The sequence below is a fragment of the Haliotis rubra genome, unplaced genomic scaffold (assembly GCF_003918875.1).
Source record: "Haliotis rubra isolate DU_JTF1 unplaced genomic scaffold, ASM391887v1 Scf354, whole genome shotgun sequence".
Taxonomy (NCBI): Eukaryota; Metazoa; Mollusca; class Gastropoda; order Lepetellida; family Haliotidae; genus Haliotis; species Haliotis rubra.
Window position 1 is genome coordinate 140,879 of NW_025767029.1, and position 110,785 is coordinate 251,663.

At 41.5% G+C, this 110,785-nt stretch overlaps 2 protein-coding genes across 5 annotated transcripts; both read right to left on the reverse strand.

Moving 5' to 3' along the window:
- Window positions 1-1,711: 1,711 nt before the first annotated feature.
- LOC124285161 lies at window positions 1,712-70,653 on the reverse strand. Of its 3 annotated transcripts, none has more exons than XM_046721337.1 (20): window positions 70,565-70,653; window positions 67,849-67,901; window positions 64,415-64,490; window positions 63,794-63,936; window positions 48,587-48,644; window positions 47,833-47,915; window positions 46,996-47,052; window positions 45,092-45,166; window positions 42,634-42,726; window positions 41,792-41,919; window positions 41,099-41,249; window positions 40,014-40,301; window positions 30,907-31,158; window positions 30,461-30,567; window positions 29,014-29,186; window positions 24,746-24,932; window positions 24,279-24,371; window positions 11,814-14,523; window positions 10,982-11,086; window positions 1,712-2,369 (listed from the first exon to the last, which is right to left on the reverse strand). In XM_046721337.1, exons 1-20 carry the CDS (start codon window positions 70,632-70,634, stop codon window positions 2,331-2,333), a joined length of 4,941 nt encoding a protein of 1,646 aa, XP_046577293.1. In that variant the 5' UTR covers window positions 70,635-70,653; the 3' UTR covers window positions 1,712-2,330. The 3 variants fall into 3 exon arrangements, 2 of the variants coding, with proteins under 2 accessions (XP_046577293.1, XP_046577294.1); XM_046721338.1 differs by having other exon boundaries at window positions 30,907-31,155; window positions 70,565-70,635; XR_006900741.1 differs by lacking the exon at window positions 1,712-2,369 and having other exon boundaries at window positions 11,814-12,122; window positions 12,224-14,523; window positions 70,565-70,635.
- A 6,728-nt stretch (window positions 70,654-77,381) lies between these two features.
- Window positions 77,382-87,135, reverse strand: LOC124285162 (protein cornichon homolog 1-like). 2 transcript variants are annotated; one of them, XR_006900742.1, is made up of 6 exons: window positions 87,051-87,135; window positions 85,846-85,914; window positions 85,050-85,162; window positions 84,219-84,362; window positions 80,403-82,991; window positions 77,382-80,191 (listed from the first exon to the last, which is right to left on the reverse strand). XR_006900742.1 is itself a non-coding variant. In XM_046721340.1 (5 exons), the coding sequence occupies exons 1-5, from the start codon at window positions 87,129-87,131 to the stop codon at window positions 82,964-82,966; spliced, it is 435 nt and encodes a 144-aa protein (XP_046577296.1). In that variant the 5' UTR covers window positions 87,132-87,135; the 3' UTR covers window positions 77,382-82,963. The 2 variants fall into 2 exon arrangements, 1 of the variants encoding a protein (XP_046577296.1); XM_046721340.1 differs by having other exon boundaries at window positions 77,382-82,991.
- Window positions 87,136-110,785: the final 23,650 nt, after the last annotated feature.

Consider the following 110,785-nt stretch of genomic DNA (forward strand, 5'->3'; position numbering starts at 1 on the left):
AAGGGCATACAAAACGAGAACTTGGCAGTCAAGCTTGCTATAGAAAGCAGATTGTGGGTCATTGTGCGCCAATGCTTATATACATTGTATTAGTCAGCGGTTCATTTCCAGACTTGCATATTTCGCTGGGATACTTGTTATTTTATCTAAGTTTGTAGACTAAAATGGTCACACCCTTTTTCTCCCACAGGGAATACAGAAATGTCTCAAGCTGTCAGTCACATTTAGTTTCTGGAGCACAATGTATAAATAATTCAATATTTCTTCATGACAATTTGCAACTACTGAATCTTTATGATTATTCTTTTTGCATTCAAGTGATATTCCAGCAATATCGCAGCGGGATGACACCAGAAATGGGCTTCACACATTGTACCAATGTGGGGAATCGAACCCGGGTCTTCGATGTCACAAGCAAACGTTTTAACCACTAGGCTACCCCATCACCATTAAAGGTTGGCATTCAAGGATGTAAAAGGGCTTTCGGTTACAAAGATTAATATTTGTTTCTATTGAAATTTGAGGCCAACATAACATATTATTATTCCCTAAAATACGATAAAGATATAAGTTATATATTTGGGATTGTTTTAACTGAACCATCCTTAGATTGGTAGGAAATGTGCGCACAGCTGATCGTCATTTCCTGTGGAGACAATACAGACAGTAGTCGTAATCTCTACATATAAAACAATGCCCAGCAGAACAGGATACAGTTTAAATTGTAAGTCATGGTGTCTAGTGATCTCAAGTATGTATTGAACAAGCGTGTTGTACATGTTTGTTGACACCTAATTTCACAGATGTAGTTTGTCTGCACAATAAACTTGAATATCTCTTTTCTAAAAACTGAGTCCCTCAGACTAGGATGTGCATTATGCTTGGGTGAGATATATATATATATATATATACGCACAAAATGTCCAAAATAGTACAGGTGTTCAGTCATAAATATTACATAGATAAATAAAAACAGAATGCCTTTTTCTCCAACATGTTTCGTTCTTTACTCTTTAGGGAGATTGTAGCGGTTACAGTATGACGTCATTACATATATATTGTGACGTCACAATAGGGACAACATTCTAGAGCGACAAGGTCACAGCTTGCAATGGTTTAACATTGGTTTGTACTTGTCTATGAAGTAGTGTTCTTTTAAAATTCGTTTTACTTTGTCCGAATTTTGAACTTGATAAAAAGGAAATATTGTAAATTTAACATCGTTTCCTTTTGCACAGACATCTAGATGTTCACTCAGTGGGATACATCGGGTTTCAGGACACTTTATTTGTTGTTTGTGGACACGAACCCGGGCTCTTAAATTTAAATTTATTTTATATATATATATACCTTTGCTATTCAAGAGTTCTTAGTTCTTATGTAATTTCAAAGGAATGGATGCAGGGTCAAGTAAGTGTAGGATTACGTTGATGAAACTTTTTCAATACAAGGTTGCATCCTAATTTGGATGGCACTGGATTGTCTGGTCCAGACCTGATTATTAGCGGACTGCTGTGTTACTGCTGATTGTGCTAAACATTCACCAACAATTGTCACAGTGCTCTACCCACCATCTTATAGCAATCACCTACCAGTAGGTCCTCTACCCATCTTCTGCTTTCCCTTTCCATACTTTGGTTGCCCAAACTGTCCTCTTGTTGCCCTACTCATGCCCTGGTTCTCCTTCTTCGAGAAATAACAACGACCAAAATTCCTCTCAAAACACTTTTAATCAAACATATAAAAAGATTAAAAAGCTAGCATATATATATAACATACAGTATTGCTACTGAGCACTTATGTTGTTTAGTGCACACACAAAAATGTACATCAGCAAGGAAATTTTAGCACCATTAGAAATAAACTACTGTAGCATGTCCCCACTAGTGACAAACACATCCTCTTCACTAAATGAAAAGTAAACTTAACAGTTTTACCATCTGTCCCTTCTCATTTTCTAAACATGTTCATGAAACCATTCACCTTTGTAACATGAAACAATAGGGTGTTCTCTTCTCAACCTTTACAACCAGTACAATCAGAGAAATAGAATTCAAACTGATAATGAAAAAATAATAATGATATAAAAATAATGATGGGAAAATTAACAGTTTGCGATTTTGCTTGTGCTTTTTTGAGACAGCTTCTGATCTCCAAACAAACATTTCTGGCAATGACACGGTTGGACAAGTATGATGTGAAGCACTAAAGTTTTCTCCTTTCAATGCACTGAGAAGTCAGAAATTCACAGGAACTGCAAAAACTTTGGTATCAATCTTGAAGAAGCCTTAATGTGAGGAGCAGCAGGTGTTTCGGGAGTAACATCCAATCTAAGCTGAGATTCGGTCCTCCTCTTTGACAATTTCTGTCTGAAACAAGCATAAATAATGATAAATTCAGATATCCTTTCAATTAGATTTTAGAAAGATGTGTGTGATGCCATTATGTCATGATGTCATTGAATCAAGACACCAGACTCACACTGGTTTCAGCCTTGGGACCATTAGCCTCCTTCAATTAGACCCATTGTCTGATTTGACCTGTAGTTACAACTAACTGGCCAGCACTTACTTTATTGTCCACACACCATAATTCAAAACCAGCAGAGGATGTCTCATAGTAGCCAGCCAGATCATGGACACCAGCAAAACAAATCCATGAGCTCAATGACCTATGGAAGGATCATATAGTATGACCAGAAATTATTGAGAATTTTAGGAATATGTTTAATTGGATTTCTAGTATAAACAACCTTGACCAGCTATCAAATGCTTGGTTTCATTCAAGAGAGACAACTCCGTTGATCCTTCTTCATTAGTTTGTGAAGAGTTATCCCCCTTTGTTTACTTGATAGCAGACGATAATTTCAGTGATCCTCAGTATGGATGATTTAGAGAAGAGGAAGTTGATTTTTGAGTATCATAACATGGACATCAGATCAGCTGAAGTTATTTCAAGTAGAACAGGCATCCCTTTGTCCACTGTTTATCGTGTTTTGAAAAATATTGCAAATGGATATGGCATTGAGCACCAGGGAGGCGCAGATAGGCCCAGAAAATTGACTGTCAGTGACAGGAGGCGGCTTGGTATTCTTGTTTCTAAAAACAAACGAAGGCATTTAGAAAACTTAAGGCTGGATATGATTGATAGAGGAACTGTGTCTGCTGTCTGTAAGGAGACAATAAGAACTGAGCTGCATGCAATGGGTTGGCAGAAACGTCGAGGAATTCCATCACCGATCATGAAACCTGAACAAAAGGAGCGAAGGTTGAACTGGTGCTTATAGCACAGAAATTTTAACTGGGACAATGTGATTTTCTCAGATGAAAGTTCTGTGTTTCCTAATACACTGAAATTCTGAAAGTACAGTCCGAAATTTAACGTTTAGAGTAAAATTGATATTTTATACTTATCCTGACTCATGCTCTTTTGCTTGTCTTCTTCTTCTTGCGAACATAGTGGAACACTTGTATCTCCTTATTTGAAGCTCCTTCAAAATAAAATCACTAATTGGTACTCACCACGAGTTGCTCCCCTTTGTCTCCCCTGGCGGGGAAAGGTGTAAGCCACCCTCTGGCCATGTGCTCCACTCTCTCCTGATTTAGCGAGCCCAACACTTGAATTTACAGGAAATCCAAAGTGTTATGTGGGGAGGATGGGAGGCTAACCTCATGAGTCAGGATAAGTATAAAATATCAATTTTACTCTAAAAATTACATATTTTCCTTATCCTGACTCATGCTCTTTTGCTTGTAGCATCCTCTGAGCGGAGGTGGGTAACAGAATACTTTGGATTTATAATTAGTGATTTTGTATAGATATACTGTAATATCCCCTCAGGAACTTCATGAAGGCTTAGATTTAGGATGTTTCCTGTATAAAGAAAACCATAGGTTATATAAAGCCATTAAAGGGGAATTACATTATGAATATATTGAACAATACATATAAATTATATATATATATATATAGGTGACTCTGATAGAGGCACTGAAATTGACTATATCAAAGTATATGCTTAAGGTTGAATACTTAAGCTGAACATATATACATAGCCCTAAAACTCCGTGAGAGTTATAAGCTAGATGAGTATGTATAAAATACATATTAATCTTGTGAGGATAATATTTTAAGCCTCGAGGGACTGTCAGTTGCTGGCGAGGACCAGTGGTCGAAATGGTGAATGCCAGAGACATCTTCTGTAGTGATGTCTCTTAGGTAGTGATTAGCAAATACCATGTTAGATTTCCAATAGCATCCTTCCATAATCGTGTTCAAGGAACAGTTACCGTGTAGAGGCGAGGGTAGAGGCCAGTGCCCTGATCTCATGTGGATTTGATGCTGTTGGTGGGTCCAAGCCTGCTGCCTTGTAGGCACGGAGAATGACAGTCCTTATCCAAATAGATATTGTGGTCCGTGACACTTCTGTTTGATTAAGTGGCGATAATGGGATGAATAAGCGTTTGAGAAATCTTCTCCTTGTTTTGGATGGAATCGTAAAATAAACTTTGAGCTCTTACGGACACAGTGATAGGTCTTGTGTATCTTGTGATCCGAGAATAGAGGATAAGCGCCGGGATGTGGAATAATCTGTCTGGTTGACCTGGCAGTTGATTTTTGCAATGAAATCCCATCTTAATCCGAGGAGTGCGCTGTGTTATGATTGTCATCAAACTGTATCCTCTAAGTAATCCAGAAGCGTGAATTTCAGACATTCTTGCTGCTGTGGCTAGCGATAGCAGAAACAATGTTTTCTGTGAGAGAAATTCAAAGTTTGTCGATTCCAAAGGTTCATAGACCTCACTCGTGAGGTGTTGTAACACTACATTCAGATCCCAAGCTGGAAGTGGAACTTCGCTTTTGGTCCTCAATCGGAAAGCTTCGTAGTAAGGCCAGTAACTCTGGAGATCTTGTCAATTTGACACCCGTTCTCATGGTGATTACAGAGCTAAAGCGGCAAGATATGTTGATATCGTTGAACCTTTTAAATGTTTGTTTTGGCGTAGGTAACACAAATAGTCTGCCACTTGAGGTTGTGAAGCCTCTCTTGCTGTAAACCCTTTCTTTGTTGCATAATTTTTGAAACTGTGCCACTTGTCGTCGGTACAAGTTCACGAGTTGAGTAGCGTAAAGGCAAAGCGTGACTGCTTTTGCCGCCCTGGCAGAATATCCTCTCTTGTTTAAACACATTTGTATACAGTCCATACGTGTAGTTGGAACATTGCTGGGTTTCCGTGCACTTGTTTGGTGTGAGGATGAATTAACAGGTTTGCTTGGCGCTTGGGTAGCTCCAGTGTTGGTTGACCGATTTCTTGAATTAGTATGGGAAACCACGTTCTGGCCGACCAGTAGTAGCGACCAAAGTGAGTTGTAGGCTCTGTGTTTGTCTGATTTTCTGTAATACTTGAGGTATTATTGCTGGCGGAGCAGCGTGCGCGTGAGGCCTTCCATGATAGACTTAAATCCCGTTGCCCAAGCTTGGGGGTCTGGGACTGGTGACACGAATGTCGGTAGCTGATTGTTGAATCGGCGTGGCGAATAGGTCTATTAGCGGCTCCTAATTGCTTGATTATCTGTGCAAAAATTTCCCTGTTGATCATCCACTCTGTCGGTGATGGTAGATGAGGCCGAGAGAGAGCGTCTGCTAGTATATTTCTGGCTCCGGGAATGTGCACTGCTGACATGTAGATTTAGATCTTGTATTAATTCGAACAGTTGAAAGCTTAGGTTCAAAAGGTTCATCGATCTCGTTGAGCCTTGCTTGTTTATGTAGAACGCCACTGTCGAATTGTCTGTATGGATCATTAGGCGCATTTTGTAGAAATGTGCTCCAATGTAGAATGGCGTTGATTACAGCTTTCATTTCTAGACTGTTTATATGGGTTTGCATTCTTGCTGATTCCATAACCCTGATATCGTGTGGTTGGTGAGATGAGCTCCCCAACCTTGGAGTAACAGCGTCTACATACAGATGGGTTTTGTATTCCTGCTCTGCTAAACAAATCCCTTCGCAGACATTCGATTTCTTGGTCCACCATAGTAGATGTGGTCTGAGATGTTTCGGTAGACTGAATGGTTGTACATCGTTGAGATGTCGTTGATGAGGACCTGTAGGGGGCGTAACTGTAATCTGCCTGTGACAGTCATGTCTTGGGCTGATGTGAGAAGACCTAGTAGGCTCTGCCATTGTCGCGAGTGGTAGCGGAGAGAGTAGAGCTGGTGGAATGGTCTGTTGTATCTTGAGCCAACGGTCTTCTGGTACCATATCACGGTTCGCGATTTGTGATGAATCGAATACCTAGGAACTGTAGGTCTTGCGATGGTACTAGGTCCGACTTGCGTAAGTTTACTAACCAACCTAGTTGTGTTAGTAGCTTTATGATGTAATTTAACTGTAGTTTGAGACGCAGTGGATCTTGATCTACTTGTATCCCGTCGTCGAGGTAAAAGCACTTGCGTAGCCCTTGGCGATGTAGAAATTTGATAATCGGTTTCGTTATCCTCGTGAATAGCCAGGGGGCTGATGATATTCCGAATGGGAGTACTTTCCACTGGTAATGTAGCCCTTCTAGAGTAAATCGTAGGTATTTCCTGGAATCGGGATGAATGGGGATGTGCAAGTAGGCATCCTGTAGATCTATGCTGCCCATGTAGTCCATAGGGCCGAATCATCTGGCGTAACTGAGGTAAATGTATCATCGCGAAACCCGGTGGTTTCGCGTGAGATAGTTCTTGTTGAAAAAGCTCATGTTGTAGATGAGTCTGTATTTCTCCGTGGAGTTTTTCTTGGGAACTAGGAAAACTGGGGAGTAGAAACCTGGTTCGACGTTTGCTTGATCTATTACTTCTATGGCCTGTTTGGATAGGAGTGATGAAACAGCCTCTTTTATCTTTGGTAGTTGTTGCGCTTGTAAATCGAACTTGGGGGGTTTGATTGTCAGCGGAGGCTTGACCTGTAGAGGATCTGAAATCCGTGTTGAATAATGTTGGAGACGTAAGGGTCTTGCAGTATTCCCCAGTTTTCCCAGTGTAGTTGGAGGCGTCCACCCACTTGAGCTGGTTGTACTGGAACGGCTGGGGGTGGAAGACTCCAGTCGTTCCGAACCTGTGTTTCAGCGTCTATAATTGCGGGAACCTCTGGGTGTCCTGCCTCTTCCTGATCCTCCTCTATAGTTGCCATATGGGCTGAAAAAAGAATCTTTACCTCTAGAGCTGGCTATCTTCCTGTCTCTTGCTCTTTGTAGGCCCGTGAACTTAGATCTGCCTGAGTATCTTTGTGAAGTCTGGCGAATGGCGCTGGCTAGTGTGTCCATCGATCTAATCATAAGGACTTCCCTGGAATCCTTAGAGACTTCCTTGGCGACCTTGTCGATTTCTCCGTCAAAGATGGATGTTGTCGACCACGGGGGCTGTATAAAGTGGGGCTGTAAAGTTCTCCCCAATTACAGGAGGCGAGGAGGCCTTGACGACGACGAGCTAAGGTCAGTGCTGCTGAAACAGATGTAAGATGATCCGTTAAAAACTGCTGATCTTTCTTTTGCATAAGTAAGGCAGAATAAATCATTCTATCATCTTCCGTCGTGGAATCCCGGAATCTAGTAATAAGAGTCTCATTGATCGTCCTAGATCTATTTAACCCAAAGAACATACGTCTCGTCATGGTTTCTATATGAGCCAACTTGCGATCATCCATCTTGTAAATCTTGTTCTTTACATCGCTGATGATCTTATAGTTCTCATCGATGTCCTGGGCCTTGTAGAAGGAGTCCATGTTATGCGTGGAGAACTTCTTGGCTTGAAAGTTGGGCAGATGTGGTATCTGAACTTTAAGAGCTTTCTGGAAAGCTGCATCTAGATTCTGTGGCACTGCCGCCAATCGGTCGATCGGGGTAGAGTGATTGCATCTGGATCATCTTCCTTCATCAAATACGTCTGAGCTGTATTGCCACTTTTAGATGGTGATGTGAGATCTAGGTTATTGACCATCCAATACCGTATCTCTGCATCAGAAAATATGATTCCTCCATCATCCTCAAAACCATCATCATTAATAAATTGTAGATGCTCTTCGGGACTGCGTGTAGCTGTCTGTATATCTGATGAGGTTTGTGGCGATCTAGTTGACTTGTCGCGGCTCTATGTGGAGATCTGATGGGTGATCGACCTGGTGATGAGCGGAGTGGAGATCGTCTATGGGATGATCTTCTCGGGAGACTTGTGAGGTGAATGTTGATAGCTTCGCTGAAGCTCTTCGGCAGTCCCTCGATGTTCTTCTAGGCGATGAAGATCTGGAATCATGTGTCCTTCAGCGAATGCCTTCGCGAAGCTTCATTCGCGTCGGTCCGGGGATCGATGATATGACCTTCGCGAAGGCTTCCGTGATGTCTGATGGTCTGAGTCCATATCTAGAGATGAAATCGAAGATGGTGATGATCTCTCCCGCTTCGCGAAGGCCTTAGCGAAGCTGTACATCTAGGTCCTTCGTCAAGGTGGTCGCGGGACTTCCTTCGAAGGGTGACATCGTCTTGGCTGCTACGTTGGCGGGGGTGCCTCTGGGGTGCTGTCTACGTTGGAGCCTTCGCGGAGGCTCGGACCCTGCTTGCGCAGTTTGTAGTGGTCCTCCATGATGTTCATAATCTGCCGCATCATGTCTTCTGGGATGATCTGTGACGAAGTCGTCGGCGTCTTTTCTGCGATGGGGTTCACATCAATGACGTCTGACGTCGGTGTAGAGGCATCAGGCTGCATGGAGATCTCTGCAGAAGTCACAGTCGCTGACACCGGTCGCTTCTTCTGCCGTAAGTCGGGGATGATTATCGGCTGATCGCCCAACTCTGCTGCTGGAACGATCTCGGCTGAGAAAGTTCTTGCTGTCTTCGTAGATTTCCCTTTGGAAGTCTGCGCTGCCCTGGGTGTCCTCAATCTGCGTTGAGACGACGATGAGGCCCTCTTAGACTTAGTCTGCAATGACGGGATGTCTGGGGAGGCCGGTCGTTTCTTCGAGGTAACGGACTGCGTCCCACGTTCCTCTGCCGCAGGGGTCTCTAGCAGAACACCAGACGGGAGAGGGTCGATCGCTAGCAGCTGACTGGAAGGAATATCTGGACTCTCTGCCATGTTTTGCCCTTGTTTGCGTGATCTATCTGCAGCACGTCTTAAGACGCAAAGATGATATTTATTAAATGCAGAATGAGATAAATTAATGCAGTAACTGCAACGTGAATTAAACGCACACGGCGTAGAACAACTAGGGCATATTACATGTGGATCGGAGGCAGAAAAACGTAATCTACAAATCGTACAGATTTTCATGAACGTAAAGCTAGCTGAACAATCACGAATACACGTGAATAAACAGTAGAAATACGATAATTAATCAATACAAATAGTAAAGGATACTAGCTATACCTCTATAGTAACCTATGAGAGGTAAAAACTAAGAGATTATCAAAGGATATGTGTGTAAGGAGACACAAGGCGCGCTCTCACATCCTGCTCACTGGGCGAAGAAGGAGAGAGTGGAGCACATGGCCAGAGGGTGGCGACACCTTTTCCCGCCAGGGGAGACAAAGGGGAGCAACTCGTGGTGAGTACCAATTAGTGATTTTATTTTGAAGGGAGCTTCAAATAAGGAGATACAAGTGTTCCACTATGTTCGCAAGAAGAAGAAGACAAGCAAAAGAGCATGAGTCAGGATAAGGAAAAATTATGACATTATTAGATTGGCCAAGCTATAGCCCTGATCTAAATCCAATAGAAAATGTTTGGGTACTTATGAAGGAAAGTGTCAATAAGAAAAATCTGACAAATATTGCTAAAAAATGAAAGAAGAGGTGGTCCGATATTGGGACAGCATGGAGCACGACTTTCTAACTTCTTTGATCAGTAGTATGCCCCGCCGCATTGAAGCCTGCATTGCTGCCCATGGCGAATTGACAAAACACTAACTATTCACCTGTCTTTGAATCTGGAGTTATGTTCTGCTAATATTCACATTTAATATGCGAGTAATGAGTGAATTTTTTTTTTTTAAATTACAATCTTTAAATTCTCAATAATTTCTGGTTGTACTGTATGTCATGTCCGAGGCACTGTTTTCTCAGTCTGCGACTTTGCCACAAGTGTGAGGCATGGTCTTTGGAAATTCTGTTCAGTCCATCAGCTCAGATTGAATATACTTAATAAAGAAGTTGTATATCCATAGATTTATCCCCTTTGTTAATCATACCAACTTCTCAATGCCACTCAGAGAAGTTGTTCTTCGTCTCAGAATCTCCCTTATAACAAAAATTGTCCACAATACCTTTACTACACATTTTTAATTAAATTCAATAACCAAAACATATATATATTTATTAATTACTGAATATGTCTATTGCAATAACAACAGATTTAAATAGAGACTGATCATGCTGATTGTCTCTTCACTGTCCGACACATGATTGAAACATATTCTTCTTAGTATGGTCCGAAATATTCCAGCTGTACCAATGACCATCACAGACAAGTTGATACCAGGTAAGCCAACTCAAAACAACAAGGCGGGTGAGGGGTAGCCTGGTGGTTAAAGCCTTCACTCATCACGCCAAAGACCCTGGTTTGATTCCCCACATGGGGTACAAGGGGTCCCCTGCAGTGATATTGCTGGAATATTGCTAAAAAGCATCATAAAACTAAACTCATTCACATTCAACAGAAAGAAAATTCAACATTAAGCCAACATGTCAAACAAGTCATAGAGCTAAAGGTGAACTTTTAAGAGGTACCAGAATTAAATAGTATCCACGAATGCACAATAGCATGCAGCTGGATATGGACACCATCCACACAAACTCTACTAGCTGCCGTTAAGAAACAGGACCATAACAGGGTGTTATTTAGTTCAAGACTATTTCTGTTGTTTCACAATCTATGGCCTGAGGTATATTGTTCCAAATGGAGCCCTGCATAGCTTACAGGAGTTGAAGTTAACCATACCAACCTCTTTGTAATCTTCCTGCTCTTTGTTTATTTCCTGTATTAAGGTCTTGATTTTTTTGTTCAGCTCCAACCGCTTCTGTCGTTGAAACCTTGGTGGGAAGTTTGGCTACAGAATGAAGACAAATCACAGCATAATTTGCTTGTTGATAATCTAACTTGGCAATATACACACTATCTGACAGTGGACAGTGGTGAATCATCAGGTGGACCAGAAAACCCAGCGACTGACATCATGAGCACTGACATACGTACCAAGTCAGTGAGCCTCACCTAGAAGGGGATTAAATGCTATATGCACAACAATCTGAACTTTCCAACCATATTTATCCTCTATATGGACAGTGTGTACAAAAGTTTTCTGACTACAGTTAAACTATTCTCCTGGGTTACACCATATTTAAACCATCATTGTCCTTGGAATCAATATCTTCATGTTCAACACTACATATTCACCTTTTCATCCAAAGAGTCAAAATGTCGACCAGAATTTTTTATTTTCTCTTATAAAATTGCAAACGCACTTCACAAATGAACCTCACTGTGACCATAACCATATATATATATCTTTGACTTGTGACGTTTTCAGATCCTACACCTCCAGTAACTACATTTCACTGGAATGGCCAACTAGGAGATGTCGCTAATATATACTTGAAACAATACTGTGTTTGGCAAAGTGTGGCCCCAGAATAAAAGGATAAAGTATTTCAGTAATTTAATATTGGGACAGAATTCTGTGACTGCAATATGGAAGTGTGATAATGAGGATCTTGTATGAGAGATGAACAAGCAATGACAAGCACTTGTTCTGGTACACCAGAAATAAGGCTTACCCTCATACTCCTTGAGCTGCAAGGTTCGTCTGAGTGTGTCATGGGGGCCGTCATTTCTCTGTTTATCAAGTTGCTGTTGTTCATATTTCCTTCAGAACTGGGTTGATTCTGTTGCAGCCAGTACTTCATCCCTTGTTGTCCAAAACCACCCTCGTTCACCGAGTTCTGCTCTCCAAAACCACCCTTGTACACTCTGTTCTGCTGTTCCAAACCACTTCCATTCATTGCCATCTGCTGCCCTACACCACCCTTGTCGTGTCCCAAACCACTTCCATTCATTGCCATCTGCCGCCCTACACCACCCTTGTACTGCTGTCCCAAACCACTTCCATTCATTGCCATCTGCTGCCCTGCACCACCCTTGTCGTGTCCCAAACCACTTCCATTCATTGCCATCTGCTGCCCTGCACCACCCTTGTACTGCTGTCCCAAACCACTTCCATTCATTGCCGTCTGCTGCCCTACACCACCCTTGTTCATTGGCTCCTCATGTCCTGTGTTCAGTGAGTGATCCTTTTGGCTGACATTACATCTGAGAATGTCCTGATGTGCTTCAACCATGTGCTCCTTTTCCTGTCTCACACCTCCCATCTGTTGCCCACCACCATCCCTAGTGGTCTGCTGTGGTGAGCAATTCTCAACATCCGTATCTAACATACTGGCCCCTGAACTTGTACACTGTCCTGACTGATGGCCACTTGATTTGGATACAGGATCTTGTTGACCAAAGCCAGAGTCCCACTCATGAGGGTGGCAATTTACTTGATTGATGGAGCTTCTCTGTTCGATCCCTTGATGCTTGTTTGAAGTGACTTCCTTAGCCCCAGACTCCTGTGTCTTGATCTGTTGTTGAAGGGAGTAGGTAAAGACTGGAGGTGGGCAGAAGGGCATCATGGCGTGGGACATCACAGGGTTAGCTATAAGTGGGCCCATCCATGGATACAGGTGAGACCACATGGCAGGTATGTAGCCAGGATTGCCTGGCAGGGGATATGCTGCAGATGGTGCATTACATGGAAGACCAGGTGTCATCTCGCTGGAAGATTTGCCAGAGGCAACACCTTGCACACAATTAGCAGGGGCTGGATGAGGTGTGGGCTGCTGTTGACCTGGTGTGGTTTCATTTTGTGCCACATACTGTAGATATGCCTGGATAAGATGTTGAGGAAGTCCGACAGGAAGGCCACCAGGTTGACTGGACTGTTCTGAAGGTCCAGATCCACTGACATTTCTTTCTGAAGACTGAGTGGTCTGTTCTGCTTGCTGGACATTGTAGTGATGGTTACTTAGTTTCTGATCATCTGTCATCATCCTTTCAGGCACTTGATCTTGCTCCTGGCTATCGTTCAACACAGACATTATCACAGGTAGTCTTGGAATCGTGGTCTTTTCATGACCTGTGTTGACAGTGATGCTAGTTTCTGTTCTGTTTGTAGCAGGATTCTTTACACTTAATTCAGCCAAGGATGAAACAAGGTGATTGTCATCCCAGTTCTCAGGCTTCTGTGTGCGAGGCTCTGGCGCCACCGGGGGCACTCGGTTACTAGATCTATCTTTGAGATCCTTCTCTTTAGAGTGTGTAAATCCATTTAGAGGGATTTGTTTCAACACCTCTTGATCTGCCAAAATATTTCTTTGTTGCTTGGGAACAGGAATTTTGTCAGCATTGTTTGAAGCAGAGTCCCAAAAACCTCCTACAAATCCTGACGAGACCTTGGTTTGTGTGAAACAGTCATGTCTCTCTGGAACTAGGTCAGATTCCACCAGTGAGTCCGTGTTAGTTTCAGCTTCAATCTTGACAACACTTGCTAAACCAACCGTTTCTATTTGCAGTTGGCTATCAGTCTTCACAGGACTTTCTGATGTAGAACGCAAAGTGTCTCCTAGCAACACAGGGATGGGTTTGGGTGTCAGCTGCTCTTCTGTTTGCACAGTACCTTCTGCAGTACAAGGTTCACAGTTTTCTCGCATCAGAGAGAGGGGCTTGGGAGGTAAGGAACTCTCATTTACTTTTTCCCTCGACTTCCTATTATCCGTCCTGGGCTTATACTTGAGTAGTGGATATGACGGGCCTTCTGTCTTCCATTGACACTCCACATCCCAGTCATCACTGCTTTCCTTGCGGCTTGAAGAGTCTCTTGAAAAGTTGGCTTTAACTTGGTTTCGGGCATCTTTGTTGACATTATTTGAGTTTTCATTAGTATTTTGCCAAGGCGTATTTGTAATGAGTTCAAGCGACTTTTTCTCCTGATCAGCTTTTCGATTGGACTTGATATTTCTGTTAACACCCTCCTGCTGAGTATTTGTGCAAGAGCTGTCATGCAAGCTTGATTCACCAGCACGAACATTACCAACAAGGCTTTTGAACTGACAGCATCTCTCTTCTACTGCATACTCATATTCTTCAAGTTCTGAATCAGTACTCTCCGTATCAGCTGACTTTGAGTAGCTCCAGTCATCTGCCGTGGGTTTGCCAGGGCAGAGCGACCAACTGTCCCTTTTAGCTGGTTTTGGTTTACACACTTTCCTTGTTTCCGATTTTGGATTTAGGGGTAGACACCATGAAGGTCGGGTTTCAAATTCATCCAAGTTGTGGCTTGATTGATTGACAAACGCTCCAGGATACACCAAAAACTTGTCCGATAGAGGGTACTTCATGCTAGAAGATGAAGAACCAACAGCTGGCTCTGACAGGCAAGAGTTCTTGTTCCTGAAACAAACCACTTAGTACAGATGCTTTCCAAATAGAACAACTCGAAAAAGCTTCCTGAAGGATTTATCAGTATTCTGAATGTCAAATTAAGTACAAAAATGTAATATTTTTCAAGTAAAATTGATATTTTTATACTTATCCTGACTCATGATCTTTTGCTTATCACCCTTTTCTTTTCGAATGGTAGTGGAACACTTGAATCCCTTGAAGTTCCTGAAGCGGACGTAAAAATACACTAGCCCACGAGTTACCTCCCTTTTCCCGCGTAAACAGTCATGTGATCAGCCTTACTTTCCTGATTTTTCTGCCCAAGCACTTGGATCTGCTGTGCAATCCGAAGTGTTCCAGCGGGGAGGTCGGGAGGGCTTGACCTCATGAGTCAGGATAAGTATAAAAATACCAAATTTACTTGAAAATCACATATTTTTTCTTATTCTGACTAATGATCTTTTGCTTATAAAATCCAACGGATTGGTGGTGGGTCAGGCCACTTCCTGGATTCATCAGCTGTCCTTAGATACGTCCTGTATCCCCCCCCCATGGGAACTGCGTAGCAGCATTTCCAAGATCCTATTCTTCCAACTTCTGTTATAACTCGGGGGGACCACTTCTTGTCTTACTTCCATCTCAGACAAGTTGAATCATCTTGATTCATGTGGCTTCAGATAAACTAGTATCTTTTTATTACTAGATATCTTATAACAATCCATAGATTATGATAAGATCTTTATCATAAATGAGTTGCGACCCCTTCACGTACAGGTAATATCTTTACCCGACAGGATCTTTAGTCACTCATGCTAGCCTGTCCTACAGTCCGTTTGAGTCAGAAACGGACCGATGAATTGCAAATTTTATCATTGTACAAAATTGCCACATAAATATAAATAGTACACATGTTTATCATTTACTAATACCCAACAGCTTTCTTATATTTGAAAATTTTCCGGACTACACCCAAAATGTTCTTTAAAGGTCACATGCAACCAAAAAATCAAACATAATTAAAATACAATTATCACTTATTCATGACATATAATATATATTGCTGCTTATGAAAAAACATATAAACAAAATTATAAGCGTACAATCGCAAATCAAAAGTGCAATATTTTGTACTTGGGTTTACTTCCCAAGAAACGAAGCAGCCAGGATACCGAACCCAGTCAGAGCGGGTGGGTGTGCAGTCAAGTGGAAGTGCTGGTTCATTTGCAGATGTCCTCACGGCTCATTGTGTGTGTATATATAGAGATGTTTGGTTTTTGTAAATACATGCTCATTTTTTGTGGATAACATTTTGCAATCAACAGACATCATAACATGTCATGTGTACAAGTATCACACCTGCCTGTCTGTGTAATTACAGAATGTGACAGAGACCGAACTCGGGCCATAAATCAATGCGTTTTGTTTATGGTGTATAGCCTGATAGGTGTTAAGTTCAAATTGCATGTGGTCAGTGATCGAAGATAATAATAATAATAGTTCATTTATAAAGCGCTTATTTCCATGCACAATGCATGCTCAAAGCGCTGATGTCAGGACGAAAAGGCTTTTTGGAAAAGGTGGGTCTTTAGCGATGTTCGAAAGGTTGAAAGTTCTGTCATTTCTCTAAAATGTTGTGGGAGATGATTCCATTCTGAGGCTGCAGCATAAGAGAAAGTTCTTTGACCAAATTTAACTGTTCTGACTTTAGGAATACACAGAAGATTATGTTTCTCGGAGCGGAGGGATCTTGTTGGTTTGTATGGAGAAAGGAGGTCGGACAGATATTGAGGTGCACTTCCAGAGAGACATCTGAAGGCGAGAATGCAGAGTTTAAAAGTGATGCGCTGTGGAATGGGCAACCAGTGGAGGTCCTTCAACACAGGGGTGATGTGAGCTGACTTGGGTGAGAGAGTGACTATTCTTGCTGCTGTGTTCTGAACCCGTTGCAGTCTACCAATCTGGGATTTTGTTGCACCAGCAAAGAGGCTGTTGCAGTAATCTAGTCTTGTCATCACCAATGAGAGGACAAGGATTTTAGCTGACTCCTTTGTGAGAAGCTTTCCGAACGTTTCCAATGTTTCGGAGGAGTAGGAAGCATGTCCTGCACAAGATGGTAATGTGCTGGTCCAATGACAGCTCAGGATCAACAGTCACGCCAAGGTCCTTAACACTGTTAGATAGTGGAACAGTGGTTTCGCCAAAGTGAAACGACTTGATGTTGGTCTGTTCTTGGCGAGGTGTTGTCCCTCCCAGAAGACACTCTGTCTTGTCCTCATTTAGCTTCAGCTTGTTGGTACACATGTGTATTGAATATTGTCATTAGCAGACAGGCAGGCAGACACATAGGTGTCAATAAAACAGACATTGAGTTTTGTCTGTGACAACGACATATCTATATCACAGTTAGAAATTCTGTCAACGCTAAATAATGACATTGCTTTTAAGTATCGAACTGAGAAAGTGACTCGGTAAGAAGAACGTGTGGTGAAATAGACAAATGAAATTATATAAACAGTTAAATCGGTAATCTACTGTCATAACATATAGAAAGCTCGCGCCTGTGAAATACCAACAAAACATTAGAAAAATAGCTCACACCAAAGCCTTCACCGAGCATTCATCGGCCAACCCGCTTCCAAGCTGCGTGAACCTATTTCACTGCGCACGTGCTCTGAGCGCAGCCCAGCTTTAGAAACCACTTGAATTCCCCCGAGCGCTTGGGGGAAATTTAGAGAATCGTTTGAACTCCGATTTCAAGCGGGTTTTTTCATCGCGTTATTTTTCAACTTTATAAGTTGAATTTGCATTTTTGATGATTTGTTTCGGTATGTCCATACCGAAAGGTATTCAGAATCTGCAAAGTTGTGTTTTACGTTGCATGTGACCTTTAAGAAACTATCATCATTGAAAACGCAAAAGTTGTTATCTGTCACGGCGGGGTGAAACCGCTGAAAACGGAACAGCCACTATCTCGTCGTGCACGGGATACACATGCCTGATGAAAAATGAAGTTGAATGCTGACGTGAAACAGTTGATGATGAAAGTGTACAATTTTTTCCGTGCTGAAGCCGAAAGGGGCAAACCATTTTATGCCATTAATAAATTCCGTGAGCGGGCAGCAAAAGCTTTAGGAGTATCAGCAAGGGTACTGACAAATGTTCTGGAACACAAACATTGTGAGGGTGATGCGAAGCAGGTAGGGGTCGTGTCAAAATCACACGAATTAAAACATTTGGACAACTTTCAAAAGAACCTTGTAAGGCAGTCTATCAACAAGCTCTATTCGGAAAAAAACCCCATGTCTCTGAAAATTTTAATAAAGCATTTGAAGCAAGAACACAACCTCAGAGTATCAAAGTACACACTCTGGCGACTCTTACACTCTTTCGGGTATCGTTATAAGAAAATTTCGGGGGAGAATAGGTCAGTACCCTGTGAACGCCCTGATATCGTTCGCTTGAGAAATAATTTTCTCAGGTTTTAAAGAAGATGCGCGAGGAAGGGTTCGAGCCAGTGTACTTGGACGAGACCTGGGTCAATGCCTCGCACACTGCCAGCAGTCAGTGGGTACCCGATGGGGGTGATAAGGGGTCACGTAGAAAGCTGCCTCTAGGGAAAGGAGGGAGACTAATCATTCTCTTTGCTGGTTGCTCCAGCAAAGGCTTTCTCCCAGGCTGCGACTTGGTATTCAGGGCAAAGTCCACAGATAACAGAGACTACCATTCCGAGATGAATGGTGCGGTTTTCCTCGATTGGGTGAAAAACAAGTTGGTACCAGCTCTACCAGAGAAGTCTTTTATCGTAATGGACAATGCCCCATACCACAGCGTGCAGGACCCCGACAGTAAAACCCCGACATCGAACAGTCGAAAAGATGATATGATATCATGGCTCGACAAATTTCAGATCGCACGGCCTTCAAAGGCAACAAAGCCTCAACTATATGAGATCATAAAAACCCACAAAGGTGAACCTTTCTACAAAGTTGACAGTTACATAAAAAGTAAGGGTCACGATATTCTGCGACTTCCACCCTATCACTGTGACCTTAACCCCATTGAAATGATATGGGGTATTGTCAAAGGAGATGTTGCCAGATCAAACACAACTTTTAGATTACGTGACGTAGAGGTTTTGGTTAAGGAATCCCTTAACAAAATCACGACTGAAACTTGGCAAAACTGTGTCAACAAGGTAGCTAACGTCATTGAACAAGGTTACTGGTCTCGGGATGGCTTACAACAGGCAACTGTGGCACCACTTGTCATCCCTTTAAGTCGTGACTATGACACTACGACAGTCGAGGAACCGACAGGTCTCCCGGAATAGATTTTGAGATGTCCCCCGCCATGACTAGCTGTTCCGTTTCTGCGGTTTCACCCCGCTGCGACAGATAACAACTTTTGCGTTTTCAATGATGATAGTTTCTTAAAGAACTTTTTTGGTGGAGTCCGGAAAATTTTCAAATATAAGAAAGCTGTTGGGTATTAGTAAATGTCTCGGAGGTAGTGGTTGGAAAACACAGTGTCCGACTTCCAAAAGCAGCCCTCCATAATTGCTGATATAGAGCAGTTTCCATGCAGAGCTAGTGTTGACGCCAATGCTCTGACTTCGTGTGGGTTGGAAGCTCTTGGAGGTTCTAGTCCTGCTGCTTTATAGGCTCTCAATATGACGGCTCTCATCCAGAACAATATCGTCGTTCTTGAGACTTCTGCTGATGTCTCTGTGGAAAATGGGATGAACAGGCGCTTGAATTTTCGTCTCCTTGTCTTAGTCTTTGAAGATATATCTTCAGGGCTCTGACTGGACACAAGGATAGGTCCTCTATATACTCTGGTCCGAGGATTGTAGATAGCACTGGTACGTGGAACTGTCTATCTGGCTGATCAGGTAGTTGGTTCTTGGCAATGAAGTCCCATCTAAGTCCTAGATGAACTGCAGCATGTTGCCCCGTGTCGAATCTGGTTCGACCAAAGTCCAGTGCATGAATCTCTGATTTTTGAGCTGCTGTGGCTAGTGCAAGCAGGAACAGAGTCTTCTGTGTAAGCAGCTCGAAGGTAGTCTGATCTAGAGGTTCGTAGGCATCACTGGTAAGATGACGTAGAATTACATTCAGATCCCAGGCCCGAGCTCTGAACTTCTTTTGCTGGTCCTCCAGTTTAAAAGATCTCAGCAGAGCAAGTAATTCTGGTACTTTCTTCAACTTGATGCCTGTTTTCATGGTAATCACTGTACTGATGGCGGGGAGGTATGTAGATAATGTCGAACCTTTCAGATGTCTGGTTTGTCTCAGTTGACACAGGTATTCTGCCACTTGAGGATGAGTAGCTTTCATCGCAATGAAGTCTTTCTGCCTTGCATAAGTCTCAAACTTCAGCCACTTGTCATCATACAGGTTACGAGTAGATCTGCGTAACGCTAGCGTTACTGCCTTGGCTGCCCTGGCGGAGTATCGTCTTTTCTTCAAACATGTTTTGATACGGTCCACACGGGTAGCTGGAACAGTGTTGGGTTCCTGTGGACTTACTTGGTGTGCGGATTTATGAGTAGGTTCGGCCAATCTGGTAACTTGATTGTTGGACTTCCGAGATCTTCTATTAGCTCTAGGAACCATACTCTCGCTGGCCAGTATGGCGCGACCAATGGCAGTTGTAGCGCCTGTGTCTGTGTCAGCATTCTGTTGATCAGCAAGCTCGACCATAGTTGTAAGGCATTGATCACAGCTTTCATCTCCAGCAGATTGATGTGAAGATGCTGCTCTGTTTGGACCACTTCCTTGATGCAACTTGATTGTTGAGATGTGCACCCCAACCTTGTATCGATGCGTTTACATAGAGATGTGTGTTGAAGGCCGGCTCTTGTAATTAGGTCCCTCCACAGACGTTCGATCCGTGGGTCCACCAAAGTAGGTACCTCTTAAGATTGTCTGGCAGCAAGATAGGGTCGACACTGTCCAGATGTTTTGTCAGGAACCGTTGCAGCGGCCTTAGTTGTAATCTTCCTGTGCGAGTCAAGTCCTGCGCCGAGGTTAGTAGACCAAGTAGACATTGTCATGTTCGTAGTGTTAACGGAGAGATGACTGATTGTGGAATCATGGCTTGTATTTTGACCCAATGATCTGGGACCACAATTCGATTCTGTGTTGTGATAATTCTTATTCCCAGAAATTGAAGATCTTGTTTGATTCTAACTCAAACTTCATGAGGTTCACTAGCCATCCTAGTTGCGTGAGGTACTTAATTGTGAAGTTCAGCTGCTGTCCGAGTTGATTGGCACTTTGAAGAACCTGTATGCTGTCGTCCAGATAACCGGCACTGCGTAGACCTCGATGCTGCAGATAGTTGCAGATAGGTGCCGATAGGCTTGGTTATTCGTATGAATAATCATAGAGCCGACGATATTCCAAACGGTAGGACGTTCCATTGGAAGTGCTAACCTCTGATTGCAGTGATGATTGAATCATTCTTCCCCTTATATACGCATGCGATCTGTGTTGATCAGCATACATCGAAGCGTTGTCTATTTATAGCAAGGCTGGCTCCAGTGTAGCATCGCAGGGGACAGGTACTCATACCGACTTTTATCAGTGACAACTTCCAAAATAAACATCGTTTATCCTGCTGTCAAGGCTGGACATCTATTAGATTCCCACGATGATAACATGCCACAGTTGTATACTGTTTCCAAGGCTGCCAAAGTATTCCCCCGTACCACGGGTTTGTTTACAAATCAGAAAACATGCTGGAGCCTACTCTGTCAGTGGGAGGCGTTGTCTGACGTGGACCAATCAGCTTCAAGCATGATGTCACTGGTGTTGTAGCAAGTTGGCCTCCATAAAATCTGATGCAATTAGTTGGTTGAGTAAAAGCGTGTGTAATTCTACGCCACTCATATAGACCTCTTGAATAAGGGTTGCTCCAAGTGTAAAATCTTGTTCAGTGATATAAATCATGTATTCCCATTGTGGATAATATAAGCCAGCATGACGAAGGAGGCTGTCGAGACGTATGTCTGTATGGATCTTGAAGAAATACCGATGTTGAATTTAGTTGATAGGATATAAAATCCTAACCCCCACGCTGAGTGACGAGTGTTAATAATATCATCTGTACGTCCGTTCAAGGATACTTGAAGGCGTTGTTAACCTTAAGCCCTTTACAAAGGTCGCCTTGAGGTTCTCCAGTACTTTAGATATCGGCTTTATAGGTGATATCATATTGGAGTCGAAGTCATCAGCGTATATGCAGTACGTCTCTGTTGGGTTGGAGTGAGTGAGTGAGTGAACGACAATATCCGCAGGCCATCTGCTACCCAGTATAAGACCTCAGCATCCGTATAGATGAAGTGATTCCTTTCAGCAAGTAGGTTGTCGTCCGAAACTCAACCTATACAGGTATAAGGTTTGTGCAGGTTGTAGAGTTGTGCAGGTTGTAAACTGTACAGATCGCACATGTTGTAGATCTTTTTGTTGAGTTTTAAACTGTGACAAAACCATCTGTTTTCATCATTGCTTCGTTTTATTCAGCCGTATGGTAATAGAGTCGACGTCAACATCCTGCCTGTTGATGTATAAGGGTTTGTTAACCCTAGGGTTCGCGAACCCTGAAGATGTCTGCGTTGCTGTTATCTGCCTGTAGATCTGAGAGTTCTCAAACCTTGTAGATGTCTGCAGCTTTCTCAAAGTAGGTTAGAAGGTACCTTGGATATAGGTTCAATTGGAGGAATAGTCACCGAGTCAAAGTCGTCATTACATATCTTATAAGTGTAGACTTCATCTATCCTTAGAAGGAGACTCCAAGTTCAAACCATTGGCTATCCAAGCTGTAACCTCTGAGTCCGGGAAGACGAAGTCTGGTTATTCATCAGTTATCTCCTGAACGGTAGAGCTATGCCTCCGCGAATCCTCCTTCTGCAAACCTGTATCCCTTCCCGAACCTCCATCATCCTTTTGCGAACTGAAGATTCCTCCCTTTGTGAACCTCTATCTGTAGATTCATGCCCTCGCGAACCTCTGTGATGTGAGCTTTTTCTTCGCGAACGTCTGTTGCTGGATGTATCCTTTCGAGAACCTCTGTGATGTGAACTTTCTCTTCGCGAACCTGTCTATCGTGATGAATGACTTCGCGAACCTCTGTGAGAGATATGAGATCTCGATATAGAGCGGCTAGGTGTAGGAGATGGAACCCTCGATGTTCTCGAACATTGAGGGTTCGCAGATGTAGAATGATGAGTAGGCATCTCATGTCTTCTATCCTCCTCCAAGATGACAGAGTCGTCCGACTGTGGAGACCTTCGCAAAGGTGTACGTTTGCCAACGTAGTCTTGAGACGTAGTTCTATGAGGAGTAGGTTCTCGCAGGTCAGTAGGTTCTCGCAGGTCCGTAGGCTTGCGCACGATGTCAGTAGATGAGAGGCTTAGCCGAGCCTTCGCTTCTTCCTCGAACCTACGTTCCATCATGGCCATCATCTGGATGGTGAATTGTCTCATAATTTCACCCGGATCAAGTTCTGCGTTGATTCAAGAAGAAGCATTCGTGAACGTTGATGAGTTGTGAGCCTCGACTTCACTCCGTTGAGAAGTTGGTGGTAGTTCATCAAACCGATCGCCGATCTTGTAGGTACTTTGGGTAGAAGTAACGGAGGATCATCAAAAAGCGCCTACTTAATGCGGAGGTAATACCTCTTTGTTGAAGTATTTCTGATGCGTTGACTTACTAGGCCGCGTAGATTTACCCTCAGATCTGGTAACAGATGCTTTCTTCTGCGACGTAGAAGAAGACGTCTTTTTTCTTAGCTTGAGTCGGAGACAACTGCGTTGTAGCCGATCTCTTCTTGGCCCCTGTACCAGCAGACTGCCCCTGCAACGTACTCAACATAGCACCAGTATTATGAATTTCAGCAGTAGCAAGCAACATACGGTTTACAGGCTGATCTCCTGTTTTATCAGCCGTAACTTGAGATGACTTCCTCACCCGATCCATGGCACGTCTATAGATATAAGACAAATATTGATTAAATTGTAGATTTGATAAATCAACACATTAAGTACAGCGCAAGCTGGAAGAACATGGTTTATGCACGAAAGGCATTGGGGGTGAGGATCAGCCATGGATAACCTGTGCCTGCAAACACTGCAAGATTTCATGAAATGTACACAAAGTTACATAACGATGAAATTATGACACAAATACAAATAATTTTTACAACATTTTTACATATAAAACATAGTAGTTGTTGCCAAATCCATACACAGCGTAATTTTGAAGAATAGGACCTAAATAAAAAGGATATAATGCCGTATACGGGACTCCAGTGCTCGCCCAACCATCCACTTGGGCGAAAAGGGAGAGAGTGACAAGTAAGGCTGGTCACATGACTGTTTACGCGGGAAAAGGGAGGTAACTCGTGGGTGAGTGTATTTTTACATCCGCTTCGGGAACTTCAAGGAATTCAAGTGTTTCCACTGCCATTCGAAAAGAAAAGAGAGATAAGCAAAAGATCATGAGTCAGGACAAGAAAAAATGACAGCTTCTAGATTGCTCCTAGTTTGTTACTATAATCCCTGTTTTAAGCAAGGGATAAGTAGCCAGGGTTGAGAGCCCCATTCATTGTGGCCTGTATGGTTAGGAGGTTAGACTTTCCTGTGCCTTCATGTATCCATTGAACAGCCGTCACAAATACATGAATCAAATCTAGTTCCTCTTAAACCCCAGTAGTAGAGGGATACATGGTGATAGGAAGGTCTACAAGTGTTTATGCCTCACCTTTTGGCTGGCTGCTTCTTGCCCGGTTTTGTACAGTGGGCTGTTTCCATAATCCGCCGGTCTGCCTCTGCTTGTTCAAGCTGTTCCTGCCATCTACAACACATTGTTAAAGTTTATTAAAGCTGGAATAAATGAAGCAAAGGGAGAGGGTGCTTCTAAGACTAAGCTAAAAGAAGTCATGTTCCTTGCTGTCACATATCTGGTGTTTTCCTTTCTGCGTATCACTGTTTGCTGTTACTCTACACACTTAACAATATTCTGGCTATAAGATGTCTGATATTGTAAGCCCACCATTAAGGTAAAACAACACTTAATCAAGTCACCTTGACAACCCTCAAGATCGAACATTGGGCTTCTCACGGTCCGTTCCTTTCATCATGGTATTTTTTAGTTTTTTTTCTGTATTATGATAAAGTGTGCAAGTTTCAACACTCCATCTATCTGACTTTAACAACCTTTACACCTACTTTCTCTGCTGCATGTCGAGCTCAGCTGTTTGAATGCTGAGGGTCAGCGCCTGTTGCAGCATCACCTCCTCTTCGTCCATGTTACTTGGCAGCATTGTCTTCAGTTCCAGTTGTTTCCGAGTCCTCTCTCCCCATGGTGACTCACTGGTCACCACACGACTCCATGTACTCTGCCGGTTGGGAATCTCTAAATGTATCAAATATGACAGCAGTTTACTGTGAAGCCTGCTCGTGAGTTAGTGATATGTTGCCATATGTAACATTACCACATGTACAGCTAGCCACTGGACTGACCCTTGTCTCTTGTAGCCACATGTTCAGGGTCCAAATTATTGGAGAGAATGAATGTGTAATTTTTCAAGTAAAATTGATATTTTTATACTTATCCTGACTCATGATCTTTTGTTTATCTTCCTTTTCTTTTCGAATGGTAGTGGAACACTTGGATCCCTTGAAGTTCCTGAAGCGGACGCAAAAATACACTAACCCACGAGTTACCTCCCTTTTCCCGCGTAAACAGTCATGTGACCAGCCTTACTTTCCTGATTTTTCTGCCCAAGCACTTGGATCTGCTGTGCAATCCGAAGTGTTTCCAGCGGGGAGGTCGGGAGGGCTTGACCTCATGAGTCAGGATAAGTATAAAAATATCAATTTTACTTGAAGAATTACATATTTTTTCTTATCCTGACTCATGATCTTTTGCTTATAGAATCCGACAGATTGGTGGTGGGTCAGGCTCCTTCCTGGATTCATTAGCTGTCCTTAGATACGTCCTGTATCCCCCCCATGGGAACTGCGTAGCAGCATTTCCCGAGATTCTATTCTTCCAACTTCTGTTATAACTCGGGGGGACCACTTCTTGTCTTACTTCCATCTCAGACAAGTTGAATCATCTTGATTCATGTGGCTTCAGATAAACTAGTATCTTCTTATTACTAGATATCTTATAACAATCCATAGATTATGATAAGATTTTTATCATGAGTTTGGCCCCTTCACGTACAGGTAAGATCTTTACCCGTACAGGATCTTTAATCACTAATGCTAGCCTGTCCTAGACTGTGCATATGGACTTTCAAGCTAATACTTTTCCTTAGTAAAAGTTATCAACGAGGCAACGTGATAAAGGGTGATATTTTCCAACTCAGCCTTTTATGGAGCCGTTAGTAGGTGTGCTACAACAAAAGGCCCAAATTGGTGAATGCCTGAGACGTCTTCAGTGGCAATGTCTCGGAGGTAGTGGTTGGAAAACACAGTGTCCAACTTCCAAAAGCAGCCATCCATAATTTCTGATATAGAGCAATTTCCATGCAGAGCTAGTGTTGACACCAATGCTCTGACTTCGTGTGGGTTGGAAGCTCTTGGAGGTTCTAGTCCTGCTGCTTTATAGGCTCTCAATATGACGGCTCTCATCCAGAATGATATCGTCGTTCTTGAGATAACGGGATGAACATGCGCTTGACCTTAAGCCCTTTACAAAGGTCGCCTTGAGGTTCTCCAGTACTTGAGATATTGGCTTCATAGGTGAAATCATATTGGAGTCGAAGTCATCAGCGTATATGCAGTACGTCTCTGTTGGGTTGGAGTGAGAGAGTGAGTGAACGACAATATCCGCAGGCCATCTGCTACCCGGTATAAGACCTCAGCATCCGTATAGATGAAGTGATTCCTTTCAGCAAGTAGGTTGTCGTCCGAAACTCAACCTATACAGGTATACGGGTTTGTGCAGGTTGTAGAGTTATGCAGGCTGTAAACTGTACAGATCGCAGATGTTGTAGATCTTTTTGTTGAGTTTTAAACTGACAAACCATCTGTTTTCATCATTGCTTCGTTTTATTCAGCCATATGGTATTAGAGTCGACGTCAACATCCTGCCTGTTGATGTAAGGGTTTCTTAACCCTAGGGTTCGTGAACCCTGTAGATGTCTGCGTTGCTATTATCTGCCTGTAGATCTGAGAGTTCTCAAACCTTGTAGATGTCTGCAGCTTTCTCAAAGCTGTGCGTAGGTTAGAAGGTACCTTGGATATAGGTTCAATTGGAGGAATAGTCACCGAGTCAAAGTCGTCATTACGCATCTTATAAGTGTAGACTTCATCTATCCTTAGAAGGAGACTCCAAGTTCAAACCATTGGCTATCCAAGCTGTAACCTCTGAGTCCGGGAAGACGAAGTCTGGTTATACATCAGCTATCTCCTGATCGGTAGAGCTATGCCTCCGCGAATCCTCCTTCTGCAAACCTGTATCCCTTCCCGAACCTCCATCATCCTTTCGCGAAGATTCCTCGCTTCGTGAACGTCTATCTGTAGATTCATCTCTTCGCGAACCTCTGTGATGTGAGCTTTCTCTTCGCGAACGTCTGTTGCTAGATGTATCCTTTCGCAAAGCTCTGTGATGTGAGCTTTCTCTTCGCGAACGTCTGTCGCTAGATGTATTCCTTCACGAACATCTGTGATGTGAGCCTTCTATTCGCGAACCTCTGTGAGAGATATGATATCTCGATCTAGAGCGGCTAGGTGTAGGAGATGGATCCTTCGATGTTCTCGAACGTTGAGGGTTCACAGATGTACAATGATGAGTAGGCATCTCATATCCTCCTCCAAGATGACAGAGTCGTCCGACTGTGAAGACCTTCGCAAAGGTGTAAGTTCGCCAACGTAGTCCTCAGACGTAGTTCTATGAGGAGTAGGTTAGCGCAGGTCCGTAGGTTTGCGCAATATGTCAGTAGATGAGAGGCTTTGCCAAGCCTTCGCTTCTTCCTCGAACCTACGTTTCATCATGGCCATCATCTGGTTGGTGAATTGTCTCATAATTTCACCCGGATCAAGTTCTGCGTTGATTCAAGCTGCTGCGGTGTAGAAGAAACGTTCGCAAACGCTGCTCGACTTCACTCCGTTGAGAAGTTGGTTGTAGTTTGTCAAACAGCTGGCCTGCTGTGACGATCTAGTAGTCGTGGAAGTCGATTGAGTCGCCGATCTCGTGGGTACTTCGGGTAGAAGTAACGGAGGATCATCAAAAAACGTCTACTTAATGCGGAGGTAATATCTCTTTGTTGAAGTATTTCTGATGCGTTGACTTACTAGGCCGCGTAGATTTACCCTCAGATCTGGTAACAGATGCTTTCTTCTGCGACGTAGAAGAAGACGTCTTTTTCTTAGCTTGAGTCGGAGACAACTGCGTTGTAGCCGATCTCTTCTTGGCCCCTGTACCAGCAGACTGCCCCTGCAACGTACTCAACACAGCACAAGTATTATGAATTTCAGCAGTAGCAAGCAACATACAGTTTGCAGGCTGATCTCCTGTTTTATCAGCCGTGACTTGAGATGACTTCCTCACCCGATCCACGGCATGTCTATAGATATATGACAAATAATGATTAAATTGTAGATTTGATAAATCAACACATTAAGTACAGTGCAAGCTGGAAGAACATGATTTTATGCACGAAAGGCATTTGGGGTGAGGATCAGCCACAGATAACCTGTGCCTGCAAACACTGCAAGATTTCATGAAATGTAAACAAAGTTACATAACGATGAAATTATGACACAAATACAAATAATTTTTACAATTTTTTTTTACATATAATATATAGTAGTTATTGCCAAATCCATACACAGCATAATTTTGAAGAATAGGACCTAAATAAAAAGGATATAATGCCGTATGCGGGACTCCAGTGCTCGCCCAACCATCCACTTGGGTGAAAAGGGAGAGAGTGACAAGTAAGGCTGGTCACATGACTGTTTATGCGGGAAAAGGAAGGTAGCTCGTGGGTGAGTGTATTTTTACGTCCGCTTCAGGAACTTCAAGGGATTCAAGTGTTCCACTACCATTCGAAAAGAAAAGGGAGATAAGCAAAAGATCATGAGTCAGGATAAGAAAAAAATTGTTTTTATGCTGCTTTGAACAGTATTCCATCGTTAAAGTGTGACAGCTTAATGTGGGATTAAAGCCCAAAGTGCTGTAGATCTGCATTAAACTGTGGAGAAACCCAAGAATGTGGGAATGACGAACCTAGGAAGACAATCAGACAAACTGGTGTTCCAACCAAGGATCATCCTTAATCCGGGCTCATACAACACAGACTAAACAGTACAACCATGGTCCCAACAGTGATAGTCACCTCCAGTACAACCATGGTCCCAACAGTGATAGTCACCTCCAGTACAACCATGGTCCCAACAGTGATAGTCACCTCCAGTACAACCATGGTCCCAACAGTGATAGTCACCTCCAGTACAACCATGGTCCCAACAGTGATAGTCACCTCTCTTGATGGGGTTTTCCACAGTAGTGATGAGAGGGGGTGTTCTCGTTGTCCGCCTGGGTGTCTGTCTGTGTGGTGTGTGAGGCTCCATCTTGTGCTGCTTCTCATGGTAGGAAATGCTCTCGTAGTACTTCCTGCTCACAGGGGCAATGGGGGCACTGTGCTGCCTCTCACTTCACACAAAAAACATCAATATTAAACTTCCTGTTCTGGGCTTCATACATGAGCATAGTTGTTACAGTATCTCAGCTATAACATGGCATAATATAACCTGTATTCAAGCGTATGAAGACAAGGGCAGGTAAGTAGGGGTAGTGGTCATCATCAAACTAGATCCACACCAGGCTGATATGAGCTATTTCAGCAAGATTTCATCTTTATCAATCTTGTATTAAACGAGATTCATGCCCAAATAACAGAACTTGTCACAGAGAATTACAACGGGTCATTTTTCAATATCATTACTGGGACTCAAATACATGAATTCCCAGTAACCTCTAGTCTCCACGTCACCCCCCACCAGGATTGATAACAACAAACAGCCTCTCTCCTCAGATTGGTAACCATAATAAGTCTCCACGCAAAGTATTGGTTACCACAATAAGCCACCAACCCAATAATTGGTTACCACAATAAGCCACCACAAAAAGTATTGGTTACCACAATAAGCCACCACACAAAGTATTGGTTACCACAATAAGTCTCCACACAAAGTATTGGTTACCACAATAAGTCTCCACCCAAAGTATTGGTTACCACAATAAGTCTCCACACCAAGTATTGGTTACCACAATAAGTCTCCACACCAAGTATTGGTTACCACAATAAGTCTCCACCCCAAGTATTGGTTACCACAATAAGCCACCACCCCAAGTATTGGTTACCACAATAAGCCACCACCCAAAGTATTGGTTACCACAATAAGCCACCACACCAAGTATTGGTTACCACAATAAGTCTCCACCCCAAGTATTGGTTACCACACTAAGTCTCCACCCCAAGTATTGGTAACCACAATAAGCCACCACCCCAAGTATTGGTTACCATAATAAGCCACCACACCAAGTATTGGTTACCACAATAAGCCACCACACCAAGAATTGGTTACCACAATAAGCCACCACACCAAGTATTGGTTACCACAATAAGCCACCACACCAAGTATTGGTTACCACAATAAACAGCCTCGCCCCTCAGATTGGTAACCACAATGAGCCTCCACCTTAAGTTCTGTTTGCCACAACCAGCTTCCATCATTGTCTAGCAACCAACTGTTTTAAGTTTCTCTTGCCTTTCCTACAATCAAGTGTACATGCTCAGAAATGATTGAGTGAACTTGGAACATTATTTCATCTGTATAAAATGATCATGCTGTTCACAACCGATAATCCAAACCAGGATCAGCTATCATCAGTCGTCTTGCATGAATTAAGTTAGAAATACTTGCGCCTCTTTCTTCAGTTCAAAGGCCTCTTCTTCATTTCTCAGACGCTCCTTTTCTCTCTGCTTCTGCAGGAGTTCGTCTCGCTTCATTTGCAGGTCATCTTTGAATAACTGAAGAGCATGGGCAATACAAGTCTAAGAACAGCATTCTACTTCCTTCATATAGGGTGAATGCCAATTGGATAACAAGGAAAGCCCTATATGGCACATTTGAATTGGTGAAAACCCTATTTCTTTATTCAAGGGGTGTACTCAGGACTTATCATATTTTGATATGATATTACTTACTTCACTTGGTGAGTTTCAAGTTTGGTCATGTGATCACAAACTTTAATACTGACACATGGGTGGTTATCAAAGTTCCCATTCGTTTATAATCGAGTTTACATTAAAATTGGGCACCAACTAGAGCATCAACGTTGAGATTTATCTGTAACCATGGTTACTCACATCATGACTGGGATTTTTACGGAGTCTCTCAAGCTCTGATTGCTGTGTTCTTAGCTGAGCATCCCTGATGCGCAGCCTCTCCTCGCGGAGTTGCTGCTCCGTGTGCCGTCTTGGTTGCAGCTTCATCAACTCGTGGTATGCATCCAGATGGTGGTGGAGCAGTGAGGTTTCAGGCGTGGTCTCAGCAGCTGGGGTGTCGCTTCTTCTGGCTGATCGAGGAGCATCATTCGGTCTCACATTTACACAGCCCTGCTGGAAAGAATTAGAATCAACTTAAGTATTGAGTACTTAGAACCATATATTTCTGGGAAAAAAAGAGTTAATGATAAAACAAAACAAAGTTTTCATTAAATTGTGACAATTCATCTAAACCCATAGCAACCTATAACATTTGTTAACATGTTAAACAAGTACAACATACAAGTTAACGTTTATTTCATTTCAGTACTGAAGTAAGCTGGACAAAAACAGTATAACCTGTAATTTAATCTCCAATTATATCTGTTTCAAATTACTGGGCTAATTTTTCTCTAACTATGGGTGTGTTTGATTACTTCAACAGTATTTGAAGCCCACCATTCTAACACATACTAATAAATATAGAAACTGAGGGAACTGATTTTAGGTTCACCTGGAGTTTTTGCTACTTCGTAGATAATTTTCGCAGTATTTATGTAAATGCACTGATGACTTAAATGAAAATTATTAAAATCTAAATATTTTAGATGTGTAGGATAAAAGGCGACTCCGACTCCTCAGTGTCAGGAAATCCCGAGGGCGTTAAATACTCGGGATTTCCTTCCCCTGAGGTTTTACATTCTCAACCAAAATCGAGGAGGAGTCTTTTATCAAACTTATAAACCGTCTAAGAGAACAAAAATTATATATGTATTATTTTCAATTTGTGCATGTACTGAGTAGAACAACATTGATGGAACAGCCGGTGTCAATGGGATGCGACTGGCAGCCAACACCTTGCCCCGCACGCGCCATTGCTCTGCATGCGCTACCCGTGTCCTGCACGTGTGCTGCCCGCAGTACCTGTCTTGTGAGAAACACATGGTTCATACTGACAAACAATCTCATTCCTCACAGCGATCCTTCGTAGCGTAGTGGATAAAACCGTCAAGCTAGAGAGCGATGGGTTGCGGGTTCAAAACCAGTTATCGCCACTAAATATTGGAAGTTTTCAATAATGAGATATTTTTCGATCAGTCATTGCAAGACAAAGTTGTATCAGTCATAAATAATGGTCATTTCAAAACCTCATATCAGGGTATGAGGTTTTACAACGACCATTGTAAAACTTCTTACCTCGTATGAGGTGTTACAATGGTCATTGTAAAACCTCCTGCAATCGTAAAACCTCTACCGAGGTTATTCCATAATGCGAAGCAACTGCAAGAACAATAGACAACATTGGCCATAGGTTTATAAAGACAGAGGATGACTTCCAAAAACAACCCTCCATGATGGCCGAACAGTGCAATTCCTATGGAGTGCCATAGTCGAAGCCAGGGCCCTGATCTCATGCGTGTTGTTGGCTGTAAGGTGAGGGAGGTCTTCTGCAACGTAAGCAGCCAGGATGGTTGTGCGCAGCTAGAGAGCGATGGTGTTCCTGTTGACCTCACCCTTGGCCGCAGAGAACGGGATGAACAGCCTCTTGCGAGACTGTCTCCTGGACGCCGACTTGGCGATGTACACCTTCAGTGCTCTCACCAGACACAGCAGCTGTTCCTCAGCGTCGTGGGACCCCAAGATGGATGATAACGGTGGAATGGTGAACATCCTATCTGGTTGTCCTGGGAGCTGGTTCTTGGCCATAAAGTCCCAGAGTAGTCCCAAATGAACAGGTCCGTGCCGAGACTGTTCGAAGTGAACTCTGGTGACGTCCAAGGCGTGTAACTCACTAACCCTAGCCGCAGTGGCCAGGGCCAGAAGGAAAGCTGTCTTCCTAGAGAGGTTCTCAAACGAGGCAGAGTCCAAGGGCTCGTAGGGGGGACCTCTCAGATGTCGTAGGACAATGTTGAAGTCCCAAGCTGGAGGGCGAAAACTTGGCCTTCTGATCCTTGAGCTTGAAAGCTTTGAAAACGGTGATGAGCTCCGGCACCTTGGAGATCTTTCTGTCACACTTGATCTGATAAGTAGGTTCCGATTGTGCTGCCCTTCAGATGCCGGGATTTCCTGAGGAAAAGGAGGAACTCCGCCACAAACTGAGGTGAAGCTTTCAAAGGGTCCTTGGACTTCTGGGTCCCGATCCACAAAGCGTTCGTAAGGTTACGACCTGTCGTAACTCTGTAGTTTATCATAGGCTTACGAATGTCGTAGCGCTACGAACGTTATGTGGATCGGGACCCTGGGAGCAAAACTTCTCAAATGACTGACTGACTGAGTTTAGTTTTACGCCGCTTTTAGCAATATTCCAGCAATATCACGGCGGGGGACACCAGAAATGGGCTTAACAAATTGTGCCCATGTGGGGAATCGAACCCGGATCCCCGGCGTGACGAGCCAACGCTTTAACCACTAGGCTACCCCACCGCCCCACTTCTCAAATGAAGACCACTTGTCATCATATAGTGACCTCATGGAAACTTGATGGGCGCGAGCAATGACCTTGGCGGGCTCTGGCTCTGATGCTGCTCTGGGCTCTGGCACTGGGCTCTGATGCTGATCCAGAATACTGGCCAACAGGAAGGTCTGCTCCAGCAGTTGCTTGGACCTGATCGTGCCCTGGTTGCGAATCAGCCAAACCACCGTGGAGTTGTCCGATGCAATCAGGCGATTGGTGTTCCTCAGAAGAGGTGCCCAGTGTTAGACCGCTAAAATGACCGCTTGGAACTCCAGATTGTTGATGTGCAACCTTGACTCGGCATCAGACCACAGCCCTGAGGTGGTCAGGTCTTTGAGGTGTGCACCTCAACCATGAAGGGACGCATCTACGAAGAACTCCTGGTCATGTACGTTCGACACAGACGTTCGACTCTACAGTCCACCAGCGGAGATAAGTGTGAAGATGAAGAGGTAGAGGGAACCTCGACTGTAGGTCGTCCGCCTGGATGTACAGCAGAAGGAAACGCTGTAGCGGCCAGAGCATCGGGCATCCTCTGAGTGTTAAGTCCTGAGCTGAGGTGAGAAGACATAGGAGGGACTTCCATTCTCTGAGAGTGAACGGCTGGGACAGCCCTCGGCTGGCGAAGTTTATAATCTTCGTCCAACGATCCTGGGGAACCCTGACAAGGTCGCAGTGAGTCAAAAACAGGCCTCCTATGAAGGTCAGTTCCTGAGAGGGCTCCAGGGACTTGTCTCTGTTGATGATCCAGCCCAGTTGCTGTAGGAGGCGAATGGTGAAGTTCGTCTATCTGCAGCAACTGAGGGTGGTTGTGGTTCATGAGGCAGTTGTCTATGTACGGGTCGAAATCGATGCCCCTATGGTGCAAGAATCCGGTGATTGGCGAGGTGATCCGAGTAAAAAGCCACGGGGCCGTGGAAATGCCAAACCGAAGCACCTTCCATTGGTAGTGGATTCCACTGAAGATTAACCTCAGGTACTTCCTGTGGAGTTTGAAGATGGGAACGTGCAAATAGGCATCCTGAAGGTTGAGGCTGACCAACCACACCAGGGGCGCAAGCTTGGAACGCAGCTGCTCCAGGGACACCATCCGGAAGTGGGGCGGCTCCGAGAGGTAAAGAGCGTTGAAGGTCGCCATATTGTGTATCATGCCCATTTTGTCTGAGTCCTTCTTTGGAACCAGAAAGATGGGCGAGTAGAACCCCAGGGACTGTTTGGGGTCTAGCACTGCTTGCTTGTCCAGTAGCACCTGGATGTTGTCTGCTAGCAAGGCATGCTGATCTCGGGAATACACGCGTGACCGGGGCATTGTGGTCAGAGGCGGTGACACGGTGATTGGTAGCTTGTAGCCGGTCTTGAGGATGTTGGTAACAAAGGGATCCCCTCGGATTGTCCAATTGGGCCAAATGATCCCCAGTCTCCCGCCTACTGGGGTCTGACAGATGGGCACGACTGGGGGCGGGAGGTCCCAGTTGTGATGGTCCAAAACTTCAATGTCAACACAGTCCGGACACCAAAACTGATGAGTCATGCACATTGTGTGTGTGTGTGTGTGTGTGAGAAGAGTGAGAAGAGAGAGAAGAGAGAGAGAGAGGAGAGAGAGAGAGAGAGAGAGAGAGAGAGAGAGAGAGAGAGATCACGTTCGTCAATACACGAGGTAGCCATTCTAGAGGTATGGCTAATCAACAGCTGTCTGATCTCTTTCAAGCGAAGCTTCAGGTAATATGCAATGGACCTATGGTAAGGTAAGTTAAACATTATAAACGTAACACTACCTGTTGTGCCAAATTGAGTTGGAAAATTTGTGATGGTGGTGCCTATCAGACACCAGTTGACATCACCAGTTGGAAAGATCTTGTACCTTGTGTATAAGATGACCCCCCTTCGAACCACTCTTATTAGTTACGTAAAACTCGCCTGCCAATATGTAATTTATTTTAGTAAAATTGATATTTTATACTTATCCTGACTCATGCTTATTTGCTTATCTCCTTCCTCCATGCGAATGGTAGTGGAACACTTGAAATCCCTTGTAGTTCCCTAAAGAGGATGTAAAAGTTCTCTCACCCACGAGTTGCCTCCCTTTTCACGCGCAAACTGTCATGTGACCTGCCATGCTTGTCACTCTCTCCTGAATAAGCCCATGCACCTGGGTTTGCTGGGAAACCCGAAGTGTCTTCTGCGGGGAGGCTGGGAGGGCTTGACATCATGAGTCAGGACAAGTATAAAGTATCAGTTTTACTAAAAAAATTACATATTTTTCCTTATCCTGACTCATGCTTATTTGCTTCCATGGTGGTGGGTCAAGCCACTTCGTGGATTCATCAGCTGTCCTTATATACGTCCTGTATTCCCCCCCATGGGAATTGTGTAACAGCACTTTCTGGATCCTATTCTTCTAACTTCCGCTGTCAACTCGGGGGGACCACATCTTGTCATACTTCTCGAAGACAAGTGAATCTTTTTAGATTCATGTGGATTTTAGATATACTAGTATCTTCTTCTTACTAGTTATAAACAACCCATAGATTATGATAAGATCGTTACCATAAATAAGTTGCGACCCCTTATCGTATAGGTAAGATCATTACCCGTACAGTCTTAATCAGTCCTGCTAGTCTGGTGTAGACGGAGCGCATGGACTCTAAACCAAAACTCTCCAGAGTCAAGGTTATGAACAAGTCAACGGCATAAAGGGTGAGATTCCTAACTCAGCGCCTTTGTGGAACCGTTAGTTGTAGTGCTACAACAAGTGGCCCAAACTGATGAATGCCGGAAGCGTGCTCGGCGGTGATGTCTCTGAGGTAGAGGTTGGCAAACTCTGTGTCCGACTTCCAAAAGCAGCCCTCCATTATTGCTGATATCTAGCAGCTTCCGTGCAGAGCGACTGTGGACGCCAGTGCTCTGACTTCGTATGGGTTGGAAGTTCTTGGAGGTTCTAGTCCTGCTGCTTTGTCAGCTCATATCCAAAATAATATTGTCTTTGAGACTTCTACGGTCGTGTCTGCTGACAACGGACAGATGATTTTTTCTGGAATCATGGCTTGAATCTTGACTCATCGATCTGCCAGTAATATGATGCCATTCTGATTGACAAATCTTGCTAACTGCAACACTTCCGCCAGAATCCAACACAGCACAACGCTTGTTGCTGTTAAGGCGCTCCAATCAGCTGATTACTCATGTAAAACAGTTCTATGGTTGAGGTAATTCCAACCAGGTACACACTTCAGCGGTAAAGAAAATGTTATTACCTGAATCTCGATGATATGCAGCAATGATGCGTCATTCTTCGTCTTCAAATCGCCAACGATCTAATTTGAAAGCGAGCTGACATCGATGTGAAGTCTATTTATAGTAGACTGGTTGCCACGAACAGAAACCATTTGTCACTTGTTACTGCAAGCCTCCAGATAAACAACGTTTAACTTGCTGTCAGAAGACCTCTATGCATCCCGTGAAGATGATGGCACCACGTTGTACACTGCTATCCAGACTGTAGATGAAGTTTTTCCACGTTGGAGGGGTTGTTTACAGGTGTAGACGACTTCCTGGTACGTGAACTGCGACCGCCTTCTGCTCAGGGTGTTGTCTCTCATGAACCAATCAGATTCCAGATATGTGACCTCATCAGTGTTGCAGCAAATTGATCATCATGAAATCTTGTGCAGTCGTTGGTTCCTTCGTCATCACTCGGTCTTGTCCGTAACCTCACTATTCGGCTTGTCCCGGAATAACACGAGTGAACACGGGTGTAGTTGGTTGAGTAAAAGCACGCAAAATTATTCGCCGCTTAGTGCTGATGTAAGTAGACTGTCCCCCTGGCAGTTGCGTCTCTATTCTTCAACTTCTTATTCTTCACTGAAGACAATGCAGTCATCATCTTGTACAGATGTTCTGATGAGGTTTCCACGCTTCGGTCGTAATCGGTCTGAATGAAGCGCTGTAAAATATTCTTGCACACCCCAATTGTGTTGTAATACACAAATAGGTTACTGTAGCGTTGATAACTTCGCCGCCGCGTCGATTTTAGAGTCGAAACATTCATCAAATTGAATGTTAATCTAATAACTATTGAGACGGATGCGATGTCTCGATGAGGAACTGCGATGATGCCCATCTTAGGCTGGCATCGACTGTCGAATGTAGAAAATCTTAATGTAGCTGCATTTGTGCAAAGTTGACAACATCTTCTTCATGCAGGTTAACTTTGCGTAGCCAGTCTGGCATCTACGAACATTCCATTCATGACTGCATGCATGATGGAGATTCATCTTTGGTGCTTTCTCGAACGTTGTCTGACATCGTTGTAACTTGCTTCATTAACACGCCTGGGACGAAGTTCTGCGATGCGGGCTGAACTTGATAAAATGCGGTGTACTTCATGAACGCTGAGGCATTGTCTTCTTCCATGATGACAGACGTCTCCGTTGCCGGTGGTTGATCATCAAACAGCTGGGCAGCGGTCGCAAATGCAGGGGAAGATCGTCTCACCGATGAAATAGTGTGTGTGTGTGAACATAATCGTTGGTCTTAAAATGAACCTCTACTTCCCCGGGAGGTACGATGTCTTCCTTAACCCATCTGAACTCTGGTTCGATGGGCAGGATCGTGAGAGAGTCAAAATCCTCATTCAACATCTTGTACGTGGGTACTTCATTCGACTCTTTGGATGGAGACGCTAAGTCCAGACCCCTTGCATTCCAGGATGTAACTTCCGAATGCCATCACTTTCTTCATCTGTTCTATGAGTCGGATTCTCGCTCTGATGAACTGTGACTTTGCGAGTGCATTCACGAGTGCATTCGCAAATGCTCCCTACATGAATCTTCCTTTCGCGAACCTTCCCTCCACGAATCTTCCTCCTGTAGATCTGGGGTTCACGAACCCTGTAGATATCTACATTGCTGGAAACTGTCTGCGTGGTTGTCAGTTTGCTGACGTGACTTCATAGTCTCTAGTAGACTCAGGGATGTTCGCCGAACCTCTTGTAGACTCAGGGACGTTCGCCGAACCTCTTCTTCTTCCATGACTGGGTCTGCCGAACATGTACGTTCGCTGACGTTGTCTTCAGCCGTAGGCTTGTGGGACGAGGCTGAATGTCTCAGAAACAGGTTCTCGCAGGGCCGAGTATCGTTGAACATTGTCTGTCAACGTAGGGTTCTGCCGTGCAGCTCTCTCTTCGGCGAACCTCTGCTCCATCCTCGCCATCATCTGTGTTGTAAACTGCATCATGAAGTCATCGGGGTCGAAGTTCTGCGTTGTAGACAGAACTAATGCTGTGTAGATGAAGCGTTCAAGAACGCTGAGGCGTATTCTGTGTCTACTTGCAGCTGCAATGATTCTACGTTGTTGCTGTCTCTGTTGACAGACGTCTGCGTTGTGGAGGTTGGTCGTCAAACAGCTGAACAGCTGTCATGATTGCAGGGGACGATCGTGTCGTCGTGGGGGGGGGAGACTGTGTCATCGCTCTAGTACATCTTACTGGTACTACAGTAGCCTCGGAGGGTCAGCATATATGTCTGCTTCGTCAGGAGGCACAATGTCTTCGTTGAACAACCTCTGATGTGTTGTCTTACTGGAACAAGTTGACTTCAACGAGGTGCTCGATGAAGACGATTTTTCTGCGCCGCAGACGATGAAGAACTCTCCTCTTACTCGGCTAAGTCCTGACCAGTAACAGACAACTGCCCCTGTAACGTACTCGGGAAACACCTGAATTTCAGCAGTAGTTAACAACATACGGTTACCGGTATTATCACCAGTGACTTGAGATGACTTCCTCTCCTGGTCTATCGCCCGTCTATAGATATAAGATAAATAATGATTAAATTGCAAATCTGATAATTTAATACAGTATCTGCAACGCAAGCTGGAAGAACATGGATTAATGCATGACGGGCATTGGGGGAGAAGACTCAGCCGCTGATAGCCGGTACCTGCAATCACTGCAAGATTTCATCAAATGTAAACAAACTACATTATGATGAATAAATGTCACAAAATATGAATAATTTTTCCAAAATTTTGGCATACGATGAAAACTAAATATAACCAAAATCATACACAGCTTAATTTTGAATACAGGATCTAAATATTAAAGGATATGGTGCCGTATACGGGACTCCAGTGTTCGCCCTATCATCCGCTTGGGCGATTAAGGAGAGGATGACAAGCATGGCAGGTCACATGACTGTTTGCGCGGGAAAAGGGAGGCAACTCGTGGGTGAGAGAACTTTTTACGTCCTCCTTAGGGAACTACAAGGGATTTCAAGTGTTCCACTACCATTCGCATGGAGGAAGGAGATAAGCAAATAAGCATAAGGAAAAATAAGGAAAAATATACAGTATATGAGATAACATTTGTATAAAAAGTTACAAGATAACATTTGTATAAAAAGTTACAACATAACATCTTAAACCACCAGCCTCATACAAGGTAACATCCATGAATCGGTTCTCCCTGGTACACTCAGCAAGAATGAAGTACACTTATCTATTCTAAACAGAAATCACGATTTTAAGGTGACCAAACCTTTTGACCTTTATCAATGGCAGCAGTAACGTCGGGCATTGTTGCGTCACTGCCTCCATCATCAGAAGTTCTCTGTTTCCTCTTCACCTTGTCCATCAGGTCTGCCAGGCCTTTGTCCCGCTCCTCCTTAGATATCTGCTTAGCATGTTTGTTACCAAAGGTGCTGGTTATATTTTTCTGGCCATATTTGCTTTCCACAAAGTCAATGTTGTTGAAAGTCTTGTGAGGAAAGCTTCTCTGTTCCGATGGCAGCGATGGAGCATCTTGTGTTGAGGTCTGTTGTTTTTTCTGTAGAAGGAAAATACTAAATGCTAAGGATCAAAACGGCTGACTCTTCCTTTACACTAGTGAATAAATTATAGTCTGTTTGGCTCAAAAGCGGACCAATAAACATATAATACTCAATGAAACACCTATCATAATAAAAACATCAGACCAACTCTGTGAGCTTTTTGCAAAATTTATGTCCTAAAAATAAAAAAGTTGTTTAACAATCTATAATTAAAATATTCACACAGTTCACTTTTTGGTACGAGGGAGGAGTGCAGAGAAAGGTGCAGCCAGGTGTGCGAGAAAAGATGGATACGGCACAGCTCAGGTAAATGAATCAATAGCTTTGTTGGCACTTGTGCACGTGCTCCGCGTACACCTGGCTGTTCCTCTCTTTGCACTCCTCCCTCGTAACAAATAGTGACAATTTAGAAAGTGTCGCCGAGAAAATTGCTCTCGAATCATCAGTTGTGAATAAACAAACCAAAATGTCGGATTTTTTTCAAATGTGTTGAAAAATGTGTGAATAAAAGTGAATATGAGCTGAAATCTTTGTCTTATGTATTTGTATTGTCAATGGGTGCAGTAATTGTGAGAAGCACGTGTTACAACACTACAATGTTCAGTTCTAGTCGTACGTAACCTTGCCAGCTCTACAGTCCGGCACGCTGTCCAAACCATATAAGTTCTTCAGTCCCGATGGGTGCCGGTTTAGACAGCTTCCACTGTATGTTTATCAGTTTTCGAGTTAGATTGCAGTTCATTGGTCCCCTTTTGAGCCAAACGGACTATATAAAGGCAACGGAGACACTGACCGCTTTCTTTTTTTCAGATTTGCGTAGTTTCTTCTCTTGCTTATGTTCCTTAGCTTCGAGACGCCGCAAGTTTTCTTGTAATTCATGTTCTTTTCTCTTAGCTTCTGCCAGTTGCCTCTCAATTTCAAGTCTTTCTGGACTTTTTGTGGCTCTGAATAGGAAACAGGACAACCACATAGTGCATATAATCACAAAAACATACTAATCATTTCATATGCGGATACTTTCCTACAATGTTTTGCTACTCTTAGTATAAAAATATTTCCCAACAAATGAGAGTGATATTGTATTTGTTATTACTACTATCTCACACAAGTCAACCCTCCTGAAATAGCCAGTTTTGCTTAAATTTTGCAAAAACAATCCTGCAAAATCTTTCATGTCTATCTAATTTCATCTTTACCCAAGAAGTAAGTGAGTGAGTGAGTGAGTGAGTTGAGTTTTACGCTGCACTCAGCAATATTCCAGCTATATGGCAGCGGTCTGTAAATAATTGAGTCTGGCCCAGACAATCCAGGGATCAACAGCATGAGCATCAATCTAGGCAATTGGGATATGATGACACGTGTCAACCAGACAGCGTGCCTGACCGGCCGATCCTGTTAGTCGCCTTTTATGACAAGCATGGGTTAATGAAGACCAATTCTAACACAGATATTCAAGGGTCAAGAAGTGATCAGCTGTAGCAGTCACCTGGACTTCATGTGGTTTGCTTCACTGCTGGGTTTGTGGTTTGGTGGCTCTGCGTTTTGTCTTTTCTTCTGTTTTTCCTTTTTCTCATCCAGAGTCCTCAGAAGCTGATCTCGGATCTCCAGAAGTTCCTACAAGGATGGGAAAACATAACAGGCTTCCACAGGATATCACATGGGTGAGATCAAGCATCTTTTTTGAGGTATCGGTACAATGACACTGCATAACGATGCTTTACATAATCCTACTGTGGCATCACTGATTACCATACAATCAAATGACATCATTGATCTCTCTTCCACTGAAGCTGGTGAGCAGATCATAGTACACTGGTTATTACTCTTGTGAGCAAGAGAAGAGAGCATGATCTTGAAGATAAATAAACTCTCACCCTTTGAAATATCAACACAAGTTCAACGTCAGGAAGACACATTTTAAATTTCTTGTTGACTTGTGTTGATGTACATCAAAGGGAGGGACCTTTCTTTATACTCTTGGTGATTCTGGCAAGGAATGTATCGCACACTAATTGTAAGAGCCAAGTAAGAATCAGGGGGCCTTGCATCCAGTGCATTCAATACTTTAATGTGCCAGATGAAGATGGATTTCATGCATTGCTTGTGTGTGAGTGTGTGTGTGAGTATCTCCAAGAAGAATGTATTTCAAACAGTTTATCAAGTCCCACACTGTAACATCTTTGACAGAAAGTATTCATTGGTATGTTGTAAATAACAGTTGTCTGTATGTATATTAAGTCCAACACCTAAAAGAAACCAAAGGACTATCACAGGGTCCATGATATGTTGGTAGACTGGACAGTCATGTCCTTGGGTTCAGGCACGCACCTTCTCCTTCCTCCTCTGTTCATTCTTCCTCTGCTTCTTGTTCTTCTGCTTCTGTTCCTCTTTCTGATGTTTCCTGGATCTCTGGACAGCTCGCTTAAAGAAAAACAAAGAAGCACAGTTCAACAACAGCTCGAATGATGATGATGATGATGATGATGATGATGATGATGATGGGTCCATTAATTATGTGTCCAGTTCCATTTAAGTGTGTCTACATGTTGTTCCATTATTACTACCTCTCCAAATCATAATCACACACAGAGGATACTTAACGACCTTCCATGTAATACCATTTTTATAAAAGAGTTAATAATTTGATACTGAATCTTTCACGAGTTTAATAAAAATGATATTTCACAGAAGCGAGTTTAGTATTCTGTTTATTACTCTCCAACATAAATTGATAGAAACTGCCTAAAGTGTGATGACTAAGGTCTCGTACCATTGTGACAGAGGTCATAACTGTAAATCGTCGGTATTACACTAGAATAATATTGCCACAAAAATATTTCACTGCAGTATCTTCCACGGGTGAGTAATAAACCGGTATATCACATAGGTATTTGGCAACTGTATACAATTAAGCATCTGATAATAAAAGCCATTAGAAGTCACTGATATACCGATGTGATATTGTGGTACATTTCGTGGACAGAATGAAGCTAAATTTATCGTCCAAAACTGTGTTCCACAGGAGATATTGCTTGTGTGAGATTAGTCTCCTAGGAGATATCATTTTGACAGTAGATTTTGTACAATGCCCTGACAATGCTATGACGTAATGAACTTGATGACATCACAATGCTATGACATCGCTGCACTGCAGAATGGCAGAACTGTGTTCAGAGATGTACATTTTTCATTGAACACTAATCAAGAGTGATTTTTGATGATAAATAGAACATATCAACACTCGTTGATAACAGTAAAAATATCCTCGGCAATCCTTGGATATTTGTAACTTTATCAACTTGTGGTGATATATTTGATGTCAAAAGACAATCGGGTGAGATTCTCTGTTTATCAATATAGTGGTAATATTGTGCAATTCTTATTCATCAAGAAGAATATTAGCATGCAGTGACTATTTGAGATTTCCAAGCGTCAAATCAAGCCTAATCATATTTTCAACCAAACAGACACTTTCATTTTACAATCTGTCAATGGTATCTAGAGAGAAGACATTTTGTGGCATTACACCACCCAAAACATCTTCAAGCTTTGATGCGTGATATATTGGAATTCTCAGTTTCCTCCCTCATGAGCATTCACATCATTTCACACACTTCTGTTGAGAACATCTGGGGCACTTGGTTGTATGGCTCTATGTGCCTTATGGAGAGTGAGTGAGTGAGTGAGTGAGTTTAGTTTTATTCTGCTTTTAGCAATATTCCAGCAATATCACGGCGGGGGGACACCAGAAATGGGCTTCACACATTGTACCCATGTGGGGAATCGAAGCCAGGTCTTCGGCGTGACGAGCGTACGCTTTAACCACTAGGCTACCCCACCACCCTGCCTTATGGAGAGCTACCCCACCACCCTGCCTTATGGAGAGCTACCCCACCTCCCTGCCTTATGGAGAGCTAACCATACCACCACTTAGATGCATAAAGTAATATTGTCATGTTCCTCACTGTTGCAGTAAAATATTGTGATATACATGAAACCTACAATACATATCCAGCTGATAGTAATACACAGTGGAAGCCCTCTAAACCGGCATTCGTTGGGACCGGCAAAAAATGCCCGGTATAGAGGGTGTGCTGGTTTAGAGAACTTTTCCCTTTCAACCTGAGAATGATCTTCGGTGTGCTGTAAAATACGACTGAACAACGGATAGTGTAGCCATCTTGACATGGTGAACGACTGACAAATTGTGACACGACAATTAATTTATAATACAAGTGACACGTGTCACTCACCAATTTTCCCCACCTACTTAGGCCTAACCCTTATCCATACTCCTTTTATCAGGCAAAATCAATGAGCTTAATGCCGATGGTAATCCACTGTGTTGTAAATACACGTTCAACCAATCAACAGGAGTGCCGAGATAGGGGATGCCGGTTTAGAGAGCTGTAGTTACTGTATAAACAGTCAATTGGGCGGTCTTTGTTTTGCCGAAATACGGAATAGACTGACGCCGGATTAGAGGGCGTGTGAACAATCATAAATTTACTAGCTTCTGCCGGGACCAAATTCTAGTGCCGATATTGAGAGCATGCCGGATTGGAGGGCTGCTGGTTTTGAGAGCTGCCACTATATCTTTCTCACTCCAAAATCTAATTATGTGTAACTCTTTCTTTTTTTGGAAAAAGAATTTGGGGTTAGCCTATCAATTTGGATCAACACATAACACTTACAAGCATTCTGAACAAACCAAGGTATCAACATCACCTCCCTGCCTCCACCTCCCCACGTACGGGGATAATATATGTCTCAAACCACTACTTACCCTCTTACATCTGTTAGGAGGCTTGCTGGGGTCTCTCGCTTTCTGCCATTCATCATAAGACTGGAATTTCTTCAACTGGTACGTAATTATAAAGATTTTCTGAATCATTCAATGTCATATCAATCGCTTCAAATGTCATGCATAAGGATGACAAAAGAAAATCTATTTTCAACTGAAACTTAATATTGTGTCATCGAATTCAGGGGATTTCAATGATTCACAGAATTGATCAATTTGAAATAAAACTGCCGGATATAAGCGGAAAATTGCAATCCCTGCATGCATCTAACACATGATGCACAACACACTGCATGCTAGATGTTATGCATCTAACACATGATCCACAACAGTCTATCTAGGTGTCATGCAGCTAACACATGATCCACAACACAGTTTATCTAGGTGTCATGCATCTAACACATGATGCACAACACACTACATGCTAAGTGTCATGCATCTAACACATGATGCACAACACACTGCATGCTAGGTGTCATGCATCTAACACATGATGCACAACGCTCTATGCTAGGTGTCATGCATCTAACACATGATGCACAACACACTACATGCTAGGTGTCATGCATCTAACACATGATGCACAACACACTGCATGCCAGATGTTATGCATCTAACACATGATCCACAACACAGTCTATCTAGGTGACATGCATGCAACACATGATGCACAACACTATGTTATGTGTTATGCATCTAACACATGATGCACAACACACTGTATGCTACGTGTTATGCATCCAACACATGATGCACAACACTATGTTATGTGTTATGCATCCAACACATGATCCACAACACACTGTATGCTACGTGATATGCATCTAACACATGATGCACAACACTATGTTATGTGTTATGCATCCAACACATGATGCACAACACTATGTTATGTGTCATGCATCCAACACATGATCCACAACACACTGTATGCTACGTGATATGCATCTAACACATGATGCACAACACTATGTTATGTGTTATGCATCCAACACATGATGCACAACACTATGTTATGTGTCATGCATCCAACACATGATCCACAACACACTGTATGCTACGTGATATGCATCTAACACATGATGCACAACACTATGTTATGTGTCATGCATCCAACACATGATACCCAACACACTGTATGCTACGCGTTATGCATCCAACACATGATGCACAACACACTGTATGCTACGTGTTATGCATCTAACACATGATGCACAACACTCTATGCTATGTGTCATGCATCCTACACAACACACTGTATGCTACGTGTTATGCATCTAACACATGATGCACAACACTCTATGCTATGTGTCATGCATCCAACACATGATGCACAACACACTGTATGCTACGTGTTATGCATCTAACACATGATGCACAACACACTGCATGCTAGGTGTCATGCATCTAACACATGATGCACAACACTCTATGCTATGTGTTATGCATCCAACACATGATCCACAACACACTGTATGCTATGTGTCATGCATCTAACACATGATCCACAACACACTGTATGCTATGTGTCATGCATCTAACACATGACCCACAACTTTATCTAGGTGTCATGCATCTAACACATGATGCACAACACTGTATGCTTAGTGTTATGCATCTAGCACATGATCTGCGCGATTGGGAACCGATGATATGTGTCAACCAAGTCAGCAAGCCTGACCACCCGATCCTGTTAGTCGCCCCTTACAACAAGCATGGGTTACTGATGGCTCATTCTAACCCGTATCTTTACGGGTGACTGATGTATAGTAAAGTAGGTCAAAAGCCAATGACTGACATTGACCCCAAATATATTCCATCACTATCTCGAATGTGAAACCAAAGTCGTAGTGAGACTCTGGGCTCCTTTGAACAAAACAACTCACATCATCTTCTGTGAGAATGTAGTCGTCAGTGCTGCTCCTCCCCTCGGACCGGAACTTCTGGAAACACCACCCACAAATACAACTAACTGAATCTAACATGCCCAAAAATGTGAGCATGGCTCATAAATACTCATAACTGTGACTCCCAATTTCAGCTGAACAACCATATTAAAAACTTTTTGGCACCACTTTTATGACATCTCAGTGTTGTTCCTACCAAAAACAAACTGGGGGACATTTGATCAAATTGGGACATTTTGGCCCCATGGACCAAACACATGGTTGTTTTTAAAGTTAAACTGCACTACAAAGGTTTTCCCAATTTTGAAAACAATCCAAGTTTCAAATTACTGGTTGAACAAAAATGTCTTTGGACTGATGGATGGAAATCATGATTATCACTATACACCCCTCCCTAAAACTATGATCACCTAATGGGGGCGGTGGGGTAGCCTAGTGGTAAAAGCGTTGGCTCGTCACGCTCATTTCTGGTGTCCCCCGCCGTGATATTGCTGGAATATTGCTAAAAGCGGCGTAAAACCAAACTCACTCACTCACTCACTATGATCACCTAACAGCTGTTAAACTGCAATATATTGAGCCTTTTTCTATATTCAAATTAATTCATAGATTAAAAACACATCTAAAAATTACTTTCATTCAGAGCAGCTCTGTGAAGCCATTTGTCTTGTTAACGAGGGAAATACATACCAAGTACCAAGAACATACTAACATTGCATATTTTTGTCACACAGGACATAGGCTGCAAGGACCACCTGGTGATCTCAGAGTCAACCCAAGGTTTATACATCGGGACATTAGAAGGATGACACTAACCCTCGACAGAAATTCGAAGAAACTCTCTTCCTCTGTGTCTTCTGTGGTGCAGGTGTCTGGTCTCTTCCTCTTGGACTGGAACTCTGTGAGAGCATTTAGTGAATTTCATTGTTGCAAAAATAATATGCACACATATTGCTAAATACTGAAGTAAATATGGTACATACACATAGACACACATACAAAAAGGCACCAAGAGAAGGGTTTTCATGAGCATAATTTGATCAAATTTGAGGAATTTAAGTGTTTTCCTCGTGTTTTCTACAATGCACTTGTTCGTCCTAAACTCAGTTTGTTCCGTTGATGATTAGGCTGGCTAATTACATTGGTGCAGACTGGAATAAAGCTAGAGTTTTGCTTCCCTTTTTAGATAAATTTTTAGTATTTTTGACAGCCACAGTAAATGTACTGCACTGAAAGTGCTTTATGAATTACAACAGATTTTAACTGAATCTGGAGAGCTAACAATGTATAGCTGGCAGATTCTGTGTTTACAAACTTCTGAAATATGCATCTCATGAAACAGATCAATCAAACTGTTGGTTAGAATCTATTATTTACAGCTGCCAAATGGAGATATTTCATATCACTTCACAATTTAAGGTGTCTCTGTAAAAGAACTTGTTTTTTTAGACAAGCAAATGACATTGAAGTACAGAAAATAGAAGGGTTGAGACGTCACCAGCCTTCTTGGCTGGTACAGTAAAACGTAATTCAAGCACTGACTGCACCACAGTATATGAGGAATACTCACTTTTCTTGAATACAAACTCAGAGAAAACATCCATGAAAATCTTCCTGAAGAAATCCATCTGAAATATGAAGCAACCATACAGACACAACAAATGCACCTTCTCAACATCAAGGAACCTGAGGTGAGGTGAGGTGAAATTGGGTTTAACGTCGTGCTTGAGAATATTTCGCTGATATGACGACTTGCATGTGTGTGTATGTGTATGTGTCGCTGCTTGTACTAGCCCAGACTTAAGCTGGTTTTATAGTGATAGCTCACTGAGATACCATGTCGCAGTGAAGCATGAATACCCCCACTCAGACACATCATACTGACTCCGAGCCGACCAGTCCTTGTTGTACCCATTAATGCCGAGCGCCAGGCAGGGACCAACAAGTACCATATTTAAACGTCTTTTGGTATGACGCGGTCGGGGATCGAACCCGCGACCTTCCGCTCTCCGGGCGTACGCTCTAACCACTACACCACGGAGGCGGTCTCAAGGAACCTGGGAAATTTTTCCTTATCCTGACTCATGCTTATTATGCTAACTTAAACAGAATCCGACGGAAACGGTGGTGGGTCAGGCCACTTCCTGGATTCACTGGCTGTTCTAATGTACGTCCTGTATTTTTTCCCCCATGGGAACTATGACGGCACTCTGACTATCATGTTCCTCCAACTTTCATCTGATCACTCGGGGGGACCACAACTTGTCAAACTTTCTTACAAAAGAATCTTCTGACATCTTCGTGTGGATAAAGATATACTAATGTCTTATTAGTTATCTGTAGCAACTCCATGTCATGATGCGTACATCAAGTGGAGATGCGACCTTTTCTTTACGTACGAGTAAATTCTATACAAGTACAGGGTCCTAATCACTCATGCTAGCCTGTCCTAGACGTGCACATGGACTTTCAACCATATACTCTTCAGAGTGTTGGTATCAACAAGTCACGTGGTAAAAGGTGAAATTTTCTCAGCGCGCCTTTGTGGAAGCGTTAATTGTTGGGCTACAACAAGTGGCCCAAATTGGTGAATGCCTGAGACGCCCTCAGTGGCGATGCCTCTGAGGTAGTGGTTGGCAAACACCGTATCAGATTTCCAAAAGCAGCCTTCCATTATAGCTGCAATCAAGCAGTATCCATGCAGCGAGTGTGGACGCCAAAGCTCTGACTTCATGTGGATTGGGGGCTCGTGGAGGCTCAGTCCTGCTGCTTTATAGGCCCTTAATATTACGGTTCACAACCAAAGTGATATATACTGAGTCAAAAAAGAAACTTCATAAAATGTAATTTGAAAAATAATGAATAATTTTTTGCTGATGATACATTTATGTTTCCGAAATGGGATCCCTATCTTTCGACTCTAGAAAAACGTTAGCAAAACCCACTCAAACCCATCCATTAAATGGAGTGTACAAATGGCGTTAGTGCCAAATCAGGTTTTGCACACGCATCGATCACGTGATCTTCGCATCGAAGATTTCTTCATATGCACGTGTTTGCTTTGGCCTCAAGAATTGAAAAAACACTTTTAAACTACAGTTCTAATGGTACTTGAAATGCCACGATTGTCAAATGTGCAACGTGAACGTGCCGTTGGCATGTTGCAAGTAGGAAGATCAGTTATTGAAATCGCCAGAGCAATGGGTTGCAGCCGTCGTACTGTGTATGACTTGCGAGGTCTAAAACAAACTGGCACCACTTCAGATCGCCCAAGGTCAGGTTAGTCCGTGTGGCGTCACGAGCAGAAGACCGTCAAATCGTCCCTCGTCACCTACGTGACAGATTTCTGCCGGCTACGAACCAGGGCTGAGATGTTTAGGGTCGACTGTCCTCACAGACCATTCGAAATCGGTTCGCGGGCTGCCAATCTCCATTCTCGGCGTCCATATCGTGGGCCAATATTGGCGCCCGTTTCATCAACGTCAACGTCTGCTGTGAGCCCAACGGCACCTCCGATGGACCCAGAGAGACTGGAATCGAGTTGTCTTATCGCGATGAATCAGGTTTACCCTCAGATTCAGCGGACGGCAGGCATAGAGTCTGGAGACGACGTCGTGAGCGGTATGCCCAATGTTGTGTACAGGAAGTCGACAGATTCGGGGCGGAAGTTGCATGGTGTGGGGTGCTTTCTGTGGGAACAACCGTTTCCGACTTCTGGTCATCCGTGGAAACCTCACAGCTGCTGCTTACCGCGACCAGGTGCTCACCCCCTGAACTCGTTCCTTTCATGGCAGCTCATGGCCCAGGTCTACAGTTCCAGCATGATAATGCTTTCGGCGCATACCGCGATGTTGACCGCGAAATTTCCTTCAAAGCGCTGGAATCAGCGTCATGGACTGGCCATCGAGGTCCCCTGACCTTAATCAATAGAGCACGTTTGGGATGCACTTGGGAAAAGGCCGTGGTCTTAGGAACCAACCTCAGAATTTGCAGGAACCTGGCGCTGCCTTGCAAGAGCAATGGCGCAGAATCCCCAACCACGTGTTCACAAGCATCAGGCAGTTGATGAGGAGACGGTGTTTGGCAGTGGTGAATGCGCGGGGCGGCCATACACGATATTGAACTGAGAAATTTCACATTTTTATTCTTGTGACTTGACATTCTGTATACCCATGTTTTGGAACGGCGGTGTAGCCTAATGGAACTGATATTGGCACTGTCAATGTATCGAGTACATCACACAGATCTCAGCAATGAAATAATAACAATTTAACCATATCTTGTTCTTTTATAGTGCCCCGAAGAAAGAATGTGAAGTTTCTTTTTTGACTCAGTATAGTTGTCCGTGAGACTTCCGTGGGTGTCTCAGTAGATAAAGGGGATGAATAGGCGTTGGCATTTTCGTCTCCTTGTTTTGTCTGTTGTAGGTAGATTTTCAATGTTCTAACTGGACACAAGGATAAATCTTGTGTATCCTCTGGACCAAGGATTGTAGATAATGCTGGGATATGGAATTGTCTGTCAGCAGGGGTGGAAATAACTTTAAAATTGCTAGTGTACTCCGGAACAGTGGCACATGTAAAATCACTTGCCCTGATAATTTTTCCACTATACCAGCCGTTTTCTTGATGATTTTTAAAAATAAACAACATAATTAACATTGGAAAGTCAACTGGACACCGGTACAGTGTGATATACAAATTTCTCTTGCCCGACAAGAAAATTTCTCAAAATCCAGAGCATGCATTTCCGACATCCGTGCTGCCGTTGCTAGGGCGAGTAGAAACAGCGTTTTCTGTGTTAACAATTCAAATGATGTCCGGTCTAGAGGCACGTAAGCATCACTGGTGAGATGTTGCAACACTACATTGAGATCCCAAGCAGGAGCCTTAAATTTCTTTTGTAGGTCTTGAACGAGCGTAGTGAAGCTAATAATTCTGGCACTTTGATCAGCTCAACGCCTGTTTTCATGGTGATAACTGTACTAAGCGCAGCTAAGTAGGTTGAGTGTCAAACCTTTTAAATGCCTCCTCTGTCGCAGAGAACACAAGTATTCCGCCACTTGAGGATCAGCAAATCATTTCCGCTGTGCATATAGTTCAAATCTTTTCAACTTGTCATCATACAAAGTGCTAGTCTATCTGCGTAAGGCAAATGTTACTGCTTTTGCCGCTCTGGCAATGTATCCTCTTTTCTTTAGGCAAGTTTTGATATGGTCCATACGTGTAGTTGGAACAATAACGGATTCCCGTGAGCTTGCTTGGTGTGTGGATGGATGAGAAGGTTCTACCAATCTGGTAGTTTCAGGGTTGGACTTCCGAGTTCTTGAATGAGGACGGGAAACCATACCCTCGCTGGCCAGTAGGGCGCGACCAAAATCAGTTGCAGCGCTGTCTTCTGCTTGATTTTCTGTAATACTTGTGGAAGTAGTACTGGAGGTGGAAACGTTTAGTCCCTCCCACGAGATAGGTACCAAAGTAGGTACCTCATAAGATTGTCTGGCAGCAACATAGGGTCGACACTGTCCAGATGTTTTGTCAGGAACCGTTGCAGCGGCCTTAGTTGTAACCTTCCTGTGCGAGTCAAGTCCTGTGCCGAGGTTAGCAGACTGAGCAGACATTGCCGTGTTCGTAGTGTTAACGGAGAGATGACTGATTGATGAATCATTGCTTGTATTTTGACCCAACAATCTTCTGGGACCACAATTCGATTCTGTGTTGTGATAATTCTTATTCCTAGCAATTCAAGATCTTGATTTGATTCTAACTCAAACTTCATAAGGTTCACTAGCCATCCTATTTGCTTGAGCAACTTAATTGTGAAGTTCAGCTGCTATCTGAGTTGATTGGCACTTTGAAGAACCTGTATGCCGTCGTCGAGATAACCGGCACTGCGTAGACCTCGATGATGCAGATAGGTGCCGATAGGCTTGGTTATTCGTATGAATAACCATAGAGCCGATGATATTCCAAATGGTAGGATGTTCCATTGGAAGTGCTAACCTCTGATTGCAGTGATGATACATCATTCTTCCCCTTATATACGAAGGTGATCTGTGTTGATCAGCCTGTATCGAAGTGTTGTCTATTTATAGCACGGCTGGCTCCAGTATCGCAGGGGACAGGTATTCTCATACCAACTTTTATCAGTGACAACTTCCAAGATAAACATCGTTTATCCTGCTGTCAAGGCTAGACATCTATTAGATTCCCATGATGATAACAGGCCGTAGTTGTATACTGTTTTCAAGGTTGCCGGTGAAGTATTCCCCCGTACAACGGGTTTGTTTACAAGTCAGTAAACTTGCTGGCGCCTGCTCTGTCAGTAGGAGGCTTTGTCTGACGTGGACCAATCACCTTCCAAGCATGACGTCACAGGGGTTGTAGCAAATTGGCCTCCATAAAATCTGGTGCAATAATTGGTTGAGTAAAAGTGCGCGTAGTTATACGCCGCTCATATAAACCTCTTGAATAAGAGTTCATCCAAGTATACTGAGACACTTTGAAAATACAAAACCCATTTTGGTCATTTTCCAAAAAGTTTCATGAAACAAATTCACTTATCACACTTAAATAAAGTGATGTAAGGTTGCCAAAGAAATTCATCTGCACATTTGGGTTCAAACCCATTTCGTGTTCCTGGCATAGGGATAATTCATGAAAACACAACTGGCTGATTTCTTGGATCTTTTAGGGCGCATGGTTATCATGACATGCACGTGCAAAATCTGGGTATGGACGCATAAAAGGCACTATGGTTCAAATGTTTCACTACCAGTCACAAATTGCCAAGGCTCCGCGTACAACAGAGGGAACAAGCTATTGGGATGCTGTTGGTGGGAACATCGCAGAGTGAGGTCACCCGCCACTTTGGAGTGAGTCCATCCACCATTCACAAACTCCAACAACGTCAGCTGCAAACGGGAAGTGTCCGTGACCAATGTGTCTTTTCTGAGGAATCAAGGTTCTGTGTGTCCTTTGCACCCGCCATCAAACGAATTGCCTCACATGTTATTTGTACGAAGCTTCCAAAACGGAAAGCCACTGGTATCGGGAAACAGACGACCATGCACATTATTTGAGAAATCTGTTTATAATAATTTTCCAATAACGTAAAAATGAAAATATAAAAGAAAGAGGTAAAGGGATATTATAGCATGTTACAAATGGAAAAAAACCCTACACTTTTTGCTCCCTTCGTGGTTTAACTGGACATTTATGAATGTGTAAGCTTGCAATTTCATTAAATATTAACTTATTTACGTTGTAGTTGTATTATTTGAATAATAAGATAAAAAATAAACTTCATATTTATAAACAGTAGGATTAGACCTTTCAAATGGCGTATGATATGTAGTAGCAATAATGTTTTGCAAGCTGATATTTTCCTTGATAAACATAGGCTTCATCTATGACCTCAGAGTCTCTGGGAACTCGATGTGATGGTAGTAAATGCCTCTGGTTGACTGGTGTTGAAAGAGTTAAATACATATGACAATGTCATATTTGTTGTTTATTCCTTTTCTTGTGAACGATCATGAACAGTTACATCTCATAAGATTTGAAAAAATCTCATGTTTTTGGTCCCATGTGAGATCTTATCTCTTATCTTTTCTGAGCCAGGTTTGATGCACGAAGGGCATTGGGGGTGAGGATCAGCCACGGATAACCTGTGCCTGCAAACACTGCAAGATTTCATGAAATGTACACAAGTTACATTACAATAAAAATATGACACAAACATAAATAATTTCTTCAATTTTTTTACACATAATACAAAGTACTTATAGCCAAATCCATACACAGCGTAATTTCAAAGAAAAGGATCTAAATAAAAAGGATATAATGCCGTATACGGGACTCCAGTGCTCGCCATCCGCTTGGGCGAAAAGGGAGAGAGTGACAAGTAAGGCTGGTCACATGACTGTTTACGGGGGAAAAGGGAGGCTACTCGTGGGTGAGTGTATTTTTATGTCCGCTTTGGGAACTTCAAAGGATTCAAGTGTTTTACTACCATTCGCATAGGAAAGGGAGATAAGCAAAAGATCATGAGTGAGGATAAGAAAAATGAAATTTTTAGAGTAAAATTAATATTTTATACTTATCCTGACTCATGCTTATTGCCTGCCTTCTTCTTATTGCGAACATAGTGGAACACGTGTATCTCCCAATTGAAGTTCCCTTCAATAAAGAAATCACTAATTAGTACTCACCACGAGTTACCTCCCTTGCCCAAGCGCGGGAACGAGGGCGCCACCTCCACCCATGTGCGTCACTCTCTCCATTTATATTGAGCCCGACACTTTATTTTTCCGGAGAATTCCAAAGTGTTAAGTGGGGAGGACGGGAGGGCTTACCTCATGAGTCAGGATAAGTATAAAATATTAATTTTGCTCTAAAAATTTCATATTTTTCCTTATCCTGACTCATGCTTATTGCTTGTAGAATCCGACGGAAAAGGAGGTGGGATTATATATACTTTGGATTTTAATAATTAGTGATTTGAACTGTGAAGATTGCAATAACCCTATGGGAACTTCATCAAGGCACTGAACTGATGAATTCCTGCTGTATCAGCTGCCATATAAGGTTATTACAATTATACTGAATATGATAAAAGTATATACAACATTACGTAAGCTGAAGCTATCAATGTGGCAGTATAAACTTCTGTGAGTTTATAGAGAATACTTTTATAAATGAACCAAAGTATTAAGCTTAAGATATGCATATATTTAAGCTATAATAGTATAATACTGAGCTTAAGATATAAATATAACTTAAGTTGTGTAATAGTAACCAACTCTTTAGAGTTTGTTAACTAACACATTTTATGAATTGAACATATGACTGAGCTTAAGGATTGATAAACTTAAGCTGAACATATATATAATAGCAAAACTCCTAGGAGTTGTAAGCTTATATATAGTATGACATAAAACCATAGTACTGAGCTTAAGATAATAAATTAAACTTAAGCAAAATATATAGATAGCATGTAGCTATTAGTACTGTTATCAGATAAGTATAAAATCTGTAAGATAGACTTATCTTCTCCGTGGAACTGTCAACTGTTGAGCAAGGACCATGGGACCGAAATGGTGGATAGCTGAGACGTCCTTGGTGGTGATATCTCTCAGATAGTGGTTGGCAAACACCATATCGGATCTCCAGAAACATCCCTCCATAATGGTATTCATCAAGCAATTCCCATGTAGAGCGAGAGTTGAGGCTAGCGCGCTCTAATTTCGTGAGGATTAGAAGCTCTTGGAGGGTCGAGTCCTGCAGCCTTGTAGGCTCGTAGTATGACAGTTCTGATCCAGATAGAGATCATAGTACGCGAACTTCCGTCTGCGAAGCTGTAGATATAGGGATAAACAATCTCTTGAATTTCCCTCTGCTCTGTTTGGATCGTTGGAGATATATTTTCAGTGCACGTACTGGGCATAGTGATAGATCCATCGTATCATGTGGTCCAAGTATGGATGAGAGAGCTGGGACATGGAACAATCTGTCTGGTTGACCTGGCAGTTGGTTTTTCGCTATAAAATCCCAGCAAAGTCCCAGATGAGCGATGTTATGAGTATCATCAAAGCGTGTTCTCTCGTAATCCAAAGCGTGAATCTCTGACATCCTGGCGGCCGTAGCTAGTGCTAACAGGAATAAGGTTTTGTGGGTCAGTGATTCAAACGATGTAGATAGCAATGGCTCATAAGCCTCACTCGTGAGGTGTTGGAGCACTATATTTAGATCCCAGGCTGGAGCTTGAAACTTCCGTTTCTCATCTTCCAATCGGAACGCTCGTAACAAAGCGAGTAACTCTGGTGTTTTTGTCAACTTGACGCCCGTTCTCATAGTTATGACAGAACTTATAGCTGCAAGATAAGTGGACAAGGTTGAGCCTTTTAGATTCTTAGTTTGACGTAGATAACATAAGAAATCTGCCACTTGAGGATGTGTAGCATATCTGGCTGAAAATCCTTTCTTAGCAGCATAATTGACAAAACTGTGCCATTTGTCATCGTACAAGTTACGAGTTGAGTTACGTAGTGCAAGCGTGACCGCTTTAGCCGCTCTGGCAGAATAACCTCTCTTATTCAGACATGCCTTGATACAATCCACACGTGAAGTTGGAATGCTTCTGGTGTCTCGTGCACTTGTTTGGTGTGCGGATGTATCAATAGATTGGTGCGTAGTGGGAGCTGAAGAACTGGTTTTCCGATTTCTAGCATGAGATCTAGAAACCACGTTCTCGCTGGCCAGTATGGCGCGACTAAAATCAGATGGAGGCTCTGCGTTTGACTGATTTTCTGTAAGACTTGTGGGATTAACGCTGGAGGCGGGAAAGCGTACGCCTTGAGTCCCTCCCACGATATGCTTAGTGCGTCCGTTGCCCATGCTAGTGGTTCTGGCACTGGGGATACGAAGGTTGTCAGTTGTTTGTTGAATCGAGTGGCAAATAGGTCTATTTAGGGAGATCCTATTTCCATGATTATTTGATTGAATATCTCTGTGTGGAGCATCTATTCTGTCGGTGACGGTTGGTGTGGCCGAGAGAGAGCGTCTGCTATTACATTCTTTGCTCCTGGAATGTGGCAAGCTCTGACATGTATGTTTAGATTGTTGACTAAATCGAACAGTCTGAAACATCGAGTCAGTAGGTTCAGTGACCTTGTTGAACCTTGTTTGTTCACATAAAACGCCACTGTTGAATTGTCTGTGTGAACCATCAACTGAGCGTTCTGTAGTAGGTTGCTCCAGTGACTTATGGCGTTTATGACTGCTTGCATCTCTAGCAGATTTATGTGACATTTGCTCTCTTGATTGCTCCATAGGCCTGACGCTGTCCTGACGGCAAGGTGGGCTCCCCAACCTTGTAGTGACGCGTCTACGTAGAGATGTGTTTTCGATTCCGGCTCTACTAAGGAGACGCCTGCGCAAACATTCAATCTCTTGGTCCACCAGAGTAGATGTGGTTTGACATAATCTGGTAGACTGAATGGTAGAGGGTCCTCGAGATGAGCATTGATGAGGACTTGTAATGGACGTAATTGAAGCCTGCCTCTGAGTGTCAAGTCTTGAGCTGATGTGAGTAGTCCCAAAAGGCTCTGCCACTGTCGTAGTGGTAACGGAGAGAGTAGGGCTTGAGGAATCAGTTGTTGGATCTTGATCCATCTGTCCTCCGGGACTACAATACGATTCTGAGCTGTTAGGAATCGTATACCTAGAAATTGCAGATCCTGCGTTGGTTCTAGGTCCGACTTGAGTAGATTTACTAACCAACCTAATTGAGTTAGTAACTTGATTATAAAGTTCAGCTGTAGTCTGAGACGCTGTGGATCTGGATCCACTTGTATACCGTCGTCTAGGTAAAAAGCGCTCCGCAGACCTTGAGGATGTAGGTATGAGACAATAGGCTTGGTCACTCTTGTGAATACCCAAGGGGCCGATGTGATTCCGAAAGGAAGAACCTTCCATTGGTAATGTTTCCCGTCTAGGATAAATCTTAGATATTTCCTTGAGCTGGGGTGAATCGGAATGTGTAGATATGCGTCTTGCAAATCTATGCTGGCCACGTAATCTAATTAAATGCCGAAGTTGCGGTAAGTGTATCATGCGAAACGTTGGTGGTTTGCATAGATATTCTCTGTTGAAGGTGCTCATGTTGTATATGAGGCGAAACTTCTCCTTGGAATTTTTCTTCGGCACTAGGAAAACTGGGGAGTAGAAACCTGGTACGATGTTTCGTTGATCCAGAACTTCTAAGGCCTGTTTGTTTAGCAGAGACGCTACTGTTTCTCTTAACATAGGCAGTTGTGCCGGTTGAACGTTGAACCCTGGCGGGGTGACTGTTAACGGAGGCTTGGCCTTGAGTTGTATAAGATATCCGTGCTGTAGGATGTTGGATACATAAGGATCTTGTAGTATTCCCCAGTTTTCCCAGTGTAGTTGAAGGCGTCCACCCACTTGAGAAGGTTGTACTGGAACGGCTGGGGGTGGAAGACTCCAGTCGTTCCGAACCTGAATTTCATCGTTTAAATCCACGGGCACCTCTGGATGATCTGCCTCTAGCTGATCCTCCTCTAAATTTGCTGTATGGGCGACAAAAAGAATCCTTGGGATCTTTAGCTGCAGCTAGTTTCTTGTCCCGTGCTTTCTGTAGCCCTGAAAACTTAGACTTGCCCGAGTATCTCTGTGTTGACTGTTTAATGACGTTCGCTAAGGTATCCATGGATCTGATCATAAGTACCTCTCTGGAGTCTTTAGATACTTCTTTGGAGACCTTGTTTATGTTGCCACCAAATAGTAAGGGCGATGACCATGGAGCTGTGTAAAGAGATTCTGTGAATTGCTTATCCCAAGAGCAGGAGGCTAGTAAACCTTGCCGACGAGCCATGGTAGTAGTTTCAGTAAGCGCTGATAGGTGCTCTGTAAGAAATTGGTGGTCTCTTTTCTGCATGAGTAGAGCTGAGTAGATCATTCTATCTTCCTCCTCTGTAGAAGAGAGTCTCATTAATAGTTCTAGATCTATTTAATCCGAAGAACATCCTCCTGGAGATGGTATCTAATTGGGCCAGTTTGCGATCGTCTACTCTGTAACTTCTGGACTTGGCATCACTGATAAGTTTAAAGTTGTCATCAGTATCCTGGGCCTTGAAAAAGGGTTCCATATTGTGTCCAGCAAATTTCTTGGCATTGAAGACCGGGAAATGTGTAGATTGAAGTTTTGAAGATTTGGAGCAGGCTGTATCCAGATTAGCTGGTACGGCTGCGATCGGGTCAATAGGAGGTAAGGTGATATTGTCTACATCATCATCCTTCATCAGGTAAGTCTGAGTTGCATCCTCGTTCTTTGATGGGGAAGCAAGTTGTAATTCATTCACCATCCAATATCTTATCTCAGCATCTGAGAAAATGATACCATCCTCCTCTTCTGACGTAGGGTCATATGTCGGAGTCCTAGATCTATAGGAAGATCTATGAGAGGACTGCGGAGAACGGACTGACGAGTGGCTAGTGTAAGGAGACCTTGGAGGAGACATCCTCGGCGAACGCTGGGGGCTTCGCGAAGCTCTTCTAAATCTTCTAGGCGAGGTAGATTTGGAGCCACTTAGCCTTCGCGACCTTCGCGAAGGTATCGAGTCAGTGTCCGAATCGACATATGAGCGCTTGCTTCGCGAACGACCTCTGTGATGTACAGGGTGAGGGTTTGGCGAAGCGCTCCTTCCCCGCGAAGCCCCTCGCAATAGGTGAGTCTCTAGCTCCTTCGCGGAGGCGGCCTGGGACTTCCTATGCGAAGTGCTTGCTACGGGCTGGGATGCCCTTCGCAGAGGCGCGTTTGTGGGCTCTGGGGCCCTACGCGAAGCCAAGGCGGGCTCTGGGGCCCTGTATGACTTAATATGGGTTGGGCTCTGGGGCCTCTGTAAACCGTAACGGTCCTCCATCAGCCTCATGATTTGGTTGACCAGGTCATCTGAGGCAGTCTGCGCTGACGGTGAGGGTGGCCTCTCTGTGAAAGTGACGGGACCCTCAGTCATAACCTCTGGTGTCAGCGTAGGCATCTCTGGTTGCGTGTTAATCTGCGCTGAGGTGACAGTCGCAGATACAGGACGTTTCTTATGACGAACATCTGGAATGATAATCGGAATGTCATCATCATATAAAGAGGGAAACTCAGGCATGCCACCAGCCGGTGGTGAGTCGTCAGTCAACAGTTGACAGGGAATATTAGCTTCTGATCTATTAGCCATGACTGAAGATTGTTTGCGAGATTTATCTGCCTTCCGTCTCAAAACGGAACATAAATATTTATCAAAGGCAGAAATTGGTAAATTAATACACAATTTACGAGAAACAAAAGAACATGGAGTAATGCAACTAGGGCATTTTAAATGTGGATCAGTAGCGGAATAACGTAGTTTACAACCTGTGCAGATTCTCATTAACGTAAACTACTGAACAATCACGGCGAACCGTGAATAAACAGCAGAAACACAATTAATAATCAATGCAAGTTGAATAAGGATACTAGTAACACCTCTATACTAAGTATAAGAGGTACTAAACTAAATATAAATAAAGGATATAGTGTGTTGGGAGACACAGGCGCTCTCACGTCCAGCTCACTGGGCGAAGAAGGAGAGAGTGAGGCACATGGGTGGAGGTGGCGCCCTCGTTCACGCGCTTGGGCAAGGGAGGTAACTCGTGGTGAGTACTAATTAGTGATTTCTTTATTGAAGGGAACTTCAATTGGGAGATACACGTGTTCCACTATGTTCGCAAGAAGAAGAAGACAAGCAATAAGCATGAGTCAGGATAAGGAAAAATAATTAAACTCCTGTAACTGAGACTGCTGACTTAATGCTAGGTTTACACCATGTTCCTGGAGGCCACGGCAGCCTCGTTTCGCTGAAAAGTACTGAAATGGGAACAAAAGGGGATGGATGTGAGAGAGCGTAGGGGTACTGGATGAGCAAACATGACAGTCCGTGATTGCCGTGCCAGATGTTTAAACTGCTGAAAAATTTGCACGGCAGTCACGTTACTAATGAGAAACCTAGTAGGCCGTAGTAAAACAGAGGGGAAACGCAACAAAACGTGACAGCACATAATAGGCCGTAACAAAACTTGTAGACGGTTCGTAGTGGGACAGGAAGCATGTGTATCCCGTCATCTCACGGTCCTTTCATGTTTTGTCACGTTCGGCCACGTTTGTTTGGCGTGTTGTCACGGTTGTTTCACCCTTGCTGCCCGTTTTGTATAGATTCTAACGGCAAGCTAGGTTGTATGGTAGATGATTCGTCCGTTCTATCATGGTGCACCCAGGCGTGATATGGTTTACAGGGCCGGCGAGATATGGCACGTTGCGTTCTCTGGCATTCCCTCTCTGCAGCTGATGCTGGCATTCTTGCTGACGGAAAGACTCGATCTATGTCCCCAGCAAACATTCAAATCATCTTCATCTTGGGGTTCAAGCTGCTTGTGGGCACAATCGTATTGACAGAACGTGCAAAACGTGTCAAAACCTTGATCAAAACATGAGAAACATGAGGGAACCCATCAGAATGGTCGGGAGAAAAAGTAATGGCACGCGTAGTGGACTACGGGCGAAGCCGTACTGTGCCTTTGAGCTTCCGGCACTCAGCAGCCTGTTTATCCTAACAGCCCATAATGGATACCATGATAGACCATGAGAAAACTTAGTAGGATGAAGAAAACTTGACTTTGGAGGAAGACTTGGCCAAAATCCCATGGTACACTATGTTTTGGGGAAACGTGGCTGCTGTGGCTGCCGGGAACTTAAGCCCCATTCACATGCTTAAACTTTACTCATGTAAGTAAATTTGCACATGTGTAAATATACATACGTGTGTAATAGTAAATTTACTTTGCGTTCACATTGAATTTATGTAGTGTGAGTAAACTTGAAAGTGTAAATATTTAATGCATTAAATTGTCTCATTATTCCTCTAAACTTCAGCAGAGAAAGATGTTCTCTTATCACTGGCGCTTTAGAAGACAAACACAGTATTAGATATGTACTGCTGTAGCAATAGGTCTGTCACAAGAAAGACCGTCTGTATGCTGGAACGACATGAATAAACCTAGTGACGACAAGAATGGTACGATATTTTCCCGAATAAATAAAGGGGTTTTCAATCTTATCTGTACACAACTGCAGGATTACTTAAAAGCTAGTGACCAAGCTGTTCGCCAACCTTTGGATGTACGAATGAGTGAGTGAGTGAGTGAGTTTAGTTTTACGCCACTTTTAGCATTATTCCAGCAATAACGCGGCGGGGGACACCAGAAATGGGCTTTACACATTGTACCCATGTGGGGAACCGAACCCAGGTCTTCGGTGTGACGAGCGAACGCTTTAACCACTAGGCTACCACCATTTGTCAGACCATATGTGATGTTTTGGTTATGTAATATGTAACTTTTACCCTAAATGAAGATGACATGACACAATTTACTCGCAGTGCAAATTTGCACATGTGTGAATATACTTTTGCACCTGGTCCTGACCACATGTAAATTTGCTCCTAGTGTATATTTACATACGGAGTAAATGCGTTCACATGACACATTTACACACATATGTATAGTTTGCTCATGTGTGTATTTATACATAAGTGTGCAAACAGGTGCATGTGAACGGGGCTTATATAGTTTAACCCTAGCATAAATGAAGTTACATCCATGTCATTTAACAGGTCGTACAGAAGAAATTGAAAAAAGCAACAAAGACAGACTATGAAAACATATTAATTCAAATGAACTTATGTCTTTAAATGAAACAATGATAATACATAATCATAATGGAAATTTTTTTACTTATGGTAAGTAAATTGGCTTATGTAAACGTCATAAAACGAATTTTCTCACATAAGTATTTATACTCCTGGAGTAAATTTACACCTGCTTCGGAGGTAAAGTAAAAGTATACTTACTCCTGCAAATGACACTTTTGATTTACTCCTTTAAGTAAATTGCCTCAATATCTTCAATTGTACTATTTACTTACCTAAGCAAATATACTCCTGTAAGTAAATGGGTATATGTAAAAGCGGCTTAAAGGCAATGAAATACTAAAGTGTTTTTTCCCAACGGTTATGGAATCATAAAAATGATCCAACTTCATTTGTTTTAAGCTTTAAAATCAGCAATGAAGGACTTTAAAACTGAACCCAACAAATGTGCAATAAACTGGTGTCTTTCTATTTGGCATTTCAAAGAGATATGATCAGCACTCAAAAGGAACAATATCTTACCAGCTCCTCATCATCATCTTGGAAATAGAACTGGGAATATTCATCATCGGAGTCATAGTAGTCGCTGCAGTCGGAGTCAAAGTCAAACCCATGGTGGTAGTGGGCGTGGTCACAGTTGCAGTAGGAGGCTCGTGTCTCCCTCTCTGAAACAAAAGGCATCAACCATTCATATGTCTGGTTTACTGACTGACTGAGTTTGGTTTTACGCCGCTTTTAGCAATATTCCAGCAATATCACGGCGGGGGACACCAGAAATGGGCTTCACTCATTGTACCCATGTGGGGATTCGAACCCGGGTCTTCGGCGTGACGAGTCAACGCTTTAACCACTAGACTACCCCACCGCCCCTATGTCTGGTTTAGAATAGATTCATGCAAACTAAACTTGACAATATTCCAACTCTGTGATGGCGGCCTGTAAAAACCAAAAACAAATCTGGACCAGACAACGCAGTGATTAATGATCCATACCTTCGGATGCAATCAACCTAGTAATTGAGTCTGATGCCATGGCATATTGCTGCTTCTCACAAATGGGCAATGATTTCTGGGGAATTAATCAAACTCGGAATCCCCATAGAATATCGTCTCCAGAATGCCTATATGGGCTTAGTACTCTCACCTTTAAGTCTCTGTAGCCCATAATACGCTGCACTCAGTTCCTGAAACCTTTTAGTAGCTTCAGGGTCACTCTGACACTGAAACAAAAAACGATTATATGAAGAAAATACAGTGAATAGTTTGTGAGATGTGTCGCTGACAAGGTGAACATGTACGTTAACAAACTGAAATATTCAATGTGTCGCTGAGACCTTGAAGAATACATGAAGGTCACCAAAATAAACAGGGCCCTGGGCCTTCCCTAGATGAAGCTTGGTGTCGAATGTGAAGAAAATACAGGAAACAGTTCTTGAGATATCTTGCTGACATGGCAGCGGTGGAAACAACATTAAAATTGCTAGTGTACTCCGGTACAGTGGCACATGTAAAATCACTTTCCCGGATAATTTTTTCACTATACCGTCCGTATTCTTGTTGATATTTTAAATAAACAACATAATTAACATTGGAAAGTCAACTGGACAACAGTACAGTGTGATATATACTACAAGCAAAAAGTATGGGAACACCCTCAAATTTGATCGCCATGCACAAACCTGACAGTGGTGGTTTCATTAATTCATAAAAGTGAAATGTATCTGTGACATGTGCTTAGTGGACACTTTAAAAGACATGTTAAAACAACAGTTGAAGCAATTGCTTCAATATTCGTGAAGTTTTGATGAAATTAAAAAGTGTCCCAAACAGCAAAAAACGAAGGTATCAAAACACACCTGCACTGTGTCTGACTCAAACGCCCAAACACAACAACTTAGTGCACGAGAAAGACAGACTTCCCATGCATGTTGTGGCAACTTTTCCTTAAAAGAAACTGCAGACAGTGTTGAAGCCTCACAATTACCCCAACATGCCTCAGCGTAGACCATTAAACGACCACAGAAGAAGCAGGGCCATTGCATGGCTAGAGGATGGTGAATCCTTAAGAAGCGTTGGTGGAAATTAGTCTTCAGGTGTCCCCTTCCGTCATTCATAGGCTGAGGGAACGGTTCCAACCCACCGGTCGAGTACAAGACAGAGCTCGATCAGGAAGGCCACGAAAAAACGACAAAGGGCAGGCGATCGATATGTTGTACTCCACGCCCTTAGGAACCGCTTCACGACTGCCAGTGCTCTACGGCTGCAGCTCAGACATGCAACCAACACAAGCGTCAGCATCTCAACCATCAGGAACCGTCTCAGAGCTGCTAATGTGCGGTCCGCGTCGTCCAGCGATGCGTCCTCATCTCTGCCCACATCATAGAGCTGCAAGACTGGCGTGGGCCAGAGCACATTTGAGATGGAATCAGCAACAGTGGTCGGGGTACTCTTCACTGACGAGTCACGATTCTGTCTTGAGCACAACGATGGAAGGATTAGGGTTTTCAGGAGGCGTGGAGAGCGTTACCATGATGCTACTGTGAGGGAGAGGAACAGATTTGGTGGTGGCTCTGTGATGGTTTGGGGAGGCTTCAGCTTACATCACCGTACTCCTCTGTACCATGTACAGGGCAATTTGACTGGATTGAGGTACGGGATGAGATTTTATGTCCACTGGTTCTTCCAGCTTTGAACACCATTGGTGCGGAGCACAGCTGCAAGATGACAATGCCAGACCACATCGAGCTCGAAGTCGTTAGAGACTTCTTGCAACAAAATAATGTGAATGTGATGCAGTGGCCAGCTTAGTCACGGATCTTGCTCCAATTGAACATCTATGGGACATTCTTGGGCGACGTGTTAGAGACAATCATGGAATGGCACCGACTCTTCAGGTTCTTGTACAGTGGCTCCAGATGGAATGGCAGTTGATTCCCCAAGCTACCCTCCGCACCCTTGTCAGGTCCATGAGGCGCAGATGTACAGAATGCATCAATCAGCGTGGAGGACACACCCACTATTGATACTGTGACTTTCAGTTTTGACCCCTATCCTCTTCCGCTGCTTGTACTGGCATTGCAGTCAATGATATCTGCCCATAAATCCATTACATTGTAAGAACAAATAATGTTTTAGATACCCTTGTAATAAACCGACACTGCCACTTTACATTTACTTTGTTATACTTTGATATTTGGGTGTTCCCATACTTATTGTCGGTAGTATACAAATTTGCTTGCCCGACAGAAAAAAACACTGGACTCTGACGTCAGCCAATGGGTTATTTCCACCCCTGCATGGGTAAAATGTTAACGTAGCCTTGTGACCTTAAAATGAAGGTAAGGTCACCAAACCTGACTGGGACCTTTCGCATACTGTGATGAACCTAGGGACCAAATATGAAAAGAATCTGGTCAAGGGTTCTCAAGATATTCCAATTTGTACGGACGGAGCCTAACACCATATCCCCCGCTTCGCACTAAACGTGCGACGGAGGATAATGAAATTGACTATTGAATTTCTTTGAGTGGCATTTTAGAAGTTGGGAAGTACAATATAGAACAAACTTTTTGGATAACAACTTCTTTTATTCGTGAGTGCAACATTTCGATACAGATTTTTTACATTCTAGTATTGGAAATACGCAGGAATAGAAGATACTTGTTACACTATATCCTGAAAAATGAAATATAAAAAAGACTGGTGACTAGCACTGACTACTTCTACTAGCTGCAATCAATCTTGAGCCCCGCGACATTGAGGAGGTAAACATGACTGCTAGATAAGGAGACACTTTTGTGCACAAATGAGTGATGACTATCACTGGTCACTTATGCCTGTGACTGGTATGTCTGGAAATCTTTCTTGTCAGGTACACCGACAATCGTCAGCAGAGAGATAGTGTAATTCATGTCGGGGAACCATCAAGAGGTGCATATGGTCCCCATAATTAAGGCGTAACTTTGGTTGCTGGTCATCTAAATACAGGTTAAATTTATAACATGTCATTTTCTAATCATCCGCGATTTGTTGGGTTAAAAATAACCCAGTTAGTACACATCCCTCAATATTCAACTGTTTAAGTTACAAAAAATATACATTGACCCACACATTGTGCAGATGGACTCGAATATTTACCTACCACCTTCATATAGCTGGTGAAAAGTGGTATATTGCGGTGTGCTGCTTTAAACAACAAAATAACCAACCAAACAACCAACCAACCAAGTAGGGGGGATGCTATCATTTAATATCTCCACCTATCTAGTCCTGTCTTGGAAAAACATGCATATCAAATTATGTAAAGACAACCAGGATTTTACCTTGACCTAAAACACGAGGTGCAGTCAAGAATATCATGGGTGTTGAGAGGAGATATAATATCCTGTAAAGTACTGAAATGATCTACTGTCACAGTTCTGTACAATTTATTAATTCTGGTCAAGAATTTGGTACAATAATTATTATTGTGTGTTCCTCAGCAAACATTAAAATTTAAATATCTCCTATGTCCCACATTAGCCAATTTCCGCATCACAAAACTCTTGCAACACAGAAAATTACAATTTAAATACAAACCTTATCAGGGTGATGTTGTAGGGCGAGTTTCTTGTAGGTCTTCTTTATGTCATCTGCAAATAAATTATGAAACATGCACACTGGAGCTAGAGTTTCTGTATCTCACCCAAAGTTCACTCAACATGTACTACAATTCAAACTAGTCAATACATGATATTCTTGTGAACACTGATGCTTCTTCAATAGTATTTAACAGCATGGTCAAAAGTGCAAAGGTCAATATATGAAAAATATATGAGGAAAATATGCAACGAACATTTCACTAACCCCAAAATATATTTTGACTTGTCAAGAAATAACATCCGTCTCATATTTTGGATTACACTTTCTCAGTAACGTACAGCTTCTAGTACTTGTGTAGGGTTGAGTCTCGTCCATGAATTGAACCCACACCCTCAGATTCAGGCACCCAATCGCCAGCACACAAAGTCAGACGTTTAACCCGCTCAGCCACAGTGGCTTCCACAAAATGGAAGTCGGATAACTAGTAGTCTGGACCACAGACTTTGTGTACCCCTCTGAAAAGTTTAAATTGGCATGGCCCCCACCAGACTGAAGCCTAAAAGGAAGCACCAATCTGTATCAGTTTTCCAAGGTGTTAAGTCACCAAATTAATTCAAAATATCCTATCCATCCAAAAATACAGCTTCAAGAAATGAAAACTCTTGGAAGCCATCTGATCAACAGAGATTAAGAGTATTGCATACCATCAGCCTACAAAGAGTCAATCAATTAATAGACTATCAACTAGTCATCTAGCATCCAATCAGCATTTTTTGACGAATAGATAAACCCCTCACAGAATATATTTATATATAGGAATATTTACACAATGTTATTGATTTTGTGAAATCAATCATTTCTTTTTCAATTCATAAGAATAAAACTGATATCATATAATAGTAAATAAAAGTGAAACATTATCCAGTGAAAAAGTCACTATCCCTTTTGACTCTGTTTTTGAGGGTGAACATTGGAAACCTTTTTATTTATTGCAATTGACTGCACAAACACCCATACTACAATAATGGTTTATAGAACTGGGGTTGAACAGCCTCTGCGTATACCTTGAAAAAAACTGAACTTCAACCATCAAGTGATTTAGCATGGAGTTAAAACCAACAGAGATCAGCAGCTAAAACAGCACTGGGTGTAAACAGCCAGCAGTTGATGTCTAAGGGAGTTGACTTCCTATGAATACCAGCACCCATCTCCTCATTCTAGGTGTTCAGAGTTTTATCACCTGCAAAGGGAATAGTTTAAAAAGGCCAAAGGACAAAAGGGCCAAAACTGAAAAAATCAATAAGGTCAAAGAAAAGTCAAAAGAACCATGGGAAAGTCTAAAAGAGCCATAAATTAAAGTCAAAAGGGCCAAACTAAACAACTCAGAATGTCTCAGTGTTGTTTATTTAAAACATCTACGAGTGGTTAAGTGTTTATTTAATGAGTATAGTCAACAATACAACTTTTTATATAATGATTTATATCAATCATTGTCAGTTCAGACAGAATGCTATGTAAGACGAATAGTTCAACCTCAATTCAAATTGGTAACCATGCCTGTAAAATGTGTCGCTTGTGACAAGACAGTTAGAAGAAAAAAACATGCCCTGATATACCAAAAGTGGCTGTAGTGAACTTTAAAGATGTGTGGATTATGAACAGATGTGTGACAAGTTATTGATACATACTATATATTATTACTATTATTACTACATATTGATAGAAATATATTGACAACGCAATGTAGATTGCTGAAACTGGTAATATCTGTTATGGGAATCAATTCCACATATAATAAAACGTATAAAATACATGTTAGTTTGTATGTTCTTATTTGACTTTAGGCCTAAAAAAAATGTTGTGGTTCCGATTACCCGACTGACCCTAGAATTCTGGTGTCATCCCTATATTTTTTAAGTGGGATGAATAAAATATGCTTTCAAATCCCGCTGTTTTTTCCCGGCGCCAACAGATATTGGTCCTTCTGATAGAGAAAGTCAATATGATGGCCGCAAGGTTGATTGAATAAACAATTACACCTTAATAAATGTGTTATTAGTTCGTAATATACTTCTTAAAAAAACATGTAAAAAAATATTCCGACCTACCTACTCTAAATTTTAAAGAGGTGTGGGAACCACAACATTCTTTATATTGGCCTTAATCTATGGCCCTTTTGACTTTCCTTTGGCCCTGCAACCCTCTGAAACGTTTGGTCAAAACTTTCTGGTCGATTAGTCTTTGTCATCAGCGGGTCATAGGCACGTGAAGTGAAATAGAAAAAACAAACCATTTATGTATACATATGTACAGATGATATAAAGTATTTGCTCACACAGTAAACAAGTAAAATACAGACATGGGTCTGTCATGATCATATCGCGCACCGGAAGTTTCAGACCCTTGCAAACAGTCATCAGCTTGTCAAATTCGTAAACTTAACTTGCTACAAATGTCGAACCTTACCACAGATAAACATTTACTTTCATTTCGCTTCTTGAGATGATAAACAAACATGTTGTGTCTTTACGGCCAAATTTGGGTATCAATAAAAACCAATTTCACCTCTCAACATTTGAACTAAGAGTTGCAGACAGAAATATTAACCCCCACCAGTGAGTGTATAACATAATGTCAGTCAAAATTATCCCTGGATTTAGAAGTGACTGACGCCCTCTCATTGTCTTTCATTGAATGTTTGTGTATAACATACCTTCTGTGGCGTCAAATTTCAATCCCAAAATTCGCAGGTACCGTAACTTCTCGTCGCTGAAGAGCGCCATTTTTTTCACAGTCTCGTGATGTCGCATGGAATCACGGTACGGGCGAGTTTATTTGGAGTAGGTGGGGTGTCAAAGACTGAATATACATAAATGTGTTCTCCTGGCATGTGATACTGAATATGTCTATTATGTTCTCCAGTGATGTGATACTGTTGGTATTTTAGGTACAATAATCTGTGATCTAGATTCAGATTTCATCAATAAAGTATTAGATCTAATCATTGTAATTGTTTCAAAAATGTAAACATATTTGGTTCAATGTATGACATAGAGGTGCTAGATTAAATTTGAAAATGGTTCATTTATTTTATTTTTTTCTTACACTGCAAACCTCATGAATTTCAAAGTAAAGAGTTTACGGCACGAACCAATTAGCACTGCGCTGTGTGTTACAGTATTGCTTTATGATTAGCTGACACGTGTGGTATACCTGTAATGTTGTTCAAAGTCATCATAATAACTCACTCACTCATGATTCCTACAAAAATGCAGGGAATAAATAAAGAAATAGGACTTATGTAATACATCACACAGCACTGAATATGTGTTTCATTCGTATATCATCAGGAAAACTACCAGATAATAGTATTATGATGTTATATGAGTTTTCCTGTTAATATGATTGAAAGGTAGTATACAGTGTTTAAGAAGTACAGTTCGCTCTACCTCCACGTATCTAGTGTAATAGTATGGTTTTGTCCTGAATTATTAAAGCACTAGGACGCTAGTTCTTTTAAACACTATACATGTGGGTAGAGCGAACATGTATTTTCTTTTCTAAGAGGCAAAATTTAATACACATCAACGATTAATCTACTAAAGCAGAAAACAAACAGAAAAGTGTTTGTCGGTGAACAAACTTCACAATCCTCGTTCAGGGCTAACTGACGTGGTGTCCTATTGACGTGTCTGCCCCCCTTCGTTAGACGCACGTTACCAGGAAAACAAATGATAAACAGTTCGAAGACGGTTAACGTTCGGGTTAAACATCTCCTCTACATTATATTAATTCCATCTGTGATTATCGTAAACCATATGGGGCAAGACGAACGTCGCACTTCTACTACCAACGTAAATTTAGAACAGTAAATCCAGATGAAACTGATGTATTGTCCTCGTACTTACACTAATAGTCCAGGGCAAAAGTGTACTTTATTACACTATACATGGGGGTAGAGCGAACTGTCATTCTTAAATAAAGTACTGTCGGCATATTTGATCTTTCAGCGAAACATCGATCTTAGAAATTCCAAGACAACCAATGATAAATCACTGAAAATACGCATTGGTGGCTAATGAAATGACTCATGCAAATCCCTATTCCTGCACGACCGAGCGTTGACTTTTTTTCATGTGAACAGTTGACTCACCATTGGATAATGATTCATAAATACCTGATAATGATATTGTCGGAATCGTACAATGGACCCTGTTATAGCAGGTAACTAAGGTCACGATCTTAGATTTCACCGGTCTTATCCCGGGGAGATACAAGCAAGACTATATAGTGTTAAAAAACTTAGGTAAGACTATTGTAAGCTCGATTAAAATTATGGGCATTTTAGGTTAATTTTGATTTTGTGCGTATTAAAGGCGAGATTTACGTGTACCTCCTACCTGCTTTACTTTCTGAGACAGAATATTGTTTTTGGTCGCCTCTTCTTTGATACGATCCAGCAATATATAAAAGAGTATGATACCTGATAACCATAGAAAAGCATCGTATTAAATGTCTCAAAATAGATAGGTGGCATGACCACCCGAAGATCGACAGGACTGGATATTATTTGCAAATTGTTATGACATGCCGTGTACTTCCCCAGTTAAATTCCCCTAAAGGATTATCTTATCTCCCAGCCCGATCCCAACCATCGTCTGCGACACCCGTCCTGGTTTTGCTTTTGAGACGACCCCTCCTATCTGTTTCTTTTTATAGTGACAGCGAGACTCCATGGTAGCTACATCCTAAATAGTTTCAGCTTAAAAGTTATTATATTTTACGTCAACTATCGTTTATAATGAAGCTAAGTCTAATTTCAAAATGGGCATTTAATAAGTGTCCTTTGTAATACAATATCATCGCACACTAATTTGCATAAAGCCATGGTCTGTTCTAAATAAGTCGCTTTGGACTTTAGGAAAACCCTGCATTGCTCATTTCTACACTAATCTCTCATCAGTAAAGTCCTGTTTTAACGTTTCCTATCTCCCAACCACTGAGACTGTAGTTAGGCCGAACTTAGTTTAACAGATATTTCACACTTTCACATATCAACTACATAACTTGTAGAGATAAATGTGAAAAAAAACCCCAGTTATTTATCTATTTTCGACAGTACTTTAGTGCAAGGTAAGGATGTGATCCGTGGGATGACTCTGCACCTTGCTCCGTTGAGCCATTTAGATACATAGTCATACATTTATAGCCATGTATGACTTCTCTAGGAAAACGAATTCCATACGTTGTTATTTATAAGTGCTCTGTACATTTGCACTGAATAAGCCGAATTCTGTATAAAGTTTTACGATCGTTTTTAAAAATGAAAGATACTTTACCTTCTCTTAGTCCAATGTGAATTCTGCTCGTCTTATATGAACTAAGAAGCAAATGTGGTGGTAACAATGTAGACAGAGTGAAACCCCATGATCGCCGTTATAGACCCCGTCGTTTAATTAGTACCACCGTTATTAACCCGTGGACGTATGGTAGTACAGTGTTGAGAGATGTACATTTTACATTGAAAAGTAATGAAGTATGATTTTTGATGATAAACAGAATCTCACCCTCGTGTCTGCTGATATCAATTATATCAACACTCGTTGATAAAGGTAAAAATATCCTCGGCAAGCCACGGATATTTGTAACTTTATCAACTCGTGTTGATATAATTCAGTAGACACTTGGGTGAGATTCTCTATTTGTTCCCTGCTCCGAGCGACGTCTATGGAACGTAACACAATAAAATGACGTCATGTTTTCCATGACGTCAGATTTAGTTTCGGCAAGCTTGGATGAAAATGGCTGGTGATCGGACGCTAGCGTCGCTTTCCGACAGATTGATGGACCGAGATGAATTAATAGAGCGGGAGGAAAATCCAACGGATGAATTTACTGTGACACGCAAGTATTTGAAAGTATGAAAAACGAAAACACAAGAAGACAAGCATTGTCACTAAGGTGACATAATCCCCCGCCGCAAATTATCAAATCAAACTTAGAAAGTAATGAAAGTGAAGGTTGTAGTTTAAGATGAAGTTAAATGTCAACAAGAAGACAAAGTCATCAATATCCCCCGCAATGGCAAAATACTCTTCATGAATATGTCTACGAGTTATGATTATGTCAAATGTTTTGGTGTGCATATAGAAAAGTGGAAGGAGGGTATAGAAAGGTTTTAAAAGTTCTGGGCCCCGTTCCACAAAGCGAAAGAAAGGAGCACAACTACCAATTTCAATCTAAGTCAAACTTGTTGCCATGGAAATGCCAAAAATATTTTATTCAGAATTCCAAAACTACCAAAAGGCACCAGTACACCACCAGATGTATGTATGTGCCAAGTTTGGTGAAGAAACACTGAACGGTTTTAGAGTTCTGCTCCAGAAAGGAGCACAACCACCAATTTCAATCTAAGTCAAACTTGTTGCCATGGAAACGCCAAAGAATAATTTAATCAGAATTCCAAAACTACCAAAAGGCACCAGTACACCACCAGATCTATCCATGTGCCAAGTTTGGTGAAGAAATATTGAACGGTTTTAAAGTTCTGCTCCGGAAAATACAAATGTGCACGGACGCACGGAAGCAAAACGCGTTGCGGGGGATAACAAAAGCATGACCAGTCAACCTGCACCTTCCCAAGATGATGCTTTGTGTCAAATATGAAGAAAATACAGTGAATCGTTTGTGAGATGTCTCGCTGGTCTCGCTGACAAGGTGAACATGGAGGTAGCCTAATACTATATCCCCAGCTTTGGAATTTATGTCATCAAACACATATTTGATTTTAAACACATTTTCTATGTTAATTCCTAACAAACCGACATAACATTAAAGTTTCATCAGAACCGTTGAATGAAAATCAGAATATAAAGCTATAGCTAGATAGTATATGGTCTGTCACGTGCAATATTTTATCAACATAGTGTTACTAAAACAAGAAGATACATATGTCATTCTATACACATATAATTCTATCATACACATCCTCTTGGGTGGTCAGATGATAGGTTGTTTGTTGAGACAAATCTCTGTAAATGAGTACTTATGTGTAGAGGTTGAATGGTGTTAAACTTTTGTAAAAAATGGATAAATGAATTAACACATATAATGACTCACAGCACTGACTGATGGGCACATTTTATAAGGGCTAAATTTTCTATTTCAAACTATGATGGCTGGTATTCATGCTGCAACCGACTAATTGGATAACAGGTGTATGGTACATTAAGTATGCGTCAGAAACATAGTGTCTGAATTTAAAAACAAAATGAAATGTGTGAAAAACTGCTGATCAAAACGTACTATTCATATTTATATGCTGAACATCATTGAAAACGCACCCCTTTAAAAGTTCAGATTATTAAAAGCACGTGTAAGGAATTAATAATTTTTGAGTGGATAAAAACAGATGGACGACTGACAAAAACAACAACACAGAAAAGACTCTCATTCATTGAAATGTTCCAGTCAGAAAGGATCAAACACACGTGGGGTCAAATCAAAAAGTCAATATCGCGTGTGACCGCCATTTGCATTGACACATACAGTTCAACGTATCCTCATTGAGTCAATAAGCGTCCGAATAGAGTTCTTGAGGATGGCATTCCACTTCTGCAGTAGTGCAGCATCAAGTTCCCGGATGTTTCGCAACTGTTGTCGCCGCGAATGACTTTGACCAATTTCGTCCCACAAGTGCTGAATATGTGTGTGTGTGTGTGTGTTTTGTTACATCTGGCGACTGTGCTGGCCAATGAATAACCTGGATGTGTTGCTGGACCAGATACTGCATGGAAAGTCTTATTGTGTGTGCCCGTCCGTTGTCCTGTTGAAAAGTATGGACATCTTGGTGGTGATGGAAGACAGATACGATTTGATTCTGAAGAAGCTGCTCACAGGTAATAAAGGGCATTAACTCTCCCTTGACAGACATGAAGGCAGTCCTGTGATTGTAATTTATTCCATCCCAGACCATGACACTCCCACCACCCACAGGTCTGTCTGAACCACACACTCATCAGCATAACGTTCACCACGTCTACGCCAAACACGTAATCGCCCGTCAGCATTACGTAGATGAAGACGTGACTCGTCAGTGACTACCAAACCATGCCATTGTTGTAACCTTTACTGAAAATGCCTGCTAGCCCATTGTATACGATCGTTACGGTGTCTTTCAGTCAGAATTGGTCCAACGTAAGGGCGTCGAGCATGGAGCCCTGTAGCGTGTAGACGGCGTCGCAGCAGTCGGCATTGTTCAATCACTGATATGGACAAGGTCAATATGGCGATCCTGATGGAGCGTCGTAACACGTTGTTGCCAAGGTCATTGAAGGTCACGGGTGCTCCCTGTCTACTGATGTCGTCTATGAAGCCTAACGATGGTGGAGTGGCCAAGTCCAAGTTGTCGAGCAATATTCCTGCTGCTGGTGCCAACCTGAATCATGCCTAGTGCACGTTCTCGTGAGGTGTTAACCTCGGCATCTCGTTACACAATCGTTAGTGAAGCAATGAGAATCGGTTCTCATACACCTGCTTTTATTGTCACAGTCAGTATGATTTCAGAATGAAATTCGCGCTTTTTTCAGGGCGTGACTGCATGTTGATGCATTTTGGAATTAAAGAGTCATACTGTGGACAGGAATTTGTTCCTAAAGCATTTTCTCAACTCGACATGCCCTTCGACTTCATGTGAGTTATATTCATTGATCATTGTCATGCTGAAATCCATCTTGAAGAAAATATGGACAATTTTAGACTGGTGCGTTTTCAATGATGTTCAGTATACACGTATTTATAGGCTACATTCTACGCAGAATTTCATCAATTGTCAGGGATGTGTAATAATCACAAATTTGCGATAAAGGTCTTCAGGGGGATACAGGTCCGTTGCTTGGTTGGCGGTGTATCTCCGATTTTTTTTACATTGAGGTCGGTGGTAGTATGAGAACTACTTGTTAAATTTGAATGTGGCAATAGTTGAAGAATTGCCGTCGGAAATAACATAAGGGTTGATATATAAAGTGAGCTTACATTATTTCATAGATGCTACGACACCCGAGATTTACACTGTCTCGTGTTTTGTCGTAGGAAATGATGTAACAATATACCAATTTTTGATGGCGTTTTCCCCTTGTCTTCTATGGTGTCAATTCGTATTGCGCTTGGAAATTAAACAAACTGTGGACCTGCAACCAGTGTGCTACCAGTGGACGACAGCCTTTGACCGGTAGCCAAAAAAAAAAAACTACAAAAGGTGATAAATCTCTCCAAAAATAAAGAAAGTGCCAGTTTTGAAGAACTGACTTTGTTGTAAAAAATATTCGCCGGCCCCTCATCAGCACCAGTTTGGAAATGAGAGACATGAAAGAGAATGTGGATGGCCTAATGTAAGGATGGACAAATAGGGACCTGCTCCCTTCGATAGCACCTGGTAGGTGGTTTAAGCCCGAACTTGGTAACCACTGCCTGGACTATTAAAAAATCATGCCATAACTAAGGTGAGTTAGGAAGAAAACCCCAACACAGAGTTGTTAAAAATTTCTTTATTAAAACTGCAAAAAGAATTGTTCAAATGTTGAAGCATTGTTCATATGTCATTCCAATTGAAAGTGGTTTAATAACTTACATAAATTAGACTTAAGACAATTAAAGTTCAGAAAGCTGAAATCAAATTGGTTCATCACCAAGTGATAATGACACAAAGAGGAGCTTTTACCATTAGTAAAGAAACAGAATAAAACAGCTGAGCATAAAATCTATTCAAACTGGACTAGAGAACATTATTTTCACCCTGCATAGGCATTAATTACATATCTTTCTAAAGTGATTTGTATATTTAGATGTAGGATCTTTGGCTTGCACTGGAGGATATTCAAAACTCATTTTAGTTTTAAATTAAGATGAAATTCATGTTTTATTGTTTGTAAATATTATATCGAAAAAAGTTTATTACAGCAGACAAGTGCAAAAGCGTGATACATGTACTTGGCAGTGGTATCCATACTATATACGTCTTACATGCAGGAAATCTTCTATTGTATAACAACAAATCATCCTGGATTATCAGGTTTATCATCCCTCCATTTTCTTGGATGAGCCATTCACAACCAACTTCCTCTCTGAAAATAACGTTACAACCTCCATTGCTCCTATCTCTAACATGGCACATAGCTTCTCTCGCTTCTAAGTGTCATGACGTTTGAATCTGTCTCAAGATGAAGCTATGGTCAAGGGTATATATAAACAAAGACATAACACACTCGTAAATCAAGGATGATCAGAAAAATGAATTTCTCTCCTTTCATATATTGTATGTTTCCTTTAAGCTACACAAGTATCAGCTATTTATTTTCACCTGATGGCATGAATAATGATCAGAATACATTTGTAATTATGTCCTAAACTAACCACTGTCCAGAGAGAATGAACCAATCACTAGACTTCACCAATGGACCAAATATGAAAATAACAAAGAATTCCACAAGTTCTAAAGCTGACCTCTCCTAAATGTTAAACTTGCCTGTTTCTGGTTACATGGCTAATGTTCAATCAAACAAGGATACCACTGAAGCATAACTAACAATATCTGAGCAGTGAAGGACACCATTTCCCATCACTGAAAGTGAAGTTTATTCATGGTCATTTTATATTCAGAATAACCTTGACATTCACTTTATAGAACTTGCCCTGTATGGAGGTATGTATGAAGGTAAGGAAAACTAGTTGTCATTCTTTGATTTCTCAAAATCTCAAAAACCACCAAAAGAGTTGTGCTGATTATTATCAGATTATTAGTTTGCAATTTTCTGCAAACAACCCGACTAGTTTTCATTGGTTTCTTTTTTCCTTTCTACTATCTTTCTCTTCACCATTAAATGTGCAACATACACATTACAGGCAAAGCAAAGAAACATGAAACAACTCCAAGGTTTTGGCAGCAAAAAGGCATGTAGAAGTGTGAGTCATTAAAATGAAGACAAACATAATAAGCAAGGCTAAAGTATCAGAACTGGTAGTTTTCAATCGTACACAAACCTAGGTTGAAAACAGAAAAGCAAGAAGACTTAACAGTGTGAGACAAGGTGGTGAAGTGGAATTCACTTTTCTGTTGAGTAATTAACAAAAGGCTCCCAAAACATAGACCTGAGATCAAAAATAATTATCAGTAATACAGAACTGAAAATAGCCAACTGGGAAAAATGATAAAATATTAATATAAACTAAATGTCTACAAAACCAAGCACAGATGAAACAAGTTAAATGTACATTGCCTTGAGTAAATAGAGGTAATAACAACCACAGAAACAAAGTGTATAAACAAATGTGTCACTGTACATGACTTGGTTATCTAGATTAACCAATGCTTACTGTACATTCCCCTCAACACACATACCAACAAACATCAGCGCTACCAGTACATCACTCTGTAGGTGGTGAAACCACCAAACTATCTGCACCTAATACTTTTCCCTCACTGAAGTGTGCCTACATAACTTAATAAACATATATTCCACTATAATACAATCATTCCTGTTTCACTGACAAGATTTTACAAAAATAATTAGTAACTAAAGCCAAAGTGGAATCTTTTTTAGGATGTCTGCCATGCTTTTGTGATCATGGACCAACTCAGATGGTTCTGTACTGGGAGTGTTTTTGCTACTAAAATAAAAAAAAATCCAAACATAAAATTGCCAAAGTTAGTAAAGAACATGGTTTGCAACTGTCACATGTTGTTTGTAGCAAAAGTCAAGTAGAGCAGTGTTGCTACAATTTTAGTAATGGCGTCATGACATCACAGCACTGAATGACATAATCAGTGGAATGTCACTGCCAAAAACAAATTAAGGAATATATGTAAATGTGCTCATTTTTAAACATTTTCTACAAAATAAGGACATCGGATATATTGAAACTATAATATACCTACACATAATATACCTACACATTTTAATCTCTAGAATATTTTAAAAGGTTAAATGCAATTCATTATATATTTATGCAAAACTGTGAAGACAGAGAGTGATAATTCTTCATATTTTCAATTGGAAAGTCCTATACGTTTGGACTAAAACATCAAAATGCAGAAGTCCTTAATATCACATAAACTCTCAGGAAGAAATTGCTGATACATGTGTTTAAAATGCTTTAAAGAAACCGAAAACAACAATTAAAGAGGCTCATGATTTCACTTCTGTTATCATGAACCAACTTTGGCAGTAGATCTTAACTTTACTCTCATACACCAATCAAAAGACAGTCTTCAGATGTCATCCCGACGCTGAGCACAGTACACTTGATACAATACAAAATACATATTCAAATACATTTTTGATTGCTGATACATGTGTTTAAAATGCTTTAAAGAAACCGAAAACAACAATTAAAGAGGCTCATGATTTCACTTCTGTTATCATGAACCAACTTTGGCAGTAGATCTTAACTTTACTCTCATACACCAATCAAAAGACAGTCTTCAGATGTCATCCCGACGCTGAGCACAGTACACTTGATACAATACAAAATACATATTCAAATACATTTTTGACATATGTCACAACTTCCTGTTCACTGACAAAGCACTGGTTATCTACTTCACAAGAGCCAATCTTCTGATTTGGCAGTAAATGGAATATAAGCACTGGGATATGGAACTATGCCACTGCATACACACAGACAATACAAAAATATAGACACACCCTGACACATCAATGGGGAAAATTACCTGGAAGGTGCTATTAATTTTGAAACTACATTTGATTAATTGCATTGGACATATTGGAAGAAGTCAGTATATCACATGATATGCATCTAGCTACTAACATGACAAGTGACATTGTTAAGCCGTCAATCAGAAAACAATCTATCTTCTGCTTTGAAGAACAATGTAGTTTTCAGAAAGTGTGACTCACATTGCAATAGCCAGTATTTCATTTGAAATCTCATTTTTTTAAATTATAAAGCAAAAATGACGTATGATAAATAGGTTATCACACTTGTGTTTTGGGATGGTTAATATCCTGCATTAGGAATAAACACTATGTGTTTAGCTCGCCAAGGCTAGCTAAATACAATGATTATTCCTTCTGCAGGATATTAACCATCCCAAAACACACTCGCGTGATAACCTATATTCCCTTTCCTCAAGAGGAAGTATGCTGATATATATCCATTTCACTACCTTACAAATTCCACCGCTTTCTTTTGCAACTCTCATTGTATTGTGATTTTGTTTCTGAGTCAGCAATAGAGGGATTCTAGTGTTCTGATTGCTCCCCATGTATCATGGTCTGTAAATTTGCTTTTTTCACAGCTGTGAGAATCCGGGGTAAGAATAAAGGTCCTCGTGCAATCTAAGCTTGTCATGAGATGTGACTAAATGTATCAGGTAGTCCGGCTTGGTGAATTGGTTGTTCGTATGTTGTTGCATCCTAATTGCATGGATTAGTAAAATTTAATCTAAACCTGTCTCGACCAGACTTGACTATTTAGTGAACACAAAACATGTTAGCAAAATGAACTACCATGAAAGTTGAAGTAGGTCAAGCACTTAGATTTTAGATTTTATGTTCCAAGACCGACCCTCTTCAAAACCACACCCACTACCTATCCCCAATGTTACCACCTACAGCTTCCTTGACAACACAAAACACACATCGTGTAACAAAAAGCTATATGTAAGAATGTGAAAAGCACCAGAACAATACAAAAGGTGGGTCAGTTTAGGGAAAAGCCATTTGAGCAATCCATTGAAATCTCAAGTATCATCAAGTTAGACATACAACATTAGAAGATGGACTAAAGAGTTTGCTTCACCTTTATTTACATATGATCATATGATGTGAAGATTAAGTGTGGCGTCAGTCACTATAACACTGTTAAAAGGGATAACAGTCTTATAAGACACACACTTACACCTGACTTTGGGAAACATCTACCCATTTAGGAATTCATATTTTAATGTGTGATTCTTTTCCAAAAGTGCAAGAGTTACAATAACTGATAACTAGGGTTTGGTTTAATTGTTGTTTAATGTCGCACTCAGCAATATTCCAGCTACATGGCAGCAGTCTGTAAATAACTGAGTCTGGACCAGACAAGCCAGTGATCAATGACATGAGCATCAGACTAGATAACTACTGGTCTGTATTTACCTTAATGCCTCTCACATAGAGCATTACACGATTAGTCTAAACGAACCTGTTATGTGAACTTAACAAACGCTGGTTGAGTCACAACCATTTGTCACTGTGGCCACATGGAACATGGTGCACATAAACAGACAAAAAATCCACACTGTAATCTTCTTGGGGTATTCATATCCTGATCTCCATACTCCCCACAGAATGGTGACAGACCAATTATCACACTCTGCATAAATCTAGGACACAAACCTGGTACTATAGTGACAAAGGAAATCAAATTAACACAAACAATGCACAATCGTAACTTTATATATCTTGTCACAGTCAGTTCAGGTAAAGCATTATTGTATACAGTGGGAGTCATTGCTAGAAGATCTGAACTGCTCGTGACTAGTCGTACCTACTGTGTATTTTAATAACAACCTCGAAAAATTAAACCAAATATACACTTACTTAGTCAAATGCTTTATGACAAGTTAAGGTCCCAGTATACCGGTACAGTGAACAACTGAAGTCTGGCTTTAAGATGACGTAAATATAGAAGAGTTTTAAGATGATGTAACATTAATCAAACAAACAAATATGACACCACTAACATGACCTCACTTAAAAAGTACAATTCAGTCTGTGCCAAATAACCTCATAGCCTGACTTCACCTGATATCATTTTCAGTAGATTTTCGAGTTAATGTATGGACCTTTAATAGCAAAGATCTACTTGAATGAAATACTTTTTACTTGACTCAAGCTTAAGAGTAGAGCCTAAAGTCACAGCATGTTCAATGTGTTCTCAAACCTTTGTGCATTGTGCACAATATCCTGCCTACATTATCTGATGATAAATGTTGTGATTCCATCTTGTGTCAGCCCTAACATAACTTTACACAGACAACTTGTCACTTCCATGTCAACATCTGCATCACACAAACACTGGCTGTCCTCTTCACGCCACACCAAGCACATCCTCAGTTGGAAACCAGGACATATATCATACTGAAACAAAGAAACATGGAGAACATAATGAACAGGTTATTAGGACTTGCAGCACATTCCCCCCCAATAGATCTCATAGTGGTGAATTGAAAAATAACGGAAAATACATGTATTCACTTTATTACGCATTAACATGATTAAGCAGCTGCCAGGTAACATATGATGATTTTCCTGCAATGAGGGAGGGAATGATGACCATGCAACTTTCAGTAATTGTCAAGTTATATCATGACAGTCAACGAACAACTAAGACAGTTAGTTAAGCTTGCGATTGGCAGCAATATTCTTCTGGTTTTGGCATGATGGCGTCAGTCACTTTACAGGGAGTAAGGGACCATTCATAATTTATGGCTAGGATGGGGTGGTGGGTGGGGGTGTGTGATGATGATTTTTGTGGAGAAGCATGTACAATGCAATGACACCCCCTAAAATGTATGTACAAAATAAGTGAAACACACACACACCCCTGAGTGTCATGTACAAAATCAATGAACCCCTCCTCCCCTTCCCATAATTTCTAAGCATAATTTTGAACATATTTTTATGCACAAAATTGCTGGACACCCCCACCCACCCCAGTGCATGTGTACAGAATTGCTGACCCGCCTAGCTCCCAAGAACAAAATGGGTGACCCCGCCTTACAGTCATCATCACCACCCCCTAGCCATAAATTATGAACGGTCCCTAATCACCAAATCCTCAGTTCAAATCTTTGAAGGGCATTTAGAAGTGGAATGCATAAGAAAAGCAAGATTTATGGATGTCAATCCTCAGTTGTCAATATATGACAAGCAAATTTGTATAAGGAACAGTTAATGTTCCAGCTCTATCACAGTGGGATGTAAATAATCTGGACCAGGCAAACCAGCGAGTGTGTAGATAAGCAAATGTCCTCCATTGTCAGGGCATGAAAACATGCAATCAACAGCCTGTTTCCCAATGTCATCTTAAAGCTATGGCAGTCTTAACTTCCCTAATTTTAGCACATATTTATGACACTCTTAGTGATATGATCACTTAACTTCCCTAATTTTAGCACATATTTATGACACTCTTAGTGCTATGATCATATCATTGTTTACGGAATGAGGTCTTGACTGGGTCGCCAACTAAGTTGCCTCATGTGATAGGTAATGAAAGCATGTAACCTGGTTTCCAAACACTCTGATATGTTTTCAAGAGGAATGCAACAGGAAGGGCTATTAAACACAATGACCTTGTCTTACCTGTAAAGGTAATAGAAGAATGATATCAGATAAAATGCCAGTTTCACCCAGCCTTCTCTCTGTGCTCGATTTAGTTCATCTGCATTCATTATTGTTGTGGGGTCATACAGACCAGGTGAGCTCATGACAGGTCTGTTCATGTATCTAGAAATGAAAGGAAGCAACCAGACATCACTCATCCATTTACAGTAAACATAGGGTGTCAACAGGCTTCCTCCAATCATAGTAAGAGAAGTCAATGCCTTCTATTTACAGGCAGTCTCTTAATACTGGCAGTCTGGCACTACTGATGATCCAAACAATAACATTAATGGAATCCATGGTTGATTCTGTGTTTAAGCCAAAACCTGATCATGAAAACTAAAATCTATACGGATGTTTTGGTAGTTACTGGTAACATGGTTTATTTAGATTTATCTGTAAGAAAAATAAATTTTGAAAACAAAATCCAAAAAGTTCAAAGTCATTCTGATATTCACAATGGACCACTGGTTATACTTCAACTGAAATGATCCGAAAGATAAGACTCAACTATGCAATGCAAACTCAGTGTTAGACTTTTATTGTCATTATTACTTGTTCATAACAATAACCTGCGACAGGACAGAGTTACATTAGCTTAAAAGTAAAGGTGGCAGTCCACACACATACATATTCTGTTATAAGCATTAGGTTAGTGGACTATATGTTAAGTTTCATAACCTCCAAAAATGCATAATCTGCAATATCAGTACACACAGGATTTCACTGGCTACTCCATGGCTGTTTCCCTAATGTATTTAAACTAATTCTCTTGACATTTTACAACTGGTGGAATTGCTTGCCACCTACCTTCTGACATGATACACTAACAGCGGCAGGTTGAAGAGAACAGTCCCCAACTGCCAGGCAAACACAAACAGCACTGTGTAGAGAATCTGTATTGCATATTCAGGCAACACAAGCTGGAAAGAAATGGAGACAATACCAAGTTTTCTATAGTCAGTGAGGACGAGGTTTTTCAAAGAATTGTTATTATTTTTCGTACCAGCATGGCCATTGAAACAAAATATCACTTCAGTTAGATGTTTCTGATCTTTAAAGAAAACATTGAACTATATTGTAATGACTGAAGATATTGACCATTTCGAAGATTGCTGTGACATGTGTTCGTATCAGTGAAAGAACCACCACAGTGATCAGGGTCAAATAGATACCATTGTATACCTCTGTAAACATCATACAGATACACACAAAAATACAGCTATTAACTGGAACATTTTATCTATTGGTTGGGCCTTACATAACTACCCAAAAAGGGTTGAAATAACTCGGTAAAATAGTTATGTGCTCATGTGCAAAAATCACTTCATGTCCACCAGTGAATTGTTTTCATCATGCAGATGGCATAATGGTAATAAAGAAACTATTACACTCACATATTTATCATACTCATTGTTGGAAATGTGCAACAGTTCATGTATTACTGGTATTACTGCTGGTGAAATACAAGGATTCTGACACTTGTATCACAAAATCAATGTGACACACATTTTTTGTAATCATAATAATCTCTGTATACAAAAATATATTATGCATGCACTATGTGCACATACAAAACACTACATCTGACATCAGAAATACATACCGGATTCAAGCTGTTACACTGGTCTATAGGATTCTTGTAGTCTGTTTTCAACTCGTCAAATGCAATTATCTGAAATAAGTTCAGTCAAGAATGTTAGTTACGTACAATGTTAGTCATCTAGATGTCTCAAAATGAGTCTGGAGCAAAATCATTAACTCCAACATGTAAAATATTTTAGTTATAAGGAACAGAATATGTGAATACTCAATACTTTTCAAACTAAACAATAAAAAGTCATGTTCGTGGAACAAAAGGCAAGGAACAAAGAATGAATGATACTTTCATGCTGCAAACAGCAATATTCTTTTTCAAGCATTATCCCAGTGCTAATCACAGAAATCATTTAAGTGAGCGAGTGAGTTTAGTTTTATGCCGCTTCTAGCAATATTCCAGCAATATCACGGCGGGGGACACCAGAAATGAGGCTTCACACAGAAATCAATTTAAGTATGCATGAATGCTGTTCATAGAAAGCTATGCAAAATCTTCTAAATTTATCAAAATATTATGAGGAATGGCGACAAGAGATTGACAGATATTTAGTATGTTGTTATTGTCATCACATGTAAGTGTTCTCTTGTAATAATTTGTCAAGAAAGACAGTATGTTCAGTAAAAAGTCCAAAAGCCAATACAGGCAATGTTTGGTTGCACTGATCATTAGTTATTTACAATAAAATTGCCTCATTAGCCATTTCACGCAGGAACCAAACTTGAATATCTGTTATTGACAACCAGGTTATTCTGGTTAGGTTTACATGATATTTCTGGTTGTTATTCCTCACTTGGTTCTCTACGTAAAAGTAGTATTACACATTATGAAACTGTTATGTCTCCAAACTGATTGCTCAGTATTGTAATATTGGCATCGGCGATTTCGGAAATAACCTGAACTTCCTAAAGATCAACAAGTTTCACCCCTCGTTAAACCGATATCTTTGGTTTTGAAATAACAAGACACATGCCATGGCAATCGGACAGAAAAATGTCACGATTAACTAAAACGATCAGTAGACATCGCTTCTGGACGTGACATACATACGCCCCTGACAATATATGAATCACTGATGACTGAACAAAATGAGGCCGGTGTTCGCATCGTCATAAAGAATATCGCTGTTAATAAATGAGAACAGATGTTTTATCGTGTTTCTATCGCAATGTTTTCATATACATGATATACATTTGTAAAAATGTAAGTCTTACGTGGAATATCACGAAGAATATAAGCACAGCAGTAAAAATAAGAGCGGCTATGTAGCAAAACGCAGCAAACGTGAACGCCATGATTGTAAACTAAGGGCGTGTAACTATGTGCAACTTCCGGTGTTGGTCAAATTCCTTTTCATGTCGCTGAAGTCATATAATATTTTCGGATCGATTCCTCACGGGGAAAAAAATGGTCTTTAACTTAGGACTTTGATTAGTTGAAAAATTCATTTAGAAACATTTTATCCGGGACACGGCTTCTGTAAAGTTATTGTGGCATTGATCGGACACAAAAAAATATACAGTAATGTGCTATTTGCACGGAACAGAGACCATATAATAGAATGGTCTCTGCACGGAAACGATAATATCGTTTCCGTGCAAATAGCACATGACTGTATTTTCGTCGATATTGGATGTCTGCCGCATTAAGTAATGTTCAGGCAAGGGGTGATCAGAAAAAAAGTAACAGGAAAAAAAGAAGCGGAAAAAGTAACACATTTTGCTAGGAAAAAAAGTAATACATTTTCACTTTTTTTTTTAATTCATTAACAAAGTACAACAAAACAATTACAAGCACATAATATTAGACAAAGCAGGGAAACTATACACATTGTATATGTTGTAGATTATCACTGGACAAAGTCACGAAACAAGACCTGAAGGAAATTACTATGCGGGTCTCTGCATGGATGTCTTGTAACAATGGTGGGTATTATTTTCTCTTTTGTCAAATATTTTTATTTTAACAAATGTGGATGTATCATTTTTTTCAGGTAATTAAGTTCCGTCTTTTTGCCACTGAGAAAAAGAGAGAAATAGTCGTTTTGGCAGTTTTTAAAGATGCACTATAGAAGTTCGGGAAAATAGGCATTCGAGCTGTCAGACATAAGTTATATATCAAAAGTTATTCTTTTGCTATATATCGAACAGTTACATATTCCCCCTTAGTCCAAATATTCGGAGAAAATGTTTCAGCTCCTCTCAAGTAGAATTATGTTCTTGAAAACGTGGCCAGAGTTGAGACACGAGAATGGGTCATTTCTGAAAGAAAAAGAATCCTCTTGAAATTTCTGTAGCACAATAAATCAGCCAGAAATGTCGGCCCCATTTGTTGGTCAATGGCTATGAGTACATATTGGGACATAAATCAGATCAATGAAACCCTATCAAGATCTATCCAGTATCATGAATGACGAAGCTATTCCATAGTTATGGTTTAAGGTTCATGTGTACCCATCGACATAACATTTTCACATATTACAGAAATACTAAAATCTGTTATTGATTGACGTAATATATTTGTGTATCTGATACATTATTATAAGTCACACATATATAGTATGACCAGAAATTATTGAGAACTTTAGGAATATGTTTAATTGGATTTCTAGTATTATAAACAACCTTGACCAGCTATCAAGTACTTGATTTTATTCAAGAGAGACAACTCCGTTAATCCTTTTTCATTAGTTTGTGAAGAGCTATCCCCCTTTGCTTACTTGCTAGCAGACGACATTTTCAGTGATCCTCAGTATGGATGATTTAGAGAAGAGGAAGTTGATTTTAGAGTATTATAACAAGGACATCAGATCAGCTAAAGTGATTTCAAGTAGAACAGGCATCCCTTTGTCCACTGTTTATCGTGGCATTGAGCGCCAGGGAGGCGCAGGTAGGCCCAGAAAATTGACTGTCGGTGACAGGAGGCGGCTTGGTATTCTTGTTTCTAAACACAAACGAAGGAGTTTAGAAAACTTAAGGCTGGATATGATTGATAGAGGAACTGTGGATGTCTGTAAGGAGACAATTAGAACTGAGCTGCATGCAATGGGTTGGCAGAAACGTCGAGGAATTCCATCACCGATCATGAAACCTGAACAAAAGGAGCGAAGGTTGAACTGGTGCTTACAGCATAGAAATTTTAACTGGGACAATGTGATTTTCTCAGATGAAAGTTCTGTGTGGCTGTTTCCTAATACACTGAAATTCTGGACCAAACAAACTGAAAAACCTTGGTATCAGCGCCCAAAGTACAGTCCGAAATTTAACGTGTGGGGTGGCATATCTGTGTTAGGGGCAACGCCCCTCTGTGTATTTGAAGGGAATATGAACAGTGAGCGGTACACAGATATTTTCGAGGGACATTTACTTCCATCTGCTCACGTGTTCTATGAAAATGTTTGGATTTTCCAGCAGGACAACGACCCAAAACATCGTTCAAAGCATTCACAGGCCTGGTTTCGGACCCAAAATATGACATTATTAGATTGGCCAAGCTATAGCCCTGATCTAAATCCAATAGAAAATGTTTGGGGACTTATGAAGGAAAGTGTCAATAAGAAAAAATCTGACAAATATTGCTGAAATGAAAGAAGAGGTGGTCCGATATTGGGACAGCATGGACCATGACTTTCTAACTTCTTTGATCAGTAGTATGCCCCGTCACATTGAAGCCTGCATTGCTGCCTATGGTGACTTGACAAAATACTAACTGTTCACCTGTCTTTGAATCTGGAGTTATGTTCTGCTAATATTCACATTTAATACGCGAGTAATGAGTGAAAAAAGTAAAAAACTTACAATCTTTAAATTCTCAAAAATTTCTGGTTGTACTGTACGTACAGTGCAGGAAAATCAGATTCAAAGATGTTATTACGGTGTTAATACTTTTAGATAATTCAGGATGCTTTATTAACATTAAACATAACAATTCATGATTTGAAGAATGCTGAAGTGTTTTACTAACCCCCATTAATATGATTATTCATTATATACTATACAGACAGACAGACACACACAAGCGCGCGCACGCACACCGCAAGCAAACACTCATCAATATGGTAGGTGTATCAATGGCTATACGGTTTGTACCAGAATGACACGAGTGGGTCACAGATGTCACTGATGGTTTAAGGTGCTGTAACCCTCTAAGTAACAACTTACACCTGCAACGGTTGTTTGGCATCGGGCGTACGGTGAGCGTATCTTGCCCCACCGGTGGCATCCGTCATGAACACATGAAGAGTCTATCACTTGTTCACCTGAAATAATTCAGGAACGTATGCTACATGTCAATATTGGGAATTGTATCGGACAACATTTGTTTTTTGTCACTGATGCATTAAATATCGAAATGTCGTCCACACGTCTATCATAAAACAGTTATTTTTGAAAGCTTGATTAGACAGGATCTACGGTACAGGAGACAAGATTAAGATAGCGTTTTGTTCACTGGCAAGTCGAGATTCCATTTGGACAGCTCAGAGGGCAGTGTACAGATGGCGAAGTGCATTGTTCAACGTCGGCTGGTGGTGAAAGTGTTATGATATGTGTGTGTGTGTGTGTTGTATGGGGGGCATCATCACATGCTCGGACACAACCTGTCATTGTCAATGGCAATCTGACAGGTCTGTGATATAGGGATGAGATCATTGGGCCGCATGTGCAGCCGTTGTTCATTCGAGGACAGAAACGTAACTTCACGCTTCAGCAAGATAATGGCCGTCCACATGTCGCTCGTGTTGTGACAAACTTCCTGAGCAGAACTTTCCAGAACTTCCAGTACTACAGCTGTTTCTCCGGACCTGCCCCCTATCGAGGGAAGAAATGGAGCGACGTTTACGCCAAGCCCAGAATCAGCCATTCACGTTAGCTGAATTGGGACAAGCGTTGGATCAGACATGGAACAACATTTCCAAGCTTTCTTCAATCGCTTAGTGTCGTTAATGCATCGTCGTTGTCAGGTCTGCATCAACGTCAATGGTGTACACACGCGATACTGAATTTGTGAACTGACTTTTTTTACACATCTCTTCAAGAGCGTGTCACGATGTCCAGTGTCAAATCACACAGATTTCGATATTATCCCGTAAACAGGTAAATAATGATTAAGGAAAACACCACAAATCATGTTATTATTGCTTTGCATTAAAAAAATAACATAACATCAATAATGCACAGTTACTTTCCTCCTCTAGTATATTTATTTTCCTTCAGAACGACAGAGTCGTCCATTTTCTTATTTGTGTGAATCTGATGTGGGTTAACACAAATACAAATATCGATCTTTGATCAAGAGTTTGACAAACATGTTTTGGCATGAAAGGGATAACTAACACAAAATGTCACAAAAACTCACACTAACATTTTTCATGAATGACTAAACTTTGAAAAGTGATTATCTCGAAAGTAGGTTTGTGTGGTTTATCACTGTCTACTTCGACCAATCGAACTTTTTGAAAGCTTGATTGAGGCCTTGAATGTTGTAGCCCTGACCAAACAACTTCCGAGCAAGAGTGGTATGACGCTCTTTGGAATCTTGGTAAAGAGGGCATGTTCGATTGTATCTCAAAAGTTGTGAAATGTAAACACCAAAGGCTGGAGATGTTGGCATATTGCTCGACATGAAAGGAAAGTTGACTAATGGGAAGTTGAAATCATCCCTCTTTGTGATACAGCCTTGTGGAGAGTATTTTGGCTATTTGATGGTAATTGAACGATATCAAATTATCGATATACCTTAAGCTTAAGTTAAACATTTTGACCAAATAATTTGACAAAGATGTTATCAATGAGAAAGTCTACATATTGTTTTCTCCGTAAACTTCAAATGGCATTTGCTTTCATTTTTGACAAATTGTCCTGAACCTCTACAGATAAATACATGTATGTATATCTGTGTTCACCACGTTTGTTTACAAATACCCCATGGATCAAGGAATGAAGTTTTTCCTTAAGTTTGTCAGGGGCTAGTTGTATACAACGTTGAAAAATGAAATGTTTTGACAGAACGGGAATCGGTCCTTTTCTGAGATTGTAACGTTGTGAGCAAATCCTTTGACTTTTTAAGAATCCACATGGTACCGCTTGCTTCAAATACTTTCAGGGAATATCGGGAAAGTCATTCCTTGATAATACTGACGATTATGGTTAATCTTTGAGACAGGGATTTGGTGGTACATTTACTGGACCCAAACAATATATCTCTCTTTGTACGGATTTTAATGTTGCTTTGACAAGAGGGATTGACATGTCAGGTTTAAGAGTCAAGCCAAACGTTGACAGCACCGTTAAATGGTTTAGGCAGATTTCTCCATCAGTTAACACCTGGCCTTATAAGTGGCATTATTTGATATGTCACGTATACCACGCTCTTTGATCAAACAATTTTGTAATGATATTTACATTATAAAGGTTATGTTATATAAGGCTTGTGGGAATAACTACAAACTCTTCATGCAGGGCAGGCAGACTTTGAATGATTACTGGCTGGGACAGAATGGGTTTATTCCAATTCTGTTTCCTCTTTTTCAGTTTGTGCATTCTACCAACATCACGCACTGACCTAACCCACTCTGAAAGACGAATAATTCTACAGGTTCCTCTTTTCGTTTGGCCAATGTTTTGGCAAATGATTTGACAGCATCTATAATGGTTTAAAGTTCTTGTACCAATTGGTAGGAGGCTGTTCGCGATATTTAGGTCCATATTTAAATAGTTGACGAAGGTTGCTATGGTCAACATTAGAGAAGTCACCTGTGATTATATATTTTGCAGGTTTGTGGAATTTATATCGTTCTGGAAACGTTTGGAAGCAATATCAAGAACGATACTCTCTATGCTGTTTGTAGATCCACTGAGGGGCGGTGGGGTAGCCTAGTGGTTTAGGCGTTCGCTCGTCACGCCGAAGACCCGGGGTCGATTCCCAACATGGGTACAATGTGTGAAGCCCATTTTTGGTGTCCCCCGCCGTGATATTGCTGGAACATTGCTAATAGCGGCGTAAACCCAAACTCACTCACTCACTGTAGATCCCCCCTATCAGTACAAGTTGCTGGAGTCGTTTGATTTCTTTTAATGGCTGATAGTATAGTCTTTCAACTCACAATCACTGGATCCTGGCACATCAATACAAGCCCACTAGTGGTCCTTGTGAATGCATGCTATCGCATCCCAACTGCTTGTACTGATGATCAGATGATCATGGAGTCAATCACTGGATTGTCTGTACAAGATTCCAGTAGCATCTGCAGTCCGACGTGGTATAGCTGAAATGCTGCTGAGTGTGGCGTTTAACAAACAAACAAACAAACAAGAGATCATAACAGATTGCAAACGATCTTTTTTAGAAGACATTGATACTACTCTTCGATGGATCAATCCCTCAGGGCAAGGTTTTTGTGTCGCCAGTCATCAGTCTTCAGTGTTACGACGGGGGATTGGGTAGAGATCACACTGGCTGGCGAATATCTCCACGTGGCACCGGACGAGTCACGAGTGACATTACCTTGATGACACCATCACAACACAGCCGCCACATGGCTGGAATATTGCTGATTGCGGCGTAAAACTAAACTCACTCACTCACTCATCACAACACATGTTGTGGAGTTTCAGAGATGACAATACCAGAACTCACCGTGGACCATCTGACCAAAGAATCCACAATATTAACTACAATAAACCTTGCTATACAATATAATTATACAGATAAAAATAATCTGTATAGGATTGTATAGCTTCAGACCAATTCCAATTGTTTGAAATAAAAGCAAAGCAATATGAACAATCCTTGGATGATGGTAGGCGTCAGTCTACACCTTGGGCATTTTACACAAGACTGACTCTACCATTGCCTATAATTTAGATTTCCATTTTATTCAGATATGTCAGGATAGTGTTCCATGTTGAAATCTGATCGATCGTGTTACCTTGGATGGAGCTCCCTCGTCTTCTACTGTCAATACTGTGTTCACCTACCTCGGGCTCATATTGATATCCCAGGATACTTGTTGTTATGTACACGCTTCAAAAAAAGAAGAAAAAAAGAAACGCACAGGCGTTTTCAGTTCATTTCGATATATTTTGACAGCAACCGTCATTAAGACAGCTCCTATGTTTGAATCCCGTTAATCATGTCGTGGTTGTTGTGTATTTGTCATGAAAAATGAAAACGATGCATGAAAAGTGCATTCAGAAAGTTTTTTTCCACGTAATGCACGTGCAGCATAGAGACATCGAGTATAAAAGGCCAAACCAAAATCATCACTTCATTACGAAATTAAGGACATAAACGAAGATTCCGGGACCGATTCATCTACGTCACCGATTTTCTACAGCAACGGACAATGCAGGACCTACAAATTATCAGAAATCGTCTCAGGGAAGCCATACAGCTCGTGTTATGTTCAAGTGCCTGTCTCGCCAATGGAAACGTCAATGTCCTCCCCTGGCCTTCTGAAACCGATCGAGCATCTGTGGGACGAACTTGATGGACGCATCCGTAATAGTCACCATCGTCCCCAGACACTTGCAGAACTTGCCAAGGCGTTGCAGGAGGAATGGCGAAGAATTCCCCAACAAAACTCCGACGACTTGTGCAATCCCTTCCAAACGGTGTCGAGCTATGACGGCTGCAAGGGGCTGTGTCACAACCAGGTACCGACCTGAACGCCCCCTAGTGTCATCACATATGCAGTGAGTGAAGTGAATTAATGCTGACAATGACAACAATGCATATGTTCATCCACGTGTCGAATTTCCTTCATCTGTGTTCAAGCTTAATCGACTTGTGTAACTTAAATACGTTTAATACATTTCCGTATTTTTTGCCTGTGCGTTTCTTGTTTTGAAGAGTTTATACGCGTTATGCATTATTTAACCTCGTATTACACCGCGTGTCCCCTTGATACTGATACGCAAGTACGATAGAGAACTACAACGCTGTGGGCCTTTCCACCACACTCTGACCCAGATAGCTGGAGAATCTTGTCACTTCATTTTCTAGGGTATACGACTGGAATAAAGTAACAGTGCATTATTTGATGTTATGCCCTTTTAAATGCAAAAAGATAATGGCATGAATTATCTACTTTTATAATCTATTTATATAGAGTTCCAGCTAGGCTGCTCACAGGCGCTTTGTTTTGTTTTGTGTTGTTTGGTGGTGTTTTCCTTAACCAGTGTTTAACTGTTGACAAGATAATATGTAGTTCCTCAACATTCAGTGGCTAGAGAATAATCAACCGTTCGGAATATGTAGTTGACACTACGTATCGTGACAAGCCCTTGAAGAGATGTGGTGTCAGAAGTCACTTTACAAATTCACTATCGCGTGTCCACTATTGGCGTTGACTTGACAACGACGACGCATAGACGACACTAAGCGATTGGAGAAAGCTTGGGGAATGTTGTTCCATGTCTGATCCAACGCTTGTCCCAATTCAGCTAACGTCAATGACTGATTCTGGGCTTGACGTAAACGTCTACCCATTTCATCCCAAGCGTGCTCGATAGGGGACAGGTCAGGAGAAACAGCTGTCCAGGGGCTGTACGTACAGGAGTGTTCTCCCGTCTAGGGGAAATCTGTCACAACACGAGCGGCATGTGGACTAGCATTATCTTGCTGAAGCGTCTCTGTCCTTGAATAAACGGCTGCATATGAGGCCCAATGATCTCATCCCCGTATCGCAGACCTGTCAGACTGCCATTGACAATGACAAGCTGTGTGAGACCATGAGGTGTGATGTTTCCCCATACCATATAACAATGCGGTCACCAAACTCGACGTCGAAAAACGCAAGCGTCAGCATACCGTTCACCTCGCTGTTTCTGCACACCCTTGCCCTGCCATGTGAGCTATCCAGATGAAAACTGAACTCTTCAGTGAACAAAACACCAGCTTGTATCCTGTACCGTAGATGCTATCTGCACCAGGCAAGGCGTGCATGTCGATGACGTCGGAGCGACATCGGACGTATTGCAGGCCGTAGGGGCCGGGTGTTGTGCTCCCTCAGTCGGTTCCGTACAGTCCTGGAACTGATTGGACATAAGCCAAGAATGGTCCCTAGATGGGTCAGCCGAATGTGGTTGTCTTGCTGACGTGACGTCACGCGTGTACGGCCGGTCCGAAGCAAATCTATCGTGTTCCCATTATGTTGAAAACGTCTCTATAGAGATATCGTGTTTCAATGGACACTTCATTTTGGGCCGGGGCGATGGGGCGTTCGCTCTACAAGCTGAAGACTTTGGTTCGATTCCCCACATGGGTACAATGTATGAAGCCCATTTATGGTGTCCCCCGCCGTGATATTGCTGGAATATTGCTTAAAGCGGTGTAAACTAAACTCACTCACTCACCCACTCATTTTGGGCCATTCCAGTCTCCAGCATACCCACGGCGCGGAGACGCTGATTTTCTGAAAGCCGTGGCATGACGCACGAGCAGTTTACATACTGTGTCGTGGTGCGCACCAAACATAAACAACACCGATCGAACGATTTTATTGGATAACGTTCCAACCAATCATCCCGCGATATGCACCTACATTACACACCCCCATCGAGACATTTCTCAGAAATAGGTTTCAATGAAACCTTTGTCCGTTATCGCTGTTGTCGGAGTTCTAATGTATCACAAGGTCGGGTCAAGACACACGGAGGCATTCAATTACATTCGCATAACAGAAGTTATTGTGTGGACAGAGGGGAAGGGGAGAGGGCGGGGAGGATAGGTTTGAGGCCCGAGGATATTTAAAGGGGTTCACCCAATTTGTTCTGGGGAAGTAGGGAGTTCATCAATTTTGTACACATGTACTGGGGGGAGGAGGGTGTCAGCAATGTTTTACATGATGATATAAATAAAACATACTTATAAATTATGGGAAGTGGGGGCATTGATTATGTACATGACATGCGGGGGTGGGGTGGGGGGTTGGGTTGTTCACTTACTTTGTACTTAAATGTTAGGGGAGGTAATTCACATTGTACATGCTTCTCCATAAAAATCAGCATCATCACACGAACGCACGCACACATACACAGCCATAAAGTATGAACGGTCCCGTAATCTTTATGCTGTAATGTGAAGTGCGCTGTGAGAGTGTGTGGTTTGCTTTCACCCTGGTCTGATGCCCCCAGGGGGTTACAGTAGGGATACCTTCTCTCGTCATTGTTGTTCTCTGTTTACATTGATAAAGTATGAATTGTAGGGTTAATGTAAATGAGTTTTTTGCTAGTGGCTCCCTCGGAAGATAAATATGTTAACACAAATTGCTCCACAACCAACATTTCAATTGGTGAAATTTATTTTGAAGCATAGTAATAACTATAGATATGCTGGTTTGTGTCTCAATTAATATTTGGACTTGTTTAAATGCACAATTAATGAACTAGCTAAATCGGCAACCCGAGCTTTTTGTGTTTTGTGTATTAAATGTTTTAAAATGTATCAAATGGCCCGGGGCTTTATACTATATGTTGCTTCCATCTGGGGTTTGTATGAAACAGACAATGTGTAACTGCAAAACAAAATATGTCAATTTTTTCTCGGCCTGAGACATAACACGTCTAATGTTGTATTATTTTAAGTTTTTTGTTGTTTTTTTATATATTTTATTTTTCATAAAACCAAGTCTTCCATCATAAACGGCGGTCATTACATAATTACATATACAAATACAGGAACATAATCAGATATCCAACATATATATATATAACATATGTATGTGGTGCCACACCCAACATATCATGTTTTATATAGCGCAACATGCAGCATACAGTGTTGCATATAGCGTCACATCAGACATAGCATATTGTATATGGGGTCACATCCAACATATGCTGCATATTGCGCAACATCCAACATAAGTTGTATAAAGTGTCATATCCGAAATATCGTACTGTATATAACATATCAAACGACCTATCATGTTGTATATAGCACCATATCCGACATATCATATTGTATATACTAAGTAGGTCCACATCTGATCTTTCCTGCTGTATATTGCATCACATCCAACATACTGTATTGTATATTGCGGCATCTCCGACATATCATGCTGTATATAGCACAGCACCAAGTATACAATGTTGTATATTGCGCCATATCAGACATATCGTATAGTATATGGGGTCACATCCGACATATGCTGTACATAGCGCAACATCCGAGATATCATGCTTTATATAGCGTCATATCCGACATATCATAAAGTATATAGGCTTTATAGCATTACATCCGACATGCCATATTGTATATAGCATCATATACGACATGTCATATTGTTTAAAGCACCACATCTGACATATCATGCTGTATATTGCATCACATCCCTTGTATCTCATTGTCTATTGCATCACATCTGATCTATCATATTGTATAATGCACCACAACCAACATATCATGTTGTATATTAGGGTTATAGCTGAAACGGCCCCACGGCAGAACGGCCCCAAGTCGAAACGGCCCCAAATTGGCTAAAACGGCCCCAAATGTTTCGGCTGAAATGGCCCCATGACTAAACGGACCCAAGTGAAAACGGCCCCATATTTGCCAAAATGGCCCCAAAATAATCAGTTTTATTTCAATGTGTGTCCTTAGCCATAAATGATAGATCAAAACGCATATTTTTCAATTACTTATTACATTAATTAACTTTGACATTTTCATCATGATTTTATTCTGTTTAAATGGCCATAAGGCCATTAATACATGTGGAAGATATGAATCAAACTGAATATTGTACAGATCGTCTAACAATATTCGCTAGAATTTAAGTTTGACAAATAAAACATTAGATTTCAGAATCAGAATTCAAATTGTTAAAAACACATCCATACCATGAAGTCACTCATACAGTCATTCAAACAACATTGAAGTAGCAGTTGCTCTGTCGAGTGAATCCTGACAGAGCTGGTGCTTTGACAAAAATTAGCACTCAAACAACAACTTTCATAAAACCTATGGAGCTAAAGTGTACTGGCGCTGTAGTGTCCGGAATTCCACCACCACCTGTTCAGCCTCTGTCATACAGACTGGTGAGAAGTTTAAAGATGGCATCCATCGGCACGGTCATCCTCCAACACCTGGTCAACTTACAACCATTAGGGACAGAGTGGAGGTGATTATGATCTGTTTGTTTAGCTAATTGCATTGATTAGCTGCCGGTTTTGCCTAAGGGGATTAAATGGATTAACCTAATCATGATTTAATTACCGGTAGCAGCTCGTTGCTTTGATTAGCTACCTGTTTACTCATCTCATTGAGTAACTATGTAATCTTTTATGATTTTAAAAGGTGAAAGACCAAGCTGTTAAAGAACTGTATACATCAGGCAACACCATCGTTGAGAGAGCTCAACAGAAATACTATGACCCAGAGGCGCCAGGTGGACGACAGAAACGGACATCACTCATCAGGATGGCAAACAGAATCCGAGAGAAACTCAGACCAAAGTTGGCGACCAGCCCCTTGGCTTATACAGACTAATCCCTGAATTGCACAGAGAAGCCAGTCTGCTGCCCTAGCAAGTTCGGATGATTCAAGAAGGCCGACTTCGAACCTACCTGCGCAACTCTGCCACAGCTACACAGGAAGATATCTTCGAGGCCTGGAGAGGTTACAAGGATGGAGACCTATAGCTGGGTCAACTTTTGACCAGATGCAGCAAAGCCCATGGACCCATCAGATGCTGACTTTATATCTAAGAACTGTTCCCTTGTTGGTATCATGCTAGAACCATTGGAAGTTTATTGTCTGTGTCGTTATTCTATTTAATATGTAACTTCAGATTACATTAAAAATGAAAACAAATACATGGTCAAGCACGTTAATGGTACTGCTGTGTGTGCCGCAAGGAGTGTATTGTTAGGACTTTTTTTCTGTTAAATATATGTTACATGTCAATATAAATGCTCAAATATATTTCACGTCTTTTTTTTTGCAATTGTACAGGGTCATTTCAAACAATCTCTGGCTGTTTTCACTTAGCAACATCGGGGCCGTTTTGCACTGGGGCCGTTTTAGCCAAGTTGGGGCCGTTTTAGCCAAGCAAAATTGGGGCCGTTTTGCCATGGGGCCGTTTTAGCCTGATCCCGTATATTGCATACACCTCAGACATACTATGTTGTATATAGCGCCACATCCAACATATCATGTTCTACATAGAGCCACATCCAACATATCATGTTGTATATAGCGCAACACCCGACATACCATGTTGTATATAGAGTCATGTCCATCACTTGTTGTACATAGTGTCTTATCTGACATATATTGTATATAGGTCTTATCTTACATATGTTGTATATTGTGCCACATCTGACATATCATGCTGCGTCTTATGTCACATCCAATGTGTATTGTATATTGCGCCACATCCGACTTATTGTAACACGTCTAATGTTGCCTTCAGGGTGCTTAAAAGTATTTAGTATATTCTTCCTCCTAAGCGATGTGAAACTACTACTGCCCCGTAGTATTCATGCATGGCAGATGAAAGAGGGCGCTAATGGGGGAAAAGTTATTAATCATGCAAGAAACTTCGTCGATTTGATGCATGTCTAGTCGACACCACGAGGTCTATTTACTGTCCCCAAGGAATATGAAATATCCTATTGGTAATATGCCTAGAACTATAGATTGCTTAAGAAGGATCTAGCGCGTGAGCCTCTTGTCTTTACAAATGTTATCCATAGAAACACCTGGAAATATGTGGCAGCCTCCCTATTAATATTGAAAAACGAGAAACCGTCCAGCATAGAACTTGCCATTTTAAGGTCCACTTGTTAAATGGATTGTGGCATGTATGATGATTTGTGTTGTGTATGTATGAACCCTGTATATGAATGTATGCCAAATTTCTCCATTAATCTACCTTCAAATGTGAAATGTATTAGAGTACTCAGATGTGAACACATGTGTTATGATCTTTGACACTAGAATCTTTTGTGCGCAAACTGTTTCATCAGTCTTTTTTGTAGGGTAGGGAATGTAATATAGCTGCTTTTGATGAACATTTTTGATGTAATGCGTATGTGGATTGACGTCGACTGCACGTGTGTGTAGATTGGGGGTCATTTAGGTGTGGGCAAGCATGGGCGGATACAGCTCATTGAAAAGGGGGGGGGTGGGGTGCACAGTTCATTTTCACCCGTTTTGACGAGAGATTTAGTGTTCATTCAATTCAATACACTTTGGGGTCAAAGGGGTTGGGCGCACCCAACAACAACAACAACAACAACAACAACAACAAACCCCGATCCCGATCCTCCTATGGGAAGGGTGCATCGTATAGTGGATGTGATTGTGACTGTAATATCAGATAATTTACACGAGAGTATTTACAGCCGGGATTATAAGTAATATACCGAGAACAGGTTTTAAGTCTGGACTTTAAAAATGTCAATTGTGTCAGAGCTTTTAATATGTGCCTGAACCTTGTCAATCAGAATAAACAAGGCGTGAGGAGGCATCCTCTATAACGTAGGTAGAATCTGTCAGTGGTCTTGAATAACACGCGGCCTGTATTTAGAATTCCCCACCAAATAAGCGCACGTGAAATCAAACATATTTGCATCTTTTTGTTTCAGAACATTGTTCACTTCACGGCTGTCCCTATCCTTAACCATGACGTTGCAATATTGTTGTACAAATGTGTCACACCGACTCGCTCGGTTGTGTTCCCATGACGACAGTGGTCAGACTGGCCTGACATTTGTAAGGCTTCAGTGCAGTGTTGTTTACACCACAGAAATATACAAATTCATTTCATGGGGGATTTTAGGGGACGCTCAAGGTGAAATGCTCGCTCTTATTTTTCACACAGAATAGGAAAGCCACCAGTTTGGTTTCTCTACGATTGATTTTAGCTATCCTAAGTTGGTCATGAGCAACTTAGACTTTGAATCTTAACTTTACGATTGACTTGGGTAAGATTGGTTAGTGGAACGGTATGCCGATCGTAACGTCACGCTAAGATTGGGATTTTAGGGGTTTACGATTGGCATAGGGCTAAGATCGGTTAGTGGAACGGCACCCAGGTGGGCAAATAAGAGTAAGTTATCTGAGGGTTACTGAACGATTGAAAGATCATCGAATATACCTGACACGTGATTGAACATCTTGGCCAAATTACCTTGGTTTGAACAGATAGAAGCTCTGAAGATAAATGTGGAACTATATTCATCGTCAACAAATACTTCGTTGAGGAAGGAATGAAATTTCTCATACTAGTCAGGGAGCTTAGGGCTATTTTCAGGGCATTTGGTTCAGATTCTTCCAAAAGCACCAAATTTGGCACAGAGGTAACTTAAGGCATACTAATTCGATTCCAGACGGGCGCCAAGATGGCGGCCCCCTGTGGCGGCCATATTGGACAAAAAACAAAATGGCCGCCACCCCGATTTAAGAATATGTTTTCCTACGGTTATATATGGTGATGTCACATATCAAATATAAGATAATGAAAAGAGCTTTGTAATGATGTATACATTGATTTATTGTAACCAGTGTGACACAAGTTATTACCAATATAAAATTTAAAGAGCTGACCGAAAACTTCAAAATATGATACAAAACCCATCAAATTCATACAATACTTGGAATTTGAAGATATTTTCACTTTGGAAATTGTCAGTTCAGTGTTCGGTTTTAAGAGGTATCATATTGTAAGTGACTTAAAATGGAATTATGTAGAAATAATATTTATGTTTTAATCCTAAGAATGTTTTACCTATAAAAAATATCCAGTCAGTAGTGAATCAGAGTACACCAGAATAACAATAGTATACACGGAATGTATATATTTTACTTGCACATGACTGTCAGTGATAGATATAGTAACTATTTTACCTAGTTACTGTCAGTATTTGTGCATCCTCCTTCACAATGGCAGAGGACTGTGCATCGTACACCAGCACTGTTGCATTTACACCTTCCCACACAGCCCTTTTTGCAACCACAGTGTAGGAGGATAGAACATGCTGCTGAAGCATCACTGAGGGTGGTCCATAGAGGTTGACAGTTATGGCTGTCGTCTTTCTGCTAACCCCAATCACTGAAGTCAGGGATTTCCTGGTAAGCAATGGTTGCCTGCTGCCAAAAGAAACTCGTCTGCAGAATAGATCGTGTCACATGTTGAAACAACGCAGCTTGAGTAGGCAGGAGTTTTTCCAATGACCTGCTTCCAGTAGTGAAATAGCGATGCCTTGCTTCATTCACGCACCCTACTCCACAACTTCTGCTGCACATCAGTACAACAAATCTTTCAATCTGTTGAATGTGTCTCGACTCAATCACGAAGTGTTCAGGATCCTGTGTGAGAGCCACTATAGTGTCTGTCAGGTCAGGTAGACTTGTCCAGGTTGTCCATGCAGTCTTCTTTCCACATCCAAGAATATGTGAAGTTGTGTCACAGCAAGTAAGACTGTGGAAGAGGGGTAATGCCAAGGACTTTGATGTACCAAGATGAGAGTACATATCATGGATTGGGATGTCTTTGCACTTTTTACCAGTTCCAAATCCGACCCAGAGCTCTGTTAAGCCTAAGGTCTCAAAGACCCTTATTGCCAAAATCACAACATCGCTGTCAACAGTGCGAACATAGGCTGATGTGTGGCCGTGCTCTGCAGCATGTCGGAGATGTAGGATGATTCTTGTGTCAGCCTCGGTATGGTTGCATGGCTGCAGTGTACCCAGGTCACACTGTTGGTTTGAAAGCACATTTTCACAGTGGGTACTCAGGAGGAGCTTTCCATCCATATCCGTTTTGGAGATCTGACTGCTGCTGAATGAGAAGAATTCCCTTTTTGTTCTCCTCATTCTTGAGGAAACCACTGTTCGATTCATGTTTTGGTATCAGGGTGCTGCCATCACCAACTCTTGTTCTTGAACCAATCCCAGGCCTAAGATTATTACTCTCTGGGTAGTTATCCCATACCGCATCAATCCGTTGGGTTCCATTCTTCATCTGGGCCTCAAGATATGGAATGACTTGAAGGGACACATAGTCAGAGAATGTTTTTGCTACTGTTTGGCGCAGCATGTGGATGACTGCTGCCATATCCAAAACCACGACTGTTGCTAGTTTGGAGCAGTTGTACGGCCAGTTGGTTCCTTGATACAGTCCAGTATGTCTGACTTTGTTCCAAATCTCACTGACCCTCTGACAGCTAGGCTTGGTGGTTCCTTTTGATTTTCATACATGAAAAAGTCGGCCAAGTCTGCATCTGGGCGGGACTGCTAAGAAAGGAAGAGCTGTGTCACCAATATAATGTTTTGTTTCTGAAAACCAACATCCTTAGGTTCTTTTCTCCTTGGGTCAGGTCGATTTGCAAAGGTCAGCATGTTATTTCTTTTGATTGCATCTGTTACAGGCACAGATATCTGCACCAGTCTCTCTTGGACATAATCTACATGCAGGGCTTTGCCAGCTTCAGAGATTTGTAACAGACTGTTCACGACGGACGGCTCCATGACAGTTTGGGTATCCAGAGCAACAAGCGTCTTTTTTAAATTTGACTTGTAAATGATGTCCTTCCTCACGATGAGCTGTTGCCTGGGGTGAAAGGTCATGTGTTGATTCAAACTCCTTTACCATCCGCATACAGTCTGGTCCTGCAAGCATATAAAGGGTAAGTGCTTCAGGATTCTCATAAATACCAGTTGCTCCACCGGGTTCCTGGAGGGATTTGTTGGACTGTTCATGGGCTTGGTCCTTGGCCGTAAGACTGAACTTCTTGGATGATTTCTGAACCAAATCCCCCATCATAAATTCATCATGTATCTCAGGGTGATTCTTGCTAAGTTCAACCATGTCACGTACATGTACTCGAAGTAAGCGTGCATAGTTTGTGTGGTCCAATGCGTGAAACCAATCACAAAGTTCGTCACATGATTGTACATAAAGTTGGAAGTCTCCTTCCCTCAAGGACCTCACAAAACGAGCTATGAGCAGTTCTAGTTCAATGATAGTAGACCAGTATTTGAACTGTGGAAAACTTTGAGAACGTTGATCCCACATGTTGAAGGATTCCGGTGGACCCATGACACCCTTGCAATATTCAGAGTATGCATTCTGCTTGAGGATGTTCAGCGATATGAGGGAAACCTGGTGGGCATATCTTGTGCGCTTGATGTGATACTCATGGAGGGTTGACTTAGCTCGACCAGATGTGAGGATCTCTGCTTGAGTTAGTACCGTTGCCCACCCTGAGTCACGAAGCAGCTTCCCTATCATTAGATGCATCTTGTCTTCGATGTGCAATGCACCCATCATAGCAAAAAGCTTGTCTTCCCCGTAAGCATCTGGGAACTGCCATTGGAGAAGTTTTATAATGGCATATAGTGGCTGATCTGCTCCAAGTACTGTGGTCTGGCCCGGGTTTAAGAACCCGCACAGACAAATCCATAGCATGTTTCATAGAAGATGCAGATGCTGCTTTATCCGTGAAGAAAGAATATATACCAATCTCTGCTGGAGGTTTCACAGATCTGTCACTTGCAAGAGACGAGTTGTACCCTGCCCAGGTGATGATGTCACCCTCTTCTACTGGACCCTTGTTCAATACCTCCATGCCTGATCCTTATCCATTTAATCTTCTACAAGGAGACTTGGTCGGACTTGGTTTGTAGTAGATTTTGGAGCATAGACATCTGTCTCAGGGAGTTCTACTGGTTGTTGAATCGTATAAAAGTCCGGCAACTTTGGAGGGGTTGTGTCCATTGGATCCTGTTTTATCGGAGCATGCTTTACTCCCATATTCTCCTTTGATAGATGATTGGTCACACTGAGTGCATAGCCATGAAATTCATCTTGTGAGAAATTTCCTTGTGCTTTGCTGTCAAGATTATCCACATCATGTGTAGTGAACCATAATATATTTTTTTTCTAAAATGGCATTTTCTACATAAATCGATAAGAAACTATAAAAAAGCATGTTCTTAGAAAAAGAAAGAGGATATATTTTGTATTTCTTCGTTTGTTTATTGACATTTTGATGTTTTTGGTCCACCCTCTAGATCTTATTTTAACTTCTTATCTAACTTGTTTAATATCATTCACACAAATTTTATTCATATATCACTGTAAAGCTCTTTTTATTGTATTTCATTTGATATACAACATGATTATGTACAATTTATGACAATTTATGACTAATGTTTTTCTTAAATCGGGGTGGCGGCCATTTTTGTTTTTTGTCCAATATGGCCGCCACAGGGGGCGGCCATCTTGGCGCCCGTCAGAAATAAGCTTAGTATGTCTTAAGCTATCTCTGTGCCAAATTTGGTGCTTTCGGAAGAATCTGAACCAAAGTATCCCTATGCCCCTTGACTATACAGTTCATGACGAGATGTACACATAGTGATACTCCTGGTGTCATGTACCTGCGTTATTTATCATGCTTTACTCATGTAGAGATATAAACATGGTGTTACTCGCGGCTGGATTTACACGTGATGTTACCACTGTAACAATGTGGAACACACACGGTGTTACTCATGCAGTCAAGATTTACACACGGCGGGATTTACCCACGATGTTACCCATGACAGGATTTACACCCGTTTTTGTCATTTAGGGTTTTACCCAAGATGTTACCCATGACAGGATTTACACCCGTTTTAGTCATTTAGGGATTTACCCACGCTGTTACCCATGACAGGATTTACACCCGTTTTAGTCCATTTAGGGCTTTACCCACGATGTTACCCATGGCAGGATTTACACCCGTTTTTGTCATTGAGGGTTTTACCCAAGATGTTAACTATGACAGGATTTACATCCGTTTTTGTCATTTAGGGTTTTACACAAGATGTTACCCATGGCAGGATTTACACCCGTTTTTGTCATTTAGGGTTTTACCCAAGATGTTAACTATGACAGGATTTACATCCGTTTTTGTCATTTAGGGATTTACCCAAGATGTTACCCATGACAGGATTTACACCCATTTTTGTCATTTAGGGATTTACCATAGATGTTACCCATGACAGGATTTACACCCGTGTTTGTCATTTAGGGCTTTACCCACGATGTTACCCATGACAGGATTTACACCCGTGTTTGTCATTGAGGGTTTTACCCAAGATGTTAACTATGACAGGATTTACATCCGTTTTTGTCATTTAGGGTTTTACCCAAGATGTTACCCATGACAGGATTTACACCCGTTTTAGTCATTTAGGGCTTTACCCACGCTGTTACCCATGACAGGATTTACACCCGTTTTAGTCCATTTAGGGCTTTACCCACGATTTTACCCATGGCAGGATTTACACCCGTTTTTGTCATTGAGGGTTTTACCCAAGATGTTAACTATGACAGGATTTACATCCGTTTTTGTCATTTAGGGTTTTACCCAAGATGTTACCCATGACCGGATTTACACCCGTTTTTGTCATTTAGGGTTTTACCCAAGATGTTACCCATGACAGGATTTACACCGGTTTTTGTCATTTAGGGATTTACCCAAGATGTTACCCATGACAGGATTTACATCCGTTTTTGTCATTTAGGGTTTTACCCACGCTGTTACCCATGACCGGATTTACAACCGTTTTTGTCTTTTGGGGATTTACCCAAGATGTTACCCATGACCGGATTTACAACCGTTTTTGTCTTTTGGGGATTTACCCAAGATGTTACCCATGACAGAATTTACACCCGTTTTTGTCCTTTAGGGATTTACCCAAGATGTTACCCATGACAGGATTTACATCCGTTTTTGTCATTTAGGGTTTTACCCAAGATGTTACCCATGACAGGATTTACATCCGTTTTTGTCATTTAGGGATTTACCCAAGATGTTACCCATGACAGGATTTACACCCGTTTTTGTCATTTAGGGATTTACCCAAGATGTTACCCATGACAGGATTTACACCCGTTTTTGTCATTTAGGGCTTTACCCACGATGTTACCCATGACAGGATTTACACCCGTTTTAGTCCATTTAGGATTTACCCACGATGTTACCCATGGCAGGATTTACACCTGTTTTGTCATTTAGGGTTTTACCCAAGATGTTACCCATGACAGGATTTACACCTGTTTTTGTCATTTGGGGATTTACCCAAGATGTTACCCATGACAGGATTTAAGACCGTTTTGTCCTTTGGGGATTTACCCAAGATGTTACCCATGACAGGATTTACACCTGTGCTTGTCCTTTAGGGATTTACCCAAGATGTTACCCATGACAGGATTTACACCTGTTTTTGTCATTTAGGGTTTTACCCAAGATGTTACCCATGACAGGATTTACACCTGTTTTGTCATTTAGGATTTTACCCAAGATGTTACCCATGACAGGATTTACACCTGTTTTTGTCATTTAGGATTTACCCAAGATGTTACCCATGACAGGATTTACACCCGTTTTTGTCATTTAGGGCTTTACCCAAGATGTTACCCATGACAGGATTTACACCCGTTTTAGTCCATTTAGGGCTTTACCCACGATTTTACCCATGGCAGGATTTACACCCGTTTTTGTCATTGAGGGTTTTACCCAAGATGTTAACTATGACAGGATTTACACCCGTGTTTGTCATTTAGGGTTTTACCCAAGATGTTACCCATGACAGGATTTACACCTGTTTTTTGTCATTTAGGGTTTTACCTAAGATGTTACCCATGACAGGATTAACACCCGTTTTTGTCATTTAGGGATTTACCCAAGATGTTACCCATGACAGGATTTACATCCGTTTTTGTCATTTAGGGTTTTACCCAAGATGTTACCCATGACAGGATTTACACCCGTTTTTTGTCATTTAGGGTTTTACCCACGATGTTACCCATGACAGGATTTACACCCGTTTTTGTCATTTAGGGATTTAGCCAAGATATTACCCATGACAGGATTTACACCCGTTTTTGTCATTGAGGGTTTTACCCAATATGTTACCCATGACAGGATTTACATCCGTTTTTGTCATTGAGGGTTTTACCCAAGATGTTAACTATGACAGGATTTACATCCGTTTTTGTCATTGAGGGTTTTACCCAAGATGTTACCCATGACAGGATTTACACCCGTTTTTGTCATTTAGGGTTTTACCCAAGATGTTAACTATGACAGGATTTACATCCGTTTTTGTCATTTAGGGATTTACCCAAGATGTTACCCATGACAGGATTTACACCCATTTTTGTCATTTAGGGATTTCCCATAGATGTTACCCATGGCAGGATTTACACCCGTGTTTGTCATTTAGGGCTTTACCCACGATGTTACCCATGATAGGATTTACACCCGTGTTTGTCATTGAGGGTTTTACCCAAGATGTTAACTATGACAGGATTTACATCCGTTTTTGTCATTTAGGGTTTTACCCAATATGTTACCCATGACAGGATTTACACCCGTTTTAGTCATTTAGGGCTTTACCCACGCTGTTACCCATGACAGGATTTACACCCGTTTTACTCCATTTAGGGCTTTACCCACGATTTTACCCATGGCAGGATTTACACCCGTTTTTGTCATTTAGGGTTTTACCCAAGATGTTAACTATGACAGGATTTACATCCGTTTTTGTCATTTAGGGTTTTACCCAAGATGTTACCCATGACAGGATTTACACCCGTTTTTGTCATTTAGGGTTTTACCCAAGATGTTACCCATGACAGGATTTACACCCGTTTTTGTCATTTAGGGATTTACCCAAGATGTTACCCATGGCAGGATTTACACCCGTTTTTGTCATTTACGGTTTTACCCACGCTGTTACCCATGACCGGATTTACAACCGTTTTTGTCCTTTGGGGATTTACCCAAGATGTTACCCATGACAGGATTTACACCCGTGCTTGTACTTTAGGGATTTACCCAAGATGTTACCCATGACAGGATTTACATCCGTTTTTGTCATTGAGGGTTTTACCCAAGATGTTACCCATGACAGGATTTACACCCGTTTTTGTCATTTAGGGATTTACCCAAGATGTTACCCATGACAGGATTTACACCCGTTTTTGTCATTTAGGGATTTACCCAAGATGTTACCCATGACAGGATTTACACCCGTTTTTGTCATTTAGGGCTTTACCCACGATGTTACCCATGACAGGATTTACACCCGTTTTAGTCCATTTAGGGCTTTACCCACGATTTTACCCATGGCAGGATTTACACCCGTTTTTGTCATTTAGGGTTTTACCCAAGATGTTACCCATGACAGGATTTACACCCGTTTTTGTCATTTGGGGATTTACCCAAGATGTTACCCATGACAGGATTTACGACCGTTTTTGTCCTTTGGGGATTTACCCAAAATGTTACCCATGACAGGATTTACACCCGTGCTTGTCCTTTAGGATTTTACCCAAGATGTTACCCATGACAGGATTTACATCCGTTTTTGTTATTTAGGGTTTTACCCAAGATGTTACCCATGACCGGATTTACACCCGTTTTTGTCATTTAGGGATTTACCCAAGATGTTACCCATGACAGGATTTACATCCTTTTTTGTTATTTAGGGTTTTACCCAAGATGTTACCCATGACAGGATTTACACCCGTTTTTGTCATTTAGGGATTTACCCAAGATGTTACCCATGACAGGATTTACACCCGTTTTTGTCATTTAGGGATTTACCCAAGATGTTACCCATGACAGGATTTACACCCGTTTTTGTCATTTAGGGCTTTACCCACGATGTTACCCATGACAAGATTTACACCCGTTTTAGTCCATTTAGGGATTTACCCACGATTTTACACATGGCAGGATTTACACCCGTTTTTGTCATTGAGGGTTTTACCCAAGATGTTAACTATGACAGGATTTACACCCGTGTTTGTCATTTAGGGTTTTACCCAAGATGTTAACTATGACAGGATTTACACCTGTTTTTTGTCATTTAGGGTTTTACCTAAGATGTTACCCATGACAGGATTTACACCCGTTTTTGTCATTTAGGGATTTACCCAAGATGTTAC

Excerpts from the sequence above, each read along its gene's own strand:
- LOC124285161 (XM_046721337.1), bottom strand. The coding sequence starts at position 70,634 with ATGGCGCTCTTCAGCGACGAGAAGTTACGGTACCTGCGAATTTTGGGA. Across the intron at positions 41,920-42,633 it reads AACAGAGGAGGAAGGAGAAG|GAACTTCTGGAGATCCGAGA; the intron begins GTGCGTGCCTGA and ends CCATCCTTGTAG. Across the intron at positions 31,159-40,013 it reads CCATTGATAAAGGTCAAAAG|CAGGGCTGTGTAAATGTGAG; the intron begins GTTTGGTCACCT and ends AATTCTTTCCAG.
- LOC124285162 (XM_046721340.1), bottom strand. The coding sequence starts at position 87,131 with ATGGCGTTCACGTTTGCTGCGTTTTGCTACATAGCCGCTCTTATTTTT. Across the intron at positions 84,363-85,049 it reads TTAGTGTATCATGTCAGAAG|ATACATGAACAGACCTGTCA; the intron begins GTAGGTGGCAAG and ends TTTCATTTCTAG. Across the intron at positions 82,992-84,218 it reads TTCTTCTATTACCTTTACAG|TATGATATATGTCCTGGTTT; the intron begins GTAAGACAAGGT and ends TCTTTGTTTCAG.